Here is a 144179-nt window from a genome sequence, read left to right on the forward strand (position 1 = left end):
TAAAAAAGCTTACGGAACTTACCCAACTAATATCCTTTGATTCCCCTTGAAATCCTATGCCTTATCCTCTTTCCCATTTTCAAAAATGATGAACTTAGCAAAATTTCGCGAAGAAGACAATATATATACCTTCTGGCCAAGGATTTTTGCACCTGCGATTAGACTTCCGCTTCTGCGGCACCGCATTTGCGGTCAAATAGCCACTTCTGCGGCTTTAACTTAAATTCCCAAAATCGCATCTGCGACCCTATAGCCATCTCTGCGCCATCGTAGGTGCAGTCCACCAACCGCATTTGCAGCTCCTGCACCTCTCCTCCTTGACCGCTTCTGCGGTTTCCTTCGCCGCATTTGCGAGATCGCACCTGCGGTCCCCAATCCGCAGGTGAGGAAATACCAGAAGCAGGAGATTTCTACAGCTTAACAACATCTCAACTCCCCGTCAACCATCCGAAATCATCCCTAGGCCCCCGGGACCTCAACCAAAAGTACCAACATATCCCAAAACCTTATTCAAACTTGTTCCAATCATCAGAACACCTCAAATAACACCAAATCACCCAAAACACATCGGATTCAAGCCAAACCTTCTAAAATTTTCCAAATTCGCTTTTGATTAAAAAACCCAACAAAACCACGTACGAATGACCTGAAATTTCGCACACACATCCCAAATGACTCAACGAAACTACTGCAACTCTCGGAACTCCATTCCGACCCCTATATCAAAACCTCACCTATCAACCGGTAATCGCCAAAAAATCCGATTTCGCCAATTCAAGCCTAAATTTTCTCCGAACCTCCAAAACTCATTCCAATCACGCTCCTAAGTGACAAAGCACCTCCCGAAGCTAACCGAACCCTCGAAATTCACTCCCGAGCCTCTAACACATAAGTCAACATCCGGTTGGTTTTTACAACTTAAGCTTTCTTAAAATAGACTAAGTGTCTCAAACCTTACCAAAATCATTCTGAGTTCGATCCGACCAACCCGATATCACAAAACACGGATAACAAGGCATAAAGAAGTAGAAATGGGGAAAATGGAGTGGTAACACATGAGACGACTAGCCGGGTCGTCACATCCTCCCCAACTTAAACAAACGTTCGTCCTCAAATGAGTCAAGAAACATACCTGAAGCCTCAAACAGGTGAGGATATCTGCTTTGCATCTCCCGCTCAGTCTCCCAGGTAGTCTCCTCCATGGGTTGACCTCTCCACTGCACTTTCATTGATGCTATATCCTTTGACTTCAACTTTCGAACCTGACAACCCAAAATAGCTACTGGCTCCACATCATAAGTCAAATCATCATCCAACTGAACCGTGCTAAAATCCAAAACATGAGGCGGATCCCCAATGTATTTCCGGACCATAGAAACATGAAATACCGGATGTACACTCGACAAGCTGGGTGGCAAAGCAAGCTCATAGGCCACCTCCCCAATCCTTTGAAGCACCTCAAAAGGTCCAATGAACCACGGACTCAATTTTCCTTTCTTCTCGAATCTCGTAACACCCTTCATGGGCGAAACTTTCAACAGAACCTTTTCACCAACCATGTAGGACACATCCCAAACCTTCCTATCAGTATAACTCTTTTGCCTCGATTGTGTTGTACGAAGCCTCTCCTTAATCACCTTCACCTTTTCTAAGGCATCCTCTACCAAGTATGTCCCCAATAGCCTAGCCTCCTCGGGCTCGAACCAACCAACTGGAGATCTACACCGCCTCCCATACAAAGCCTCGTATGGCGCCATCTGAATACTCGACTAATAGTTGTTGTTATAAGCAAACTCTGCGAGCGGTAGAAACTAATCCCATGAATCTCCGAAATCAATGACACAAGCGCGCAACATGTCCTTCAATATCTGAATAGTGCGCTCGGACTGCCCGTCTGCCTGAGGGTGAAAAGTTGTGCTCAACTCAACCTGAGTACCCAACTCTCGCTGCACGGACCTCCAAAACTGCAAAGTAAACTGAGTGCCCCTATCTGAAATGATGGAAACTAGGACACCACGCAAACGAACAATACTTCGAATATAGATCTCTGCCAACCGCTCTGAAGAATAGGTAGTACACACAAGAATGAAGTGTGCGGACTTGGTCAGCCGATCCACAAACACCCAAATAGCATCGAACTTTCTCAAAGTCCGTGGAAGTCCAACAACAAAGTCCATAGTGATCCTCTCCCACTTCCACTTAGGAATATCCATCTACTAAAGCAAGACGCCCGGTCTCTGATGCTCATATTTCACCTGCTGACAATTGAGACACCGAGCTACAAATCTCACAATGTCATTCTTCATTCTTTTCCACCAATAATGTTGTCTCAGATCCTGATATATCTCCGCAGCACTCGGATGAATGGAGTACCGCGAGCTATGGGCCTCCTCCAGAATCAACTCCTGAAACCTATCTACATTGGGCACACATATCTGGCCCTGCATCCTCAACACGTCATCATCACCAATGGTCACATATCTGGCATCATTATGCTGAACTCTGTCCTTTAGGACAAGCAAATGCGGATCATCACACTGGCGCTCTCTGATGCGATCATATAAGGAAGACCGAGAAACCATAGAAGCCAATACCCGGCTGGGCTCCGAAACATTTAATCTCACAAACCGATTGGCCAAGGCCTGAACATCCACTGCAAGAGGTCTCTCCCCAACTGAAATATATGCCAGACTCCCCATACTCACTGCCTTTCGGCTCAAAGCATCAGCCACCACATTGGCCTTCCCCGGATGGTACAATATAGTGATATTATAATCCTTTAGCAACTCTAACCATCTCCGCTGACTCAAGTTAAGATCCTTCTGCTTAAACAAGTGCTAGAGCCTATGATGATCAGTAAACACCTCACAAGACAGACCATAAAAGTAATGCCTCCAAATTTTCAACGTGTGCACTATGGCAGCCAACTCCAAATCATGAACGGGGTAGTTCTTCTCATGAAGCTTCAACTGACGAGAAGCATAAGCAATAACTCTACCCTCCTACATCAACACACAACCAATCCCAATTCTCGAAGCATCACAATACATGGGATATGAACCTGAAGCTGATGGCAAAACCAACACTGGAGTTGTGGTCAAAGTTGTCTTGAGCTTCTAAAAGCTCTCCTCACACTCGTCCGACCATACAAATGAACCACCCTTCTGAGTCAACTTGGTCAGGGGCGATGTGATAGATGAGAATCCCTGAACAAACCAGCGATAATAGCCTTCCAAGCCAAGAAAGCTGCAAATCTTTGTGGCTAAGGATAGTCTGGGCCAACTCTAAACCGCCTCTATCTTCTTTGGATCAACCTGAATACCCTCGTTGGACACCACGTGCCCTAAGAAAGCCACTGAACTGAGATAAAACTCACACTTGGAGAATTTTGCATAAAGTTTCTCCTCCCTCAATCTCTACAACACAAATGTCAAATGCTCCGCGTGTTCCTCCTGAGTACGCAAATACACTAGAATATCACCAATGAAGACTATGACAAACGAGTCAAGATAAGGTCGGAACACACTGTTCATCAAGTGCATGAACGCTGCTGGGGCATTGGTCAGCCCAAAAGACATCACCACGAACTCATAATGACTATATTGTGTCCTAAAAGCTGTCTTAAGAATATTCGAGTCCCTGATCTTCAACTAGTGATAACTTGAACGGAGATCAATCTTGGAGAACACTCTCGCTCCCTGAAGCTGGTCGAATAAATCATCAATGCGAGGCAAAGGATACTTGTTCTTAATTGTTACTTTGTTCAATTACCTATAATAAATGCATATTCTCATAGTGCCATCCTTCTTCTTCACAAATAGAATTGGCGCACCCAAGGTGACACACTAGTCCGAATGAACCCTTTATCAAGGAGTTCCTGAAGCTGTTCTTTTAATTCCTTCAACTCCGCTTATGCCATACGATACAGCGGAATAGAAATGGACTGAATGCTTGGCACCAGGTCAATACCAAAATCAATGTCCCTGTCTGGTGGCATGCTCGGTAGGTCTTCAAGAAACACATCGGAAAACTCCCTCACAACTGGGACAGAATCAATACTGGGAGTCTCAACTCTGACATCCCTCACAAAGGCTAGATACGAAAGACATTCCTTCCCAACCATACGCTGGGCTTTCAAGAATGAGATCACTCTACTGGGAACATGATCAGTCACACCTCGCCACTCAATCCGTGGCACACCCGGTATAGCCAGCCATGACTGTCTTGGCATGACAGTCCAGAATAGCACGACACGAAGATAACCAGTCCATGCCCAAAATGATATCAAAATCCACCATACACAATAATAAAAGATCCACTCGAGTCTCCAAACCCCCAATAGTCAGCACATAAGACTGGTACACACGGTCTACAACAATAGTATCACCCACTGGAGTAGATACATGAACATGTGAAACAAGAGACTCACGGGGCGTATCCAGATAACAGGCAAAGTATGATGAAACATAAGAAAAGGTGGAACAAGGATCAAATAATACATAGGCATATTTGTGGTAGACTAAAACAATACATGAAATCACGACATCTGAGCAGTAACATCTTATCTACCTGGAAGAGCATAGAAACGGGCCTGACCACGACCTGATCGACCTCCCCTTCTAGGTGGCCCCTGGCTGACTAACCTTCACCCCTAGCTGGCTGGGCGGGTGGTGAAGTAACTGGAGCAGAAGTTAAGGGTTGACCCCTCTGCTGAGACTAACCATCATGAAGACGAGGATATTGCCTCCTCATATGCACGAACTCTCCACACTCATAACAACTCCCCAGTGTTCGAGATGGGGACTGAAAGGAACCCCTGGCACCAGAGTGACCTGTAGAAGGACCTGGCATGGAAGAACCCTGCAATGATATAGCACGGGACGAACTCTGGGCTGGGAGGGCACTAAGTGATGAGTGGTCCTGATGAGAATTGTGAGAACCATGGCCCGATGATGCCCCACGATACCCTGGGAAAGCTAAATGAGCCTGACTAAAGGGACGACGTCTGCCCTTTTGGAACTGACCCCTGGACGGAGTACCACTATAACTACCAGATCCTCGAGGCCTCTTGGACTCCCTGTCCTCTCGCTCCTGGCGGCGAACCGTCTCAATCTCATAGGCGATGTCAACAACCTCCTCGAAAGTAGCACCTGTCACCCTCTCCCTAGTCATGAGAATCCGAACATGATATGTGAGACCATCAACAAACCTCATTATCCTCTCTTAATCTGTGGGAACCAACCAAACTGCATGATGGGCTAACTCAGAGAACCGCATCTCATACTGCGTCACAGTCATCTCTCCCTGATGCAACTGCTCATACTGCCTACACAGCTCCTCTCGACGTGACTGTGGAACATACTTCTCCAGGATGAGAATAGAGAATTGTTGCCAAGTAAGGGTTGCTGCACCAACAGGCCTACGCCTCTCATACGCCTCCCACCTAGTGAAGACAGCCCTAGAAAACTGAAAGGTGGTAAAAGCTACATCACTGGTCTCTAGAATCCCCACTGTACGAAGCATCCTCTGCCACTTATAAAGAACCCCTAGGCATACTCGCCCTATGCACCGCTAGAAGTCGAAGGCTTGATCCTACCAAACCTCTCTAGTCGATGCTGCTCGTCGTGCGGCATAACTGGTACCACAAACTCCTAAGCTAGTGCAACCGGCTGGGCTGGAGGTGGCCCCGGTGTCTAGAGTCCCTGCACCACCTGCTCAGGTGTGTGAGCAACGGGAGTCTAGGTGCCTCCCCCGGCCTGAGAAGTAGCTGCAGCCGTAGTAACTGAAACCGCCTGAGCCAAACCGGTACACACTAATAAGATCTGAGCTAAAGCCTCCTAAAGGCCTAGAATCACAATGAGCACAGTTGGTGCCTAGTCTGGTGGTGTTGTTGCATCCACAATTGGGACCTGATCTAGAACTGGGGAAACTAGTGGATCTGTTAGGTGCTGCCCTAGCTGTTTTTCCCCTACCACGGCCTTGACCATGTCCTCGGCCTCTGGTGGCCCAAACTAGTGGAACTGGTGGTCGTCCACCCTACCCGGTAGCACGTGTCCTCACCATTTGTGAGAGAATGGAATAACAGAAGTTTAGTATTCGGATCAACAAGTTCGTACACCAAGAATTTCAAGAATATGAAGAATTTTCCTAAAGGTTATGCAGCCTCTCGAGGATAAATACAGACATCTCCATACCGATCCGCGAGACTCTACTAAACCGGCTCATGACTCGCGAGATCTATGTAACCAAGGCTCTAATACCAACTTGTCACGACCTCAAATACCCGGTCGTGATGGCACCTATCACATTACTAGGCAAGCCAACCCAAACCATCAATCACATCGAATTTCTTTTATACAACCATTTTTCCAACATAGGATTAAATACCGATTCTCATAAGAAGTGTTTAAAATAGCTAAAATAATGCGAAATCTAATAAAAACATAAGACAACATAGCCCCAAATATCTGGTGTCACGAGTCTAGAACCTCTACTACATAACTGACTGTCTGATACAACAAAAGTATTGCAAAATGCAGAAAAAGAATAAGATAAGAAGGAGATAACAGGGATGTGGACGCCATACAGCTACCTTGAAATCTCCGGCAACCTCTGAATCAGTTGAGGACCCTTACTTTGCCACTCGGGCACTTGAATCTGCACACAAGGTGCAAGAAGTAATGTGAGTATGCCAACTCAGTAAGTAACTAAAGTAAAGAAGGACTGAAAGCAGTGACGAGCAATTCGAATAAAACATATAACTGAATAATCAACAGAATATCGGATCAATGTTATAGTTTAAAAACCAATTTCATTCGGCCTCAAACCGGTGAAAATACTACTCTGTGACGCCTTTGCCCCTCGAATTAGCCTCCACTCGCATCGAATCTATCCAAAAGCAGAATCACGGCGTCAAAATATGCTAAGGGAATGAAGCCCAAGCGAAAACAATCAAATAATACCAAGAATCCCGAAATTACCAAAACCCGACCCCAGGTCCCACGTCTTAGAATTTGATAATTTTTACATCAACGGAAGATTTATCCTCCCATGAGTCTATACATATCAAGAACACTGAAATCGGAGTCCAAATGACCCCTTAAATCCCCATTTGAAGGCCTTTTAAACTCAAGCCCTAATCCCCAATTTTTCTTCCTTAATCTCCACTAAAACCATTATTAAACAATGTAAAATTTATCTTAAACCCAAATAAATAAGCTTAGGGAACTTACCCAACTGATATCCTTTGATTCCCCTTGAAATCCTATGCCTTAGCCTATTTCCCGTCTTAAAAAATAATGAACTTAGCAAAATTTCGCGAAGAATACAATATATATACCTTCTGGCCAGGGATTTTTGCACTTGCAACCAGACTTCCGCTTTTGCGGCACCGCATTTGTAGTCAAATAGCCGCTTTTGCGGCTTTCACTTAAATTCCCAAAATTGCATCTGTGGCCCCATAGCCGCACCTGCGCCATCGCAGGTGCGGTCCACCAACCGCATCTGCAGCTCCTACACCTCTCCTCCTTGACCGCTTCTGTGGTTTCCTTCGCCGCATCTGCAAGATCGCACCTGCGGTCCCTAATCCGCAGGTGCGAAAATACCAGAAGTAGAAGATTTCTGCAGCTTCAACAACATCTCAACTGCCCATCAACCATCCGAAATCACCCTGAGACCCCCCAGACCTGAACCAAAAGTACCAACATATCTTAAAACCTTATTCAAACTTGTTCCAATCATTAGAATACCTCAAACAACACCAAATCACCCAGAACACATCGGATTCAAGCCAAACTTTCTAAAATCTTCCGAATTCATTTTTTATCAAAAACCCAACCAAACAACGTTAGAATGACCTAAAATTTCGCACACACATCCCAAATGACACAATGGAACTATAGCAACTCTCGGAACTCCATTCCGACCCCTATATCAAAATCTCACCTATCAACCGATAATCGCCAAAAAATCCGATTTCGCCAATTCAAGCCTAAATATACTTCGAACCTCCAAAACTCATTTCGATCACGCTCCTAAGTCACAAATCACCTCTCGAAGCTAGCCGAACCCTCGGATTTACTTCTGAGCCCTCTAACTTAAGCTTTCTTAAAAGAGACTAAGTGTCTCAAACCTTACCAAAATCATTCAGAGTTCGATCTGACCAACCCGATATCACAAAACACGGATAACAAGGCATAAAGAAGAAGAAATAGAGAAAATAGAGCGGTAACACATGAGACGACTGGCCGTGTCGTCACAATAATACCCGATATTTATGGACTTATACAATGTACCACTTGACCATGATAGTAAGGTATATAAAGTGTGTTAAAAGTGAGTAGTATTTTGCGTATTTGAGATAATTCTTAAGTATGTGGATAATTGGGTAATTATTGATTTTTAGTGGGAGATTAACTAAGTAATTAAGCTTTTTGGATAAGCTTAATAAGCCCCCAACTTGGCAGCCAAGGAAGTCTTGATCAAAAGCGCAACAAATGACTCTAATTCATGTAGCAAGATGGCACCATAAGAGAATTTTGTGGCTTAGTTATCATATAAGTTGGGACCACACCCACTAAGATTAAAAACCCCTCTAAATCACTTAAGGGAGATACATATATCTCTATAATATAAGGAAGAAGCTTCAGCAATTCATATGAGACTACTTGATATTATAGTATCGTTAAATTGCTATTCTAAGGGAGTACGGTACAATCTGTCTCAATAATATCATACAGTTTTTTCCGTACTTCGATCTGCCGTTACATGTTTTGTAGCATTTGGTAGGTGTTGTAAGGATTTTTAAGAGAACCGACTCAGGTATGTTAAGGCTATCCCTTATTTCCTTTTCCATGATCCATACGATATAAACGAAATGAGCAAATGCGCTACTTTCATAAATGATTCTATTCACAGAAATACTAGGGGTTCCTATGTTCTTGATTCCCCATGTGTCCTATTATTCTATCATCTGTTCATGGGTCACAGAAAATACATGAATTGGTAAAGTTTATTTCATGATATTAATCAAAGCTGTAATGATCTTATGACATACCGAGAAATCTTATTAACTCACTTCTTCTTCATTGCATTCAGTTATACATGCATATTGACCCATGACCGGATTATGTTACATACGTGTATATATATATATGTATATGGGGTATGAGGAAAGGTTATGGAATTATATACACACCACCACCTGATCAACTGATATATGTTGATAGTTTTGCCTATAGTGGCCTAAATGATATGATGGGATGTACTCAGAGGCTTGATGATGTTATGTACGCATATACCTATGCATGGTATGACATTTATACGCATATGCATGACATTATAAATATTAAATGATTCACAGAGCTATTCAGACTTACATGTTGAGCCTTTTACTCCATGTTTCTCTCATGGCATTTATTCACTGATGTTCATTCCTTACATACTCGGTACTTTATTTGTACTGACATTCCTTTTGTCTGGGATGCTGCGTTTCATGCCCGCAGTTCCCGATAGACAAGTTGAGAGTCCTCCAAGTAGGCTATCAGCTCAACGGAAGATGTTGGTGCGCTCCATTTGCTCCGGAGTTGCCTATTTGGTCAGTATGATTTGGACATGTATTGATTGGTATAGCGGGGCCCTCTCTTGACCTTTATGGTATTTATATACTCTTAGAGGCTTGTAGACATATGTCATGTATATGAAAGATTGTATGGCCTTGTCGGTCTATGTTCAGTGTACGAGTGATTATTTTGGTTTTATAGGCTTGTATGTCATATGTATAAGTTTGTATTATACGTTGGGATGTCCTATGTCGAGTATTCCCTCATGTTTTATTCTGGTTATCTCACGGCAGCCTTTCCGTCTCATTTACCTATGATGATATGATATGAAAGATATGCTACACTGGTACTCGGTTGAGTAAGGCCCCGGGTACCCATCGCGGCCCATCGGTTTGGGTCGTGACACTTCTTCGCTTTTACTTATGCTCTACCATAGTTTTTCTCTTCCTTGCTTCAACTATTCCTGTCAACTCCTCTCTCTTTGATCCATATAAACACTTGATTCTCAAATTTTGTATGGTACATGAAATGCTCTAAACAAGATTTTGGCTGTGTTTTGGTGTGCATACCAATAGCCATATGTATCTATAGACTCCAAGAACATGAAGAGATTTAAAACTGTAGTCTTTTCATTTAAATTGAAGTTTAGCTAGATTCACTTAACATATTTTTTATCCACGGTAGCTTAAAGAATCTAATAATGATAGGTAGTAAAGAGGCTCAATTCCACTATCTTTATGATTCTTGATAGTATCATATTTATTATGAAGTAATTTTATGATTTTGTATATTAGTAATATAGAAATAGTTTTTAGATGAGGGATAAAACTGTCATTCAATATTTTTTGGATATTTTGGTAATTCCAATTTACACTCAATGTCTTTACACTTCTAGTATAATGATATGATATGATGATATATGATATGATATGATATGATATGATATGATGATATATGATTACTTAAATGACTATAATTTTAACTTTTAATTAAATAGGGGAAATTATTATTCCTAAATATTTCTTTCAATTTTCTTATCTAATAAATAAGTATATTTCCATTGTCAGTACCACATCTAGTAAGGAATAATTTTCTTATGTTAGGAAAATGATTGATCTTGGTACTCCTATTGTTCAATTTCACTTGCTTGACGTGATACTTTATTTCTAACTTTTATTTGCTTTTACAATCAGATATTATTCATTAGGTTAAATCTATCAATTTTATATCACAAAGTAATGTTTACCTAATTCAATAATCGAGCAAGGCAGAAGAAGTGATACATTTTATCGTGGTATTAATAGGTATTAGCGTTTATTCAGCCACTTATCTATTTTATGCTATAATGATATTACACTAATTTATAATCGAAAGAGGCAAATGACGTAGTAATCAGTTGTATCTGTTGCGACCAAACACACACGCAAGTATACGTAAACGTCAAGTAATAAAGTGACCCGAAAGTCGGATATCGAACCTACAGAGACTTAGTTTGATCGTTAACTAAGAAAACTAAAATCAATTAATTGTCCAAGATAATCAAGAGTGATATTTTTTTATTAATATACTATTGCAAAAATTAAACAAGTAACAACTAATTTAACAAGAATGCAAATGTGTATGATGAGATCTTAATTCATAGGAGATGAAGATTCCAGGGTTGTGGTTGGTTTATCAATCCTATTAAATTCAACAATCACACTCGTTAATCCAAATTATCTATGGTTATTAATTAACGAGATAATTTATATGAATAGCATATTCCCACAGTACTACTCGCCTGTCCACAATATATCAATCCTATATACCTATGGTATTTAATCTATCATGAACGAATATAATACGACATTCAACTAAGCAAGGTTGTTAGGTATATTCCTATCATAACTGCGAAATCTTTCCCCGAGTCACGAGTTCTGAAACAGGCTCTCTTTAATTCTACTCTAATCTAAGCACGACTTTTCCAAGCATAGCAGAGATAGTAGGGTGAATTGGTAGCTACAACAATTCACAAGTTAAAACTAGAATTAAAGAAACAATCTCAAGATGATCATCCGAATTAACAGAGATGTAATTAATAAATATTAATAATCATGTCAACCACAACCCTAGAAACTAGAGTGCTTAGTCACTCATGTTTGTAGCAACAATTTTCCAAGTATTTTGCATAAACAAATTACAAAAAAAAAAGATGAAGGATTGAAGAATTCGATGATTTTCTCCTCCAAAGAATACTCCAAACGTCTTCTCCCTTCCAAAATAGTCTCCCTAGGTCTAAAGTGTGTTAAACAAAATCAGAAAATAACGTTTTTTCATGTATTTATACCAAGTAGGGTTGGGCCTAGAGGAAATTTCCTTTTCCTAGCTGAAATAGGAAAACTTGCAAATTTATTGCTTTTCATGCGTCGCACTAGTGTGTTTTCCTGTCAGACAAAAAAAACAGTCTCTGAACTTTGAAATTTTTTGACATAAGATTACACTAATGCGTCGCATAGTGCATCGCATAGTGCATCGTACTAGTACATTTCTTCATCAGTTGCTTCTTCCTTGAATTTTGACGTCCAGAATTGATCCCCGGCCCCAGAACGCAATCTCGACTTAATCCTTTAGGCTTTTACTCAGACTTCAAAGCTCCAAATAGCATGAATTCATTCCATAGTATCTAAATAGCCCAGAATCACCTACAAGGCATACAACACGCAATTAGTGCAAAACACTAGTGAGTGAAGCTCAGACTCAATTAAAGTATAGTAAATTAGAGTGCGATAAACGATAAAATACGTAATTATAGCCTACCATAAACACCCCACACTTAAACCATTACTCGTCCTCGAGTAATCAAACTACACTTTAAAAGAACACGACCTTTTAAAACAATTCTCCTAACTCATCACACCAAGAATATTTAAAATAGACTAAGCACAAGAGTGCAACATCTTCACCTCAAGATTTGACTCATAAGTACCATACATTATTCACAAGTTGTGAATCACAACTCACTTACTTACTCTAACATAGAGGTTAATGAAATTATCTTTTCTTCATGAATTAAGTTCCCTCACACAACAAACAAGAGTAGTTCCACACACAATAAAATTAAAGAATAATTAGGAACTCAAGATAGAAAGAACTCACTCACTCTAAGAAATAACATTCATATGCCACAAAAGATGCACCATAGGCTTGCCCGTAGTGCATTACTCAACTAATAGAGCTCATTCTTATAGGATCAAGTATGACTTTAATTTATTGTAATGTAGGCTGCGAGACGGGTATGATACATTTAGGTATAAGAGTGACTACCCCTCCCTAAAGCACTTTAATATATACACTTGGGGATTTAAAATCCCATACTTATGTCAAACCAGAACTCCACCTTCACATTAATAGATATTAACTCCCTACTTCTTTAAGCATAGTTACATCAATAGCCACCACTTTTAAGGAATATTTGCACAACAATACAACTATTTTTTTCTTTATTTTTCATGTGATGACCCGATAAGTCATCTTATGTTTTAGAACCCAATTCTGCACTTTGAAACCTAAAATGCTTCATTTTATCCCTCCTTAATTTGCATGCATAGTCCGAGCGTGTTTCCGGAAAGCTTTTATGTTAAAAACCGAGAAAAATATGAAATTTTGCTTTAAAATCCATTTGAGTTGACTTCGGTCAACGTTTTGAGAAAACGGACCTGGATTCGTATTTTGATGGTCCCAGTGGGTCCGTACCGTGATTTGGGACTTGGGCGTGTGCCCCGAATCGAATTCGAAAGTCCCTAGCCCGAGTTATCAGACTTTGTTGAAATTTGAAAGTTAAAGGCTTAGTGAATTTGAAATGCTTGACCAATGGTTAGCTTTTGGATATCGGGTCCATATTTTAGTTTCGTAACCTGTTATATGTCCAATAGCATATTTATGACTTGCCTGTCAAATTCGATGAGAAACGAAGTTGGTTAGATGTGATTCGGACGCCCGGTTGTGACAACAGAAGTTTCAAAGTTTTCATGAAAACTTCATCTGATTAGGTGTTCAATTCGTAGTTCTAGGTATTATTTTGACGATTTGATCAAGCGAGCAAGTTTTTATGATGTTTTTAGACTTGTGTGCTTATTTGGTTTAGAGCTACGAGGGCTCGGATGAGTTTCGGATATGCTACAAAGTGAATATTGGACTTAGAAATGTTGCTGGGGTTTTAGTTCTGGTGCAGGCCTCTGATCTCATATTTGCGAGATCATTCATCCCATTTACGACCTATGAGGTGTTCATATTTGTGAGCTACTCACCGCATTTGCGAAGAGTAGCTGGTCCATATTGAGTTCGAATTTGCGAAGTGAGTTAGGAGGGGCAATGATCGCAAATGCGATCAAGAGGTCGCATTTGCGGAAGGGTCAACATTCACATCTGCGAACAATTCATCGCATATGCGATGAAAGCCAAAATGTGACACCTTAACATTTGCAATAGGTTCTTCATATTTGCGGGGCTCGCATTTTCGAACCCCAGGTCGCAAATGCGATATCTGCAACTGACCAAAATGGGACTTAGACATGATTTTTGGTTCATTCTTCAAATTTTCAAACTCAAGAACCCTAGAGACGATATTTCAAAGAACGTTTCTTCCCCAAATCATTGGTAAGTTATCCAAAACTAGTTCTTTCAATCTTTCATTACTTTTCCTAAGATTTCAACCTAAAATCATGTGTTTTCATGGTGGAAATTGGGGGTTTGGGTAAAATTAGGGATTTTTTTAAAATGGGGATTTAGACCTCAAATTAAGGTCGGATTCCAACACAACTTACATAACTGGGCTCGGCAGTGAATGGGTAATCGAGTTTTGGTTCAAATTTCGGGTTTGGACCAAGGGGGCCTGAGAGTTGACTTTTGTTGACTTTTTTAATAATGATCTAAATTGAATTCTTTGCAATCGTGGGTAGTTCCTAAGGCTTAATTTGAATCGTTTGGTTGGTAATTTACTAGATTCTATTGGTTTGGAGGCTTTTTTGAAAGTCAAAGTTGTAGTTGAGCTATGAGTTTGGTCTTTGGAGCGAGGTAAGTGTCGTGGTTAATCTTGGCTTGAGGGATTAGGACTTATTTGTCTATTTGCTACATGTTTAGATGTTGGGTATAATATATATGTGAGTTGTCGAGTACTTATGCGTTATTGTCGGGTTTAAGCATGCGGGTGGGACTTGATTTCTTGTAATTATTGCTTTCTTTGATCATGTTATCCTTATTTAGACTAGTTATTGTTAAATTGATCGTTCTTATCATGTTTACGCATTTTTGGTGATAATTGAGTATTGATTTCAAAGTTGAGGTTGGTATTGTGGAACCAAATGTTGAAGTAAGGCTTGTTCTTGTTATTTTATCTCCATGTTGTTATTTGCTCAGTGCTTTATGTTAAGGAAGAGTGTTAATGCACGAAGGGTGGTGTCGTGCCATATTGTGAGTGTTAATGCACGAATGGTGATGTTGTTCCATATTGTGAGTATTAATGCACGAAGGGTGATGTCGTGCCATATTGTGAGTTTTAATTCACAAAGGGTGATGTCATGCCATGTTATGAGAGTTAATACACGAAAGGTGATGTCATTCAATATCAATCGATTTATATTGTGAGGTTGAGAGTAAAAGCATGAAGGGTGATGTCGTGCGCTTTTCCTTACTGTGTTTAATTATTTTTACTAGTCAAAGGCATATTGATTGTCCTGGTTATCATTTTTGCTGAAATTCTCATATCTTGTGTCCCCTTTTAGCATGCCCCCCCTCCCGATATTATTTGTCTAGCTCTCATATGCTATTATTTTGTACATATAATAATAATTGCACAGGTTTATTATGTAGGTGTCTTATCATAGCCTCGTCACCACTTCGTCGAGGTTAGGCTCGACACTTACGAGTACATGAGGTTGGTTGTGCTCATACTATAATCTGCTCTTCTGCAAATTTTGGTACCGGCCGTAGATGATCGTGAGGTTAGTAGCTAGACTTTCTTGTCGAAGATCCAAGGTAGATCTGCTAGTGCCCGCAGACCCTGGAGTCCCTTCCTTGTTTATTTATTATATTGTTTCCTTTCTTTAAGAACAATTGTATTTTCTTTCAGACTTTGTTTGTAGTAAATCTTAGAAGCTTGTGAATCATGACATTACATCCGAATTGTATTAGCTATTATGGTTTTTATTTTATTCCGCAAATTCAGTTTTAGCTTCTGTTTAGCTTAATTGTTTCTATTGTTAAAATTGACTGAAGTTGTCTTAAGAATCCTCTAACGTTGGCTTGCCTAGCAAGTGAAATGTTAGGCGCCATCACGGTTCCGAAGGTGGGAATTTTGGGTCGTGACAATTCAAGTGGCTCTTACTTTTTCAAAACAGTGAACCTTTCTCCTTATTTCATTAGTTCCACTCAAAAGCCAAACCAACCACCCCCATACTTTAACTTTTACAAAGTTCATAGCAATTCAAGTTCTCATGAGAGGTGAAAAGGTTCAAATAGATGGTTAATTCAAACAAATTGGCAAGGCTTGTTATGTGGCTTCCAAAGAAATAGGATTACAAGCTCAAAAGGGGTTAACTACGATACATAACACTTAGGCGGGTAAAATATATATATCTGGCTCAATAATAAAATACCTATATCACTTCCAAGGCTGAACAAAACTACTATTTCGCTTTGAAAACACACAAGGCAAGTTCTGGACATCAAATGCAATGCATAGAAAAATACATAACCCTCACACACACATGGCATATAACTCACTCAGTATTTAACTCATCAAGACACTCTATCACGACCCTAAACACGAACCCGCTTGTGATGACGCCTCTCATGAAGACCAGACCACCCTACACCTTCCTATTTTAGTTTTAAGCAATTAAACATTAAGAATTAAGTCTAAAACGTAATAAATAATCCCAAAGTAAGTAGTGAATAGTGCAATACGGAAGTAAAACCAACACAGCCCGATACTGGGGTGTCACTAGACATGAGCATCTACAATCAGGATGATACAAGAAAGGTCTACATAGTCTAATACAAATCTAAAACAGAGGAAGATAAAATAAAGGAAGAAGTTCTGGGCTGCGAACGCCGGCAGCTACCTAGAGAATCTTCGAATCCGCCTGAGCCGGAAAGATCAACACTCGCTAGCGGGACCTGATGCGCATGAATTTGCACATGGGGTGCAGGGAGTAAAGTGAGTACTCCAACTCAGTGAGTAATAATCATAAATAAAGACTTAAAGCAAGAAATCATGTAAGGCACATTATAGGCTATAAGGAAGCAGTAAAAGCCAGTAAAATGGTGAGTAGTAAGGATATGTAAAATTATTGAGTTTAGTTTAAAACTTCATAAAATGCCCTTTTAACAATTAAGCAAGCAAATGACAGGCAATTGGGAAAGATAAACACATAAAGAATCGCCCCTCGGGCACAGTGTCAACAAATCCGCCCCTCGGGCAATATCTCAGAAACAATACCAGCCCCTCTAGCTATATCTCACATCACAATGGGTACTCGCGCTCACTAGGGGTGTGCATACTCTTGGAGGGGCGCCTTACGGTCCAAGCGCAATATCAAGCCATTTTGTGGCGTATAGATCTCAGGCCCTCGGCCTCATATCATAATCAGTGTTTCCTCACAATGTATGCCCTCGGCCTTACTTAGTCAGAATCTCAAAAAGCCACTCGGGCAACAGTAAAACATGATTCTCAGCCTATAATATCATTTGAAATATCATTTTAAGTGTTAAAGTAGAGTAAACATGGCTGAGTTATGAAAACAGTAGAATATAGCAAGACTGAGTTCAAGTATAAAGTCAAAACAGTGAGGAAATAGCAGTAAAATCCCCTAAGGGTTAAAATAGTTGTCACGAGGCCCAAATATGGCACTCAGCCCAAAACATGATGATAACAAATAGTTTTCAGTTAAGTACGAGGTAAAATAGTCATTCGGGATGAACTAAGTCAAAATCCCTAGCAGTGCACGACCCCACGCTCGTCATCCAGTGTGTGTGTCACCTCAATATAGCACAACTTTGTGCGATCCGGGGTTTCATACCCTCAGAACATCATTTACAATCATTACTCACCTCAATCCAGTCAAAACTCTAGCCCGCAACGCCTGTTCCCCTTGAATCGGACTCCACTCGCGTTGAATCTATCCAAAATCAGAATCATGATGTCAAAATATGCTAAAGGAACGAAGCCCAAGCGAAAATAGTTAATTTACAACTTAAATCCTGAAATTACCAAAACCTGACCCCTGGTCTCGGAATTCGATAAAATCCACATCAATAGATTCATCATCGCCCCACAAGTTTATACATATCAAAAATACCAAAATCCGACCACAAAGGGTCCCTCAAATCCTCAAGTCTAGGTCTCCAATACCAAGCCCTAGTTTCCTAATTTTAATCCTTAAATTCCATTAACTATAGCTCTAATCCGTGAAATAATACCATAGGAATGAGTTTTAGGTCCAAAATCCTTACCTCAATGAAGTCCCCTTGAAATCCTTCTTCAAAATCGTCCAAAAAGCTCCAAAGCCAACTTAGAAATGGTGGAATAGCTCAAAAATCGCGAAGGAAACAATTTATACCTTATGGCCCAAGGATTTTGCATCTGCGGCCAAAATCCCGCTTCTGCGATACTGCATTTGTGGTCCTTGAACCACTTCTACGGTTTTCACTTAAGTCCTAACTTTCCGCATCTGCGATGTTCACTCCGCACATGCGCGCAGGTGTGGTTCTCCAACTGCTTCTGCGGTCACAGCCTTCTCAGTCACTTTCTGCTTCTATGGCCTTCTTCCTCGCATCTGTGGCATCGCACCTGCGGTCCCCAATCCGCAGGTGCGGAAACAACAGAAGCAGAAAATCTGCAGCTTCACTAAAACTACAAACTCTCCGTCAATCATCCGAAATCACCCTGAGGCCCCCGGGACCTCGACCAAAAGCACAAACATACCCCATAAACTTATTCAAACTTATACCAATCTTCAAAACACCTCAAACAACATCGAATCAACCAAAACACATTGGATTCAAGCCTAAGTTTCCAAAATCTTCCGAATTACGCTTTGATCAAAAACCCAACCAAACCACGTCCGAATGACTTGAAATTTTGCACACACATCTCAATTGACACAACAGAACTACTGCAACTCTCGGAATTCTATTGCGACCCCTATATCAAAATCTCACTTATCAACCAGATTGCAAAAAATCCAATTTCGCCAATTCAAGCCTAAATCTACTTCAGACCTCCAATACTCATTCTGATCACGCTCCTATGTCCCAAATCACCTCCCGAAGCTATCTGAACCATCGAAACCCCCATCCGAGCCCTCTAACACATAAGTCAACATCCGATTGACTTTTTCAACTTAAGCTTCCTCAAAAGAGACCAAGTGTCTCAAACCTTACCCAATCCTTTCGAACCCTAGCCAACCAACCCGATCACATATAGAACCAATAGAGAAAGCAATAAGAAGCAGAAATGGTGGAAACGGAGTGGTAACTCATGAGACAACTGGCCGGGTCGTCACATACTCTAGTCAAAGCAGTTAAGCAAAGTTAAGATCATACAATTTAATGTACTTCTACAAGAGTCAAACACTAAGCCTAAGCGTCACAACCAAAGTATTTAGAATTCTCAAGGCATAACAAAGTAAAGAGATATTGCTTCAATTCATATCAAAACACAATGGCTCCTACTCCTAAACAAAATAAAACTAGCTACACCCGGTTCAAACAAAACCCTTGGAAAAGAACCGCGGTACAAAGAAAAACCATGGGGGAATTATTACACTACCTAACAAAAGAAATTCTTTTTGTCTTTTTTTCTTCTTTCAACTTAAATCCCTCAAGAAAACTGTTGAATGAGATCCATCGTCGGGATTAATCCAATTTGTTTTTCTACACAACTATGAAAACAAAAACAAGAAGTAAATATTTTTCTTACATACTACTCCTAATTATCCAGAGAATTTCTCCCACCCACACTTAAAAGAGTGCAGTATCCCCAATACACAAATAAAACAAAACAATAATGAGGGTCGATAAGAAACTCCCTAAAAGGTCAAAGGCCGAAGCAATAGCAGCTCACTGATACTCAGTCTTCCCCCAGGTATAGTCCTTTGTATGGGAACCCCACACTTAGTTCCCACCATCTAGCTCACTTTAGCACACTTCCTTTCGCTTTGCTTCCTATGCTCAAAATTCTAAAAAATAAAAACAGACACTACAAAAATAATAGAATAAAATAAAAATAAAAAAACAGTAAAGCTGGGTTGCCTCCGAACAAGCACCTGATTTAACATCACGGCACGACGCAGAATGTCGTCTACTCATTGGAAAGTAACACCTTCGACTTCTGACGATCAAAGTCACCTTTATAATAGTGCTTTACTCTTTGTTCGTTCACTAAGAACGTTCTCTCGCCATCTAAGGCGCGCAACTCAATTGCACCATATGGAGTGACTCTCCCTACCTCAAATGGGCCCGACCATCTCGATTTGAGCTTTCCCGGAAAGAGTCTCAACCTCAAATTGAAAAAAGAACCAATTGGCCCGGGTCGAACTCGCGATGGTGGCTATGCTTATCATGCCAGCACTTGGTCTTTTCTTTTTATAACTTGGCATTCTCATACACGTGCATGCTAAACTCATCAAGCTTGTTCAATTGCATCAACCGCTTTCTACCCACTAATTTTGCATCAAAGTTCAGCTTCTTTATCACCCAATAGGCCTTGTGCTCAAGTTCTACCGGTAACTGACATGCCTTACCATAAACAAACTTGTAAAGGGAGGTTCCAATTGGAGTTTTGTAGGAGGTCAGGTATGCCCATAGAGCATCATCAAGATTTGCAGCCCAATTTTTCCTACTTGTACTAATCATCTTCTCCAGAATCTACTTTATCTATCTATTTGACACTTCAACCTGTCCACTGGTCTGAGAATGGTAAGCGGTCGCAACCTTATGTTTGACCCCATATTTTTCTAAGACATTGTCCAATAGCTTGATACAGAAATGGGTGCCCCTATAACTTGTCATCACTCTCGGGGTGCCGAACCTTGTAAAGATATGCTTTTTCACAAAGTTGACCACAACTTTGGCATCATTGGTAGGAAGAACAATGGGCTCTACCCATTTTGACACATAGTTAACGACCATCAAAATGTACTGACACCCATTGGATGAGGGAAACGGACCCATAAAATCAATTCTGCACACATCCAAAATTTCAATCTCCATAATACCATGCATGGAATCTCATGCCTTTTCATAATTATATCTGTTCTCTGGCACTTATCACACCTCCTTACAAACTTATGGGCATCTTTAAACACCCTAGGCCAATAGAAACCCGATTGCAACACCTTTGTTGCCGTTCTATCACCCACATGATGACCACCATAAGGCCACGCATGACAGTCATGTAAGATAGAATTTATTTCATATTCAGGCACACATCTTCTCATTAACCGATCGATACAAGATTTGACCAAGAACGACTCATCGTCCAGGTATGACCTCACATCTCGCAAGAATTTCTTTTAGCATGAGGTTCAAGATCAGGCGACATTTCTCCACTTGGCAGATAGTTCACAAAATCTTCATGCCATGGAACCTCCCCACTCCCCAATAGTACCGGCCAACAATTACTCATTTCGGAAGGTTTCCTTGATGACATCTCCTTCAGCTACATGATTTTGAGTTTCTAACCTGGACAAGTGATCAACCACTTAATTCTATGTTCCTTTATGGTCTTGGATCTCCAAGTCAAATTCCTGCAAGCAGTAAAACCCAACGGATTAGCCTTGGTTTAGACTTTTTCATTTCAAACAAATACCTTATGGCTGCATGATCTGTGTAGACGATGGCTTTGGTTCCAACCAAATAGGCTCAAAATTTATCGAACGCCCACACTACAACAAGCAACTCCTTTTCTATCACAGTATAATCTATTTGAGTAGGAGTGAGAGTCTTGCTTGCATAGTGAATGGAGTGAAATATTTTGCTCCTCCTATGGCCCAATACGGCCCCAATGGCACCATCACTAGCGTCACACTTCAGCTCAAATAGGTCGTTCAAGTCAGGAGCCACTATGGTTGGTGCACTTACTAACTTCTTTTTCAGCTCCTCGAATGCTTTATGATGAGCACCGTCAAACTTGAATGACACATCCTACTCTAAAAACCTGCACAAAGGAGGAAATTTTTGATAAATACTTTATAAATTGGCGATAAAAACCTGCATGTTCCAAGTACAAGCTGGGCTAGGGAGGGATTTCTTCAATGCGAACGAGAGGCCATGGTCACGAACGCGGAGCACTGGGGGGATTGCTCTTCGTGAACACGACTATCCATACGCTAACACATAGTGTAATGGAGGTGGCTGGGGGAGTCCTTGAATTGTTCTTCGCAAACGCGGTCCTAGGTCTGCGAATGCGATGGTCAGGGGTGACAGACCATCACGAATGCGAGCAGCTCATCGCGAACGCGTAGGCTTTTCTGGCCACAAGATTTGCGAATGCGAAAGACCTTTTGCGAATGCGAAGAAGGTCTGTCCTGAGAATTAAAACAGAACCTAAGTCAGTATTTCTTCAAAAATTCATATCTCTCTCCCTAAAATACGACCTTGGGCGATTTTTGAAGAGAAGTTTCAACACCCAATCATAGGTATGTGTTCTTAAACCAATTTCTTTCATTTTCCATCAACACCCATTAGATTTCTATTCCTAAATATTGTTCTTTAAGGGTAGAAATTAGGGATTTTAAGAGAATTGGGATTTTACAAATATGGGGCATTTAGACACCGATTTGTTGTTGGATTCTGAAAATAATTGCATGCTTAGGCTCGTGGGTGAATGGGTGAACGGGTTTTGGTTCGAACCTTGAGTTTTGACCAAGCGAGCCCGAGGTCGGGTTTTGACCTTTTGGAAGAATGTTGGGAAATCCGTAAATCTTTATTTGAATTGGTTTATTTGTCTTCATTTAATGTTAATAAGTTAATATTGGCGAGATACAAGTGAATTGGAAGTGGAATCTAAAGGGAAAGCGGTATTTGAGGCTTGAGTTTGGCCGTGGAATCGGATGTAAGTGTTTGGCCTAACCTTAGCTTGAGGGAATAGATGTTATATCTTATTTCCTATGTGTTATTATCGAGTATAACGTACATGTGAGGTGACGAGTATCTATACGTTGGTGTCAAGTATGCTCGTGAGTCTTATAATAAGATTGATGTGATTTTATTATGTATTGTTCATGCTTAAATTGATGATTTGCACTATGGAACAAGACTTTTGATAAATTCGTGGTAATTGACCATTATTGAGTATTGGTTCAAGTTGAGCTTTATTTTTTGAAGTAGTAGTTCAAACTAATTTGGTTATAGCTGATTCCCTTACTGGTATGATATTATTTCTATTTTGACTCCCTTGCCAGGACGGTATTATTTCTATTGATGTTTCTATTGTTGATTCCCTTGTCGGGATGTTATCATTGCATTTGTTTGGGTGAGGAATAGTGTAAATCACGAAGGGTGATGTTGTGCCGATATTGTGAGTGTTAATGCACAAAGGGTGATGTTGTGCCATATTAATAAAATTAAAAGCACGAAGGGTGATGTCGTGCTATGATTATGAGAGAGTAAAAGCATGAAGGGTGATGCTCTTCCATTTTTGTTGATTTCTATGGTGAGGACGAGAGTAAAAGCACGAAGGGTGATGTCGTGCACTTGTTACTATATTATTATTTCTGTCTCTTCCAGTTTGTTATTTACCTTGTCGCCTTACTTTATTATTGTCAAAACCATAACCTGATATCCCCCCAGCATGTTTCCCCTTTTCGTTGTCTTATTCTATTTAATTCTTGTTATTATTATTGCTTCTCGTATATGATTAAATTGCACAGGTTTATATGGTTGTTGTGTCCTAGCTTCGTCACTACTTCGCCGAGGTTAGGCTTCACACTTACTAGTACATGGCGTCGGTTGTACTATTACTACACTCTGCACTCTTTTGTGCAGATCCTGGTACTAGACCCTACGGACCGTAGTTCGAGGTTGCTGCCTTCAGTCCAGTGGAGACCCGTGGTAGTCCTGTAGGCATCCGCAGGCCTTGGCGTCCTCTTCTATCATATTTCCTTATGTTTTATCTATTTCTGAGACAGATTTGTGTTTTTCTTGTTCAGACTACTATTTGTAGTATTCGTAGACAGTCCGTGTGACACCAGTTCTGGGTGGAGTTGTATTATGGATTTCGTATTAGTATTTAGTTAGATTGTTAAATTCTATTCTTCCGCATTTTATTTCGCTGTTTATGTCATGTTAACTTGTAAATTGCTAAAAATAAAGTAAAAAGGTAAACGAATCAGTAATGTTGGCTTGCCTAGCGGGTTCAATGTTAGGCGCGATCACGATCCTGACGGTGGGAAATTCGGGTCGTGATAAGTTAGTATCAGAGCTCTAAGTTTCTTAGGTCTCACAATTTACGGAAAAGCTTAGTAGAGTCTGAAGGATCGATACAGAGATGTCTGTGCTTATCTCCCAAAGGCTACACAGTTTAGGAATGACTTCACATATATTCTTTTCTGTTGCGCGATTTGATTTCTCAATGCTAATTGAACTTTTACTCTATTCTTTTGCAGATGGCAAGAACACATGCTTCTTCTTCCGTTGATCACCATCCCGAGCCCCCAATGGTAGCTCCTACGAGGGGTAGAGGACGAGGCAAGGGCAGGACTCAGCCAAGAGCAGAAGCACCACTGGCGGAGCCTCAAGTAGAGTTTGAGGAGGAGGCTCCAGCCCAGACCATTCTAGCAGGGCCAACTTAGGTCCAGAGGGGTTCATCACCACCCCAGTACTTCAGGATGCTTTGGTCTGTCTAGTGGGCCTTATGGAGATTGTCGCCCATGCAGGCTTACTTCCTGTAGCACCAGCCATCTCTCAGACTAGGGGAGAAGCATAGACTCCCGCTACTCGCACTCCGAAGCAGATGGCTCCTCAGTTTCAGACTCCAGCAGCTCAGCCAGTTGGAGTAATTTAGTCGGGTGTGGTAGCTTAGACTGGCAATGGAGTAGCTATGTCTGCTGATGCTTTGTGGAGGTTGGACAGGTTCACCAAGCTCTTCACTACTACCTATGGTGGTACATCTTCAAAGGATCCCCAGGACTATTTGGACAGTTGTCATGAGGTTCTATGGAACATGGGGATAATAGAGACCAATGGGGTCGACTTTGCTACTTTTTGTCTGTCAGGTTCCACCAAGACTTGGCGGAGAGAGTATTGTTTAGCTAGACCAGCTGGGTCATCGGCTTTAACTTGTGATCAGTTCTCTCAGCTATTTCTAGAGAAGTTTCTTCCTATCATTCAGAGAGAGATATCGGAGGCATTTTGAGCGTCTCTAGTAGGGTTCTATGATCGTCACTCAGTACGAATTCAAATTTATTGCTTTGGCCTGTCATGCTCTTATTATACTTCTTACCAAGAGAGAGAGAGAGGATGAGGAGGTTTATTGAGGGAGTAGCTCAACCTATTAGATTGTAGATGGCTAAGGAGATAGGGAGTGAGATTTCTTTCCAGGATGCAGCCAATGTGGCCAGACGAGTTGAGATGGTTCTATTAGAGGGGGGGTGGTCAGGGGTCTGACAAGAGGCCCCGTCATTCTGGTAGGTTCAGTGGTGCCTCATCTGGAGGCAGGGATTCATTTTGTAGGGGTCATCCTCCCAGGCCGTTTCATTCAGCACTCCAAGCTTCTTACGGTGCTCCAGGTGGTCGTGGTTCTCATATGCAGTATTCTGATCAGTTACCCTACAGTGCACCACCAGCTCCTATTAGTGCACCACCGCTCCAATGTTTTCAATGTGGTTACTCAGGCCGTCAGGGTCATCAGTCCCAACAGCCGAGGGCTTGATATACTTGTGGCGATATGAAGCACATTGCTAGGTTTTGCCCTCGAGCTTTGAGCAGTTCTCAGCATCAGGGTTCTCGTGCCATGGTTCCGGCATTGGGTGTTCCACCGCCCGCTCAGCCAGCTAGAGGTAGGGGTCGATGTGTTAGAGGTGGAGGTCAGGACAATAGAGGTTGAGGTCAGGAAGATAAAGTTGGAGGCCAGCCAGCAGGAGGCCATCCTCGGGATGTAGTTTATAGTGGTGGGGCCCAACCCCAAAGTTATGCTATTCCAGCCAGACCTGAGGCTGAGGCCTCCGATGCAATTATCACAGGTATGGTTTCAATTTGCAGTACGGATGCTTCAGTTCTATTTGATCTAGGGTCCACATATTTCTAAATGTCATCTTATTTTGCGCCTTATTTGGTTGTTCCCCGTGATTCTTTGAGTGCTCCTGTATATGTGTCTACATCGGTAGGTGATTCTATTATGGTAGATCGAGTCTATCATTCGTGTGTGGTTGTTAACTAGCATAGATCTCCTGCTTCTCGATATGGTAGATTTCGATGTCATCTTGGGGATGGATTGGTTATCCCCTTATCATGATATCTTGGACTATCATGCTAGGAACGTGACCTTAGAATTGTCGGGGTTGCCTTGGTTGGAGTGGTGAGGGATTCCTGGTCATTCTACCAGTAGGGTTATATCATATATGAAGGCTCGGTGTATGGTTGATAAGGGTTTTTGGCCTATTTGGGGTATGTTCGTGATTCTAGTGCTAAGTTCCTTCTACGGATTCTTTACCCGTTGTTCGTGAGTTTCCAGAGGTATTTCCTTCAGACCTGTCGGCGATGCCACCCGACAGGGATATTGACTTTTGCATTGATTTGGCTCCAGGCACTCAGCCCATTTCTATCCCGCCATATCGTATGGCCCTGCCACAGTTCAAAGAATTGAAAGAATAGTTGTAGGACTGCTTGATAAAAGCTTTATTAGATCTAGTGTCTCGACTTGGGGTGCTCCGGTGTTGTTTGTTAAGCAGAAGGATGGATCCATGAGGATATGCATAGATTATCGGTAGTTGTACAAAGTCACAATCAAGAACAGGTATCCATTTCCGAGGATTGATGATTTGTTTGATCAGCTTTAGGGTGCAAAGGTATTTTCGAAGATTGATTTGAGATTTGGCTACTATCAGTTGAGGATTAGGGCATCCGATGTCCCTAAGATAGCTTTTCGCACTTGGTACAGGCATTATGAGTTCTTAGTGATGTCATTTGGGCTAACAAATACCCCCAGTAGCTTTCATGGATTTGATGAACCGAGTGTTCAAGCATTATTTGGATTCATTTGTGATCGTCTTCATTGATAATATTTTGATCTATTCCCGCAGTCGAGAGGAGCATGAGCAACATCTTCGAGTCGTTCTCCAGACTCTAAGGGACAGTCAGTTATATGCTAAGTTTTCGAAATGTGAGTTTTGGTTGTGTTCAGTTGCATTCTTGGGTCAAGTTGTATCAGCAGAGGGTATTCAGGTGGATACTAAGAAGATTGCGACAGTCAAGGACTAGCTTAGACCCACATCAGCCATAGAGATCTAGAGTTTCTTGGGTTTGGCGAGCTATTACCATCAGTTTATGGAGGAGTTTTCATCTATTGTAGCCCCAATGACCAGGTTGACCCAGAAGAGTGACTAGTTCAGGTGGTCGAACGAGTGTGATGTGAGATTTAAGAAGCTCAAGACAGCTTTGACTACGGAGCCGGTGTTGGTATTGCCTACAAGTTCAGGGCCATATATAGTGTATTATGATGCATCTCATATTGGACTTGGTGCGGTTTGGATGCAGAATGGCAAGGTTATTGTATATGCTTCATGGCAGTTGAAGATTCATGAAAAGAACTATCCAGTTCATGATTTCGAGCTAGCAGCCATTGTTCACGCATTGAATATTTGGAGGCATTATTTATATGGCGTGTCATGTGAGGTGTTCACAGATCACCAGAGTTTGCAATACTTGTTCAAGTAGAAGGATCTAAATTTGATGTAGAGAAGGTGGTTGGAGCTATTGAAAGACTATGATATCACCATCTTGTATCATCCAAGGAAGGCCAATGTAGTGGTCGATGCTTCTAATAGGAAGTCAGCCAGTATGGGTAGTCTTGCATACATTCCGGTCGATGAGAGACCGCTTGCTTTGGATGTTCAGGCTTTAGCCAATAAATTCATGAGGTTGGATGTTTTTAAGCCTAGCCATGTGCTAACTTGAAGAGTCGCTCGTTCTTCATTATTTGAGCATATCAGAGATCGGCAGTATGATGATCCTCATTTGCTTGTCCTTAGGGACACTGTGCGGCACGGGGGTGCCAAGCAGGTCACAGTTGGAGATGATGGAGTGTTGAGGATGCAGGATCATATTTGTATGCCTAATGTGGATGGACTTCGTGAGTTGATTCTAAAGGAGGCCCATGGTTCCCGATACTCTATTCATCCGGGCGCTGCTAAGATGTATCAGGATTTGCAGCAGCATTATTGGTGGAGGAGGATGAAGAAAGATATTGTTGCATATATAACTCGGTGTTTGATTTGTCAGCAAGTAAAGTATGAGCATTAGAGACTTGGTGGTTTGCTTCAGAATATTGAGATTCCTGAGTGGAAGTGGGAGCATATCACTATAGATTTTGTTGTTGGACTCCCACGGACTCAGAGGAAGTTTGATGCAGTATGGGTTACTATAGATAGGCTGACCAAGTCAGTGCATTTCATTCCTGTGGCAATTTCATATTCTTCGGAGCGGTTGGCTGAGATCTGTATTCAGGAGATTGTTCATCTTTATAGTGGGCCCGTGTCTATCATTTCTAACCGAGGTATGCAGTTTACCTCACATTTGTGGAGGGCAGTACATTGTGAGTTGGGTACACAGGTCAAGTTGAAAACAGCCTTTCATCCTCAGACGGACAGACAGTTCGAGCGTACTATTCAGATTTTGGATGATATACGTCGAGCATGTGTTATTGACTTTGGAGGTTCTTGGGATCAGTTCTTGCCATTAGCAGAGTTTGCCTACAACAACATTTATCAGTCGAACATTCAGATGGATCCCTATGAGGCATTATATGGTAGGCGGTGTCAGTTGCCGATTGGATGGTTTGAGTCGAGAGAGGCTTGGTTGATGGGTACAGACATAGTACATGATGCCTTGGATAAGGTTAAGATTATTCAGGATAGACTTCGTACAGCTTAGTCCAGGCAGAAGAGTTATGCCGACCGTAAGGTTCGTGATGTGGCATTCATGGTCAAAGAGCGAGTGTTGCTTCGAGTGTCTCCCATGAAGGGCGTGATGAGATTTTGGAAGAAGGGCAAGCTAAGCCCTAGATTCATCAGTCCTCTTGCGATTCTTGATAGAGTGGGAGAGGTGGCTTACACACTTGTGTTGTCATTGAGTTTATCAGCTGTGCATCCAGTGTTTCATGTGTCCATGCTTTGGATGTATTGGCGTTCCATCCCACGTGTTAGACTTTAGCACTGTCCAGTTGGACAAGGACATGACCTATGAGGAGGAGTCAGTAGCTATTCTAGATAGGCAGGTCTGTCAGTTAAGATCGAAGAATTTCCTTTTAGTTCACCTGCAGTGGAGAGGTCAGCCTGCCGAGGCAGTTACCTGGGAGTCCGAGTCCAATATATGGAGCCGATATCCCTATCTTTCCCCGACTCAGGTACTTTTCTATGTTCGTTCGAGGATGAACGATTGTTTTAGAGGTAGAGAATGTGATGACCCAAAAGGTCATCTTGTTTTGAAAGTCAAATCTGTGTTTTGAGGCTTTAAAAACCTCCTTTTTGTCTCACGTCGATTTGCATGCGTAGTTCGGGCGTATATCTGAAAAGCCCTTATGTGAAAATTTGAGAATAAAATGCTAATTGTGCCTTTAAAATTGAATTAAAGTTGACTTCGGTCAACATTTTGAGTAAACGGACCTGGACCCGTGATTCGACGGTCCCGGAGGGTTCGTAGAAAAATATGGACTTAGGCGTATGCCCAGAATTGAATTTCGAGGTCCCTCGCCCGAGTAATGAAATTTTGAAAGAAATTGTTTAACTGAAAATATAAGAGTTTTTGGAAATTTAACGATGTTTGAATTTGATTGTATCAGGCTCGTATTTTGGTTCTGGAGCCTGGTACAGGTTTTATATAGTATGTAAGCTTTACCTATAAAATTTGGTAAGAAACGAGATTCTTATGACATGAACTGGACCCTCGATTCTGAAATGGAAACTTTAAGAGTATTTTTCTTTGATTTTAATGCTAAACTCGTAGTTCTAGGCATTATTTTGGCGGTTTAATCACACGAGTAAGTCTGTATGATATTTTTAGACTTGTGTGTATGTTTGGTTTGGATCCCCGAGGGCTCAGGTGAGTTTCTAATAGGTTCCGGGATGTTTTGGACTTAAGAACTTCTGTTGTGTTTGCTGCTTTTGGTGTTCTGAGATTTTGTTCTTTGCGTTCGCGATGCAGCGCACGCGAATGCGAAGTACAATCTGGGATAGAGAGGGATTTCTTCTACGTGAACGTGAGGCCATGGTCGCGAACGCAGAGCACTAGGGGGGTTGATCTTTGCGAACGCGACTGGCGACATTTGAATGCGTAGTGTAATGGATGTGGCTGGGGGGAGTCCTTGAATTGTTCTTCGTGAATGCGGTCCTAGCCCATGAATACGATGGTCAGGAGGAAAGACCACCGCGAACGCGAACAGCTCACCGTGAAACCATAGGCCCTTCTGGCCATAAGCTTCACGAACGCGAAGAAGGTCTGTCCAGCAAATTAAAATAGAACCTAGGTAGGGATTTCTTCAAAATTTCATATCTCTCTCCCTAAAATCCGACCTTGGGCGATTATTGAAGAGAAGTTTCAACACCCAATCATAGATATGTGTTCTTAAACCGATTTTTTTTATTTTCCATCAACACCCATTAGATTTCTAGGCCTAAATCTTATTCTTTAAGGTAGAAATTAGGGATTTTAAGAGAGTTGGGATTTTACAAATTTGGGGGATTTAGACCTCGATTTGGGGTTGGATTATGAAACTAATTGCATATTTGGGCTCGTGGGTGAATGGGTGAACGGGTTTTGGTTCAAACCTCGAGTTTTGACCAAGCGGGCCCGAGGTCGGGTTTTGACTTTTTGGAAGAATATTGGGAAATATCTAATTCTTCATTTGAATTGGTTTCTATGGCTTCATTTAATGTTAATAAGTTAATATTGGCTAGATGCAAGTGAATTGGAAGTGGTATCTAAAGGGAAAGCGGTATTTGAGGCTTGAGTTTGGCCGTGGAATCCGAGGTAAGTGTTTGACCTAACTAAGCTTTAGGGAATAGGTGTTGTATCTTATTTGCTATGTGTTAGTGTCGAGTACGACGTATAGGTGAGGTGACGAGTATCTATAAGTTGGTATCAAGCATGTCCGTGAGTCTTATATTAAGATTTTTGCGATTTATTATGTATTGTTCATACTTAAATTGATGATTTGCACTGTGGAACAAGACTTATGATAAATTTATGGTAATTGACCATTGTTGAGTATTGGTTCAAGTTAAGGTTTATTTTGTGAAGTAATTGTTGAAACTAATTTGGTTATAGTTGATTCCCTTGCCGGGATGATATTATTTCTATTGTTGACTCCCTTGACGGGATGGTATTATTTCTATTGATGTTTCTATTGTTGATTCCCTTGCCGAGATGTTATAATTGCATTTTTTTGGGTGAGGAACAATGTAAAGCATTAAGGGTGATGTTGTGCATGATATTGAGAGTGAGTGTTAATGCACGAAGGGTGATGTCGTGTCAATATTATGAGTGTTAATGCACGAAGGGTGATGATGTGCCATATTAATAAAACTAAAAGCATGAAGGGTGATGTTGTGCCATGATTATAAGAGAGTAAAAGCACAAAGGGTGATGTCGTGTCGTTTTTGTTGATTTCTATGGTGAGGACTAGAGTAAAATCACAAAAGGGTGATACCATGCACTTGTCACTGTGTTATTATTTCTGTGTTATTATTTTCGTTGCTTCAAGCTTGATATTTACTTTGTCGCTTTACTTTATCATTTTCATAACCTGATATCCCCTTTTTCTGTCTTATTCTGTTTAATTCTTGTTATTATTGCTTCTCGTATATGATTAAATTGCACAGGTTTATATGGTTGTTGTGTCCTAACCTCGTCACTACTTCACCAAGGTTAGGCTCGACACTTACCAGTACATGGGGTCAGTTGTACTGATACTACACTCTGTACTCTTTTGTGCAGATCCCAGTACTGGACCCTACGGACTGTAGTTCGAGGTTGCTGCCTTTAGTCTAGTGGAGACCCGAGGTAGTCCTATAGGCATCCGCAGGCCTTGGCATCCCCTTCTATCATATTTCCTTCTGTTTTATCTATTTCTGAGACAGATTTGTGTATTTCTTGTTCAGACCACTGTTTTTAGTATTCGTAGACAATCCATGACATTGTGACATCAGTTCTGGGTGGAGTTGTATTATGGATTTCGTATTAGTATTCAGTTAGATTGTTAAATCCGTTCTTCCACATATTCAGCTATTTATGTCATGTTAACTTGTAAATTTCTAAAAGATAAAGTAAACAGGTAAACAAATCAGTAACGTTGGCTTGCCTAGCGGGTTCAATGTTAGGCATCATCACGATCCCGACGGTGGGAAATTTGGGTCGTGACACCCCGTCATACCCATATATGTATACAAACATAACGTACCAAAGTCAAAAGTAGCTACGGATCAAATGGAGTACGCAAACTCTTGCTGATCAAGGATCCTAAGAAGGGGGACTGTCATCTTGTCAACGTTCACTTGCGGGCATGAAACGCAGGCCCCTGGAAATTAGGTATCACTACGAATAATGTACAGAGTATGTATGACATAAAAATAAGTACATAACAGATATAGATGAAACATGGAATAAGGAATTCCGTGTGTAAGCGTGTAAGTCTAAATCACTTTGTAAATCCTGAAATATTTATAATGTCATGCACGTATGTATAAATGTCGTGTCATACATGGGTATAGGTGTACATAACATTATCAAGCCTCTAAGGGAATCCCTTCATATTATCTCCACCATTGTGGGTAAAATCATCAACATGTTCCAGTTGATCAGGTGGTGGTGCATATATAATGTATATAACGCCATAATCTTTCCCCATATCCCATATACATATAATATATGTCTATATAACGCCATCTAGTCATGGGTCAATGTACAAGTATAAATGAATGAAATAAAAAAAAATATGTTAATAAGATCAATATATCTTTCGGATAAACTTTATCAACTACGTATTTTTCTGAGACCCATGAACAAAAGATGTGATAATAAGATTTATGGGAATTCAAGAACATAGGCACCTCTAATATTTCTATGAATAGAGTCATTTATGGAAGTTGTGCATTTTCTCGTTTCATTTGTATCTTATGGATAATGCCAAAAAGAAAGAAGGAATAGCCTTAATATACTTGAATCGATTCTCTTAGAATTTGTAATTCACGCTTTATAGAATCAACAACCAACGTTATCTGTATTTGGTATAGAATTGTTTTTCTCTTTGTAGAACTCACGACCAGCCCACCCTCTATAATAGATTCAATTGATGAATTCATAATTGAAGAAACATGAAGCAAACTAATTATAGTAAGATGGAAACTCACGATCAGCCCACTCTTCTAAGAGATTCAATTCAATTCTTGATCTTTAATCCTTTGTTACTAACGAATAAGCATCTCATTAGTTGTAGGAAACCTTTAGTGGGTGTGGCCCACTTAGTGAATGACTAAGACACTTTAAATCCTCCAAAATGTGAAATCTATGAAAGACTTAAGAGTCACTTTAAATGTGATAGGGTGCTGCCACGTTTTTTGTGGTGTTTAATCTTATTCCATAATTTCTTAGTTAATTAGATAATATCCCGTTACTCAATAATTGATCAATTACCCACATAATTAAGAATTAACTCAAATTACTTAAAATACTGCTCCCTTTTAACACGCTTTATGTACCTACATATCATAGTTATGGGTTACCTTGTATGACATTAGTACATAAATACTTGGTATTATAGCTCGGACCGTATTCTATCCCATTTTTTCAAACTTCGGCGAAACTCACTTTCTCTAATTTGCTTAGCCTTTAATCTTCACGGAACTTACTTATCACTTGTTAGGAATAGCATAAATGCTTATAACCTCGAAATAATCTCATCCCCAAATCTACATCGATTAACTAAAAACGAAACTTTAACGTACGAAATCGAGAGATGTAACATCCTTCCCCCCTTAGAAACATTCATCCTCGAATGTTTAACTTCTCAGGGTCCATATAAATTTTGGTAGATTTGCCTTTGTCATAGTACTACTATCAATCCTTCATGTAGAAAACTCAATAATTCAATGCCACATATTACCACAATTATCACTTATGACAATGGCCTCATATGACCAATAATAATAACTAATACAAGAATCCATACACGTACCATAAGGGTGTGATGTCTCAGTCGGACCCTTCTCTGGAAGAGGAAATATGTGAGGATATCCAGACTTCATGCCTTCTTCGGCATCCTAAGTCATTTCTTCTACATTGTTGTTTCTCCAAAGTACTTTCACCGAAGCTATGTCTTTAGTCTTCAATCTCCGAACATGTCTGTCTAATATAGCAATAGGAGTTTCCTCATGTGATAGCTGCTCTGTAACCTGAATATCATCAACTAACACAACTTTGGAAGGATCTCCAATACATTTGTGGAGCATGGACATATGAATGAATGGAAGTACAGATTCCAAGTCAGAAGGCAAGTCTAACTCATATGCTACCTGGCCTACCTTGCGTATGATCTTATATGGTCCAATTACCGAGGGCTAAGTATTCCTTTCTTTCCGAACCACATAACGCCTTTCATCAGTGATACCTTTAAGAATACCCAATCGTCAACCTAAAATTCCAAGTCTCACCATCAATTATCTGCATAAGACTTCTAACAGCTTTGAGCTGTTAATAGCCTTTCCTGTATAAGCTTAATTTTCTTGTTTGCCTGCTATACCAATTCTAGTCCTACTAACGTAGTTTCTCCAACATCGAACCACCCTATAGACGAGTTATACTTTCGTTCGTATAGAGCTTCGTATGGAGCCATCTAAATACTGCAATGATAGCTATTATTACACGCGAACTCAATAAGCGGCAGATGATCATCCCAGCTATCCTTGAAGTTTATCACACAAGCTTGTAACATATCTTCAAGTGTCTGAATAGAATGTTCATCCTGTCCGACTATCTGGGGATGAAATATTGCACTAAGACTTACTTGAGTCCCCAATCCTTTTTGGAAGGACGTCCAGAAATTAGCTGCAAACTGAGATCCTCTATCCGAGATAATAGATATAGGGACACTATGCAGTCGAACTATCTCCTTAATGTAAAGCCTTGCATAATCCTCTGCGGAATATGTAGTCCTAACGGGCAGAAAATAGGTTGATTTTGTAAGTCTATCAACAATTACCCATATATAATCGAACTTATGCTAGGTACGAGGTAAGCCTACGATGAAATCCATATTGATTACTTACCTTTTCCAAGTCGAAATCTCCATAGCCTACAATAATCCACCGGGTTTTTGATGCTCAATCTTGACCTGCTAACAGTTAGGGCACTGAGCAACAAACTCTGCTATATCCTTTTTTATTCCGTCCCACCAATATATTTCCCTAATATCATGATACATCTTTGTTGTTCCTGGATGGATAGAATAACAAGAATAATGAGTTTCTTCCATAACCTGCCGACGCAACCCTGCAATATTTGGGACACATAATCATCCTCGATATTTGAGGACCCCATCTTCTGTAATATTAAACGTTGTCTTCTCCTTATGAGGGGGTGTATCCTTATAATGAGCTAACACAGGATCCTCGTATTGGCATTCCATCACTTCAATTACTAAAGTGGATGTTGTCGTGTCCTGAATAGTAATTTTGGTATCACCTGAATCCAATAATTGAACTCCAAGACTAGCTACCTAATGAATCTCATGGGCTATTCCCCTCTTCTTTGGATGCATATACAATAGGCTACCCATAGATCTACGGCTGAGGGCGTCGGCTACTACGTTCTCCTTCCCCAGATGGTATAAAATATCAACGTCATAGTCTATAAGTAGCTCCAACCATCTCCTTTGACGTAAATTCAATTCCTTTTGCCTGAAGATATATTGGAGGCTCTTATGATCCATATAGATATCAATATGAATGCCATACAAGTGGTGCCTCCACATCTTTAGTGCTTGAATCACCGCGGCTAACTCCAAATCCTGGGTCAAGTAATTCTTCTCATGCTTTCTTAGTTGTCTAGAAGCATAAGGTACAACCTTACCATACTGCATCAGTACAAAATCCAATCCAATGCTCGAAGCGTCACAATAGATAACATGACCATCGATCCCTTCTAGGAGCGTTAGAACCGGTGCTGAAGTAAATCTGTCCTTCAATGCCTAGAAACTCTGTTCGCAAGAATCAATGCATTGAAACTTTGCTCCCATCTGAGTCAACTTTGTCAAAGGTGCTGAAATGGAAGAAATTTCTTCTAAAAATCTCCTGTAATAACCTGCCAAACCGAGAAATCTATGAACCTCTGTCGGTGTCGTGGATCTAGGCCAAGTCTTTACTGCCTCAATATTTTGTGTATCAACCCAGATACCTTCACCCGAAATGATATGCCCAAGGAAAACAACAGAGTTTAGCCAGAATTCACATTTAGAGAATTTTGCATACAACTTTACTTTTTGTAGAACTCTAAGAACAGTACGTAAATGATATGCATGCTCGGTCTCTGAATAAGAATACACCAATATATCATAAATAAATACAATTACGAACAGATCTAAAAAGGGTCTAAACACACGGTTCATCAAATCCATGAATACTGCTGGGGCATTTGTCAAACTGAATGACATAACACGAAACTCAAAGTGCTCGTATTTGGTCCTGAATGCTCTCTTCGGAATATGTTTCTCCTTAACCCTTACCTGATGGTACCCGGACCTCAAGTCTATCTTCGAGAAACACTTGACACCTTGCAACTGATCAAATAAATCATCAATCCTCGGTAGGGGGTACTTATTCTTGATCGTTACCTTATTCAACTGTCTATAATCTATACACATCCGCAAGGAACCATCTTTCTTCCTCACAAATAACACAGGTGCTCTCCACGATGATGTACTAGGTCTAATAAAGCCATTTTCGAGCATGTCCTTTAGTTGTTCCTTCAACTCTTTCAGCTCTACGGGATACATTCTAAAGGGAGGAATAGATATTGGTTGAGTATCTGGTAGTAGGTCAATATAAAACTCAATTTCTCGATCTGGCAAAACACCCGGAAGATCATCGAGAAAAACATCGGAAAACTCATTAACCACAGGGATGGACTGAATGGTTGGTGACTCTACTTTCACATCCTGAACCCGAACTAAGTGATAAATATAGCCCTTTCTAATCATCTTCCTTGCCTTGAGATAGGAAATAAATCTACCTCTCGGCGATGTCGTATTACCTTTCCACTCCAAAATAGGCTTCCCTAGAAATTAAAATAGGACTATCTTTGATCTACAGTCAATGTTGGCATGATAAGAAGCCAAAAAATCCATACCCATTATAACATCATACCACTTTTGTCACGACCCAAACCGATGGGCCATGACGAGTGCCTGAGTCCTACCTTGCGAACACCTATAAGCATGCATCTAAGATATAAACATAAATAATATCTGCTGAATTACAAGAATAACATGTGTGAGGGAAACCTGTCCAAAAGACATAAATACATACACGTGCAAAATACGTAGGGCGAGCCGACAAAGCTGTTATAGACCACTATATATCCAAAACTGGAAGCCGACAAGGCTACATACTACCCAACTATATATGACTGTCTGTAGACCTTTAATAGAATATACAACTGTACAAGGACAGGACTGGGACCCATCATACCCATATGTATATACAAACATATCGTACTAAAATCCAAAGCAGCTCTGGATCAAATGGAGCACACCAACTCTCCTTGATCAAGGATCCTAAGAAGAGGGACCTTTAGCTTGTCTACCTGCACCTTGCGGGCATGAAACACAAACCTAGAGAAATAGGGCATCAGTACAAATAATATATTGAGTATGGAAGGCATGAAAATCAGTACATAAAAAGACATAGATGAAACATGGATTAAAGAATTCCACCTGTAAGTCCAAATAATTTTGTAAGTCTTGAAACATTATAATGTCACACACATGCGAAGAAATGTTGTGTCATGCATAGGTATAGGTGTACATATCATCATCAATCCTCTGAGGGCATCCCATCATATCATCTCAGCCATTGTGGGAAAAATCATCAATATATACCAACTGATCAGGTGGTGGTGTGTATATAACACCTTCATCTTTTCCCATATCCCATATACATATAATATATGTGTATATAACGTCATCTGGTCATGGGTCAATGTACATGTATGAATGAATGAAATTTATAAAAAAATATATGAATAAGATCAATATACCTTTCAAATAAGCTTTATCAACTACATATTATTCCGAGACCCATGAACAAAAGATATAATAATATGTCACATGTAGAATCAAGAACACAGACACCCCTAGTACTTCTATGAATAAAGTCATTTATGAAAGTTGTGTGTTTGCTCGTTTCATTTGTATCTTTTGGATCATGCCAAAAAGAAAGAAGGGATAGCCTTAACATACCTGAACTGATCCTCTTGAAAATCCTTCTAACACACGCCAATCGCGACGAAACACGTAACAATGAGATCAAAATAGGGAACAATTCGTATGAAATGCTCAAAGCAATACCGTTGCTATTCCAAAATCATATTTGTTGAAACTTTCTTCTTAAGATGTGAGTAATAATGTTTCTATGCAAAATAATGTTTGCTGATACTCTTTCTTAAGAGAGGAGCAATAACGTTGCTATGCAAAGTAACCTTTGCTGAAACTCTTTCCTAAGAGATTAGCAATAGATTTTGAACTAGGAATGTTACCTTTAACTTTTAGGTGGTCCCTACTTAGGATGACTAATCCTTTGCGAAAGGTTTCTAATTTGGCCACCTAAATGTAATTTATCCTAAAATCAATAGGAATTCGCTCTCTCATCATTTCTTTGCATATACTCAAGATCAAAGTGTAGATGAGGTCTTGTTCTTTCATAATTAAGAAGTATGAATATGAAATTGAAAGTATAGACCAAGGACAATTTTATCATGACAACAATGGTCGATTGATACAAACCTCAAAATCATTAAACTTTGAACAAGTTCAGCAGACTCCCAAGGAGAATATTTCTTGAAGTTTTTAGAGTGATGGTGGGAATGGTCCACTTACATTTTCTTGCTTGTTGCCTTTTATTACCCAACTCAAGCAGTGTGGTGTTTTGTAAGGTATGTTATGTTACATTTTGCATTTTCGAATGTTAAAGTTTCGTCGTAAGTTGATCAACGTAGGCTTGGGGATGAGATTATCTTGAGGTTATAAGCGTTCATGCTATTTATAACAGGCGATAAGTAAGTTTCATAAAGGTTAAAGGGTAAACGAATATGTTATGATCCTAACCCCGAACCCGGTCGTGATGGCGCCTCTCGTGAAGACAAGGCCAGCCAGACCAAAACAGACCACCTCTTTTAAACAGTTAAATACCATAAGTAGTTCTAAAACATGATATAATAACCATAATTTGTAGAAATAATGATAACAACAGTAGAAACCATCCCGACACAGCCCAAACCGGAGTGTCACAAGTCATGAGCATCTATTAGAGTATAAATACGACTACAAGGTCTGAATGTACAAAACAGGACTGAAGAAAGAGAAGGGAGAAGAGCGGTGCTACGAACGCTGGCAGCCACCTTGCTAAACTCCGATGACTCAGCCTCTGATCAGCTCAACACCCATTACCAGGTGAATAAATACCTGCATCTACACACGAGGTGCAGGGAGTAAAGTGAGTACTGCAACTCAGTGACTAATAAAGGTAAATAACAACTGAGCAGTAAGATATTACGTATAGCAAACCAACATGCTGTATAGAAGCGGTGTAAAAACCCTTGAGAAAATCAGTGAAGCTATGAAATCTTTAGAAATATCTTAGCTCAGTTTAAACCTCTTTTTAAAATGGCTTTTTCAACAGTTATGCAAATGAATGAAAAACAATTAGGGCAGATAAGCACATAAATCCGCCCCTCGGGCTCAACACTCAATTTAACAGTTAATGCCAGGCAATCAGGAAGATAACACATAAAGTAACACAATCAACAGGTAATGGCAAACAAATGGAAACAAAGTAAACACATAGAACAGTACCAGCCCCTCGGGCTCACTCTCAGAACACTCTCAGCCCCTCGGACTCACTCTGTGATCACAATGGTTACCCACGCTCACTGGGGGTGTGCAGACTCCGGGAGGGGCCCCTTACGGCCCAAGCGCAATATCAAGCCATCTCGTTGCATCAAATCTAGGCCCTCGGCCTCATATCACTCAAGCCACCTCATGTCATATAAAAGTATATCAGGCCTTCGGCCTCATATCACTCAATATTATCCTCACATATGGACCTCGGCCTCACTCAGTCCGAAAATCATCACAAGCCCCTCGAGCATTAGTAAAACAGTAGTTCTCAGTGCAAAACTCATTTAGAAAACTCATTTATGTTTCAAATCTGAGTAAAAGTGGTTGAGTTTGCAAAACAGTAGATATCAACAGGATTGAGTTCAAGTAATAATTCAAAAACAGTGAGCAAATAGTGATAAAAATCCCGAAGGGTTCAGATAGTTGGCACGAAGCCCAAATATGGCGATCAACCCAAATCATGACAATAACAAATAAGTTTCAGTCAAATACGTGGTAAAATCATCAATCGTGACGGACCAAGTCATAATCCCCACTAGTAAACGACCCCCAAGCTCATCATCAAGTGCGAGTCTCACCTCAATACAGCACTACGATGTGCAATCTAGGGTTTCAAACCCTCAGGGTATCATTTACAATCATTACTCACCTCAAACCGGGGATATACCTAGCTCGCGACGCCTTGTCCCCTCAAATCGTCCTCCACGCGCGTCGAATCTATCCAAAATTAGAACGAATACATCACAATATTCTAGGAAAATAAAGCCCAATCGAAAACAATCAATATCGAGCACAAATCCCGAAATTATCAAAGCCCGAGCCCAGGTTCCACTTCTCGAAACTTGGAATATTAGATTCCTTATCTCCTCACGAGTTCATACATATCAAATGTTCTCAAATACGACCCCAAATGGTCCTTCAAATCCCAAATCAAAAGTCCAATTTCTCAAGCCCTAGTTCTTCAATTTTAGGCTTAGTTTTCCATGAATTTCTAGGTAGATTTCACAATACAATCGAGTTTTAAGACCAAGATTCTTACCTCAAGTCGATTACTCTTGAATCCCTCTTTAATTTCCTTCAAAAAACGAGCAGTCGTGGGTGAAAATAGACCAAAATCGTGGACAAGGCAACTTAAAAACATTCTGCCCAGGCCTGACTTACCTTCTTCGCGAACGCGGTCAACCACCCGCGAACGCGTAGCACAAAAATTGCGTTGACCAAATTTACCCTAAGCGAACGCAACATGACAGTCGCGAACACAGTGCTTCCATATCGTTGACCTTCGCAAACGCGTTTGCTCTATCGCGAACGCGATGAATAACTGACTATCAGATCCAATTTCTCCTACGCGATCGTTTATACACCCTTGTGAACGCGATGCAGTCCTCTCACAAACCTTCGCGAATGTGGCATGGACCCTTGCGAACGCGATGCTTATGAACCCCGTCCCTTCGCGAACGCAAGATCCCCTTCGTGAACGCAAAGGCCAACTTGCCTGCAACTGAAACCTGCAATTTCTGAAGTTCTCAAAACATGAAATTGATCCGTTTAACCTCCCAAAACACACCGAGGCCCTCGGGACCTCAACCAAACCTACCAACATAACCCATAACATCATTCGAACTTGTTCTAATCATCAAAACACCTCAAACAACATCAAATTACCCGAAACTCATCGAATTCAAGCCTAAGTTTTCTAAAAACTTCTGAAATACGTTTTTGATCAAAAACCTAACCAAACCACGTCCGAATGACCTGAAATTTTGCACACACATCCCAAATGACATAAAAAGCTATTACAACTCTCGGAATTCCATTCCGACTCCCGGATCAAAATCTCACCTACCAACCGGAAATCGCCAAAATCTCAACTTCGCCAGTTCATGCCTAGTTCTACTTCGGACCTCCAAAACCAATTCCGATCATGCTCCTAAGTCATAAATCACCCAACGAAGCTAACCAAATCATTAAAATTCTACTCCGAGCTCATACACAAATAAGTCAACTATTATTCAAACCTTCAAATTCAAAGCTTTCATCTGAGACTGTTCTTTCAAATTCATTCCGATTTTCCTAAAAACCAAAACCAACGATCTATATCAGTCATAATACATTACACGGGTCAAGTCATGCCCGAGAACTAGCGAACAAGTGCAAAATCTCAAAACGATCGGTCTAGTCATTACAGAATCAAAGAGAATGAGTTTCGTTGAAGGTTGTTGATTTGGAATAAAATACGGTCTGAACTATAACACCCGACATTTATGGACTAATGCCATACAAGGTACCCTATGACCACGATAGTAGGGTAAAAAAGTGTGTTAAAAGTGAGACCCAACTGATGGGCCGCGACGGGTGCCCGAGTCCTACCTGTCGAATACCCTTAATATACGACTAATATATGAACATGGATAACATTTGCTGAATTACATATAAATTAAGAAATTTTAATGTGACACACACACACACACACACATATATATATATATATATGCATGCAAAATATGTAGGGCTAGCGAACAAGGCTGCTATAGATAACTATATATCCAAAACTGGAAGCCGGCAAGGCCACATACTATCCAAATATACATACTGTCTACAGACCTCTAATAGAATATACATATGTACAAGGACGGGACTGGGCCCCGTCATACCCATATATGTACACCAACATATCGTACCAAATTCCAAAGCAACTTCGGATCAAATGTTGCACGCCAAATCTTACTGATCAAGGATTCTAAGAAGGAGGACCGTCAGCTTGTCTACCAGCACCTGCGGGCATGAAACACAGGCCTTGGGAAATAGGGCGTCACTAGAAATGATGTGCTGAGTATGTAAGGCATAAAAATCAGTACATAACAGATATAGATGAAACATGGAATAAGGAATTTTTCCTATAAGTCTGAATCACTTTGTAAATCCCAAAACATTTTTAATGTCATGCACGTGCATATAAATGTCATCTCATGCATGGGTATAGGTGTACATAACATACGTAGGGCGAGCCGACAAGGCCGCTATACACAACTACATATCCAAAACTGGAAGCCGACAAGGCCACATACTACCCAACTATACATGACTGTCTACAGACCTCTAATAGAATATACAACTGTATAAGGACAGGACTGGGACCCGTCATACCCATATGTATATACAAACATATCGTGCCAAAATCCAAAGCAGCTCTGGATCAAATAGAGAACACCAACTCTTGTTGATCAAGGATCCTAAGAAGGGGGACCGTTAGCTTGTCTTCTTGCACCTGCGGGCATGAAACGCAAACCCCGAGAAATAGGGCATCAGTACGAATAATATACTGAGTATGTAAGGCATGAAAATCGGTACATAAAAAGACATAGATGAAAAATGGATTAAAGAATTCCGCCTGTAAGTCCAAATAATTTTGTAAATCCTGAAACATTTATAATGTCATGCACATTCGAAGAAATGTTGTGTCATGCATAGGTATAGGTGTAAATATCATCATCAAGCCTCTGAGGGCATCCCATCATATCATCTCAGCCATTGTGGGCAAAATCATCAATATATACCAACTGATCAGGTGGCGGTGTGTATATAACACCTTAACCTTTTCCCATATCCCATATACATATAATATATGCGTATATAATGCCATTTGGTCATGGGTCAATGTACATGTATGAATGAATGAAATTCATAAAACAATATATGAATAAGATCAATATACCTTTCAAATAAGCTTTATCAACTACATATTATTCCGAGACCCATGAACAAAAGATATAATAATATGTCATATGTAGAATCAAGAACACAGACACCCCTAGTACTTCTATGAATAAAGTCATTTATGAAAGTTGTGTGTTTTCTCGTTTCGCTTGTATCTTTTGGATCATGCCAAAAAGAAAGAAGGGATAGCCTTAACATACCTGAACTGATCCTCTTTAAAATCCTTCTAACACACACCAATCGCGATGAAACACGTAACAATGAGATCAAAATAGGGAACAATTCGTATGAAATGCTTGAAGCAATACCGTTGCTATTCCAAAATAATATTTGTTGAAACTTTCTTCTTAAGATGTGAGTAATAATGTTGCTATGCAAAATAATGTTTGCTGAAACTCTTTCTTAAGAGATGAGCAATAACGTTGCTATGCAAAGTAACCTTTGCTGAAACTCTTTCCTAAGAGATTAGCAATAGATTTTGAACTAGGAATGTTACCTTTAACTTTTAGGTGGTCCCTACTTAGGATGACTAATCCTTAGAGAAAGGTTTCTAATTTGGCCACCTAAATGTAATTTATCCTAAAATCAATAGGAATTCGCTCTCTCAACATTTCTTTGCATATACTCAAGATCAAAGTGTAGCTGAGGTCTTGTTCTTTCATAATTAAGAAGTATGAATATGAAATTGAAAGTACAGACCAAGGACAATTTTATCATGACAACAATGGTCGATTGATACAAACCTCAAAATCATTAAACTTTGAACAAGTTCAGCAGACTCCCAAGGAGAATATTTCTTGAAGTTTTTAGAGTGTTGGTGGGAATGGTCCACTTACATTTTCTTGCTTGTTGCCTTTTATTACCCAACTCAAGCAGTGTGGTGTTTTGTAAGGTATGTTATGTTACATTTCGCGTTTTTGTACATTAAAGTTTCATCGTAAGTTAATCAACATAGGCTCGGGGATGAGATTATCTTGAAGTTATAAGCGTTCATGCTATTTATAACAAGCGATAAGTAAGTGCCGTAAAGGTTAAACAGTAAACGAATATGTCATGACCCTAACCCCAAACCCGATCGTGATGGCACCTCTCGTGAAGACAAGGCCAGCCAGACCAAAACAGACCACCTCTTTTAAACAGTTAAAATAAGTAGTTCTAAAACATGATATAATAACCATAATTTGTAGAAATAATGATAACAACAGTAGAAACCATCCCGACACAGCCCAAACCGGGGTGTCACAAGTCACGAGCATCTATTAGAGTATAAATACGACTACAAGGTCTGAATGTACAAAACAGGACTGAAGAATGAGAAGGGAGATGAGCGGTGCTGCGAACGCTGGCAGCCACCTTGCTAAACTCCGATGACTCAGCCTCCGATCAGCTCAACACCTGCTACCGAGTGAATAAATACCTGTATCTACACATGAGGTGCAGGGAATAAAGTGAGTGCTCCAACTTAGTGAGTAATAAAGGTAAATAACAACTGAGCAGTAAGAAATCACATATAACAAACCAACATGCTGTATAGAAGCGGTGTAAAAACCCTTGAGAAAATCAGTGAAGCTGTGAAATCTTTAGAAATATCTTAGCTAAGTTTAAACCTCTTTTGAAAATGGCTTTTTCAACAATTATGCAAATGAATGAAAAACAATTAGTGCAGATAAGTACATAAATCTGCCCCTTGGGCTCAACACTCAATTTAACAGTTAATGCCAGACAATCATGAAGATAACACATAAAGTAACACAATCAACAGGTAATGGCAGACAAATGGAAATAAAGTAAACACATAGAATAGTACCAGCCCCTCGGGCTCACTCTCAGCCCCTCGGGCTCACTCTGTGATCACAATGGTTACCCACACTCACTGGGGTTGTGCAGACTCCAGGAGGGGCCCCTTACGGCCTAAGCGCAATATCAAGTCATCTCGTTGCATCAAATCTAGGCCCTCAGCCTCATATCACTCAAGCCACCTCGTGGCATATAAAAGTATATCAGGCCTTCGGCCTCATCTCACTCAATATTATCCTCACATATAGCCCTCGGCCTCACTCAGTTCGAAAATCATCACCAGCCCCTCGAGCATTAGTAAAACAGTAGTTCTCAGTGCAAAACGCATTTAGAAAACTCATTTATGTTTCAAATCTGAGTAAAAGTGGTTGAATTTGCAAAACAGTAGATATCAACAGGACTGAGTTCAAGTAATAATTCAAAAACAGTGAGCAAATAGTGATAAAAATCCCCGAAGGGTTCAGATAGTTGGCACGAAGCCCAAATATGGCGATCAACCCAAATCATGACGATAACAAATAAGTTTCAGTCAAATACGTGGTAAAATCATCAATCGGGACGGACCAAGTCACAATCCCCACTAGTAAACGACCCCCACGCTCATCATCAAGTGCGTGTCTCACCTCAATACAGCACTACGATGTGCAATCCAGGGTTTCAAACCCTCAGGGTATCATTTACAATCATTACTCACCTCGAACCGGTGATATCCCTAGCCGCGACGCCTTTGTCCCTCAAATCGGCCTCCATGCGCATCGAATCTATCCTAAATTAGAACGAATACATCACAATATTCTAGGAAAATAAAGCCCAAGCGAAAACAATCAATATCGGGCACAAATCCCGAAATTACCAAAACCCGAGCCTCGGGCCCACTTCTAAAAACTCGGAAATTTTCACATCATTAGATTCCTTATCTCCTCACTAATTCATACATATCAAATGTTCTCAAATCCGACCCCAAATGGTCCTCCAAATCCCAAATCAAAAGTCCAATTTCTCAAGCCCTAGTTCTTCAATTTTAGGCTTAGTTTTCCATGAATTTCTCGGTGGATTTCACAATACAATCGAGTTTTAAGACCAAGATTCTTACCTCAAGTCGATTACTCTTGAATCCCTCTTTAATTTCCTTCAAAAAACGAGCAGTCGTGGGTGAAAATAGACCAAAATCGCAGACAAGGCGACTTAAAAACATTCTGCCCAGCCCTGACTTACCTTCTTCGCGAACGCAGTCAACAACCCGCGAACTCGTAGCACAAAAATTGCATTGACTAACTTTACCCTACGCGAATGCGACATGCTAGACGCGAACACAGTGCTTCCATAGCCTTGACCTTCGCGAACGTGTTTGCTCTTTCGCGAATGCGATGACTAACTGACCATCAGATCCAATTTCTCCTACGTGATCGTTTATACACCCTTGCTAATGCGATGCATTCCTCTCACAAACCTTCGCGAATGCGGCATGGACCCTCGCAAACACGATGCTTACGAACCCCGGCCCTTCGCTAACGCGAGATCCCCTTCATGAACGCGAAGGCCAACATGCCTGCAACTGAAACCTGCAATTTCTGAAGTTCTCAAAACATGAAATTGATCCGTTTAACCTCCCGAAACACACCTGAGGCCCTTGGGACCTCAACCAAACCTACAACATAACCCATAACATTATTCGAACTTGTTCCAATCATCAAAATACCTCAAACAACATCAAATTACCCGAAACTCATCGAATTCAAGCCTAAATTTTCTAAAAACTTCCGAAATATGTTTTTGATCAAAAACCCAACAAAACCACGTACGAATGACCTGAAATTTTGCACACACATCCCAAATGACATAACAAAGCTACTGCAACTCTCGGAATTTCATTCCAACTCCTAGATCAAAATCTCACCTACCAACCGGAAATCGCCAAAATCTCAACTTCGCCAATTCAAGCCTAGTTCTACTCCGGACCTCCAAAACCAATTCCGATCATTCTCCTAAGTCATAAATCACCCAACGAAGCTAACCAAATCATAAAAAATCCACTCCGAGCTCATATACAAATAAGTAAACTATTGGTCAAACCTTCAAATTCAAAGCTTTCATCTGAGACTGTTCTTTCAAATTCATTCTGATTTTCCTGAAAACTAAAACCAACAATCTATATTAGTCATAATATATTACATGGGGCAAGTCATGCCCGAGAACTGGCGAACAAGTGCAAAAGCTCAAAACGACCGGTCGGGTCATTATAGAATTGAAGAGAATGAGTTTCGTTGAAGGTTGTTGATTTGGGATAAAATACGGTTCGAAGTATAACACCTGGCATTTATGGACTAATGTCATACAAGGTACCCTATGACCACGATAGTAGGGTACAAAAGTGTGTTAAAAGTGAGACCCAACTGATGGGCCACGACAGGTGCCCGAGTCCTACTTGTCGAATACCCTTAATATACGACTAATATATGAACATGGATAACATCTGCTGAATTACGTGAATAACACGTGTAAGGAAAACCTATCCAAATGACACATATATATATATGCATGCAAAATATGTAGGGCGAGCCGACAAGGCTGCTATAGATAACTGTATATCCAAAACTGGAAGCCGGCAAGGCCACATACTATCCAACTATACATACTGTCTACAGACCTCTAATAGAATATACATATGTACAAGGATGGGACTGGGCCCTGTCATACCCATATATGTACTCCAACATATCGTACCAAATTCCAAAACAACTTCGGATCAAATGTTGCACGCTAACTCTTACTGATCAAGGATCCTAAGAAGGGGGACCGTCAGCTTGTCTACCAGCACCTGCGGGCATGAAACACAGGCCATGGGAAATAGGGTGTCACTACAAATGATGTACTGAGTATGTAAGGCATACAAATCAGTACATAACAGATATAGATGAAACATGGAATAAGGAATTTTTCCTATAAGTCTAAATCACTTTGTAAATCCCAAAACATTTTTAATGTCATGCACGTGCATATAAATGTCATGCCATGCATGGATATAAGTGTAAATAACATCATTAAGCCTCTGAGGGCTTCCCATCATATCATCTCAACCACTATGGACAAAATCATCAACATGTACCAATTGATCAGGTGGTGGTGCGTATATAACGTCGTAACCTTTTTCCATACACACACACACACACACACACACACACACACACACACACACATATATATATATATATATATATATATATATATATATATATATATATATATATATATATATATATATGCCATCTAGTCATGGGTCAATGTATATATATAAATGAATGAAATGCATAAAAATATGTTAATAAGATCAATATATCTTTCGGATAAACTTTATCAACTACGTATTATTCTGACACCCATGAACAGAAGATGTGATAATAAGATACATGGGAATTCAAGAACATAGACACCTCTATATTTCTATAAATAGAGTCATTTATAGAAGTTGCACATTTACTCGTTTCGTTTGTATCGTATGGATCATGCTAAAAAGAAAGAAAGAATAACCTTAACATACTTGAGCTGATTCTCTTAGAATTTGTAATTCAAACTTTACAGAATCAACAACCAACATTATCTATATTTGGTATGGAATTGTTTTGCTCTTTGAAGAACTCACGGCCAGCCCAATCTCTATAAGAGATTCAATTGGATTTTAAGGCACACATGAATTAATAATTGAAGAAACATGAAGCAAACTAATTTTAGTAAGATGGAAACTCATGATCAGCCCACTCTTCTAAGAGATTCAATTCAATTCTTGATATTTAATCCTTTGTTACTAAGGAATAAGCATCTCACTAGTTGCAGGGAAACCTTTAGTGGGTGTGACCCACTTAGTGGATGACTAAGCCACTTTAAATCCTCCAAAATGTGACATCTATACAAGACTTATGAGTCACTTTAAATGTGATGGGGTGCTACCACGTTTTTGGGGAGGGATTAATCTTAACCCATAATTTCTTTGTTAATTAGGTAATATCCTATTACCCAATAATTGATCAATTAGTCACAAAATTAAGAATTTTCACAAATTACTTAAAATACTACTCACTTTTAACATAATTTATCTACCCTACTTATTATGGTTATGGGGTACCTTGTATGATACTAATCTATGAATACCAGGTATTACAGCTCGGACCGTATTCTATCCATCTCGACAAACTTCGACAAAACTCACTTTCTTTTATTCATTTACCCTTTAACCTTCACGGTACTTACTTATCGCTTGTTAGGAATAACATAAATGCTTATAACCTCAAAATAATCTCATCCCCGAATCTACGTAGATCAACGGAAGACGGAACTTTAACGTACGAATCGCGACATGTAACAACAGGTTTTGGCACTATTTCTTCTTCGAGCATGGACACCTTTTTCTTCTTAGGCACTTCTACCAACTCTCTAAAATTTCTCAACGTCACTGAATTGACTTGAGGATTTTTTTTTGTATCACTTGGAAGAGCTCTAACAGGTCTAGTATTCTGAGTGTTAGCCATTTGCCCAAACTGCCTCTCTAGATTTCTGAACTCTGTGCTCAATTGTTGATTTTTAGCCATAACTTTTTGATTGTCTAGCAAAAGCTTTTTCATCATGTTAGTCAAACTCTCTTGTTATTGCTGTGGGGTTTAGGTGGCTGATTGTAATTAGTTTGAGGCCTGATATTTTGATTTCCACCCCAAGAGAAGTTTGGATAATTCCTCCAGTTTGGATTGTATGTGTTACCATATTGAGCATTTTGATTCATCTGGCCCTCTAGCTTGTTGTCCCACATAGTAGATGGATTCAGGATTCACAGGGCATATGTCACTTGTGTGACCTTCACCACATACTCGCAGCAAGTAGACATTTGTTTCACATGCTGCATCTGTTGTGCTTGGTGCATTGTCATTTGTTCATCTTATTTTCTAATCTTGCTATATCTTCCCTCATGGCTGAGAAATCATCAAGTTCAATCACACCTGCTACTTTTTGTTTAATTGCTCTTCGTGGTTCCCCATCTCCTTGCCAATTATTATCATTAGTAGTAAAATTGTTTAGCAGGATCTGGATCTCACTGTACGGTCTTGACATGCAACTACTCCCACATGCTGAGTCAAGATTCATTTTTGATGCCTCGTCCAACCCATCAACGAAAGTGTGACCCAATACCTTATCAGTATGACAATGATGTAGGTAGTCTCTGAGTAGCTTCTTGTATTTTTTCCAAGCTTGACGAAGAATCTCGCCATCTCGTTGTTGAAATCCATGAATCTGGCTCCTTAGGGACTTTGTCTTCTTAGTGGGAAAAAACTTGATTAAGAATTTCCTCGCTAGATCATCCCAAGTGGTGATTGAGTTCGTGGGCTCCTTTTGCAACCATTCCTTAGCTTCCCCCAGTAATGAAAAGGGAAATAACGTCAGCCTGACAAAGTCCTTGGAAACGTTCGGATAATTGTAAGTGTCCGTAATTTCCAGGAAGCTCTAAATGTGCCTCTGTGGATCTTCATGAGATAGAACTACATACTGCCCAGTGGACTGAATCAGCTGTACCATGTACTGTTTGAGTTCAAAGTGACCCGTGATATCAAGCTTCACAATTGCCCGAGTCATATTAGCAAGATTGGGTCGTGCAACTTCTATCACCACAAGCTCTTTATTACCTGCCATCTCTATTGCTTGTGGTTGAACTATGATGTCCAACTCTCTTTCTATTCAAGCTCTATCTTCGACTTCCCTCCTCATTATGTGAAGTGTTCGTTCGATTTAAGCATCAAGAGGAAGAAGATTGTTTGCACTTCTACTCCTCCACATTCAAGAGAAGATCATGCGTTATCACACACAAGGCAAACCAAAAATTAAAACTTGTACAAATAATGAATAAAAGCTTAACTTAAATAAACAATCAATAACTAAGTCCCCGGTAACAGCGCAAAAAACTTATTGTGACCAAACACATACGTGATCGCCAAGTAATAAAGTGACTCAAAAGTCGGATGTCGAACCTACAGAGACTTAGATTAATCGTTAACTAAGCAAACTAAAATCAATTAATTGTCCAAGATAATCAAGAATGATGTTTTTCTATTAATCTACTATTGCGGAAATTAAACAAGTAACAACTAATTTAACAAGAATGCAAATTTGTATGATGAGATCTTAATTCAGAAGAGATGTAGATTCCAGGATTATGGTTGGTTTATCAATCCTATTAATTTCAATAATCACACTCGTTAATCTAAATTATCTATGATTGTTAATTAATAAGATCGTTTATATGAATAGCATGTTCCCACAATACTACTCGCCTGTCCATAATATATTAATCATATATTCTTATGGTATTGAATCTATCATGAACGAATATAATACGATATTCAACTAAGTAAGGCTGTTAGGTAGATTCCTATTATAACCGCGAAATCTTTCCCCAAGCCACGGGTTAAGAAACAAGCTCTCTTTAATTCTACTCTAATCTAAACACGGCTTTCCCAAGCATAGCATAGATAGTAGGGTGAATTGGTGCTACAGTAATTCACAAGTTAAAACTAGAATTAAAGAAACAACCTCAAGATGGTAATTCGAATTAACAGAGATGTAATTAATAAACATTAATAATCATGTCAACCACAACCCTAGAAACTTGAATACCTAGCCACTCATGTTCGTAGCAATAATTTTTTAAGTATTTTGCATAAAGAAATTACAACGAAAAGATGAAGGACTAAAGAACTCGATGGTTTTCTCCTCCAAATAATGCTCCAAACGTCTTCTCCCTTCCAAAATAGTCTCTCTAGGTCTAAAGTGTGTTAAAAAATATATAAAAAAATAACGTTTTTTCCATGTATTTATACCAAGTAGGGTTGAGCTTAGACGAAATCTCCTTTTTTCTAGCCGAAATAGGAAAACTTGCAAACTTATTGCTTTTCATGCATCGCCCCGTGCGTCGCACTAGTGTTTTTTCCTGTCAGACAAAAAAAAACTCAGTCTCTGAACTTTGGAAATTTTTGGCATAAAATTACATTAATGCGTCGCACTAGTGCATTTCTTCGGCAGTTGCTTCTTCCTTGAATTTTGACGTCCATAATTGATCCTCGACCCCCGAACGATCCCGGCTTAATCTTTTGGGCTTTTACTCAGACTTCAAAGCTCCAAATAGCTCTACTTCATTCCATAATATCTACATAGTTCGGAATCACTCATACAAGGAATAAAACACGCAATTAGTACAAAACACTAGCGAGTGAAGCTCAGACTCAATTAAGTGTAGTAAATTAAAGTGCGATAAGCAATTAAAATATGTAATTATAGCCTACCATCAGTAACAAATAAGGTAAAAAAAGAGAGTTATTGAAAGAGGAGCATGCTTGAGTTTAAAATATATATTTTTGGTTCTTTAATATTATTATTTTGACAAGTAATTTTTGTAATCAAGAGGAGTGCAATTAATTGTTCAATTTACGTAATCATATAAGATTCAGTTCAATTTGAGTAATTGTCTTACTCCTTGAAAAGGGTTATGCATTAAATACATAAGAACATGTACAAAGGCGGAGCTAGATCATTATTTAACGAGTTCGGACGAATCAATACCTTTTTACTTAGATTATGTTTTCGTAAGTAAAAATATACTATATATATATATATATATATATATATATATATATATATATATATTTAATTACGGTCGAATCCTATGGAGACTAGATATGAGTTCAGTAATAAGTTGAGAACTCATAAACAACCAATTATATTTTCGCCTATGCATGTACAATTTAGTATGGCAAATCCGTATGGAGTAGTAGTATATATATACACACTCTGGCCGGTCCACCCTGACATGATAAAACTAAAATAATCTTCACTTTGATCATAATTTATACTCCCTCTGTTCCAATTTATGTGAACCTATTTGACTGGATACGGAGTTTATAAAAAATAAAGTCTTTTGAAATTTGTGGCCCTAAACAAGTCAAAAAGGGGTTCAGAGTATTTGTGTGGTTATAAAAACTTCTCATTAAGGGTATAATTGTAAATTTAAGTTAAATTGTTTCCAAATTTAGAAAGAAATCAATCTTTTTGAAACGGAGCAAAAAGGAAATAGGTTCACGTAAATAGGAACGGAGGGAGTAGTATATATATTGTTAGTTATAAGATAATTTAAGTTGTAAACTGAAGAATTTCTTGATAGTTTATTCTGACTAGACAGAGTAGTTGACTATAACCTGCAAGACTTGGCCACATGTTATCCACAAAACACTTCCACTTCCATACAATCTTTCTCTGCGATAACAGCACAGTTAACCAAACACCATCCACTTATTCCCCTCTTTTTCTTCGATAAAGAAAACACAGCACAAAAAAAGAAAAAGAAAAAATATAGTAACAATAACATTCAAGAAAATGTCAGTAGCATCATCATCTACTTTCCCCTGCATTAAACTTCAAAACCCATCTTCTTCTTCTTCTACTTCTACTTCTTATACTTTCAGATTCTCTACAAACAACCCCACCATACTTACTATAAGGAGTTCTCAAGCTGATGGCCCATTGAGAAGACCAGTAGCTCCTTCACCACCTACCCCTGTAAAGCCTATCCCACCATCTTCAAGTATTAGTGCTCCTCCTCCTAAGCCTGTGGCAGTGGCAACTGTTGAGGATAAGAATGTAATTACATTGGAGTTTCAGAGGCAAAAAGCTAAGGCACTTCAAGAATATTTCAAACAGAAGAAACTTGAAGAAGCTAATCAAGGCCCCTTCTTTGGTTTTATTGCCAAGAATGAAATTTCCAATGGCAGGTAATTAAAGAATTACTAAGTTTTATTGCAACTGTCTTTCTATTGCTGCAAAATTGGGGTCTGAATGTGTCAATCTTTTGCGTTCTTTTTCAGTTTTGGTTTGTTTTCTTGTAGGATTTAACCTTAAGTTAATGTGTCATTTGTGTTTTTAAAAGTGACAATAAAGCGACAAGTGAGAAGTTAAATGCATAATTCATGACATTAGAAAATACCAAAGATATGGTATGAATTTAGTACTATAATGATACCCCATTTTTACTTTCAAGTCTCCAACATTGCTGAGAAGAGGAAACAGAGGTGGAGCCAGGATTTCTAACCTTAGAGATTCTAGATTGTGGGACCACGACTTCAAGTGTTAATGACCACGGCCGAACCCATAGTGCGGCTTGTGCCTCTTCCTCTGAGAGGAAATGCTCAAGGTTTAAAGTTTAAACTGCAAGTGACTTTAAAAAGTTCAGCATCTAATATACAATAATACAGATTTAAATCCAACTTCGTCAAGTCGACTTTCAAAGAACCAGCCTATTTTCGACGTGAATCACTTTGCGCGTCATTGTTTGAAGTGCACACTTCTAGGAAGCGCATGGCTTCGCCTATGGAGTAACCCTTCACTTCGTATTGTTTCATCGCTTTAACTACACTGGTTTCAAAAGTCCAGCTTTGGCGTAAATATTGACTTACAAGAATAACATAGCTCTGTTAGAAACCTACTTTGGCATGTGAAAGCATAAAAATTAGACCTTGGAACTGGAATTTGAGCTAACTTTAAGCATTGTATGCTGGCACTTTTGTAGTTCTTGATCAAATAAAGGTGTTCTTATTTAACGAAAGCACACCACGCCTCCCTCCCGATAAATTGCTGCTGAAAGTTAAAATTTAAATGGAAATGTCTATTTTCCTGAATCCCTGCAGTATCTTACTATGTATCGTGGCCAAAAACTTAAAATGGTTACCTCTGATCTGTGAACTAAGCAGAATGATAAGTATATTCGATTTTGTAATAATGCTTTGGTATAGAGACTCTTCACTGGTTTTAGAATACTTATATGTCTTTATCCATTACAAGATAAATGGAAAAATTGCATCAATTAAGAAACTAACACTGTTCCATCTACAACCGTCACTGCTGCATGACGGAACTCTAACTCGATCATGATTCATATGCAATCATTTCAATAATTAGCTGTATTGTCTTTTTCTTCAAATGGATTAACATAGCAATGTTAGTTTAAACTGAAAGGTTGATGAACAGTAAGTAGACTCTTGGCTGTATATTGATTCTGCAGAATTTAGTATAAGTTCTGATCAGCAGTTAATCCGTCATAGATATATTTAGTCATAACTAGTCTTTCGACTCTTGGCATATACACATTCTTTGTACTTGATTTGCCTTAAGATAGTGTCGCATTGGCTTAAATTTATCTGCACATAACTCATTTTGATACAAGATATTGGGTCCACATTTAGATTTTATAGACCTAGTTGATGTGCCATGTTCGTGAATAATGATGGATGTTGATATTTTGTTTTTCTTATAGTGGATTCTATTTTTCTTAATTTGTTTTTCGGAAAATGGAGATGATAAAACAATATATAATAACTGGGAGAATTACTTCTGCATCATTTCGCAAACAGCTTGTGTCTGGAATTTTATTAGTTCTTGCTTTGAACCGAGTGTTAGATTCTTTATCGTTGACATAGTAAGTTCTAACTTATGGTCATAATGTTGAATATCGGTTGAGCAGATGGGCAATGTTTGGTTTTGCTGTTGGGATGTTAACAGAGTATGCAACCAGCTCTAACTTCGTCGAACAAGTTAAGATCCTTCTCTCAAATTTTGGGATAGTAGACCTGGAGTGAGACTCTGTTGTATGTATTATGAGATCTATAGATTCTCTCCTCTATAATTCAAATGTTAAAATTCAATTGTTTCTTGTAAGTTCTCTGCCTGATTTTTCAAGTTTATCTATTTGAGTCACTTGATTGGAGTACACTGTATCTTACAACTCCTTTTACTTTTCATGAATATTGAAAATATGTAATTTTTTGTCTAACACGTATCATTTTCTCTCATTGTCACCTTCTTTTTTCATCCTCTTCTTCATTTTGAAAAAAGGTACTTATTGATATGTCACGTCTTGCCACACACAATGGTTACATACAAGATTTTTATACTTGGATCACAACTTGCTTCTGCTTTTATCTCTATCTTTTTGACATTTGAAAGATTCATCGTTTGCTTTAGCAGGAACGACTTGTTATTGTTTGGTTTTGAAGTATATAATGTCTAAAGCTACCGTTGTATATATAGCTACAAACTTGTCGGTGCTCAAATTGTCAAATATCCTCATCAAACATGATCCATTCGGACAAATGCATCTTCTGAGAAGATAAAGTATGCTAATGATGCAAGGCAAAGTTATAGGGAAATTGAATATTGCAAAGGTAAACAATCAATTAAACACAAACCACACTAGCTAGAAATTTTACATGGGAAAACTCATCAAAGTGAAGAGTAAAACCACGGGACCTGTAGTCTATCAAAAGACTCCAAGTATATCATACGAGAGTGACAAAATTTCTCCAAAATGACTATAACAATACCAAGAAAAGAGAAACAATAGCAACAAATGTAATAGTAAAAGAAGTGAAAAACGAGAAAGCTTTACAAAAAATGAGCTAATATTTTAAATTTTATTTTCGTTTGGATAGTTCAATTGTGGAATTTCATTATTTATGTATATTTCTGAAGAATGAGTATAATCTTATTAATAGTAGGAAGAATTTGTCTTGTCATTTTCATAGAGGTTCTCTACTTCATCAGATTTATTCTAATATATTTGAAATACGTTGTAAGAGCTCAGGGAACTACCCTCATTACTTACTTAGAATTATAGTTTTTTCAAATATAAAGGCAACTCTAGAACATTTTTTTTCATTCTCAACTATAAAAATCCAACTTCGATATGATATTTCATGACTTGAGGGTGTTTACATTTTTATTCTCTAAAACTAATAGGTCTGAGAATCCTTTTTCACTTATAGTAAGTTCTACCACTACTTTGGTAATGACCCGACCGATCGTTTTGAGAATTTGCAGTTCATTCGGTTGTTTGAGGGTATGAGTAGCTCCGTATGATGTATTAATGAATTATGTGAATTGTCGGTTTTGGTTTTCAGGTTACACGGAATTTATTTAGAGAATGATTCTCAACTAGGATGTTTAAGTTGACCGGGTGTTGACTTATATGTAAACAATTTCGGATGTCAATTTGAATGGTTTCGTTAGCTCCGTTAGGTGATTTTAGACTTAGGAGCGCGTCCGGAATGTGATTTGGAGGCCCGTGGTAGAATTAGTCGTGAATTGGCGAAAGTTAAAATTTTGGCGATTTTGGTCGGCAATGAAAATTTTGATATCAAGGTCGAAATGAAATTCCAGAAGTTGGAGTAGGTTCGTGGTGTCACTTTTGACTTGTGTGCAAAATTTGAGGTCATTCGAGAATTGATTCTTTAGCCTATATTGATCGTATTGTATTGTTTGTGGCTAGATTCGGGACGTTTGGAGGCCGATTTGAGATGCAAAGGCGCCGCGGAGTAGGATTTTGGCTTGGTTTGAGGTAAGTAACGCTTCCAAACTTGGTTCTAAGGGTTCTAAACCCCGAACTGTATGTTATGTGATTAGTATTGAGGTGACGCACATGCCATGTCACGGGCGTGCGGGCGTGCACCGTGAGATTGGGACATGGTTCATTCCATGGCACTGTTCAATGACTCTTTCTTGTTGATATCCGTGTTTCCATCATGTGATTAAGTAAATGAGCTGTAAATCATACTATATATCATGTTAGGGATTTACGCTGATACTGTTGGGACCCCTAGTGGTCGTTCTTGCTTTCCTCTCACTAGTTTCATTGATATTTTGTACTCTGTCTTATTTCATATCATGTCTCAGTCTCAGTTGTTATTTATTGGCACATCATATCGTTGTTCTAGGCTAGTTTTCATGGCATTGTGATCCCGTGTGTGAGACTGGAGAGTGATGACTAAGTGAGGCCGAGAGTCTGATTATGAGTGACAGTTATGGGATCGGGTTGCACGCCACATTATGTTGATGATTACGAAAGCGCTTGGGCTGTAGGAGCCCCTCCGGAGTCTGTAACATATCCCAAGTGAGTGCGGATGATATTATTGAGAGATGTATTTCCCTGGACATGGATTTGTCTGAAGTATTGATATCTGGAGATGGATTTCTCCACACGGTTGGAATACCTTTTTCCCCGGTAGCGAGTGACATATAGTCAGCGTTGAGTATATTCCGGGATGGATTTCCCTGGGCCGGATAGCCATATACGGTACCGAGTGGTTGAGTATGTACATATATATATATACCTGGAGATGGATTTCTTCTTAGGGTTGGATTACTTCTTCCTATGTACTGGTTGACTTGCAGTCAATATTATATATGTTCCGAGATAGATTTCCCTGGGCCAAATGGGCATATGTAGTACCGAGTGGTTGAGCACTTGAGAGTGGGAGCACATGACATTTTATACAGCATGTGCATTGTCATGTAGATGTAGCAGAGTTTTATTCTCTACCTTGCTTGTATCTGCTCTATTCTACAGTTTCAGCTGCCTATTAAATTGAAAGCATACCTGCATTTTTGTATGTTATTGATGTATATTTGTTGAGGTTGAGTTCGTCACTACTTTTTCGTCCATAGTTTGGGTTTGTTACTTACTAAGTTTGTGTACTCACGCTACCCCCTGCAGCTTGTGTGCAGATCAAAGTATCTCTAGGTGGTAGCGGCTACTGATATTTTTCTGTTGTTGATCATTAGAGTTAGTAAGGTAGTTGCCTGTCAACCGCAACCCTGCTTTCTTCTTCTCTATCGTCCTGTAGCTGTGTTTTGGATTTTTCCCAGACTATGTTGGTCTTGTTATTATTTGAACAGTTGTAATAGTTGCTCATGACTTAGTGACACCCCGATGTTAGGCTATCTTATCCGCATTTTCTTATTTTGAGTTTAACTCTTTTATGAATTTCTATTATGAAAAGCTTTGACTTAATATTTATGAGATAACAAAGTATTTTTGAGAAGTGTCGGCTTGCCTAGTACCACAATAGGCGCTATCACGACATGTTAGAGTTTGAGTCGTAACAAGTTGATATCAGAGCCTAGGTTACATAGGTCTCACGAGTCATGAGCAGGTTTAGTAGAGTCTTTCTGATCGGTACGGAGACGTCTGTTTATTTTCAAGAGGCTATAGAACCCTTAGAAAACTTCACATTCTTGAATTCTTATCATGCGATATTGATTCAGCTTGAAGCGTAATCCTTTAAATTCCTTCCACGCATTCGTATGCGCATTTGAGCGATTCGTATCAGTTGTGCATCGACGACGTGAGATTCCATGGATGAGGTGCGAGGTGTGATTTCAGTATGCCGATGAAGGGCCAGTTTGGAGGGCTTGAGGCTGGGTTTTGACCGTAGCTTGAACACATCAATGTTGATTGTGTGAGCGTGCTTGTGGATTTATATATTCGCTAGTGTCCCTATGAGTATGATATGATTGTGAGATGAGTTCATATGATTTGAATATGATGAGAGGGATTGGCTTGAGGTGTAGAAAGAACTATTTGGTTCTTGATTTCTATCCTGACTTGACGTATAGTCTTGAGTTATAAGTGTGATTGAGGATCCTTTTCATGCTGTTTAGTTGAGGAGTGAAGTAGGTTTTCATGTCGTGATATGAGTTCAGACTCAGGAAGAATAAGTGATTGCATAATGTTTATTACTGTGGAAGGATATAAAGAGATGTTATTTTGAGGCAAAGCATGTGGGTTATCTCCTGCGGGGTGTCCTGAGGGTCCTGTAATCCCTATGTTGTTTTATAGCGAGTTCTCTTTTACCAGTGAAATATATGTGTTGCAATTTGAGTTTGGATCACTTATGAGAGTGGGCTTAACTGTTACAAGTGTAAATGCGAAATTTGCAAATGATTTGAGATGCTAGTGGTTTGTGTTACATGAGCTTATGAAGGATTTCGTTGAATCTCACCGCGGTATATGGCTGTAATAAAGTATGGGCATTGTGAGTTATGGTGTGTTTCGATCTATGGCTTGAGCCAAGTGGGGGAGTCCTCTATTGATAAGTTGATTATATGGTGATGTGTTGTATTGGTTTCGGTTTGACGTATATTTGTGATTGAGTTATGTTCAGCAGAGGGTGAAATCGAGGATGACTTGAGTAAAGAAATTTCTGTGTATGAGTTGTATTAGGCTTTATGAGTATATGAGAATTACTGAATGATTGAGTTGTTATTGGTAAAGGATGTAATGTATATTGAGTAGGAATTTATTTGGTTGCATTAAGGTGTGGTTACTTCCTTGGGTGTTGGAGTGCTAATGGGGCATAGGTCGTTCGGTCTATTTGATCAGTCTAATTGAGATTTGAGCAGATTGGATTACTCTCGAGAATGGTTCTAATAAATTCAAGATTTATAAATGGAAATTGAGAATGTTGCGGATTTGTATATGGCTAGAAGCTGAGAGTTACATTGGATGGTGTCGAGACTCACAGTATTTTTATATCATTATGGTTTCTACATTCAGTATCAAGAAGGTAAAAATGAACAGCTTTAAATTCATAGAAGGTCTCTTCAGAGTGGGTATCTCGGTTGTGGTACTTTTAGGGTGCTTAAGAGAGCATTCAACAGCTTATGAGCCTTAGGGTGGTGTAGTTTTATGCTAGGGTCTCCCGTGGTGAGTCTTGGTTAAGGATTGTGGTGTTATGGCGAGGAGAAGTATCAATTTGAAGGTAATTCAGAAAGAACTCAGATAAATAGGACAGCTTGGTAGTAGGTTGGATCGGCATGGTAATGGATATGATCTGTTATTTGGGTGCTTATGATGTGGTGGGTTTCTACAGGTGTTTCGTGGAAATGCTCTTGGTCTTTTGGTGACCTGCATATCTTGGTTGAGATAGGAAGAATCAGTCCTGACGGTTTGGTTTTGTGCAAATGGGATTTGGAGAGTTCTTGATGGTTTCTACCACAGTTTGAGATGTATATTTCCTACTAGTGTGTGGAGCATGTTGCGTATTGTGATTTTCTCCTAGATGTGATCAAATTGAAGATTCTTAACTAATTGAGTATGTAGTTTGTTTGCGACTCAGAGTTGATCTTGAGATTTTTGTATTTTTCTTATGATGGCATAATAGGTGTCGTGTGGTATGTAGGATTGAGATTTGCATGGGCAAGGTCACGATTCAATTTTGAAAGGAAGGTCCTGAATTCTTAGGTAGCATGGACAGTTTCAGATGACTAGGTAACTGACATTTCTACTTGGTATGGCTTGATGAGAGTGTACATTTTGTGAGCACGTGATTTTTGCCCTATATATGAATTATTCCCAAAATTCCAAAGAAAATGATTTCTTTATTATTTCACAACTTTTGTGAATTTTGGTGTTATTTTTTGGTAATTGTTGCGTTTTATCTGTGCATTTTTATTCATATGAAAAATACAAAAATATACATCTGCATTAAGGATCTAATTTCATATTTTTAGTATTAATTAGGGGTTAATTTGTTTTAGAACAAAATATGAAGAAAATAACAAAAATAGTTCATTTTTGCATTTTTAATTGTTTAATTGTGAATTCGCCACGAAATAGCTTTTAAACAATTTTAGGAGTTAATTAGTTTAACTTTGAAGTATATTAGGATTTTATTTTAATTGTTGCATTTTTATAAAATCAGAAAAATAATACAAGAAAAATACAAAATAGATAAAAGAAATGAAGAAATAATTGAAATTTGGCCTTGATAAGGTAACATGAATTGGGCCATTTATTTCACCCAGCCCAAAGAAAAATGACCCCGACCAGCCCAATCCCCAGAACCCGGCATGCCCCCACCCGATCCAAATAACCCATCTCTAGAGACGCCCAAACGACGTCGTTTCACAGCAAATCAATCCCGGCCCTTCATTCTCCATAATCCAACGGCTGTGGTGCTTTCTTGTTGATTTAATAAATATGTTCCAAATATTCCCAAACCCTAAAACATAACTCCCCTTCCTCGTACTAACCCTCCTCTGTAACTCCGTTGGAGCCGTCGCCGCCGGCGAACGTCACCGACGCCGATCACCACGAAATTCACACCCCAACTTCCCTTTCTCTTCCTCTATCCAAATCCACCGGCCCTTTCCTTCGAATCGTACTTGAACCATTCGGATCTTCGATTGAAGGTTTTCCGGCCCTGACACCACCAGTCCCAAACTCCACCAAATTTACACCCTAGAGCCACCTTAATCTCCTCTACACAACCCCCTTAACCCCGTCCCTCGAATCCCGCCGGAATTGTTCGAATATCGGTTTTAGTTTTTCCGGCGAAACCCTAATTCCTTCAGATTCTTCCAAATTAGTACCACATGGCTCCCGGGTTTCCCTCATAAAGAATTAATTGTCACTTACGTTCAAAATACACCGGGGGAAAGTCTACTTAAGGTTGAAGACAAATCAGTAAGTTTTCTTCTTCTTTTTCATTTTTTTAGTTTCGTTTCTTATTAGTTTGGTGCATGTTTTTAGTTGTTTAATTAAATGAAATTCAATTGCCGTGTTGTTCCGATTAACAGTTTAGCTTGGCTTCAATTTGTTTCTATTTTGTTATTATTAGTGATAGATGTATAGGTTAATCCTTAGGTTAGTTTCCAGAGTCCGAAACTTTTTTAATCATTTTTTGGACAAAAAACACTTTTGTACTACTTTTAAAAAAAGTTACATAAATAAGTAAAACGCAGTATTATACTGCGAATTACTTTAACGGAAATTTTGCCGTTAAAGTAATTTGCAGTATAGTACTGCGTTTTACTTAAAAAAAATTTTTGTTGTAATTCGCAGTACTATACTGCGTTTTACTAAGATACATTTGTAAAACGCAGTATAATAATGTGTTTTACATTAAATAATTGTGTTGTACTCTGGTTTTTGCCCCCAGAGTATAATGAACTGACATAACAATAATTCAATACATAAAACGTAGTATTGTACTGCGTTTTACATAGAAAAATTCTACACCCCAACGTCGGACTTGCCTTATTTAAAGGCGTTTCAATTTTATAAAAATTCATTCAATACTTTATTTCAAACTTACGTTCACACTTCTCTCTTCTTCTTATCAATTATTTTTTTACAATGTCTGAAGTGGCAAAAATAAGGGTTTCACTATATTGGGGGGGGGGGTGAGGTTGTGTTGGAGAATAACTCTGTGAGGTATAGCTCACCTCCACAATTTCATGTTAAATTGCCATACTATGGAGTACGATAAATTGGTATCATTGTTACGTAAAAAAATTAATGAGAGGAGGCATTCGGTTAACCTTAAAATAACCGGTAGATTTCCGTATTCAGTGACTTCGCAGGGGTTTGCTTATTATTCTGAGTTTAACATCGAGGATTATGAAACTCTTAGAGATTTTTTGCTGATTCCGGATGAATATAGGGAATTTATTGTAATAAAATTATTGGAAATGTACGTCAAGGTGGAAGACGTTCCCAATAATGAGGGCGTGCATAGTAGGGATAACCCCCAGTCATCGGGTGGTTATTTTGGAGCAGTATTTGCCGGACAGATTGGTGATGAAAGAGTTTGCCTTGATTTAAACTTATCACCACCGGTGAATGAGCAGCCACAAAATAATTTTTCGACTTTAGATAATCAACAAGACGACTGGTAAACTTCAATTTTACTACGCTTTAGCGATGTTTAATTTATGTTTTAATTGGATTTGTATTAACACTCATATTTTTCATAGGGGGTATCGTCTGGATATGAATTTTACAAGTTATGACCCTGCCCCTAGTTGGAATATGCGTAGTTCTGGAGTATTGGACCATGGTGGTCCATCTGGGAGTCATCACCAACAAGAAAATATCCATCATGAAACGTCAAGACAATACGACTTGTAAGTAAAGTGATATAGCTATATCTAAAGTATTTATCTAGTTGGGTAACTTATCATTTTGTTCTTTATGTGCAGTGAAAACGAGCTTCTTGAAGCTCCTGACCTCACACAGTTGCCCATAGACGACATATTTACTCGTGATTTGGTAGATGCGCAGAGTCAGGAAGATGATAGTGATTATGACAACAATGCGGATGAGTCTGGGGATGACACACCCTTCCATGATGAGGGTGATGAGGAGGAAGAATTGAATGTTGAACCTGAGTTGACGAGGGAGCATGTTCCTCCACCTCCAGCTAGACCAAGAGTGTACGAGTCCCACGTGCCATTTCATGAGCGGAATATTCCCTACCTTGATAACTTGCCAAGCATGCCGAACGTGGATGCTCCCACAAGGGATGATGATGAATTTCGGTCAGCGATGTGGGATGAGTCTAGACCAGCTGTTCTGACAAAGGGCATGTATTTCCCCGATAAAGCTCGCCTAATTAGGGCTGTAAAAATCTACAGTATAATAGAGTGTCGTGAGATGACGGTAAGTGAATCAACTAGGGAGAAATACAAGGATGTATGCCGTAGAGACTTTATGGGTTGTCACTGGATGTTGCGTGCCACCAAGAAGAAATCAGGTTTGTGGAAAGTGGGTAAATTTATTAGCGAGCACAGATGTGAAATGGACACATACAATGAGAATCACTTCAACTTGGATGTGGACTTGATTTCTCTTTTCTTGATTCCATATTTGGAAGTGTCCATTAGGTTCAAGATTAAAGAGTGTATTACAGTCGTCCACCAGGAGTATGGTTGTACTATAACCAAAAGAAAGGCATATCTCGGTCGCAAACGTGCCTTTGAACTTATTTATGGTGAGTGGGATAAGTCTTTTTCAAATTTGCCCAGGTACATGGCTGCACTGCAATACTTTAACCCCAGAACCGTTGTTGAATGGAGGCGTGAGCGGAGTCCGGACAGACCCGAATATATTTTCAACTATGTGTTCTGGTCATTTAAACCAGCAATTGATGGTTTTGTGCATTGTCGTCCTGTAATTTCCATATACGGTGCTCATGTCTATGGAAAGTATGATATTAAGCTTTTGATTGCAGTTGTAGTAGATGCCAACGGGCAAATATTTCCACTAGCTTTTGCCATATGTGCCAATGAAAGTGAAGAGACATGGACGCATTTTTTGAACCACTTGAAGCAGCACGTTGTCAAATAGCGTTCAGGTATTTGTCTAATATTTGATCGGCATGGTGGTATTTTAAGTTCTGTACGTCACTTGCCTGAATGGAAGGAACCATATGCATACCACCGTTACTGTGTGCGTCACCTGAAGGACAATTTCCCGAAGAAATATCCTGACAAGGCATTGCATGACTTAATGTGGCTGGCTGCAACTGAGCACCAGCAGTGCAAATTCACGAGGCGCATGGAAGCATTCCGGCAGTTAGAACCACGATCCTATACTTGGTTGATGGGGCATGAGCTTCACATGTGGACATTGCATGCTAATGGCGGTAGACGATGGGGAGCCCTCACTACAAACGTGTCGTAGTCATTCAACAGCTTGTTGAAGTCTTCCCGTGGACTGCCTGTCACTGCCATGGTCCGCATGACATTCAAACAGAGTGCGGAGAGGTTTGTTAAAAGGCATGCAGCTTAATCAGCATTGATGGAAAGGGGTGTTCAATTTATGCCAATACCCATGAGAAGATTTGAAAGGTCCAGAAGGCGAGCACAGTGGCATTCATTTCTTCAGTACGATCATGAACGGGGTATTTTTGAAGTTAAGACCGCTATCCGCGGATACCGTGGGAATAATCTACAGACGGTGAATGAAAATAGAAGGTTATGTTCATGTGGGAAATAGACCATCTACCACATGCCGTGCGCATATGCGTTGAAGTGCTTTCAACAAGTTGGATATGGGGCAACAAACTATATTGATAGCCAATATAGTGTTGCTGCATACATAGACACGTATAGTGGGAAGTTACAGCCATTAGGTGCTGAGCATTATTGGCCACCGGAACCTTTTAAGATGGTATGTAACAAGGACTATTTGCACAAGCTGCAAGTGCAAAAGAGAACGCGTATACGGAACCAAATGGATGTTGGTGACACCGTTTATGCGCGTAAATGTGGCATATGCTCGCAAACAGGACACGGCTGTCGTAAATGTCCTTCAGGTGGTGTGCGTGGCGGTGGCAATCCGGATCCTGGTGCAAGTTCATCGAATGTACCCAACTATCAAGGATACCCCTAGTCTTTTATTTTGGTATTGTTTTTTGTAATACATGTTTTTACTTGTGTATGTTGCAATATATATCAAATAAAATTATGTTCCATAATTTGAAATGAGTGAAGAAAAAGCTGTTTAATTGTAGGAAATATAATATGTAAAGCGTGGTTTGATAGTTTCATATAACAACACAAACACTTAAACTTAACTTGCACTTCAATTAAAATAAAGCATTACTACAGCACAAACACAAACATAACAGGCCAACATAATAAAAATACATAAAATATGAAAAATACACTAAATACATACAAGCAAATGTTTAGTCCCGGTTGCCATTTATTCTCCGCTCCAACCACTTAAATCGTTCTTCCATTCGTTCTTTTTCTTCTTCTACCTCTTTCAGTTTCGCCTTCACCTCCGCAAGTTCCCGTTTATATTTTTCTTTTCGTTCCTTTTGTGCTTCACAATTCCATTGTGCTTTCCATTTTTCTTCTCCCACCTCCTTCAGTTTCGCCCTCATTTCTACAATAATTCTATCGCTTTCTCTTTGTGTTTCCCGTTGGCATAAACACATATTATGAAGAAACTGCAGTTGTTCTCTGTAGCATTCCTGATAACATGGTTCATCAACCCATTCCTGAAAATCACAAATAGGTTCGTCGGAAACCTTGTATAACTGGTTCATACAGCACCAGTAGCGGCGTCCAACTTCACCATCGTCCCAACAATTTTGCATCGAGCATTCTTTTCCACAGTTGCACTTTGGTGCATGAAGAGGTTGAGCCATTTGATGAAATATTTGCTTTTAGTAAAAAAAACCTTACTTTTAATGAAATATTTGCTTTTACTAATTTTTGAGCACACAAAATAACTATAATGATGCCGTTATTTATAGGCGAGACAAAATACATAAAGCGTAGTATAGTACTACATTTTATGGAGTTGTCTTGTCGTTCTGAAAAAGATGAAAACCATGTGAAAAAGCTGGTTTATCGCAGAAAAATTTAACACATAAAGCGTAGTATAGTACTACGTTTTATGGAGTTGTCTTGTCGTTCTGAAAAAGATGAAAACCATGTGAAAAAAGCTGGTTTATTGTTATCCTTTGTGCAGTGATGATTTTAGTTCTATTGTTTGTTTTTCTGTGTACTGTTATCCTTTGTGCAGTGATGGTTTTAGTTCTAGTATAGTACTACGTTTTGCAATGTTTGTGTTTCTTGTGTATTGTTTAAGTAAAACTGCTGTTCAAGTGAAATAAAATATAAATGTTGTTAAAAGATAATTGTTATCATTATATACATAATGCACTATTTACACAAACTAAAAACCTAAGTAAATCAGTGAGTCCCGCAGCCTGTGTGCTTCAGTGCTGCTGCTGGCCTGAGTCGCATCCCCTGTCGCCTGGGTACACTATCTGGATCATCATCATCAAGCCGCCTCTTTAAGTGAGGATGTGCAGCAGCATCGACACCACAACTGGCAGGGTCGGAAGAATAGGCCGTCGGGCCGTCAACAACCTACAAAACAAGTACTAAACTTAGCATGTTACAAAGTATATTTGTATTGTACGTGTTAAGTCAAAAAATATTTTCCCACCGTGGTCTCGTCGGCCTCCTTAATATACGCATCAGTGGTGTCCTCATCAAAGCATGTAGTGGCCTCAAAGATGGGTTGGGACAATGCCTTCATAAGAAAGTTAAAAATTAATTAATGGCAGCTCATTAAGGAAAAAAAACAAATTGAAATTTTTAAGTAATACAAACATACCTGCGCCTGTGGTAGATCCGCATCAACCGCCGGGGATGCGGCATAACTCAACCTGCGCCCGCCATCCACATCCCGGGTAGGCCGATCCTCAGCTGCGGTAGATGGGCATGCAAAGTACTGGTCTACATCCCCGTCGAATATACCCGTGATCGACAATGCTCCTGACGGGGTGACTTGCGATGCTAGCAGAGATAGCTGAAGGCTGTACAAAGGCATGCTGCTGGAAGGCTCATCTTCCCGAGGTATATAACCCGGCTGATCATCTCCAAGCACCACAACTCCAAAGTCCTCATCATGTACCTCAACAGGTGGGTCGACAGGTGCCTCAATGCCCCCTTGCTGGGGACCACCTCCTCGCCGTCCCTCGCGACACCGTGGAGCACCCCTACCTTGTGGGGCACCCCTCCCTCGTGCCCTACCCCTGCCTCGTGGGACACCCCTACCCCGATGGTAGTCCTCTGCGCCGCATACTGAGCCTCGTGGTCCAACCTCACAACATCTCTCGCCTGAAACAGGGTCCGACGAGCCAACTGTGCCACCCGCCGGCCATAGTCAACGACTGCAGGGATGTCGGTATGCTGTTGCATCTCTTGTCCCAACTGGTAGAGGTGATGATGCCCAATAGCCTGTGAAATATTTAAAATATTAATGAAATAACGCAATATCACAATTATACGATATTAATAAGCCAAAAAACATACTAGTGCATCGTGTCTCCCGGCGTATGGTCTGTAGCGCTCGCCAAGTACATGAATGGGGTTCCCAATAATCAGTCGGGTGTGGCGGCGGTACCATGATGCATACATATGATTAGTGGCCTCCTAGGTAAATGTAGGTGCTGGCGGAATACGGTCAGCTTGGTGCTCCTCCCAAATAAGGACCTGCTGCTCTAGCCATCCCATATATATATCGTCCAGCCTGGCACGGTCATCCCGCTAATAGTGTATAGCCACTCATCCAGGATCCCTCGGTATAGGCTGGGGACGGTGAAACTGGCGAAGCACACGCTCTGTGGCATGATACTCAACCATATCGAAGAATATCATCGGGACGGAGGTGCTCCAAAGCATTTAATCGACTGAACAATAAAAGGGCAGCTGAGCTACCAACTCGTCGCAGTATGGCGTCCAGATGAACTGCCAAATAATAACATAAAAGTGAGTATGCGCAACACAACTCAATTTAAACAACTAAGTGTAGGTACATATCTACCTGTCCGTCCACCAGCATATCTAGCACATCCCTGATAAGGAGGAGATTATGATGAGCATCGGTCCCTCGGTAGTTCCCACGCCGGAGAATCCACCTAGAAGCTAGAGGGAGAAACGGATAAGCCTCACCAGGCGCAAGTGCTGGTAGATGTGGATGCAACGGCATGATCCGCTGCCAGGCCCAAACCTAAGATAAAAGGTTGATGTAAAATTTATGAGTCATTTCGACCATATAGAATTAGGAGAAATGAACAGAGTATTCGAAAATGTTGTCACTTGTAGGAGGGGCAGAAAACCACATATGTCCACCGCTGGGCCCATGCTCGCCCAGCACATGCTCCTATACAGGTATGCTAGAACAGCAACACCCCAACTGTACTGGGGTAAACCATCCAACTCCTGAAGATGATGGAGAAAACGCATACTCACTTTACTCCCCGAAGTGTTCGGGAACAAGACACACCCGAAAAGCAGAAGCAACGCCAACCGCGTGTACCTCTCAATATGGAGATCCTCCGTCTCGCCGGTAATGTCTGGGTGCAAAAACGCCATATGATCTCTGATGGCTGACAAAGCAACGCGACTGCCCACAGCGTCACCCTGAGGACTATAACTAGTAAAATGCATCATCATATCCAAAAATTGTGTACGCGTCATGGATCTAATGTACTGGGGCAGTGCTACGGCCCATCCATCTACACGCAACCCGTACAAAACCTGAACATCCTCTAGCGTGATGGTGGCCTCTCCAGTGGGCAAGAGAAAAGTGTGTGTCTTCGGTCGCCACCGCTCTACCAAGGCCGTGATGAGAGACAAATCAAGCTGCATCCGTCCAAGCTCAAAAATCGTATAGAAGCTCGTAGCCTGTAGGCGCGCGACTACGCGGGCATGGAAAGGATGCTCCTCGATGAACTCCCATAAATCGTCAGGTCTCCTGGGGCGGAGAGGCTGCATCGATAGCTGTCCCTCTCATACAAATGAAGACCTATGGTCGCCCTGCAACACTAGTAGCTGATCCTCAGCAGGTCCGGGATGCGCAGGCGGAGGAAAGTCCATGTCGTCTACTATAATTTAAACAAAATTAATTGTTTGTGTTAGCTTAATAAATTAAATAATTAATTATGTTTAAAATTGGACTGAATAATTATGTATGGGTTCTAGGCTCGATATTTGAGGCCCGGTAGCACCGAGTTATCCTTAATTATTATGCGTGTTAATTTCAACATTATTAGAATTGTGCATGTTAGCTTAATAAATTAAATAATTAATTATGTTTAAAATTGGACTGATTAATTATGTATGGGTTCCAGGCTCGATATTTGAGGCCCGGTAGCACCGAGTTATCCTTAATTATTATTCGTGTCAATTTTAATATTTTTAGAATTTTGTGTGCTAGCTTAATAAATTAAATAATTAATTATGTTTACAATTGGACTGAATAATTATGTATTTGTTCCAGGCTCATTTTTTGAGGCCCGATAGCACCGAGTTATCCTTAATTATTATTCGTGTCAATTTTAATATTTTTAGAATTTTGTGTGCTAGCTTAATAAATTAAATAATTAATTATGTTTACAATTGGACTGAATAATTATGTATGAGTTCCAGACTCATTTTTTGAGGCCCGGTAGCACCGAGTCATCCTTAATTATTATTCGTGTTAATTTTAACATTTTTACAATTGTGTGTGCTAGCTTAATAAATTAAATAATTAATTATGTTTACAATTGGACTGAATAATTGTGTATGGGTTCCAGGCTCGATTTTTTAGGCCCGGTAGCACCGAGTTATCCTTAATTATTATGCGTGTCAATTTTAACATTTTTAGAATTGTGTGTGCTAGCTTAATAAATTAAATAATTAATTATGTTTAAAATTGGACTGAATAATTATGTATGGGTTCCAGGCTCGATATTTGAGTTAATTTTACAACATATAGGAATTTGTTACTTTTGTAAGTTTATTTTTATAATTAAATAATTAATTTTGTAAAGTGTAATTGGATAGAGTTTGCAGTTACTACATACTTAAACTACATAGACTCTACGCTAAAAGGCTCTACATTTTACTACGCTAAAAGGCTCTATATTTTACAACACTAACAGGCTCTATATTTTACTACACTAAAAGGCTCTATATTTTACTACGCTAAAAGGCTATTTATTTTACTACGCTAGAAGGTCACTATTACATATAAAAACAACTAACATAAAATACAAATATGAACAACAAACAAAATAAATAGTATTAATTTTTTAACAATACAAATAAGTTATCAAATTTTAACAATTTTTTGTACCAAAGCTAATAAATCAATCCGGATATAAATAAGATACAAATTTAAACACAAACATAACACAAATTAACATGGAAACACATTAAACAATACAAATATACATGTACTATACGATTTTCGACATAACAAAATTGAAATACCTCGATTTAAGTTTTTTAAATTTGATTGAAATCGAATTTTTGCACCCGAAAGAAGGAATCTAAAGCTTGTCTTGTATGTGGGACCTACACTCCTTGCTCTTTAGGTGACGGGTGGGGCCCAATTTTATTTTTTGAAGTTTGACGCGGGGGGGGGGGGGGGGGGGGACCAGCAGAATCGAATATATTGCGTTTTACTAAGATGCTGGGCACAACTATATTTTATTAAAGCTGTTCGCAGTATTATACTGCGTTTTAAGTAAAACGCAGTATAATACTGCGAACAGCTTCAATAAAATATAGCCCTTCTTCTTCCTTGGACCACTGAAAGTACTGCGATTTACAAAAAAAGAATTTTTTAAGTAAAACGCAGTACTATACTGCGAATTAATTTAACGGCAAAATTTCCGTTAAAGTAATTTGCAGTATAATACTGTATTTTACTCATTTATGTATCTTTTTATTAAAGTAGTACAAAAGTGTTTTTTGTCCAAGAAATGATTAAAAATGTTTCAGACTCTTAGTTTCCATCTTTACTAACACTGAGTCGATTTCATTTTACTTAGTTTAAATGTTCAGCTAATTGGTTTAATTGTTAAGTAATAGTTTTAATTAGTTCAAACTAATTGGTTTAGTCTAAATTCCTTTTGTAATCTGATTTTTGTCCCTTTAGATTTTTAGTTTAATTCTGTTCCAAACCTATGTTAAAATTGTTTAGATTAATGTCTTGTTAGTTTAATCAAGTTTCAAGTGTTCTTCAATTCAGTGTTCATTAGTGTGAGGTTCAATCCCTTTTAATTAGTCTCAGTTTAGGTGATTGGTTATAGTTGTTAGAAGTTTAATTAGGGTCAATAATTTCAGAGGGTTTTCAGGGGTAGTTTAGGCATGGAAAAGGGATGTTTTGTTAAGAATAGTAATTTCAAAACCAAAATAAGGGTAGTATAGGTATTCTAGAGGTAGAAGAACACCCTAGGGCTTTCTAGAAGGGGGCCTTGGTGTAAGTTTCAGTTTTTTAGAAGCAGTAACTTAAGTAACAAGTTAGGAAATGAGGGTGTTAACTTGTGTAATAAGTTAAAAAACAAGGGACTAATAGGCAACTGAAAATCTGAAGCTTCCCCTTAGTTTTGCCTATAAAAGACAGTCTTTATTGCCTTGTTGGACAAGTTTGGAACCCCAAAAAATTCCCACCAAAAGCTCTCTCCCTTTCTCTAAATTTCAGATTAGCATTTGAATTCAAATATACAAAAATACAAAAACATCAAAAATAGAAAACCAAAAAATATTTTCACTGTTTCATAGCCTATTTCAGACAATTTTCAGATTATGCTTTTATGTTTTTCATTTCTGTTCTGTACCTGAGTGTTTGTAGCATCAAAGGTGTTTGAGGTTATTCGGGGTGATTGCTGGTCATTTATTTTCGATTGCTGAAAGGTTTTGTAGCTTCTGGTATAATTGCAATTACATTCGAGTGTGTTCAAGTAATTTGTGATGGTTTGCTTGGTGTGGCTTGATTTCAAAATTCTTCGTGGTTATTGAGCTAAGTTCTGGCTGAATGATTTCTGCTCGTGGTGTTTGCTGCTAACTGATTCTGCTTCTTCTTAATCCCGAAATTCCAGGTACACGCGTGAATCCTAATTGATGTAGCTTTGAGATTGGCATGACGTGAAAATGCTTCTGCCTGTGAAGTGCTTGACAGTCAAATGGATTTGAATAATATATGATTAGTTTATGTAATTTGAGTTCCGTTAGTTATGTGTATTGGACTGCATGATTGGGACTGCTTAGGATCAATCTGGACTGTTAATCTGTGAGGGACTGAACTGTGCTTATTGTAGTTTATTGTTTAAAGTTTCGGCACTTAGGAACTAATTCAAAATCTGCAATACGCACTCTTTATGGGCTAGTTGAGTTTCGAACTATTAATCTCAACTGGTGGGCTGTGTGAATATACATCATTTCAGTTTTAGTTAAATTCAGGTTCAAAAGTGAGCATGAAATTTCAATTGCACAAGGTGTTAGCTAAAATTCCTATGTAAGTATAGTTTTCATTGCCATATTTCCCCTGTTAATTGTCACTGTTAAGAACGTATGAGTAGATTTGATTGGTTAAGTGGAATAATTATAAAATAAACAAACAAAGCAATTGCTTGATTCATGGAGACATTTACAGGACTCACAAGTACATGCATACCGTGTTAGGAGATTAGTAGTAATTTGGATTCATTGATAAGCTGAACGGGACAACCTGTTGGTTCATTAAATGTGGACTTGTTTCTCATTGAATGCGGCACATATATGGATAGTCCCTCTTTTATGCAATTACAAGTAAATGGCATGGGGTCATTAATAAATCCCAAATGCTGAAGTCTCTTTGAAGTCAGGGATTTTTAAGTTCGGTCTTTATCTTGAAATGTAGTAACTCCTAAGCCTCTGTTAATTAATTAGGATATTTTTTGTAGAGACAAATAAAATAGAAAATCGCAGTCGCTTCAGGTTTGCCTTTTTAAAAAAAAATGAGATGAGCCTCGCCCAAACAAAATACATAAATTACGGGGCCCTCGGTAAATGGTTGTATTAAAATACTTAGATTTCGGGACGGGCCGTTTAGCGAATTTCACGGTATTTTCCAAAAAATAATAACGCGTTAGTCTCTTTAGGCACATTAATTAACATTACCTTCCTAAATTCGGGTGCGCATTTATTTGACCCAAATCCAAATCTCAACGGAGTCGAAATGTGTCAACAACCACGGGTGCATTGATATGACGTGGTTCGTGACACGTTTTCACGACGTTGCAATTCTCATAAAGAATAATAATAATAATAAAAGCTGTTCAAAATTAAAAAGCCCATAAGCAAGAATATGTTTTGAATCAGATAAAATCAAATACAATAGTTGAGCCACCGTGCTAGAACCACGGAACCCGGGAATGCCTAATACCTTCTCCCAGGTTAACAGAATTCCTTACTCGGATTTCGGATTCACAGACTGTTAACAGAGTCATAATTTCCTCGGTTCGGGATTCAACCGGTGACGTGGGACACCATTAATCTCCCAAGTGGCGACTCTGCATATAATAAATAAATACCGTTCCGATTGTCCTTTAATTAGAAAAACTCCTTTATGCCCTTGCGGGCGTAGGTGAAAAAGGAGGTGTGACAGCTCTGGCGACTCTGCTGGGGAACGAACCCAGAATCTCTGGTTCAGGGTTTAAGAATTCGGGCTTAGAATAATTATTGTGTTGGCTTTATCTGATCTCCTTACATGTTTCATGCTAAATGTGCTAAATGCTTTACCGCTTTGCTATTATCTAAATTGTATATAAGCTATGCCGAAACCCTTCTCTTCTTACCTCCGGGGATGTGCTTACTGGTTGAGACTCCCTATTCTGTTAGTGTCATACCCTGAAATAAAAAAGAGGCTCAGATAAGTTGCAAAGCCGGACGATCTCGCGGGTCCCCGGTACGCTACCCCCTCCTCGACTCTAGTTGTCCGCTCGAGTGCACTGTTTAGAACACATACCCAGGTTTTGAACCTAGAATAACTTGACTTCATGCCGGATCCCTAGTAGGAGCGCTTAATTGCATCATGTTGCATCTGACTTAGGGGACTCAACACAGGGGTTGGGTCCGTCTAGGGCTAGCAACCTGAAATGAAAAGACCATCCTGATGCATCCTACTTGTTCTGTACATATATTTGTTTCGAACCGGCATGTTGACCGGCTTTTGAATCTCGGGAATGTTTAAAAATTGAGAAAAAGTGGAAAAGAGAAAAAGTGAGAAATAGTAGTTAGCGAGTTAATTGATTATTTTAGAAAAACCAATGACCAAATACTATCGAAACTCTGCCGAAATTTTGAGAAAATGGAAAAACGAAAATGTTTTATTTTTAATAGATTGTTTTACTAAAAAGCAAAGGAAAAATAGAAAAAGAGACTTTTATTTTTGGAAAGTTGTTTGTTGAAAAAGAAAAGAAAAAGAGTCTTTGTTTTAGTTTGGAAAAAATAGGTTGTTTATTGTTTGTTGAAAATGAAAAAGAAAGGGAGAGTCGTTATTTTGTCTTGTTTTCAAAAATAGAAAAGGAAAAATAGTTTGTCTTGCCATGGAAAATGAAAGGAAAGAGCCTTGTTTTCAAAAATATAGTTAGTTTCTTTGGCCGAACTACGCCGGTTGGATTCTCACAGGTGTGGGATACGTAAGCAACCCTCATCAGGTCCAACATCCCCTTTGCAAAAATAGCCAAAAATATTTAAGTTTAAATTTTGGCATGAATAAGTCGGGTGATGCCGTTTTCGTCAAAAACAGTCGAACGTTCCCGAAATGGACGTCGGAAGACTGACTTTGCATAACGGCCACCTTTGGTCATTTTTAGATTTTTGGCCAGTTGACCCGCACAGCCTTATATTTTTCGTCCCCGAGGAATTAGAAGGCCGTGTTCTGCAATATCGGGTCACTTATTTTGACAAACAAAGAAATAGTCATAAATGAGTCGGGTATTATCGTCTTGTCAAAATAACCGAATATTCCTGAAAGGGACGCCAGAAGATTGACTTTGCAAAGACGACCATTTTTGGTCAATTTTGATTTTTGACCGGTTGACTCTCACAGCCTTAAAATCTTCGTCCTTGGGAGTGCTGAAAGGCTGTGTTCGAAAACCGAGTCTTTCATTTTAAATTTGGAAAAGGAAATAGTTAATTTTGTTTTGAGTCAAATAAAAGTTTTGTTTTTGCTTAAATCACTTTAATAAATGTGCAGGATGAGCACGATGCAAAACAAACCTTTCTCCATAATGACTAAAATACTTTTCGAATTACGGCTATGGTGGAACGATTTAGGCAAAGAAGGACAAGACGAAGTCAAGAAATATCTGAAAGGTCTTACGGGTTTATTATAAATAAAGCCTCGGGGTGATATTTTAAGAGCGTTGGTCACCTGCTGGGACCCAACGCACAATGTCTTCCACTTCTCAGATTTTGAGCTCACCCCATCTCTAGAGGAAATAGCCGGGTACATCGGAAATGCTAAGGTTCTGTTAAGAGAAAAATATCTGGTTGCTCCAAGAGCCATCACAGTGCATCAGTTTTTAGATTCATTGAAGATACCCAGGATAGTCCATAATCCAGATTTGGCAAAAGGCTTCTGCACTGTGTGCTTCATATACGATAGGTACGGCCACGTGGGAGGGTTTAACAAGACGGACATCAAGCTATGCAGTAAAAATAACCGTCAAAAATGGGATAAGCACAGATGGGTGGCTTTAATGATAACCTTTTTGGGCCTCCTGGTGTTCCCAAGGAAAGACGAGAGTATTGATATAAAAGTAGCCGGGGTCGTCAGTACATTGCTTACTCAAGATGAAAGCACTCTTGCGCCTATGATCATGTCTGACATTTTCCGAGCTCTCACTGCATGCAAAGTCGGAGGCAACTTTTTTGAGGGGTGTAACTTGTTGTTACAAATGTGGATGACTGAGCATCTATGCCACTGTTCCCGGCTCTTGAGTTATGGTTCGTCTGACAAAACCTGTATAGGAGAGTTTTACACAAGGATTGACGGGGATAGTCTGCCTGAAGGAGTAACAGCGTGGATATCATCCTTTCGTACTCTCACGGACAGTCAGATACAGTGGACATTGGGATGGTTGCCTGTTGAATAAATCATATACATGCCAGCAGCTAGGTCGCATTTTCTTTTGATGGGACTTAAGAGCATCCACGGGAGGAAGATCTTAGTGCTCAAGTAATTGAGATTAGCCCTGATGGACAGTTTCCCGAAACAAAAGTCCGCGAGATTTGGAATGAATGTCAATATCTACAAGCACATACTTGTGTGCAGGATCGGGCCAAAGGAGAAATGTCGCCAGAATGCCTCGCATGGTACAGAAGAGAACTTGAGCATCAAAGTCCAGCTAAAAGACCCCACATCCAGGATTTCACTGAATCATCATAAGAACAATGGGGTTGGCTAGCAAAAGAAGAAGGCTATCAGGCTGAAATCGGCAAGCTGAAACAACAAATTGGAGCTCTAAAATTTGAGAACAGTGTGCAAGTTGCTGCTGATCCGGGAGAAAAGAACAGGTTGGCCCAAGAAAACGAGGCGCTTAGGGCCCAAATCCAACAAATGAGGATAGGTTCCAATAACCAACAAAGGAGTCGGTCGGACGAGCGGTTGATAAAGGGGCTGAAAAAGGAAATTAGTGAGTGCCGGGATGAGCTGAAAAATCCGAAGGCACCATAGCGGGACTCAGGACACAGTGGGTAAAAAGGACAGAAGAACGCACCCATTACATGCAACAATTAGAGAAGGATTATGAAATGACCATTGCTAGTCTGAAAAGAAAAATGGTCACCCTTGAGGATAAAGCAGCTAAGCAAGCTAAAGCTTTTGAGACAGAAAGTGGACACTGCTATGATTTACTAGCTCGAATGGAAGTAGAAATACAGCAGCTGCAGGATCAGCATCTTCAGGATTCTCATGTGTTGGAGGCTCGCAATAATCAAGTAAGGCGATTGCTTATAGAAAAGTGTCGAACAAGAGACAGGATTGAGACCATTGCCCACGCCATCCTTAGGACATGTCGGGCATGTGAAGACATGACCCGCACTACCTTCTTCTCGGCAGTGATGATTTATGTCAAGCGAACCATGTACGAGCTGGAGCAACTTGAAAGGGATTTGTCCCCTAAGCCCACGGCGAGGCCGAACGATGCCCCACGGGCACCCACATTTGAAGCACTGATGTATTCATAGATCGAGTCTGTATTTTCCATTTTAGAGTTTGTTGTTTGTCAGTCTGTTTTCTTTTTGCGTCCAAGTATGCTAGTATGTTCGGAGTCTGTATTTTAGCTTAGGTGGATTATGTTATTTTCCATTTCAAAATGTTTAGTTTGTAATAGAATGTTGTGGTAATGAAAAACTTGAAAATTCCCAAAAATTGTTCCTTTGTTTTGGCACTTATTTTCACGAACTACGCCTGGTCTGATTTGTTCGAGGTCACGATACGTAGGCAATCTCCATAGGATTCGACCGTAACCGAGTAAAGAAAAGAAAACAAAGAAAGGGAAAGAAGAAAGGGAAAAGCGGAAAGACAAGAAAAAAAATGAATGAAAATAAGAGAAGAGAGAAAAGAAAAGAGAAGAGCAGAAAAACAAGAAAGGAATAGAATAAAGGAGGAAAGAAAGGAAAAAGAAAAAAGAGGAGAAAAGAAAGAGAGAAAAGAAAACAAAAAGAAAAGAGAAAGCTTACAGTTGGAACTAAGGAAATGCCGGGATGACGCATGCGGTCGAGCAAATGCATAATAGAAATGGTTAACTGTATAGGAGCATTCATGCCCAATGTGCGGTTATCCAATCTGTTAAAGCCTAATCGCTAACGGAATTGTTGTCTAAATGTGTGAGTCCAGGCAGGTGGTTAGTTGTTTGGCATTCTGGCAACCCATCCATACAACACCCGGTCTAAAGATAAAGTGAACATGACTGGCCCGGAATCTGATACGAGTATCGCTGACCCATCAAAAGAAGTAGAAGAAATGGAAGTTCATGCAATGATGGAGGAAATGTATAAGCTGAAGCAACAGATGGTTGAAATGTACCAAGCCTGGGCGAAGGGGTATCCACCGCCAGTTTATCCCGCTAACCCCGCTTATATCCCACCATTGGCTCAGCCTTAGGAGCCACCCACTGTGAATTCATCTCCAGCATTTCCCCCCTACCAACAATGGGAAGGCACCACTTCTCATACATCAAAGGCTCCTCCATCCAAACAAGTCTCATACCCTCCTCCACCAATCGCTCCCGTTTTTGTGGCACCTCCGCCTACTACCCTACACCGATCCCCTAGTGAACCTCTGTTCCAGATGCACGACAACCATTATTATCCCCCTGAGCCTACCTTCAAAGTTCCAGAACCCTACTCTTATACCCCTCATCTTGATCTCACGGCAGGCACCGAGAAGCCGCCCAAAAACCCTGAGCAGGAGGAGATGATCAGAAAGGTCAAAAGCCTGGAGCAATCATTCCGAGACATGAGGGGGTTAGGGGGCCAAGTAAGTGTGGCCTATAAAGATTTATGTCTATTCCCAGATGTTCAGTTACCGACCGGGTTCAAGATGCCTAAGTTTGATTTGTACGACGGGCATGGTGACCCAGTAGCACATTTAAGGGGATTCTGTAGCAAGATGAGAGGAGCAGGAGGGAGAGATGAATTACTGATGGCATATTTCAGCCAAAGTTTGAGCGGATCGGCGTTGGAATGGTACACTAGACAAGACCATAGCAGGTGGTACACTTGGGACGACTTGGCCCAAGCCTTCGCCTGTCAGTTTCAATACAGTCTTGAAATCATCCCAGATCGACTGTCAGTGACAAAGATCGAGAAGAAGCCCGGTGAGAGCTTTCGAGAATATGGGTTCCGTTGGAGAGAGCAAGCGGCGAGGGTTGACCCCCTAATGAAAGAGAGTGAAATGGTTGATTATTTCTTGTAGGCTTTGGAGCCCACCTATTTTGGTCATTTGGTGTCAGCAGTGGGCAAGTCCTTTAATGAAGTCGTGAAAATGGGAGGCTTGAGTTATTCAGCAATCAAAGCAACCACCCAAGCCATTCAAAACGGCACTGGGGGTGTGCTTGGGAAGAAGAAGAAAGAAGAGGTTGCAACTATCGAATCCGGAGCATGGTCCAGGTCTAGAAGCCCTTCACCCTATTACAACCAACCTAGAGCCCACCACCCAAATTATCCGTATACCCCATATGGCCCTCCTCAACACTATTATCCACCACCAGAGCCACACTTTTCCGTCCATCATACCCAAATTTATACCCAGCCTCCGGCTCACGCGCAATGGCGTGCGCCGGCTACCAAAACGCATACCTAGCTCCACAAAACACATATCCACACCCAAGGGCTTATAGGACAGGATCCGGCTTCCGCCCAAACCAAGCTTTCAAAAACGAGAGAATGCAGAAACAGAAAACATTCACTCCGTTGGGAGAATCCTATACCACTCATTTCCACAAACTGAGACAGTTAGGCCTGTTAAACCCGATTGAGGCCAAAATGCCAAATCCCCTTCCTAGAAATCTAGACCATTCAACGAGCTGTGAGTATTGTTCAGGGGCTCCCGGACATGATACTGAGAAATGTTGGAGATTGAAAATTGCGGTGCAAGAGCTTATTGACACAAACAGGATCGAGGTTTAGGCCCCAGAGGCACCCAATATCAACCAGAACCCGTTGCCAGCGCATCATGAGGCCAACATGATTGAACTGATACATAAGGGAGCAGAGCTTAAGAAGCCCTCACAGACAGTCATGATGATCCGTTCTAGTGAAGCCAAAGTGAATGAAAAGTCAGCTAGTGTGAAACCAGCAGTTTAGTTGAAAAGAATAGACAACAAGCCAGTTGTGGTGATGGGGAAAGGATCATCCATTATTGCGAAGAAACCAGAGCCGATCAAGGTAGTGGTTCGGGGAGTATCAAGCACACCTGCGGCAGTCGTGAAGGGGGCTCACATAGAACCAGTTGTTATAAAGCCAGTAACCCAGTTACCAATAATTGATTGTAAAGCCTTTCCGTGGAAGTATGAATAGGTAGTTGTGACCTACAAGGGGAAGGAAATCAAAGAGGAAGTCAGTGAAACACAAGGTTTAACTCGCTCGAGACGTTGTTTTGCCCCCGAAGAGTTGGAAAAGGCCAGGGATCCCAAGGAAAATCTGGTGCCAGTTAAGAAAGCTATTACGGAGGAAGAGACAGAAGAGTTTTTGAATAAGATGAAAGTGCAAGATTATTCTATTGTTGAGCAGCTAAGGAAAATGCCAGCCCAAATCTCGTTGCTTTCATTGCTTATCCACTCGGATGAACATCGCCGGGCTCTGATGAAGATATTAAATGAAGCTTATGTCCCCGATAAAATTTCAGTGAATCATTTGGAGAAAATCGCGAACAAAATCTTTGAGGTAAATAGAGTGACATTTTCTGATGATGAATTGCCCGTGGAGGGTACAGAACATAATAGAGCTCTTTATTTGACCGTGAAATGTGAAGATTCGGTAGTCACTCAAGTATTGATTGACAATGGGTCCTGTGCCAATATCTGTCCTTTGTCTACATTGAACAAGTTGAAGGTTGATGATGATAGAATTCATAAGAATAGCATCTGCGTTCGGGGGTTTGATGGTGGTGGCACAGACACAGTGGGTGACATCATACTTGAATTGACAATTGGTCCGGTCGAGTTCACCATGGAGTTTCAGGTGTTAGACGTGGCGGTGTCTTATAATCTTCTGTTGGGGCGATCATGGATCCACTCTGCCAAAGCGGTGCCTTCTACACTACATCAGATGGTCAATTCGAGTGGGATAGACAAGAGATCGTAGTACATGGGGAAAACAACATGAGCATTGTAAGTGATGCCATCGTACCCTTCATAGAGACTGATTATGATAAGGGGCCGTGGGTTTACCAGGTTTTTGATACAGTCTCGGTAGAAAAGATTCCTGAAGGAAAAAGCGTCCCGGTCCCCAAAATAACAACTACAACTGTCATGGTAGCCTCTGAAATGTTGAAAAATAGGTTTGTACCAGGCAAAGGGTTGGGTGCTGATTTGCAAGGTATTGTTCAGGCAGTTTATCTGCCCAAGAATCTGGATACCTTTGGGCTGGGGTTCAAGCCTACGACGGTGGATATGAGACGAGCTTGCAATATGAAGAAAAGAGTCTGGGTTCTTCCCAAACCAATTCCACGTCTGTCCAGGTCCTTCGTCAGGCTAAGTATCGGGAAGCAATTATTGGCAAAGGTGTCTGGTCCACTGATTGGTGCGGATGGGAACTTGGAGAAAGGGCTTGAGAGGGTATTTGCTGAGGTGAACATGGTTGAGGCCGGGGAAAGGGTCAAGCAAAGCAGATATGCAGTACATCGGGCCACGTGCTAATGTCAACAACTGGGAAGCCACTCCTCTTCCATCTCGGAGTGAGTTGCGGTAGTGGGTTTTGTTTTCCTTTTGTTCACCTGGATTTTCCAGGGTTTGTAATTCAGTTACTATGTTCTGTCCGTTTGGATGAGTTAAAACCCTGTTATCTTTACATTAAATGAAATGCAATTCCTTTTATTTCTTAATTCCTAATTTTGTTTCCATTTTTTTCTCTTTTCTTTTCTGTACAGTTCTTTTTATGCTGATATCAATGACATGGCATGCATGAGGAATCATCGACGTAGTTTTAAAAGCCAATCTAACTCAGAAATAATAGTGCAAAAAATCGAGTGTGATGATGAGGTGGAATATGATTATGACGAGGCCTATGAGGAAGTTAGTAAAGAATTAAGTCACTTTGAAGAAAAACCCAAACCTAACCTAAATGACACAGAAGCAGTTAATCTAGGGGACTAAGACAATGTTTGTGAAACTAAAATAAATGTTCATCTGGAGCCACAACTCAAGGAGGGGATAATCAAAGCATTGTTTGAGTACAAGGATATTTTTGCATGGTCGTATGATGATATGCTGGGGATAAGTACTGATTTAGTGGTTCATAGATTTCCCACTTACCCGGCATTCCCTCCTGTCAAGCAGAAGCTGAGAAAGTTCAAAACGGACATAAGTGTAAAGATCAAAGAAGAGATCACCAAGCAGTTCGATGCGAAGGTCATTCAGGTTACACGGTATCCCACCTAGTTAGCTAATGTTGTGCCTATGCCGAAGAAAGATGGAAAGACCAGGGTGTGTGTCGATTATCGGAATCTTAACAAGGCAAGTCCAAAAGACAATTTTCCGCTGCCGAACATCCACATATTGATTGATAATTGTGCCAAACATGAGATTGGTTATTTTGTGGATTGTTACGCGGGTTATCATCAGATTTTAATGGATGAGGAAGATGTAGAAAAGACTACATTCATCACGCCGTGGAGAACATACTATTATCGGGTCATGCCGTTTGGTTTGAAAAATGTTGGGGCAACTTATATGAGGGCAATGAAAACAATATTCCATGATATGAGACACAAGGAAATCGAGGTGTATGTGGACGATGTGATTGTGAAGTCCAGACAGCAATCTGACCATGTCAGGGATCTGAGAAAGTTCTTCCAAAGGTTTCGCAGGTACAATCTCAAGCTTAATCCTGCAAAATGCGCATTCGGGGTGCCGTCTGGAAAGTTGTTGGGGTTCGTAGTCAGCTGCCGGGGTATTGAACTGGATCCATCAAAAGTTAAAGCCATCCATGAATTGCCACCTCCGAGGAACAAGACCGAGGTGATGAGTTTGCTGGGTAGATTGAATTATATCAACAGGTTCATCGCCCAGCTCACGACAACTTGTGAGCCTATCTTTAAGCTGTTAAGAAAGACGCTGCGGTCAAGTGGACAAATGAATGTCAGGTGGCGTTTGATAAGATAAAGGGGTATTTGTCAAATCCACCTGTGTTGGTTTCGCCAGAACCAGGGAGACCTTTGATTCTATATTTAACGGTATTGGACAATTCGTTTGGCTGTGTATTGGGTCAACATGATATCACTGGATGGAAGGAGCAGGCCATCTATTACCTCAGCAAGAAGTTCACACCCTACGAGGTTAAGTATACTCATTTTGAAAGGACGTGTTGCGCCCTAACTTGGGTGGCACAGAAGCTGAAACACTATTTATCATCTTATACTACTTACCTCATATCTCATTTGGATCTGTTAAAGTATATCTTTCAGAAGCCTATGCCCATGGGGAGGCTTGCAAAGTGGCAGATCCTGCTCACAGAGTTTGACATTGTCTATGTGACTCGGACTGCGATGAAAGCACAGGCCTTGGCGGACCATCTGGCCGAGAATCCGGTTGATGAAGATTATGAACCTTTGAAGACTTATTTCCTTGATGAAGAGGTGATGCATGTTGAAGAGTTGGAACAAGTTGAGAAACCAGGATGGAAACTTTTCTTTGATGGGGCTGCAAACATGAAAGGCGTGGGAATAGGAGCGGTACTTATTTCTGAAACAGGGCAACATTACCCCATTACAGCTCAGCTTCGTTTCTATTGTACGAACAATATGGAAGAATATGAGGCATGTATCTTGGGGTTGAGATTAGCTGCAGATATGGGTGTCCAGGAAGTCTTGGTCATGGGTGACTCGGACCTACTGGTATACCAAATTCAAGGAAAATGGGAAATACGGGACTTAAAGATTATACCGTACCGACAATGTTTGCATGAGCTTTGTCAGCGGTTTTAGTCAATAGAGTTCAAGCACATTCCAAGTATTCATAATGAAGTGGCCGATGCGTTGGCTACTCTGGTGTCGATGTTACACCATCCGGATAAGGCTTACGTGGACCCTTTGCAGATTCAGGTCCGCGATCAGCACGCTTATTGTAATGTGGTGGAAGAGGAACTTGACGGTAAGCCGTGGTTTCATGACATCAAGGAATATATCAGGATGGGTGTGTATCCGGTACAGGCCACAGGTGATCAGAAACGAACAATTCGACGGCTGACAAGCGGGTTTTTCCTTAGTGGAGAAATGTTGTACAAAAGAACTCCAGACCTCGGGTTGTTGAGATGCATTGATGCGAGACAGGCCACATCTATCATGATTGAGGTACATTCCGGAGTTTGTGGACCGCATATGAGTGGGTATGTTCTAGCAAAGAAGAATATCAGAGCAGGTTATTACTGGCTCACTATGGAGCGGGCTTGCATCGGCTTTGTGTGTAAATGTCATCAGTGCCAAGTGCATGGAGATTTGATCCATTCTCCACCCTCGGAATTACACATGATGTCTGCACCATGGCCTTTTGTTGCATGGGGCATGGATGTTATCGGGCCAATTGAGCCAGCAGCATCAAATGCGCACAGGTTCATTTTGGTGGCTATAGATTATTTTACCAAGTGGGTGGAGGCTAAAACATTCAAGTCCGTGACCAAGAAAGCTGTAGTGGACTTTGTGCATTCGAACATTATCTGTCGGTTTGGGATACCCAAAGTGATCATTACAGACAATGGAGCTAATCTCAATAGTCATTTGATGAAGGAGACATGCGAGCAGTTCAAGATTACTCATCGTCATTCTACTCCATACCGCCCTAAGGCAAATGGTGCGGTTGAGGCAGCCAATAAGAATATTTAGAAAATACTCCGGAAAATGGTGGAAGGATCTAGACAGTGGCATGAAAAGTTGCCTTTTGCATTGTTGGGATACCGCACCACTGTTCGTACTTCGGTGGGGGCGACTCCTTACTCTTTGTTGTATGGAACGGAAGTAGTGATACCCGCAGAAGTAGAAATCCCATCTCTTCGAATCATTGCGGAGGCTGAGATCGATGATGATGAATGGGTGAAAAGCCGCCTTGAGCAGTTGAGTTTGATTGGGAAGAGATTGGCACCCGTGTGTTATGGTTAGCTGTACCAGCAAAAAATGGCAAGAGCGTACAACAAGAAAGTGCGTCCGAGGAAGTTTGAGGTGGGACAGTTAGTGTTGAGATGTATTTTGCCTCATTGGGTCGAAGCAAAAGGAAAGTTTGCTCCAAATTGGCAGGGACCATTTGTCTAACCAGAGTGTTGTCTAATGGTGCATTATATCTGACAGATGTGGAAGGAAAATGTGTAGAAATGGCCATCAATTCCGATGCGGTCAAGAGATACTATGTATGATTTCTTGATTTTGATTGTACTTGTTTGTGTTTGGCATATTTTAAAGATTGAAATGACAAAGGCGTTTTGTTTTGCTATCTAAACACTTTTACCCCTTGTCATCCCCTTCGAGCCTTACTTATTCTCTTTCATATCCCTCTTTCGGAATCAATGGCACCATTAAGAAACGAGAGTGCGGAAGAAAGAAAATGAAAAGAAAAAAATGAAAGAAAAGTGGAAAAAAAAAGAAGAAAAGAAGGAAAAGAAAAGAAGAGGAAAATTGAAAATGAAAAGAAGAAAGAAAAGAAAGGGAAAAGAAAAGAAAATGAAGAAAAGAAAGGAAAAGAAGAGCAGAAAAGAAAAAAAAACACAACAACGTAGTCTCTATGACGTGAACTACGTTTTACTTGATCCCGCAAGGGTACGTAGGCAGCCTCGCTGAGGTTCAGTCATACCAAGATAAAAATCCAAAAGTCCCCAAGCAAGAAAGTGGGGCAGGAGTTGTGGTTGTTGTGAAAGAAATTGGATTCCGAAAGTTGTAGTTCTAACCCATTTTGAAATTGTTTTGAGCCTTTCATACCCTTTCTTTCTAACCCCATCCAAAGCCTGCATTACGGTCCAAAGAAAGAACTTCTGATCAGTCTTTGGGGAATGCCAAGTCAAGTAGGTAAAAGTAATTCCCGTCAGGGGCAATACTCTGGTACAAACAAGGAGAGAAATTAAAATGAGAGAGTCTTATTGGTGAAAACCCTTACGGGCACAACAAGGCGATGGGAGTTGAGAGAAATTAAAATGAGAGAGTCTTATTGGTGAAAACCCTCACGTGCAATGTCAGGCGATGGGAGTTGAGAGAAATTAAAATGAGAGAGTCTTACTGGTGAAAACCCTCACAGGCACCGTAAGGTTAAAGTGAGTTTGAGAGATGAACGAATGAAAGAGGTATGCTGGTGAAAATCTTTCAAGGCGCCGCAGGATGAACAAGGTTAAAGGTTTGGGTAAAGTAATCAAGTGATGGAAATTCTGAGGCAACAAAGTGTGGCGACCAAGAGCTGGGTATTTGGACAAATTGGGCCGATTAGTCCTAAATTCATATCATGACCATTGGTACTAGCTCTTCCGGTCAGATAGGTTTCTTTCCCTTTTCCTTTCGTAGCAGTCATCTGGTTTTGGATTCTTCTTATCCTTAACCCGCAAAGTCATTGCATTTCATTTTCTTTTGGGTTCATTTGTCTAAGATGTTTTAATGTCAGTCTTGTTCAAAGCAAGTCAAAGCTTACTACCAGCTTCCACATTTGCAAAGCACAGCGTGGTCAGAGCGTACTAAGGATAACGTGATGTGAGAGGGGGGTTACAAGGAATCACCGGAAGTTTCATCGGTGGAGTGGTTTTGTAATGTCATGGGAGACGCAAAGGTTTAGATAAAGGGGTCAGAGGCAAAACAACAGCATGAGTATGGAACACTTGGTCAGAGGATTCGAAGGTCAGTCGGAAAGTCGAAGCGGATCAGGGCCAGTTCGGGAAGCCAGTCGGAACAAAACAATGTAGCAAAAAGATCTCCAGCAAGAATGCCACCAACTAACCACCATTTTTGAACTGACAAATTTTCTTTGATTAAAACAGGGGCAGAAAAGTTCGTTTGTTTCAGAGGAATTCTCTGTGGAGAAAGGCAATCACCAAAAAGGTTTGCTTTTTAATTTTCAGGACCCTCCTGGAAAATGGGACCTAGGTTAAAGTTCAAAAATAGCATAATCTAGCATAAATGTATCCCAAAGGAATATAAGTTGGCTTAGAAGTGTGCATGTTCGAGACAGGATTTAGTTAGGACTTTCCAGGACCCTCCTGAATAATGGGACTTAGCTTTAAGATTTCAATTAGATAACAACATTTAGCGTAAACTCTGTTGGAGGGTATTATAATTCAGACATGAAAGTTGTCACCCTTAAGTTAAAATTTGACCTTTTATTTTTAGGACCCTCCTGGATAATGGGGAGTAGTTTAAAGATTCTCATAGATAGCAAGATTTAGCAGAAGTCACACCTGTAGAAGATATAACTTTGATTTAAAATTGTCGTTTAGTTAAGAGTTGTCAGGACCCCCTGCATAATGGGACCTAGCTTTCAAATTCTTAGTAATATTTGGTAATGTGATTCAGTTTAACATTCACATATGTGCCCAGTTATTAAACTGGGGCAGAAAAATTGTCTTTGTTTTGTCTATTTTTGTTGAAATCAGATACCCGCTTGGATAACAGGGAGAAGTAGTTCAAGGGCAGCAGTCAGGAGCCCGCCTGAAGAACAAGGGAGTACAATTTAAGTTTTTAGCTTTCAAATTCTTTTTTTTTGTCTATTTTGAAGTCAGGAGCCCGCCTGGAAAGCAGGGAATACTTTCAAATGCAGCAGTCAGGAGCCCTCCTGGAAAGCAGGGAATACTTTCAAATGCAGCAGTCAGGAGCCCGCCTGGAAAGCAGGGAATACATTTCAAGTTCAGAAGTCAGGAGCCTGCCTGGATAGCATGGGAATACAGTTCAAGTTCAGAAGTCAGGAGCCCGCTTAGAGAACAGAGTCAGGAGTCCGCCCGAAGAATAGGAGAATCCATTTCGAGCTTTGAAATAGGGAGCCCACCCGTACAACAGGGGAATACATTCAAGTTCAGCAATTTGAAGAAAGGAACAACACCTCAGTTTGTAGTTTGCAATGGTAACAAGGGATTTTACCAAGAGAACACAAGACAACAAGGCAACAAGGAAGTACAAGAACAAGTTTGAAAAACTTAGATAGGATTTCTTGAAGAACTTAAGTTTAGCTTATTTTATTTTGACATGGTGTAATAAGGGAGGTCAGCAAGTAGTAGCAGCAGCAATCGCAGTGAAATCACAGCTCCTGGTAGTCTCAGCTACCAGACACTCCTGAACTACACTGACCTGATTCCTATTTAGCCCAGGATATGTAGGCAACCTCTGAAGCAGGGTGCGGTCAACTCTTTCAAAAATTCTTCACACGGAATATTCAAACGGGCAAAAATCGTTCATATTTGCTCACTTATCTTTGCCCGAAAACTTTTCATGTTTTCGAGCAAAGAGGGGCAGCTGTGAGGACGTGATTTTTGCCCTATATATGAATTATTCCCAAAATTCCAAACAAAATGATTTCTTTGTTATTTCATAACTTTTGTGAATTTTGGTGTTATTTTTTGGTAATTTTTGCGTTTTATCTGTGCATTTTTATTCATATGAAAAATACAAAAATATACATCTGCATTTAGGATCTAATTTGATATTTTTAGTATTAATTAGGGGTTAATTTGTTTTAGAACAAAATATGAAGAAAATAACAAAAATAGTTTATTTTTGCATTTTTAATTGTTTAATTGTGAATTCACCACGAAATAGCTTTTAAACAATTTTAGGAGTTAATTAGTTTAACTTTGAAGTATACTAGGATTTTATTTTAATTGTTGCATTTTTATAAAATCAGAAAAATAATACAAGAAAAATACAAAATAGATAAAAGAAATGAAGAAATAATTGAAATTTGGCCTTGATAACGTAACATGAATTGGGCCATTTATTTCACCCAGCCCAAAGAAAAATGTCCCCGACCAGCCCAATCCCCAGAACCCGGCATCCCCCACCCGGTCCAAACGACCCATCTACAGAGACGCCCAAACGACGTCGTTTCACAGCAAATCAATCCCGGCCCTTCATTCTCCATAATCCAACGGCTGTTATGCTTTCTTGTTGATTTAATAAATATGTCCGAAATATTTCCAAACCCTAAAACATAACTCCCCTTCCTCGTACTAACCCTCTTCTGTAACTCCGTTGGAGCCGTCGCCGCCGGCGAACGTCACCGACGCCGATCACCACTAAATTCACACCCCAACTTCCATTTCTCTTCCTCTATGCAAATCTACCACCCCTTTCCTTCGAATCGTAATTGAACCCTTCGGATCTTCGATTGAAGGTTTTCCGGCCATGACACCACCAGTCCCAAACTCCACCAAATTTACACCCTAGAGCCACCTTAATCTCCTCTACACAAGCCCCTTAACCCCATCCCTCGAATCCCGCCGGAATTGTTCGAATATCGGTTTTAGTTTTTCCGGCGAAACCCCAATTCCTTCAGATTCTTCCAAATTAGTACCATATGGCCCCCAGGTTTCCCTCATAAAGAATTAATTGTCACTTACGTTCAAAAGACACCGGGGGAAAGTCTACTTAAGGTTGAAGACAAATCAGTAAGTTTTCTTCTTCTTTTTCATTTTTTTAGTTTCGTTTCTTATTAGTTTGTTGCATGTTTTTAGTTGTTTAATTAAATGAAGTTCAATTTCCGTGTAGTTCCGATTAACAGTTTAGCTTGGATTCAATTTGTTTCTATTTTGTTATTATTAGTGATAGATGTGTAGGTTAATCCTTAGGTTAGTTTCCATCTTTGCTAACACTGAGTCGATTTCATTTTACTTAGTTTAAATGTTCAGCTAATTGGGTTAATTGTTAAGTAATAGTTTTAATTAGTTCAACCTAATTGGTTTAGTCTAAAATCCTTTTGTAATCTGATTTTTGTCCCTTTAGATTTTTAGTTTAATTCTATTCCAAACCTGTGTTAAAATTGTTTAGATTAATGTCTTGTTAGTTTAATCAAGTTTCAAGTGCTCTTCAATTCAGTGTTCATTAGTTTGAGGTTCAATCCCTTTTAATTAGTCTCAGTTTAGGTGATTGGTTATAGTTGTTAGAAGTTTAATTAGGGTTAGAAATTTTAAAGGGTTTTCAGGGGTAGTTTAGGCATGGAAAATGTCTGTTTTGTTAAGAATAGTAATTTCAAAACCAAAATAAGGGTAGTATAGGTATTCTAGAGGTGGAAGAACACCCTAGGGCCTTCTAGAAGGGGGCCTTGGTTTAAGTTTCAGTTTTTTAGAAGCAGTAACTTGAGTAACAAGTTAGGAAATGAGGGTTTTAACTTGTGTAATAAGTTAGAAAACAAGGGACTAATAGGCAACTGAAAATCTGAAGCTTCCCCTTAATTTTGCCTATAAAAGGCAGTCATTATTGCCTTGTTGGACAAGTTTGGAACCCCAAAAAATTCCCACCAAAAGCTCTCTCCCTTTTTCTAAATTTCAGATTAGCATTTGAATTCAAATATACAAAAATACAAAAACATCAAAAATAGAAAACCAAAAAACATTTTCACTGTTTCATAGCCTATTTCAGACAATTTTCAGATTATGCTTTTGTGTTCTTCATTTCTGTTCTGTACCTGAGTGTTTGTAGCATCAAAGGTGTTTGAGGTTATTCGGGGTGATTGCTGGTCATTTATTTTCGATTGCTGAAAGGTTTTGTAGCTTCTGGTATAGTTGCAATTACATTCAAGTGTGTTCAAGTAATTTGTGGTGGTTTGCTTGGTGTGGCTTGATTTCAAAATTCTTTTTGGTTATTGAGCTAAGTTCTGGATGATTGATTTCTGCTCGTTGTGTTTGTTTCTAACTGATTCTGCTTCTTCTTAATCCCGAAATTCCAGGTACACGCTTGAATCCTAATTGATGTTGCTTTGAGATTGGCACGACGTGAAAATGCTTCTGCCTGTGAAGTGCTGGACAGACAAATGGATTTAAATAATACATGATAAGTTTATGTAATTTGAGTTCCGTTACTTATGTGTATTGGACTGCATGATTGGAATTGCTTAGGATCAATCTGGACTGTTAATCTGTGAGGGACTGAACTGTGCTTATTTTAGTTTATTGTTTAAAGTTTCGGCACTTAGGAACTAATTCAAAATTTGCAATACGCACTCTTTGTGGGCTAGTTGAGTTTCAAACTGTTAATCTCAACTGGTGGGCTATGTGAATATACGTCATTTCAGTTTTAGTTAAATTCAGGTTCAAAAGTGAGCATGAAATTTCAATTGCACAAGGTGTTAGCTAAAATTCCTATACAAGTATAGTTTTCGTTGCCAGATTTCCGCTGTTAATTGTCACTGTTAAGAACGTATGAGTAGATCTGATTGGTTAAGTGGAATAATTATAAAATAAACAAACAAAGCAATTGCTTGATTCATGGACACATTTACAGGATTCACAAGTACATGCAAATCGTGTTAGGAGACTAGTAGTAATTTGGATTCATTGATAAGCTAAACGGGACAACCTGTTGGTTCATTAAATGTGGACATGTTTCTCATTGAATGCGGCCCATATCTGGATATTCCCTCTTTTATGCAATTACAAGTAAATGGCGTGGGGTCATTAATAAAGCCCAAATGCTGAAGCCTCTTTGAAGTCAGGGATTTTTAAGTTCGGTCTTTATCTGGAAATGTAGTAACTCCTAAGCCTCTATTAATTAATTAGGATATTTTTTGTAGAGACAAATAAAATAGAAAATCGCAGTCGCTTCAGGTTTGCCTTTTTATAAAAAGAATGAGATGAGCCTCGCCCAAACAAAATACATAAATTGCAGGGCCCTCGGTAAATGGTTGTATTAAAATACATAGATTTCGAGACGGGCCGTTTAGCGAATTTCACAGTATTTCCCAAAAGATAATAACGCGTTAGTCTCTTTAGGCACGTATATTAATTAACATTACCTTCCTAAATTCGAGTGCGCATTTTTGTGACTCAAATTCAAATCTCAACGGAGTCGAAATGTGTCAACAACCACGGGTGCATTGATGTGACGTGGTTCGAGATACGTTTTCACGACGTTGCAATTCTCATAAAGAATTATAATAATAATAAAAGCGGTTCAAAATTAAAAATCCCATAAACAAGAACATGTTTTGAATCAGATAAAATCAAATACAATAGTTGAGCGACCGTGCTAGAACCACGAAACCCGGGAATGCCTAATACCTTCTCCCAGGTTAACAGAATTCCATACTAAGATTTCTAGTTCGCGGACTGTTAACAGAGTCATAATTTCCTCGGTTCGGGATGCAACCGGTGACTTGGGACACCATTAATCTCCCAAGTGGCGACTCTGCATATTAATAAATAAATCCCGTTCCGATTGTTCTTTAATTGGAAAAACTCTTTTATGCCCTTGCGGTCGTAGGTGAAAAAGGTGGTGTGACACATTTCAGAAGGGACAATATGTTTTGATTTATGGATACTTCATTGGTATTGCAACACTCTCTTGTTTGATCTACTCCTGGTGTTCAAATTTTGCCTCGTGGAACAGAAGAATTATAGAAGTATTCCAGTACTACAAAAAAGACCTTTGGCATCAATACAAAATGGCTTTAGCGGCAATAAAAATAGCAGCTATATCTTTTACCAGCCAATAGTGTTTTGCCGCTGATGCTGGGGCCTGCAAAGCCTTTAGCAGCTTTTCTCGCGAAAGCTGGTAAAAGGTATGTTTTATTGCCTCTAAAACATATTATCTTTAATGGCAATTGTTTGCGGCAATTGTAATGGCTACTAAATCCAATCGAAAACGGTCTACTATACTTCTTTAGCATCCATTTTAATAGCCGCTAAATTCGAACTAATTGCCGATGAAAGTTTGCTTCTCTAACGGCAATTGTTTGTGGCAATTATAATGGCTACTAAATCAAATCCAAACGGCTAATTATACTTCTTTACCATCCATTTTTATAGCCGCTAAATTTAAAATAATTGCCGCTAAAAGTTCGTATCTCTAACGGAAATTGTTTGTGGCAATTATAATGGCTACTAAATCCAATCCAAACGGCTAATTCTACTTCTTTACCGTCTATTTTTAAAGCCGCTAAATGCAAAATAATTATCGCTAAAAGTTCGCATCTTTAACGACAATTATTTTGTTGCAATTAAAATGGCAATAGTTTCCCATCCTAAAACATCTTAGTTGCCCTTTTAGTGTTCATTTTAATGGCTAATATGTTTAACTAAATTGCCATTAAAAATCAAATTTTTTAAAAGTCACAGGCGATAATAGCAATAATTTGGCCACAATTAAAATATAGTTACTACATTTGTATAGAATATGACCCAAATAATAAAATATAATAATATTAATTCAAAGAAACGTAATATTTCTCATTAATTCTTAACAAACAAAAGGAAGTACTAATCAAAAATATTAATATCACAGTAACTTAAAACATAAAAATATATTGTTTGGACTAAATAGCTAATGTCATCATAGTAATATATTAGAATGATGGTCTTCAAATAATTTCAGTAGTTTTTCATCATTTTGAAATCTTCCAACTGCTAAATTATCGAATATCAGACTGTATGACCTGAAATTATAAATTAACTATGTTAAAGGATAAAGTATAATATGAAAATATATCTTGAAGATTCCATCATAGCTAGATACTTTATCCACCAACCCTCACCTAACATCTATAAGTAGAAACAACTACATTCTTTTGATCAGGCATAACAAAGAATTAAAATCATAACATAACGAAGAACCATGGTCAGGCTTCAACCATTATTTGAACATCAATGGCTTCATAGATCAGATTGATAGATTTGGAATTTACAGTCCTATTCCCTTCATAAACTAGCTAAGGGAAAAGGTAAATTGAATAACTCTAAACTTAGCCATAAACATGAAGTGCTTAAACATGAGACTAGTGTTATCAAGCTCAACACTTTTCATTCAGAAAAACAAACGAACAACTTGTTTGGAAGATAGGGAATGAGCATACTGCTAAGCTAGGCGCGAAACCTCTCATATTTTAGATACACGTGATGATGAGGTTAATTTAGGTGAGGTCATTGCTACAACAGCTGCGCAAAATTCTAAGGATCATGGCAAGTATACTAAGGAGGTAAGAATAACTATTGTAACAGGTACACCTAATGCAGTTGCTACTGTTGAAGCTAGTGCACAAACAACTTGTTTGGAAGATGCATTTTTAGTGCTGAGGACCATCCTCCAAAAGTACACTACTTTTGTAGGATCCAATACGCACCCAGATATATTTTCGGACAGCCTAAGCAGCTTACAGGGCGTACTTGTGGATGTAGCTTTGATCAAGGCCAACCCTGCACCACTACAAAGTAGCGAGAGTGGTTGAAGCAGCTTTTACCCGAGAAGGTTGAGATCGATTTCCACAGGGAGCTAGAAATGGAGAGTTTCTATCTAAATTGGAGTTGCATAGTTGTTCCTAATTGCACTTCTAAAAATAGTTGGTTTTCATATTACTTCTAAATTTATACTAAGAGGATGCTAAATTAAGCTAAGTTAAGCTAAGAGTAAACTATCGAAGGTTGTCTCAATAGATAAAAGGCACTAGGGAAGTGACTTTCTCCTAGGTGGATAGTTGACGGGTTCTCGATTACAAGGCTAGGTTGTCATATTTGGGGATTACGATATAACAATTGCACGATATTTCTCACTCTATACCTCTCGACAGTTTTAGTGATTTTTCCCTAATTGACTTTCTCAAGACCAATTGAGTATGATAATTTGTGCAAGCAATTTAGGTTCAAGTGAGAGTATTACTATCTCTAGGTTTAACCCTTTAATTGGGGTTATCAATATCTTGAATATGCCCCAATTCCTTGTTGGACTAATTTTTCTAGACTTAGGATCTATTTCTTAAGAACAACCCAAGTCAAATAGGCATAAACTATTGTTTGCAACCACTAATTCAACATTAAAACCTTAAATTAGTCCAAATATCAAACACCCATAGACATTCAAGCCTTAAAACACAAGACTCATCAATTACCCACACTAGGGTTGAGCCACAACCCTAGCTAATGGGTCTAGCTACTCATGATAATAGAAGAAAACAAAGAAATAGATGAAGAAAAACCCATAATATTTAATTACTAACTAAAACTTGAAGATTCAATGATAAAACTATTGTAAAATTACTTAAAATAGTAAAGGGACACTATTCACGAGCGTAGCTCTGCTTGAAATTACAACTGATGACCTAAAAATGTGAAAAAAACTATTTATACTAGGCCAAATTTTCTGGACAAAAATACCCCTGCGGGGTTTATGCGGACCACACAAAATTGAGTGCGGCCGCACTGAGGCTCTTGGCTAAACACTTCTGCTCTCTGAACTTGGCCACCGCGGGGTTAGAGTGTGATTGGACTTGTTCTTTGTACTTGTGCATGTTTCACTCCTTTTTGAGTTTGGTTTGACAAATTGTCACCTTGTTGACCAAACCCTGCAATCAAGTACAACATGTAAGCCTTTAGGACTATTTTGTATACATTTCTAATCAAAACTCAAGTAAGAAAGAGTGCAAAATACATCATAATCCCTAGTTATCAACTCCCCCAAACTTAAGATTTTGCTTGTCCTCAAGCAAACAAAATAAGACCCACCCCTTAAGAGTAAACCCAAGAAAATTCAGCTGACCTAAAGTGACCACATCTAGCATCAATTGAGAATAACAATTTCCCTCAATTTAAATGAATCATTAACAACATTCACTCTTTTAAACACCATCGATTTAGTGCGACACAAGAGCATCAAGAGTTGACTCGACACATCAAAGAAACTCTTTCTATTATTTTGGTCATTGTGGAACCCAAACTCACACATTCTCAGCTCTCCCTAAGCAAACGTTACCTTTAGGATTGTAGCATTCAGAATGAGGTTAATGGAAAAACACTCATCTCTCTCAAAGAAAATTTTACAAGTCCGACTCTAAGTGCCATATGCTTGCCCCTTATGTGAGTCACCACTAATGTAAGCTTCATTCAACTCAAGATCATATAGGGCTTTTGTGGAGATATAGTGAAGGCTTTTCGTTCAGGGTAGGAAATGTTTGGTCTAAGTAGGGTCCATCTTCCCTTTAGCACTTTTTTTGCTTCATTTTGGCACACATTTACTTTACTTTTTAAGTCATTTCTCTTCTTTATGAGGGGTTAGAGAGAGACACTGCCACTCTTTCTTGCTCATTTCAAATCTTTTTCTTCTTTTTCAACTTTCCACACCTTCCATGCTTTACTTTTATTGAATCCCTTCATTCTTTTCTACATTGATAATTCTTTTTGTCTTTTTTATTTTTCTTCCTTTTCATTGCCTTTCCTTTTCTTTATTTTGTAACTTTTTACCACTTTGTTTCAATCCCCGTCTCTCCCCCCAAACTTATGTTTTTGCCATGTGCTAAGGAAAGATCGTGTGCCAAGAGAGGGTATTTTTAGAATGGGTAAAGGCTTGTATCATGGTTCTTGAAAGAAAAAGGTATATGACTCAAAAGGGTTGACTTGGGATTTTATCATTGGTAGGCTATAGAAGTGTTCAAGATATCATTCGGATCAAGGAGAGCCTATAATCACGTCTCAAGTCAAATTACACTTAGGATTTTGCCTAGACAAACATTTAGGGCAAGTTCTAGACCAATGGCTCGGGACTTGGACTTGCAATTCAAATTCTCACCACACAAGCTATGGGATTGCTAAAGACACAGAGTCGAGGGCCCACAAAAACTTTAGCTAAGATTTGAGCAACACAATGGTCCCGAAAAACTACTTGATGATTATCGGCCAACACAAGAGTCTCAAGGTCACAACTTTCACCATCCTATACACAACGATTTGTTTTTGACCATAGGATCAAAGGTAAATGTGTTAGGCCCAAGTAAGCTATGCGTGAGGCACCCTTACCAACTAACTACTAAAAAGCAAAAAGAAAAATAGTCTCAAACCCTTAAGAAGGTTGTCATGCCATCCATCATCGGGACGAGCCACCCGGTTCACACAAATTCCACCTTTGGAAAGAACCGTGACATTAAGAAAACCAATGGCTTATTGCAAAAACTCAAAACAAGAAGCTACGAATATAAAATAAGAAGCTAAATGCGGAAAGTAAAATGAATATGTACAAGAGGGGATTTAATCAAATATACAATAGGAAGAATGAATATATACATAAGAACGTAACTTTTATATACAGACCCAAAGTAAAAAGTACGAAAAGTGCAATGAAATGATAAAATTATATACATACCAAAGAAAAAAAGAAAGAAATCATAAAATACTGTCATATATAAAGTCATCCAAATATCCAAATAGGGCTACCCCCTCAAATGAAGATGGCATTGTGCTCAATACCAATTAACCAAAATAAGCACAAAAATAGAGAAAAGAGGAAAAAGACACTCCCTATGGGTCCTCAGTCTGCATAGGATCCTAGGTTTGGGTCCCTGGGTCCTCTGTCTACTCGAGAAACTGTGACGGGCTCCCTGTGATCTATGGCTCTGCTGGGACCTGGGTTTGGACCTGGACTGAGTCATAGGGCTGGCTGGAGAAACCGTCCTGTGGGTCCTCCAACTATATGACTGCATCATCAGAACGGGGAATCACCCTCTTTCTCTTGGGTGGCCTCTCGGACTCCTGCTCTGGCTGGGGCTGGGCTGCTGGTGCTGGGTCATGCAATAGCAAATCTAAAGGCAGGTGATCTGCCTTCAACCTCTCTACCTTGACCCTTAGCTCCTTTACTGACTCTTTTGAAGCCCGAGTCTTCCTCATTTTCTTCGCCTCCCTAGTAAGCTCCTTCAATGCCTTTCTATGAGAGTCAACGACATCTATGAGCTTTTTCTGGTCATCCAGAATTTCCTTCAGAGTGTCCTCAATGGACTGTGGGACCTATGGCAGAGGGGGTGCTGACTGGGCTACCACCATAGTAGATAGTACAGAAAGCTTAGAAGTAGCTGTCTGCATCCAGTTGTTGATGCTGGTGACGGTCTGGCTCAGGCAGTGGGTAGTTAGGGGGTATGCAGTGGAGGAGGGGATCTCTGGAGCTGTAGAAGTGGATGGTCCTGGGGCCATGTCTGCTAAGGTGGAAAGAGGCTGAGTAGGAGCCACTACCACTACTGGCTCTTCAGACTGGCCAGTTGAAGTAGTGGCTTTTCCCTTGTAGTGCTTGCCTTTAGGGTTGTCATCACCCTGCAGGCTGTACCATGAGAACGGTGCCTTCGCCTTCAATTTTATATAAAATTTCCACTTCTCCACATCTAAGTCCTTGAGGTACATAGTCAGGAAGTTAGGGAAGGGATAAGATCTGTCACCTTCATTCACCACCCGGGTAATTACCCGAGACATCACATTCCCAATGTTAATTGGGTACCCCGCCATGATTAATGCTACCAATATAGCCCGATTAATAGGTAGTGAGTTGTCATGGGTGGTGGGGTCTAGCCTGCTACACACAAATGTTTTCCACCCTTTAGCTTCAACGTTTAAAGTTCTCCTCAAGATCTTCACTTCCGCAGTCAACCACTATTGGGTGGTACCTAAGATTGCCAAGTACTCTGCTAGCCAAGGACGAGCAGCCTCACCCAATGCCATCTTCTCCAAATACAATGCCTCATCCTCCTCCGGGACACCCAGGTAATCATTTATGGTCTTGCCATAAAATTTCACCTTCTAGTTCCTCACTTTGGTCACTGTGGTGCCCTTTTTGATGTGGGCCACATTTGTGTAGAACTCCTTCACCAAGTGCTCATTGGCGTCTTCCATATGGCCTATGAAATAATCTTATCCAGCTCTCTCTGAACTGCCTCAACACATTGGGGCTGTGAGGCAAAAGGTCCCGGGTGATAAATTTACGCTTAAGTATCAATATACTCTCGGGCCACCACTCTCTGAACTTGTAATAGGCAACCTCACTCACAAACTGGTCCGTCCATGCCTCCGGATTTCTGGTACTTTCTACTCTACCTACTGGGGTTCACCCCCTTCTACTTCTTCCCCTTCTTCCTCTATGGGCCCCTCTCCGAATAATGATGTTGTAGGAAAGGTGGAACATTCACTGCAACTGCCTGCAGCTGAGCCCTCAGACGACTTAAAAGATATGCGCACTGATGCTTGGGCACTGGGAGAGACTAGAGGTGTATCCCTCAACTTGTTTCTCTCGGGACAGTCAGGAACATACTCTGGCATGGAGCCTAACGATGCCTCCCGGAAAGGCTCATACTCACTCCTTGATTGGTCAATAGCTCTGTCTGCAGCTTTTATGAGCCTTCGGGTGTTTTTGATGTTTTGATGTTAATCTTATCATTACTTGTCCCTTACCCGGGATGACTCTCCTCTTCCTGATTGTTTACCACCTTTGCCTCGTGATTTCACCATTGTCTGCAAGCAACATTTAGTTTTGCCTTGTTAGTATCAGCAGAGTCAATTAAATTCAGAATTGCAGAAAAATTGTTGCAGTCAATCAAAAGTTGCAGATGCGGACCACACAAAAGGAGGTGCAGCCGCAAAGAGGCTACCGCAGACGACACAAAATCCATTGCGGTCCGTAGAGAGGTGGGGTTCAGACTACCCACTCTCTGAATCTATGCACCGCAGATCGCACAAAATGCATTGCGGTCCGCATTGAGGCATTGCGGACTGCACAAAATCCATTGCGGTCGCGGTCCTCAAATATCAACTTTTAGAACTTAATCCACTGCTCCGCACAAAATAGTAATGCGGACCCCACATAGGCACTGCAGATCGCACAAAATCCACCGCGGTCTGCAGTGAGTGCCCAACAGCAACACCAACCTAGGGTTTAAGTTTTGTCCATTTTAGTCCAAATTGTTACGTATTAATGATTCCCTTGGTTTTGCATCAGGGTTGTAACTAATTATTCCTAATTAAACAGGATTAACTAACCTATGCTACTAAATTAGAAGAAAAACGGGAAGAAAAGAAGAAAAACTAAGAGAAAATGAAAGCAAAAAGAAAATAGAAAAATTTAAACAACTAAAAAGGAATTAAAGTTACCAGAAATGAGATGCACTGATGATTAATCGAGACTAAGCAGTTGAATTCGTGCAATTTATAAAGTGAACATTAATTTTTAGGCTTCTGAGAGTAAAAAGATTGAAAATTTCAAATGGAGGGCCTTAGATCCTATTTATAGAAAAAGGTCCTAGGCCCCAGCTCACCTACCCACCGTGGATCGCAAAAAATGGCACCGCAGTCCGCGGTGCTCAGAAACATGAAGCACTGGAAGATTGGCCACTGCGGACTGCAAGAAATCCAGTGCGGCCGCAGTGATCCACCGTGGACCGCACAAAATGCAATATGGCCGCGGTGGAAAACTTCAGAGACTCCCCACTTTTGAAAAATCACTCTACGGTCCGCATTGATTTCTTGCCCACGCACAAAGGCCTTTGCGGCCGCACAAAATGTAGTGCGGTCCGCATTGCAAACTTCAGAGGGTGATCATTTTTCAACTTGCTCTGCACTGCATCAACACAATCCTACAACATCTCACAACCAGTCAGTCCAAAAATAAATCCTACACTACAAAGAGAATCAAAGAAAAATAAAAAGAAAGAAACATGGGTTGCCTCCCAAGAAGCGCCTGATTTAATGTCGCGGCACGACGCAAGTTACCATCAAATCACTTTAGATGATGAACTGCCACCATGTGGCTGTCATCAATCTTGCCTAGGTAGTGTTTGACCCTGTGCCCATTCACTCTGAAAACCTCACCATTTTTGTTCTTTAAGTCAAGTGCACCAAATGGAGTCACAAACATTACTTCAAAAGGTCCACTCCATTTCGACTTAAGTTTTCTCGGAAACAGACGTAACCGAGAATTGAACAAGAGAACCAAATCACCCACTTTGAACTCATTGCCACGAGCATATTTATCATGAAGGTAATTCATCATGTCCTTGTACAAAGTTGAACTGGAGTAGGCATGGAATCGTAATTCATCAAGTTCATTAAGCTGCTCCACACAAAGATTTGCTGCCACATCCCATTCAAGATTCAGCTTCCTCAAAGCACACATGGCCTTGTGCTCTAACACAACCGGAAGATGGCAAGCTTTCCCAAACACCAATCGATATGGAGACATACCAATCGGAGTCTTGTAAGCAGTCCTATAAGCCCATAGAACATCATCCAACTTCTTTGACCAATCGGCCCTATTTGCATTGACCGTCTTTGACAATATACTCTAGATTTCTCTATTTGAGACTTCAACTTGGCCACTCACTTGAGGATGATAAGGAGTAGACACTTTGTTGTTGACACCATACTTTTCAAGCAAAGTTCTATTACAAAAGTGGGACCCCTCATCACTTATTATTGCACGAAGAGTGCCAAACCTTGTAAAAATGTTCTTCTTGAGAAACGCAACAACACTCCTTTAGTAGTCCGTCGGGAAACGAATCATTGATCTCTAGGCCATCACGAGGCCTCCCCTCCTCCTCCAAGAGGGACATGTAGTCCGTCACTTGGTTTTCACTAACCTTCTGGTCCACAATCTCCAAATCAAACTCTTGAAGTAACCTGACCAATCACATCAGTCTATCTTTGGAATCCTTCTTCGTCATCAAGTACCAAAGTGCGGCATGATCGGTATGGACTATGACCTTGGAACCCATAAGATATGGTCGAAATTTCTCCATTGCGAACACAATAGCCAAAAGTTTTTTCTCAGTCACCGTGTAGTTCACCGGATGAAACACTTTGTTCACTCTCTGACCAAAAACCACCTCAACCGCAACATCGCTCGCATTACACATGAGCTCAAATGGCAAGATCCAATTAGGTGTGGTAATGATAGGAGTGGTAGTCAACTTGTGCTTGAGAAGTTCAAAGGCTTGAAAACACCTTTCATCGAACACAAACTTGGCATTTTTTTCCAATAACTTGCATAAGGGGTTCACTACCTTTGAAAAGTCTTTGATAAATCTCCGGTAGAACCCCGCATGCCCAATAAAACTTCTAACTCCCTTGACAGAGGTAGGGGTAGGGAGACTTGAAATCATATCAATCTTTGCTTTGTCTACCTCGATACCATGCTTTAAAATTTTATGCCCAAGAACTATGCCTTCTTCCACCATGAAGTGGCATTTCTCACAATTAAGAACAAGATTGGTTTCTTCACAACGAGCCAGCACTCTATCAAAATTTTTCAAACATTCCTCAAATGAATCACCCATACCACTAAAGTCGTCCATGAACACCTCCAAAATATCTTCCACCATATCGGTGAAAATGACTATCATACACCGCTGAAATTTAGCCAGTGCATTACACAACCCAAAAGGCATCCTAGAAAAAGCAAAGATTCTATATGGACAAGTGAATATGGCCTTCTCCTGATCTTCCGGAGCAATCAAGATTTGGTTGTACCCAGAATACCCATCCAAAAAATAGTAGAAGGCACGTCCAGTAAGTTGATCTAACATCTGATCAAGAAAAGGCAATGGAAAGTGATCCTTGCGGGTCATTTTATTCAACTTGCGGTAGTCCATATAAACCCTCCAACCAGTGACGGTCCTGGTAAGAATTAACTCATTTTGCAATTTTGTAACCACAGTCATGCCACCCTTCTTCGGTACACATTGCACCAGTGAAGTCCAAGAGCTATCAGAGATGGGGTACACAACCCCAGCATCCCACCACTTGATCACCTCCTTTTTCACAACTTCTTGCATTGCCTCGTTCAACCTCCTTTGATGTTCCAAGGAGGTCTTTGCATCATCTTCTAGAATAATCTTGTCCATACAGAATGCGGGGCTTATTCCCCAAATATCGGCTAAAGTCCATCCAATTGCCTTTTTTTTGCTTTTGGAGCACTGCCAAAGTGGAATCAACCTGTATGTTGGTAAGACAAGAGGAAAGAATAATTGGCAAAGTAGAACTAGGGCCTAAGAACTCATATCTGAGGTGTAGAGGTAACGACTTCAACTCCAACACCGGAGGTTCCTTAATTGAAGGTTTTGTTGGTGGAGTCTTCCTATTCTCAAGGTCCAAAGATAGTTTCCTAGGCTCATAAGAGTAAGAGAATATTCCATGTAGAGCATTTACACACTCCACTCGGCCTTCGTCATCATTTATATCAAGATTCAACAATACGACCTCTAAAGGGTCCTCCACATTGATCATTGCACTTGTATCATCAACTATCACTGCCGTGACAAGGTCCACAAAAGGGCACACCTCAGAACTGTTGGGCTGCTTCATTGACTTGCACATATGAAAGACCACTTTCTCATCACCCACCCAGAAGGTGAGTTCCCCTGCTTTCACATCAACTAAGGCCTTCCCAGTAGAAAAGAAGGGTCTTCCCAATATGATTGGAACTTCATAATCTACCTCACAGTCCAAGATCACAAAATCAGCTGGCATGATAAATTTGTCCACCCGGACAAGAACATTATCAATAATATCCAATGGTCACTTCATAGTTCTATCCGCCATTTGCAATCTCATGGAAGTCGGCCTCGGCTGCCCAATACCCAAAGTCTTGAAAACTGAGTAGGGCATCAAGTTGATACTTGCCCCCAAATAACATAGAGCCATAGAAAAATTCGCATTCCCAATGGTGCAAGTAATGGTAAAAGCATCGGGATCTTCAAGCTTTGGGGCCATTGAATGCACTATTGCACTAACTTGATGTGTCATCCTGATAGTTCCACAATCCATGGATCTTTTCTTTGTCACCAAGTTCTTCTTAAATTTAGCATAGCCCGACACTGTTCAAGAGACTCCACCAAAGGCACATTAATGGATATGCTCTTCATCATGTCAATGAACTTTTTAAACTGATTCTCATTTTTCTGCTTTGCGAGCCTTTAAGGATAAGGTGGAGGTGGCCTTGGCTTTAGGCACAACCGGCTCCGGCATGGCTATTACGTGTTCCCTAGACGGGTTCACGTCATTATGAGTCTCCACCTTGGCATCTTAAATATCAATCCTCACTTCTTCATTTACATTCTTATCAATCACATTTTCAACCACCAAAGGAATTTCATCTTCTTGCAACTCAACTTCATCACTCAAAACTACTTTTGCTTGTAGGCATTCACATCACCACCTCTTCCACTTCTCATAGTCACTGCCATCACATGATTGTTCCCACCTTTTGGGTTAACTACCGTATCACTTGGTAGTGCCCCCTTAGGGCGAGTATTCAAGGATTGTGAGATTTGGCCTAATTGAACCTCCAAGTTTCTGATTGAAGTATTGTGGGAAGATAACTCAGCATCAGAGTCCGCATTCTTTTTCATTATCTGTTCAAATATTATTTCAATTCTCCCCATTTCGTTGTTGGAGAAACTAGGACCTTGGGATGGAAATGGGGGTGGAATGTTCGGTTGTTGGTACATTGGGGGCCTTTGAAAGCCTTGCCCCCAATTTCCTTGATTGCCATTGTTCCAACCTCCCTGATTGTTATTACCACCCCAGTTGTTGTTGTTGCCATTCCAATTACCCTGATTGTTCTGATTACCCCAATTGGAATTTTGGTTATTGTTCCCCCAATTATTGTTCCCTTGTTGTTGTTGATTGCCCCAATTGCCTTGGGGTCTCCATTATTGTTGGTTGGAAGAATTGCCCCTTTGGCCTTGATAGTTGTTCACGTATTGTACCTATTCATTATGCCCATTATAACCATCATCTTGGAATCCACCACAATCATTGTCAAATTGATCTGAACTCCCTTGGTTCTGTTGACCTCTTTGTCTTCTTTTGTTCACTAGCATGTTGACACCCTCCATAGCATTCACTTGGCATGGATTTTGAACTTGTTGCAACCGTGCCTTTGCTAGCTGATTCATTGTAGTTGTTAGCTCTTATATAGCCTGCCCATGGTCATGTAGCTCTTTGTGCAAGTGAGTGACCGTGGGGTCACCCTGTGGCACATTGGCTCTACTTTTCCAAGCGGAGGACGTGTCAGTCATCTCGTCAAGAATGTCACAAGCCTCATCATACGATACCTTAATGAAGTTACCCCCAGCAAGTTGGTTCACTATGCAATGGTTTGTTGTGTTAATGCCCCGGTAAAAAGTCTATTGGATCATCGCCTCAGTCATATCATTGTTGGGGCATTCCTTTACCATTGTTCTATAGCGCTCCCAAATCTCATGTAATGGTTCGGTGGGCTCCAACTTGAAGGCTAGGATCTCATCTCTCAATGCTGCAATGTGCCCCGGTGAGGAGAACTTTGCAATGAACTTATCCGCCAACTCATCCCAAGTAGTGATGGAATGGTTGGGAAGTTGCTCAAGCCAATCCAATACCTTCCCCCTAAGTGAGAAAGGGAAGAGTCTAAACCATAGTGCATCCTTGGACACATTAGTTTGCTTGCTCCCCCAACAGGTATCCACAAAACCCTTGAGTTGTTTGTAAGCATTCTGATTGGTAGCACCCATGAAATACCCACGCTGCTCCAGCGATGTCAGCATCACGTTGGTAATTTGAAAATTTCTCGCTCGGATCCAGGGTAGGACAATTGCACTTACATAGCCTTGGTCGGGAAGCACTCGAAGAGCCACTCTTGGATGTGGCGGGGGAGGGTCTAGAATATTATCATTGGCCTGGAAACCCTTCCTTTGTCATTGAGGCACAATAGGGACCTCATTATTAACATTTTTATCCACCTCCTCCCCCGGTGGAAGATCTCCAAGTGCGTTGTTTAAGTTTACTGCCATTTTGTACCTGAAGTTGTAACACACACAAATTAGTAACACAGAAGGAAAGAAGAATAATACACAAAACTATTTAGATAGATAGCCAAAACTATTAGCTCCCCGGCAACGACGCCAACAAGTGATTGAGGCCAACCCTGCACCACTACAAAGTAGCGAGAGAGGTCGAAGCAGCTTTTACCCGAGAAGGTCGGGATCGATTTTCGCAGGGATCTAGAAATGAGAATTGAGTTTCTATCTAAATTGGATTTGCGTAATTGTTCCTAATTGCACTTCTAAAAATAGTTGGTTTTGATATTACTTCTAAATTTATACTAATAGGATGCTAAATTAACCTAAGTTGAGCTAAGAGTAAACTATCGAAGGTTGTCTAAATAGTTAAAAGGCACTAGGGAAATGACTTTCTCTTAGGTGGATACTTGACGGGTTCTCGAGTCTAAGGCTAGGTTGTCATATTTGGGGATTACAATATAACCATTGCACGATATTTCTCACTCTATACCTCTCGGTAGTTTGAGTGATTTTCCCTTAATTGACTTTTTCAAGACCAATTGGGTATGATAATTTGTGCAAGCAATTTAGGTTCGAGTCGGGTATTACTATCTCTAGGTTTAACCATTTAATTGGGCTATCAATCTCTTGAATATGCCCCAATTCCTTGTAAGACTAATGTTCCTAGGCTTAGGCTCTCTTTCTCAAGAAGAGCCCAAATCAAAAAGGGATAAACTAGTGTTTGCAACCACTAATTCGACATTAAAACCATAAATTAGTCCAAATATCAAACACCCATAGACATTCAAGCCTCAAAACACAAGATCCATCAATTGTCCACACTAGGGTTGAGCCACAACCCTAGCTAATGGGTCTAGCTACTCATGATAATAGAAGAAAACAAAGAAATAGATGAAGAAAAATCCATAATATTTAATTACTAACTAAAACTTGAAGATTCAATGATAAAACTATTGTAAAATTTCTCAAAATAGTAAAGGACACTATTCACGAGCACAGCTCTTCTTGAAATTACAACTGATGACCTAAAAATAGAAAAAAAAAACTATTTATACTAGGCCGATTTTTCTGAACAAAAATACCCATGCGGGGTTAGTGCGGACCGCATAAAATCGAGTGATGTCGCACTGAGGCTCTTGGCTAAAAACTTCTTCTCTCTGAACTTGGCCACCGCGGGCCGCACAAAATGCACCGCGGTCACGGTGGCTTCTATTGCGGTCTGCACAAAAAGTACCGCGAACCGCATTGGCAATATTCCCAAAATTAGCAACTCTTTAAACTCCAGCCTTCCGGAGCGCACAAAATTAAGTGCGCCGCAATGAAGCCAATGCGGTCCGCATGAAATGCTTTGCGGCCGCATTGCATGAATTTTTGAAATGAGCACTCTCTAATTTTCCTCTTTGCAGACTGCACAGAATGGAGTGCGGCCGCATTGGTCCTGTTACACTATGCGTGGACTTGCTCTTGGTACTTGTGCATGTTTCACTCCTTTTTGTGCTGGTTTTGACGAATTGTCACCATGTTGACCAAACCCTGCAATCAAGTACAAAATGTAAGCCTTTGGGACTATGTTGTACACATTTCTAATCAAAACTCAGGTAAGAAGGAGTGTCAAATGCATTGTAATCCCTAGTTATCAGGCATCCACAACGAATTTCAGTACACACCACATAACCAGACAACTAAACCTTGGCAATGATCATACATTTCAAACTCTCTATACTTACTTGTAGAATAACCTAAAAGATCTTTCTTTACACAATTCCATAATCTTGAGAAAGTTTCCCCACCCACCAGGCAAGTAAAAATTCTAGAACCAACCCAGACAATCTAATTTGCGCAGGGATATCTTTTACTATAATTGCTTATCCAAAAGAATAAGACTGAGAAGATAGTGAAAGCATTCAGGGAGATCGCACTATTTTTGGGACATGTTACACCTAACATGGACAAAGAGTAGTACATATTAGCTATTAATTTGGAAAACATATAGAAAAATAAAACAAAAAAACTTTCTAGCCAGATCAACATTGATTATAGTATTGTTCTTTCAAAGCCCTGGAAGAAGTTTAATAGTATACTTCCCACAAACATGACGGAACCCACAAGAAATCGACAAACAAGTGGGAATGACCTAGCATAAAGAAATAAAGTACAATGAGTTGCAACAAAGAGATCACATCATTTTCCCAAAGCAATTTAGCAAAAGTCATGATTTTCCGGAGCTTTTGCAATAGAAAACATCAATTGCAGATGGTTATTTTGCTAATACTGCCATGACTTATTTAGATTGTAGTAGATATGACCAGTACTGACATAGAAGAGGATAGACTATAAATCAATCAACTAAATGTTACTCCCAACTAGTTGGAATCAACCATATGAATACTTTGCATCCATTCCACTCTATTAGAGACTAATGTGGCACGTGCATAGGACATGTTACGAAAATTCAATGCTCATCGGAAAATGTAGATGATAAAACAATATATAATAATTGGGAGAATTATTCTGCGTCATTTCGCAAACAACTTGTGTCTGGAATTTGATTAGTTCTTGCTTTGTAGCGTGTGTTAGATTCTTTATTGTTGACATAGTAAGTTCTAACTTATGGTCATAATGTTTAATATCAGTTGATCAGATGGGCAATGTTTGGTTTTGCTATTGGGATGTTAACAGAGTATGCAACCGGCTCTGACTTCTTCGAACAAGTTAAGATCCTTCTCTCAAATTTGGGGATAGTAGACCTGGAGTGAGACTCCGCTGTAAGTATTATGAGAGCTAAAGATTCTCTCCTCTGTAATTCAAATGTTAAAATCCAGTTGTTTCTTGTAAGTTCTCTGTCTGATTTTTGAAGTTTATCTTTTTGAGTCACTTGATTGGAGTACAATGTATCTTACAACTCCTTTTACTTTTCATGAATATAGAAAATATGTAATTTTTTGTCTAACACATATCATTTTCTCTCATTGTCACCTTCTTTTTTCATCTCCTTCTTCAGTTTGAAAAAGGTACTTATTGATATGTCACGTCTTGCCACACACAATGGATACATACAAGATTCTTATACTTGGATCATGACTTGCTTCTACTTTTAACTCTATCTTTTTGACATTTGAAAGGTTCATTGTTTGCTTTAGCAAGAACGACTTGTTATTGTTTGGTTTTGAAGTATATAATGTCTAACGCTATTGTTCTATATATAGCTACAAACTTGTCGGTGCTCAAATTGTCAAATATCCTCTTCAAACATTATCCATTCGGACAACTCTAGAACATTGTTTTCATTCTCAACTATAAAAATCCAACTTTGATATGATATTTCAAGACTTGAGGGTGTTTACCTTTTTATTCTCTAAAATTTATAGGTCTGAGCATCCTTTTTCACTTATAGTAAGTGCTACCACTACTTTGGTAACGACCCGACCGGTAGTTTTGAGCATTTGCACTTCGTTCGATTGTTTGAGGGTATGATTAGCTCTGTATGATATATTAATGACTTATGTAACTCGTCGGTTTTGGTTTTCAAGTTACTCGGAATTTATTTAGAGAATGATTCTCAACTAGGATGTTTAACTTGACCGGATGTTGACTTATATGTAAACGATCTCGGATGTGAATTTGGATGGTTCCATTAGCTCCGTAAGGTAATTTTTGACTTAGGAGCACATCCGGAATGTGATTTGGAGGCCCGTGGTAGAATAGGAGTGAATTGGCGAAAGTTAAAATTTTGGCAATTTTTGTCAGCAATGAAAATTTTGATATCGGGGTCGGAATGAAATTCCAGAAGTTGGAATAGGTTCTTGGTGCCACTTTTGACTTGCGTGAAAAACTTGAGGTCATTCGGGAATTGATTCCTTTAGCCTATATTGATCGTATTGTATTGCTAGTGGCTAGATTCGGGACGTTTGGAGGCCGATTTGAGAGGCAAAGGCGCTGTAGAGTAGGATTTTTGCTTGTTTTGAGGTAAGTAACGCTTTCAAACTTGGTTCTCATGGTTCGAAACCCCAAACTATATGTTATGTGATTAGTATTGAGGTGACGCACATGCCAAGTCACGTGCGTGCGGGCATGCACTGTGAGATTGGGACATCGTTCATTCCATGGCGCCGTTTAGTGACTTTTTCTTGTTGAATCCGTGTTTCCATCATGTGATAAAGTAAACAGGCTGTAAATCATGCTAGATATCATGTTAGGGATTTTTGCCGATACTGTTGGGACCCTTAGTGGTCGTTCTTGCTTTCCTCTCACTAGTTTCATTGATATTCTGTACTCGGTCTTATTTCATATCATGTCTCAGTCTTAGCTGTTATTTATTGGCACATCATATCATTATTCTAGGCTAGTTTTCATGGCATTGTGAGCCCATGTGTGAGACTGAAGAGTGATGACTGAGTGAGGCCGAAAGCCTGCTTATGAGTGACAGTTATGGGGTCGGGTTGCACGCCGCATTATGTTGATGATTATGATAGCGCTTAGGCTGTAGGAGCCCCTCCAAAGTCTGTAACACACCCCCAGTGAGCGCGAAAGATATTATTGAGGGATGTATTTCCCTAGACATGGATTTGTCCGAAGTATTTATATCTGGAGATGATTATCTCCACAGGGTTAGATTACCTTTTTCCCCGGTACCGAGTAACTTATAGTCAGTGTTGAGTTTGTTCCGGGATAGATTTCCCTGAGCCGGATGGCCATATGTGGTACCAAGTGGTTGAGTGTATATATATATATATATATATATATATATATATATATATACCTGGAGATAGATTTTATCTTAGCATTGGATTACCCTTCTTCCTCTGTACTGGTTGACTTGCAGTCAATATTGTATATGTTCCAGGATAGATTTCCCTGGGCCGGATGGCCATATAAAATACCGAGTGGTTGAGCACTTGAGAGTGGGAGCACATAGCATTTCATACAGCATGTGCATTGGCATGTAGATGTAGCAGTGTTTTATTCTCTACCTTGCACATAGCATTCTATGTATGTTATTTATGTATATATGTTGAGGTTGAGTTCATCACTATTTTTCCGTCCATAGTTTGGGCTTGTTACTTACTGAGTTGGTGTACTCACGCTCCCCCTATAGCTTGTGTGCAGATCCAAGTATCTCTGGGCAGTAGCGGCTATTGATATTTTTCTATTGCTGATCATTGGAGTTAGTAAGGAAGCTACCTGGCAACCGCATCCCTGCTTTCTTCTTCTCTGTAATCCCGTAGCTGTATTTTGGAATTTTCCCAGACTATGTTGGCCTTGTTATTATCAGAACAGTTGTAATAGTTGCTCATGACTTAGTGAAACCCCGATGTTGGCTATCTTTTCCGCATTTTCTTATTTTGAGTTTAACTGTTTTATAAAATTTCTATTATAAAAAGCTTTGACTTAATATTTATGAGATAACAAAGTGTTTTTGAGAAGTATCGGCTTGCCTAGTACCACGATAGGTGCCATCACAACATGTTAGAGTTTGGGTCGTAGCAAGTTGATATCAGATCCTAGGTTACATAGATCTCACAAGTCATGAGCAGGTTTAGTAGAGTCTTATTGATCGGTAAAAAGACGTCTGTACTTATCTTCAAGAGGCTGCAAAACCCTTAGGAAACTTTACATTCCTGAATTATTATCGTGCAATATTGATTCAGCTTGAGCATAATCCTTTGAATTCATTCCACGCATTCATATGCACACTTGAGTGCTTCGTATCAACTGTGCATCGACAACTTGAGATTCCATGGATGAGGTGCGAGGTGTGATTTCAGTATGCTGATAAAGGGCCATTTTGGAGGACTTGAGGCCGGGTTTTGACTGTAGCTTGAGCATATCAATGTTGATTTTGTGAGTGTGCTTGTGGATTTATATATCCTCTAGTGTCCCTATGAGTATGATGTGACTACGAGATGAGTTCATATGATTTAAATGTGACGAGAGGGATTAGCTTGAGGTGTAAAAAGAACTATTTGGTGCTTGATTTCAATCTTGATTTGACGTATAGTCTTGAGTTGTGAGTGTGATGGACGATCCTTTTCATGTTGTTCAGTTGAGGAGTGAAGTAGGTTTTCATGTCGTGATATGAGTTCAGACTCAATAATTTTAAGTGATTGCGTAATGTTTATGACTGTGGAAGGGTATAAAGAGATGTTAGTTTGAGGCAAAGCAGGTGGGTTATCTCCTACGGGGTGTCCTGAGGGTCCTGTAATCCCTATGTTGTTTTTTAGCGAGTTCTCTTTTACTAGTAAAATATATGTGTTGCAATTTGAGTTTGGATCGCTTGTGAGAGTGGGCTTGACTGTTACAAATGTAAATATGAGATTTGCAAATGATTCGAGATGCTAGTGGTTTGTGTTACATGAGCTTATGAAGGATTTCGTTGAATCTTATCGCGGTATATGGCTGTAATAAAGTATGGGCATTGTGAGTTATTGTGTGTTTCGATCTATGGCTTTGAGACAGGTGGGTGAGTCCGCTATTGATAAGTTGATTATACGGTGATGTGTTGTATTAGTTTCAATTTGAGATATACTTGTGAATGACTTATGTTCAGCAAAGGGTGAAATCGAGGATGACTTGAGTAAAGAAATTTCTGGGTACGAGTTGTATTAGGCTTTATGTGTATATGATAATCACTGATTGATTGAGTTGTTATTTGTAAATGATGTAATGTGTATGGAGCAGGAATTTATTTGGTTGCATTAAGGTGGGGTTACTTCCTTGGGTGTTGGAGTGCTAATGGAGCATATGTCGTTCGGTCCTTTTGATCAGTCCAATTGAGATTTCAGCAGAGTGGATGACTCTCGAGAATGGTTCTAATGAATTCAAGATTTATATGTGGCAATTGAGAATGTTGCGGATTTGTATATGGCTAGAAGCTGAGAGTTATATTGGATGGTGTCGAGACTCGCAGTATTCTTATATCATTATGGATTCTACATTCACTATCAATAAGGTAAATATGAACAACTTTAAATTCACAGAAGGTCTCTTCAGAGTGGGTATCTCAGTTGTGGTACCTTTGGGGTGCTTAAGAGAGCATTCAACAATTTATGAGCCTTAGGGCGGTGTGGTTTTATGCTAGGGTCTCCCGCGGTGAGTCTTGGTTAAGTATTGTGGTATTATGGCGAGGAGAAATATCAATTTGAAGGCAATTCAGAAGGAACTAGGATAAATAGGACAGCTCGGTAGTAGGTTGGATCAGCATGGTAATGGATATGATCTATTATTTGGGTTCTTATGATATGGTGGATTTCTACAGGTCTTTCATGGAAATGCTCTTGGTCTTTTGGTGACCTTCGTAGCTTGGTTGAGTTAGGAGGAATCAGTCCTGGTGGTTTGGTTTTATGCAAATGGGATTTGGAGAGTTCTTGATGGTTTCTACCACAATTTGAGATATATATTTCCTACTGGTGTGTGGAGCATGTTGCGTATTGTGATTTTCTCCTAGATGAGATAAAATTAAAGATTCTTAGCTAATTGAGTATGTAGTTGTTTGGGACTCAGAGTTGATCTTGAGATTTTTGTCTTTTTCATATGATGGCATAATAGGTGTCGTGTGGTATGTAGGATTGAGATTTGCATGGGCAAGGTCATGATTCGGTTTTGAAAGGAAGGTCCTGAATTCTTAGGCAGCATGGAGAGTTTCAGATGATTAGGTAACTGACATTTCTACTTGGTATGGCTTGATGAGAGTATACATTTTAGAAGGGGCATTATGTTTTGATTTATGGATACTTCATTAATATTGCGTCACTCTCCTCTTTGATCTACTGCTGGTGGTCAAATTTTGCCTTGTGGCACAGAAGAATTATAAAAGTATTCTAGTATTATAAAAAAGACCTTTGGCGCTAATACAAAACGGCTTTAGTGGCAATAACAATAGCAGCTATATCTTTTACTAGCCAATAGTGTTTTGCCGCTGATGCTGGGGCCGGCAAAGCCTTTAGCTCCAAATGGCTAATTATTCTTCTTTACCATCCATATTCATAACCGCTAAATTTAAAATAGTTTCCGTTAAAAGTTTGTATCTCTAGCGGTAATTGTTTGTTGCAATTATAATGGCTGTTAAATCCAATCCAAACGACTAATTATACTTCTTTATCTTCTATTTTTAAAGTTGCTAAATTCAAAATAATTATCGGTAAAAGTTTGCATCTGTCACGACCCAAAAACCGACCCAGTCATGATGGCACCTATCGTGAAACTAGGCCAGCCGACACAACTCCCGAATTAACTATTAATCAATAAAAGTCATTTTTCAAATCATTAATTAATCAAACATTTCATAATGAAGGTCTAAATGAACAGTGCGAAATAAATACACAAGCCCGACATCGGGGTGTCACAAGTCACGAGCGTTTACTAGGGTCTGAATATAACAAGTGTCTAACAATGTACTAAATACGGTCTAAGGAAGGCAAGAGGGAGAAAAGCAGTGCTGTGATCGTCAGGAAGCTACCTTGCTAACTCCAATGACTCTACCACTGAGCAATCAACACCCGCTACCAAGTTCAGAACTACCTGAATCGGCACACCAGGTGCAGGGAGTAATGTGAGTACGCCAACCCAGTAAGTAATAAAGGTAAATAAAAGTTGAACAGTAAGAAAACACGTAAAGCACAACATAACGCTACAACAAATGTAGTACCTTTCCAAAACAGTACAGAAATCGTTTTCTTCATAAATCAAGCTCAGTTTCAGTAAAACCCTTTTTAAACAACTTTCAATAGTTTCAAACGAGTGATAAAAACATTGAGTTAAAAATAATAGAAACGTAAACAGCCTATCGGGCAAAATATGTACCATAAACTGCCCCTCAGGCATAATATTAACAGAACCAGCCCCTCGGACTACCTTTCAATCAAAATTAGCACCTCGAGCAAACACGAATCAAGAACAGCCCCTCGGGCATCAATATGAAACAACAACAGCCCCTCGGGCTACAACATATCACTCACACTAGGTACCCGCGCTCACTGGGGGTTTACAGACTCTGGGAGGGGCCCCTTACGGCCCAAGCACAATAAAAAGCTATCTCGTGGCATAATCAAACAGGCTCTCGGCCTCATATCAACAAGCCACCTCCTAGCATAAATCAATCATGCCCCGGGCCTCACAATATCATGAATCAATAACAACCTGCTGCGGTGTGCAACCCTATCCCATAATATCCTCACAACAAAGGCCCTCAGCCTCGCTCAATCAGAAACCTCTCAAGCCACTAGGGCCATGGTAAAACATGATGCTCAGTCCAAAATATCATTTTAATATAAAAAACGAGTAAATATGGCTGAGTTATGAAAATTGTAGAATATAGCATGACCCTTACAAATTTATGCTTATTGTAACGTGAAGCTAGATGGTTGAAGAACAACTTGGACGATTTATTTTTATCGTGATTCACAGGTTTGAAGCTAAAATCAACAACAAATTTTAAAACACTTTTCTAAACTACTGTAGCATCGAATTAGCAAAAGCTACTGCATTTATTGTCATAGTTATTCTGGTGATAAAGCTACTAAAGGATTGTTTGAAGAACTGAACAAGCTGTAGCTCCGCCAATCTGGAAAGTTCTGGTTCGTGCTCCATTGAGGTCGTTAATGGCCTCCACCTCCGGAGGCCAGCCTCCTTCTATGGCTTGTCAGCCTCCCCAAGCTTCCCCTTCTACTCAAAACAATAACATACAAATATCCAAGCAATTATACTACTCGAACATATTGAAACCAGCTATGATTAATGCAGTAGTAAATGCTAAACAATCTATTGTTGATCCTATCACTGTGCGACAAACAACAAAACAGAATGGTCAACCTGTTGTTAAATTTACGGAGGAAGAAGTTGAGAGAATGAGTGTGCTTGAGGATCTCCAATATGTTGTGGTGGGAAAGTTTTCATATGGTTGGCCAGATTTAAATGAGATTCGTCGCATTGTTCCATCTCAATGTGGTTTAAAGGGTGAATGCAATATTTGACTTCTGCGAGACAGACATATTCTTATACGTATGACCTTGTGGCAGGACTACGTTGATTTTACGTCGAAAGGAACTCAATATGTCAAGGATAAGAATGGCCATGAATATCAAATTCAACCTCTCATTTATGATGTGAAGTTTAAGGCAGGAGAGGAAACTCCAATGGCTATGGCTTGGATCTCTTTTCCAGGTTTATTACCTACGTACTTTGTGATGGAGTGTATTTTTTCTCTTGCTTCAGCTGTTGGGAAACCTTTACACTTGGATATGGCTACTATAAAAAAGACTAGACCTAGTTGTGCTAGGGCCAAAGTCTTGGTCAACTTGTTAGCTGCCCACCCTAAAAATGTTAGAATGGACATTGTTAGTGAAGCTTCGAGGGAAATAAGGACTGAATGGGTAAATATTAAGTATGATATGATGCCTAAGTACTATAATGAATGTATATTAAAAGGGCATGATAGTCTTAAATGCTGGAGAATTTATCCGGAATGGTCACCCTATCATCAAAGCAAGCAGCCTGTAGAAAATAACAAGAAACAGAACCATGTCATCATAACCAACTTCTGATGATTTTAACAAGTGGGAAAGTTGTAGGTAACTTGAATCCAGTAGATAATGTGAATCCACTTACGGTAGAATGGAAGGAGGTAAGAGACAATCGTCATAGAAAATCTACAAATCAAACAGCTGCAGGGATGGAATTAGTCCCAGTCAATCAACATTTTGTGCAGCAGGTACAAGAATCTGGGAATAGTCCACAAAAAAATGTTGTTACAGTACAGGAGATAGTGTCAGCTAATGGCAATATTCAGCACAACAATGATAATGGGAAAAGGCACATTGATCCAGTAGATGCATGTCAACAATTTCACACATCAAACAAATTCGCAGCTCTACAATTAGAAGAAGAAAACAATCAAGGAAATCAATTAGCTATCATTAACAATAATACTGGGCAGAACTCTAATATCCACAAGGAATTAAATCCAACAGCTGCTATCTTTACTCCAAAGTCAATTGGAGTAGCATCATCAAACAAAGGTAGTGGAGCCTATCGTAAATGGGAAGGAAGTTCAGTTAATGCAGCTGCAGTCATAGTTAATTCTACAACTCAAGTTGTAAAAAGAACCTCCCAATCCCAAGTGTTACTACAAACCAGTCATGCAGAGAAATCCCATCTCAATCCCTAGACACAAGTATGATTCCTGAGCAAGAAAGTTTGAAGGAGCGAGTGAACTATACTGGAGGTAGATTATGGGATCAACAACAAGAGGAAGAATCAGATGAAGGAGAATTTCTTGAAGGATATGAAAATATGGAAGAGGTACAAGACAAAGATCCAGTTGTGGAGGAACAAGGTGTAAATGGTTAAAGTGATAGAATTGAAGGAAAAAGTTCAGATGAGGGTAACACTAATCGACCTCCTCCAACTGAACAACTAAATAACCTCAAACCACTCTCCATTCCTGACCATAACAGTGCTAAAGTGATGCAACAGACTATCTCTGACCCCTGCAGAGATAACTAAGACTCCAGCACAGACTAAAGATACAGGGGACCTGGGGGATGTAGGAGCAAACAGTGCTAAAGTGATGCAACATCAACCTGAGAAAAATCAGAAAGAATCAAAAATGTCGCAGCTTGTAACCCATGTGAACCCAGGTGATGGAACATCTTCTATGATACAAAAAGCTAATCCAAGGGTAATAACTGATTCGATACAAAAGAAAAACATTTCTAAGAACTTGATTCCTAAACCAATCCATAACCAGTTAATTGTACAAGATAATGCAGAAGAAGAGCAACTGAAGAGGAATAAAGGGAAAAACATGGATGCAGAATCTACTACCCAGAATTTCATCAATGTATCTAGGAAAGGTGACATCTCTCCGAGACAAATTGAGACTGGGAAATCAGCAGTAAGAGGGAAGAAAAAACAACCAAGAGTCACTTTTGTCGTGCAAGTAACAGGAGTTCAAACAAGGAGAACCATATTCAAATCAATTAACTGATAATGAATGCTCTCATTTGGAATATTAGGTCAGTTAATACAATGCAAGCCTTTGAAAGGGTAATCACAATGGATAGACAGAACCACTTTGATTTCATTGCCTTGATGGAGCCAATGCAACAGACTAGAACTGTAGACCAGTATAGGAGAAGGATTGGCTTCGAACAAGTAGTGGTTAATGTTTCTAACAAAATTTGGATTTTCATTGATCAAAAATATGACTTTGATATCCTATTCAACATGGAAAAATAGATCACTCTGAGGACAACTGATACTGATGATCATAAAGAATTTGTAATTACCATGATCTATGCTAAATGTAATGCAATTAAAAGAATTGAGATGTGGGACACATTATACTCTTTGGCTACTGATATGTCTTTACCTTGGCTTGTTGGTGGAGACTTTAATGTGATATGGGATGAAGAAGAAAAATTTGGTGGCCTTCCGGTACATATCAGCGAGATAGATGATTTCAGGCACTGTATTAATATGTGCAATCTTTTTGATATTGGTTTTAAAGGAAACATTTTCACATGGTGGAATGGTAGAGCTGAAGATGACTGTATTTTTAAAAGGCTTGACAGATGCTTGGGTAACATGTAATTGCAGCAGTTTTTGCCAGGATTGGAGATCACTCACCTATCTAAGATGCTCAGACTACAGTCCCATACATCTCAAATATAATTCAAGCACGGAACCAATCAAGAGAGCTTTCACATATCTGAACTTATGGATTAAGCATGACTCATTCATGGATGTTGTTAAGGAAAACTGGCATGCAGATTTTCACGCGAGTCCATTTATTTTGTTTAATCACAAGATGAAAAAAGTAAAGAGTGCTCTTTCTGTATGGAGCAAGGCTACTTTTAGGGATATATTCCAAAGATTAGCTAGTTTGGAAGAAGTAGTGAAGGTACATGAGACTCAATTTGAACTAAATCCAACAGTTCAAAATCGTGAAAGGCTCCAAAGAGTGCAGGCTGAATTAATTCGAGTGTGGGCATTAGAAGAAGATTTTTGGAAACAAAAAGCGGGTATGGCTTGGTTTAAAGATGGAGATCGAAATACTAAACTATTCCATGCTCATGTGAATGGCAAAAGGAAGTTACAACTGAAGAGAATTCAAGATAGAAATGATAATTTGTTAGAGGATCAAACAGCTATGGCAGAGGAAGTTGTACACTTTTTCCAGCAACAATTTCATGAATCCAATGTTCCTACTGATTTTAGGATCCTTGATCATGTACCTCTGATGATGAATGAGATGCAGAACTGTGAACTAACAAGGCAACTTACAATGGAGGAAGTAAAAAAGGCAGTGTTTGGGTTGAGTGGGGACAATGCAGGTGGACTTGATGGATTCAATGGTAACTTCTTCCACGTTTGTTGGGAAATAATTGGAGAAGATGTGCTACAAATGGTCAAAGCTTTCTTCTGTGGCCAGGAACTACCTAAATTTGTGACTCACACAAATTTAGTCCTATTGACTAAGAAAAATGATGTACAGACTTTTTCTGATTTAAGACCAATTAGCTTGAGTAATTTTAAAAAAAAAATTATCTCGAGGGTTATTCATGGCAGATTGGTTGATATTCTTCCTAATGTAATTTCTGATGAACAAGCTGGATTTGTGAAGGGACGGAGTACAGTAGAAAATGTGATGCTCACTCAGTAAATTATCACTGACATAAGATTGAGAACTAAAGCAGGCCCTAATGTAGTAATAAAGCTGGACATGATGAAGGCTTATAATAGACTTTCTTGGCTTTTTCTCACAAAGGTTCTAAGGAAGATGGTGTTTTCTAAAAGATTTATTGGTTTGATATTTGGTATAGTGTCAAACAATTGGTACTCAGTTCTTGTTAATGGTCAACTACATGGGTTTTTCATGTCTTCTAGAGAAGTGAAGCAAGGGGATCGTTTATCACCTACTTTATTTATTTTGGCTGTAGAGAAAATGTCAAGGGGCCTCAATGCATTACATCAAAACTTGTATTTTTGTGGATTTGGTTTTCCTAAGTGGAGTCCCAAGATTAACCTTCTTGCATATGCCGATGATACAATTATATTCTCATCCTCAGATGCAACCTCTTTGAGACTAATAATGGAGGTGTTGAATGCTTATGAAGCAGCTCCAGGCCAACTGATCAATAAGTCAAAATCTGCTATATATGTCCACCATTCAACAAGTGATGAGGTTTTGAGGAAGATTGAAGGTATTACTGGAATAGGGAGAAATGATTTCCCATTCATTTACCTTGGCTGACCTATATTTTATTCAAGGAGGAGAATGGATTACTATGAGGGTTTAATCACTAAGGTGTTGGATAAACTCCAAACATGGAAAGGGAAACTCTTATCGATTGGTGGTAGGGCAGTTCTGATTAGTAGTGTGCTTCAAAGCATGCCTACTCATTTGCTCTCTGTTGTGAATCCACCAGCTAATGTGATCAACAAGTTACACAAATTGTTTGCCAGATTCTTTTGGAGCAGTTCTGTTGAAGGAAAGGCAAGACACTGGGCTTCATGGGACACCTTATGCTTGCCTAAAGAAGAATGGGGAGTTGGATTTAGATCACTACATGACATGTCCAAGGCTCTTTTCTGTAAATTGTGGTGGAACTTTAGGACAAAACCATCACTGTGGAGTTCTTTTATTAGCCAAAAGTATTGCAAGAAGCTGAATGACACAGTGGTACCTTGGAAATATGGCTCACATGTGTGGAGGAAGATGTTAGAATGTAGAGATCTTGTGGAACCCCAAATTTTCTGGAAACTAAAAATGGGGTCATCACTTTTTTGGTTTGACAACTAAACAGGTTTGGGTGCTCTCTATTTTGTAACACCCCCAGATTTCATTGTTGATGAATCTATTCAAAATGTGAATGAAGTTACAGTAGAAGGACAATGGGATGAGGGGAAGCTAAGACAATTATTACCTGAAGATTTAACCTTGCACATGCTGGAGAGCATAGCATGTCCTGCACAACATGAAGAACTAGATAAGCCCATTTGAAGTCTTGAAAATAGAGGGCAATTTACTGTTACATCAGCCTGGCATTATCTAAGAAGGAGGAAAGATCATTTACTTTCATACTCTAACATGTGGATTAAGGGATTGCCATTTAAAATTTCTTTTTTCATGTGGAAGCTATGGAAAGGAAAAGTGCCACTAGATGATGCACTTAGAAAAATGGGATATTTTATGCCTTCTAAATGTTGGTGTTGTATACAACCTAATGAAGAGACAGTTAACCATGTTTTTTATTATTTGCACAGCTTCAAGAGTATGGTCATACTTGTTTTCCTATGCTGGTCTATCTTTGGAGGGATTGAGTTTGCATCAAGCTATAGTGAAATGCTGGACATGGCAGGTGATCCCTAGACTTAAGCCAATTTTTCTAGCAATGCCTAGCATCATTCTGTGGGAATTTTGGAAAAGGAGGAATAACAATAAACATGGGGAGGAGTGTCAACTAACAGGGTTGTATTCCAAATATGCACGACTCTATAGTCACTTATTAAGGCGAGGAAACCTGGAATTACTTCTGTACCTTTTCGATGGCCTGATATGCTGAAAATGATGGAGGATTACACTCCTAACCTGAAGTTCAACAAGGTACTGTGGGAATTTCAAATACCAGGTTGGACAAAAATAAATACAGACGGGGCATCGAGGGGCAACCCTGGAAGGAGTTCCATTGGCTACTGTTTGAGGAATGAGCATGCTGATATGATATTTGGGTGTGGCAAGGAAATACAAGAGACAACAAATACACAAGCAGAAATTAAGGCTATATTAGAAGCGTTACAATATAGCAGGACTGTGGGCATATTCAATGTCTGGGTGCAAATAGACTCAATGTTACTCAAAAGAGTGATTGAAGGGATTTGGAAGCCACCTTGGGTTATTGATAAAGAGGCGAAGGAGATAAGGCAGCTGTTGACAACTATGAATGGCATGATATCACATATATATCTAGAAGTAAATAAGGTAGCTGATCACTTGACAAACTATGCTCTCGACCAGGGGAACACTCAATGCCACTCTTTCTATCAGCTAGACACTCAAGGAATGAGGCTAATTAATGGAGATAAAATGCAATGCCCGTACTTGAGAGTAAAAGTGTCGAGACAATAGAAGAAGGTATAATAAAAATGGCAATGGAATTGGTGATCGAACTGTTATATCAGGATCAACATCATCAAATCCTTGTGGAGGAGATGATGTTGATATTTTTTCTCACTAACATTGCTTCTATTTTTGCAGGAACCTACTGGAAATACATAAGACTTGGACTTATGGACTTTTTGATGTGAAACTCAACCAAGGGACTCCATATGATGATATTAATGTATTGCACCCAATCTAGAAGAAGAAATATAATATTGGGCAAAGTAAACAAGATAGAGGACGAGACTTCATGCACACAGGAAACATCATATAAAGGGTTAAACATAGCTGTGCAACAAACCTCTATTGCAGTAAAACATGAGTGGATCTACTGGCACAAATCTGAAGAGCAGATAAAGATCTCAATAAGGAAAATTTCAAAAAGAAAACATGATACTTGGGATATGAAAGGCATTGAACTTCGTAATCATGCTGCATTTGCAATACCAAAAGAAGCAAAAACCAGTTAGGCATGGTTTCAACTACCAAGGTATGATGAAGACAGTGCAGTCATGCGCATTGGGACATTAATTCTATGAACTTGGAGTCTCGTAAACTGTACACTTTATCGTCCATGGATCATCAGGCATGCATGGTCTACACAAGGCACGAGCAACAACAACGGGTGGGCATCAAGGCTTGAAACAAATAGCCAATTCAAATTTTATCATGGCGCAAATATTAAGTATTCCACCTCATACTCTAACAACAGGCTACAAAATGCAAAACAATTGGAATACTTGACTGCAGTAAAGTTTGGTATACACTACCCAAGGATAGACACAAGCACGGAAAACAGGAGAGAGATGGGCAGTGGACTGGATTTACTATCAGGTTATTGGGTGGGTGAAACGAGACCAACTGACCATACACGGAGCATGGCAAAGTGCAAAGAATATCTAATTGATTCTCTTGCAGTACGCATGCACTACCATTTAAGTCCACTATCATGGCTGGATCATTACCTTGAGGGAGATGACATGACAATTACAAACTTGTGAAAGGGCCAAAACTGGAAGAACATATCTTAGAGTATCACATTTAAAAGGAAGATGCTATTCAATTGTATCGACCTTAACGGGCTAGTTTACACATTACATGCTTATAGTACATCATCTATGATATCAATTGTGAGATCATTACTCAATATTGATAATAGGAATTATGTAATCATCACAGTCTATTACTTTCACTTTGTAAGACCACCTGACACTAGCTTTGTTTTTGTTGTTTTTGTTTTTGTTTTAATTATAAAAAAATAGCCCTAGGCGCTTGCCTAGCGGATTGCCAAAAAAAAGTACAAATATTAAGTCAAAACAATGAGGAATAGTAGTAAAAATCCCCTAATGGTCTAAAAACAGTTGGCACGAAGCCCAAATGTAGCATTCAGCCAAAAATATGGTAATAATTCCCAAAACACAATGACATCAAACAGTTTTCAATCAAATACGCAACTTAACAGTCATACGGGACAGACTAAGACACAATCCCCAACGGTGCATGACTCACGCTCGTCATCTAGCATATGCGTCACCTCAAAGTAGCACAACGATGTGAAATATGGGGTTTCATAGCCTCAGGACAAACATTTACAATCATTACTTACCTCTATCGTGTCCAAACTCTAGCCCGCGATACCGTTGCCTCTCGACTCGGCCTCTGTATGGTCCAAATCTATCCAAAAACAGAATTCTACCATCAAAATATGCTAAGCGAACAAAGCTCACTCGGAAATGACCAATTTACATCACAAATCCCGAAATTGGCCAAACCCGACCCCTAGGCCCACGTCTCGCATTCCAATAAAAATTACAAAACTAGAATCCTTACACCCTTATGAGCTTATACATATCAAATACATCAAAATCTGACCATAATTGACCACTCAAATTCCTAGATTTAGGTCTCCAATTTCCAAGCCGTAACTTCCAATTTTAAGGCTTAAATTCTACAATATCCATGATTAATTAGGTAGAAATCACATTAGGATTGAGTATAGAGTTCAAAAAGCTTACCTCCAAGTGTTTCTCTTCGATTCCCTCTTCAATCTTTCTCAAAAGCTCCAAAAATCATTCAACAATCGAGAAAATAGACCAAAAGTCACATAAAACACTTTAAAACAATCGGCCCCAGGTAAAATTTTCTTCTTTGCGAACGCGACCACCCTCTCAAGTTTGCGTAGACCAAATTAACTGCCTCTCCACTTTTCACTTCGCGAATGAGTACGCTGCCACGCGAATGCAATGCTTCGCCATTCCAGCCTTTCGCGAACGCGATAAAAATCTTGCGAACGCATAGCTCAAGGGCCTGGGGTGCCCAACGACCTCACACCTCTTCGCGAACGCAATCCCAATCATGCATCCTCGATGCACATGTTGCCTTCGCCTTCGCGTTCTCTTCCTATCCTTTGCGAATGCGTAGAGCAAATTCATCAACACAGAAAACACCCTTCCTGAACGTGATGCACCCTCCGCGAACGCGATAAACAAAAATCTCTGCAACAAAAACCAGCAAAACTGCCAACTCCAAAGTCCAAGAATTGATCCGTTAACCACCCGAAACTCACCCGAGGCCCCCAGAACCTCAACCAAACATGCCAACATATATCATAACCTCATTCAAATTTGTTCCAATATCCGGATTTCTCAAAACAACATCAAAACACCAAAATCACATCGGATTTAAGCCTAAGAATTCTAAAAACTTCCAAATTCCACTTTCGATCAAAAAGTCTATAAACTTGGTCCGATTGACCTGAAATTTTTCAAACAGATCACAAATGACACAACGGACCTACTCCAACTTCCGGAATTTCATTCCGACCCCTATATCAAAATCTCACCTATCAACCGGAAAACACCAAAATCCCAATTTCGTCAATTCAAGCTTAAACCTTCCACGGACCTCCAAAATGCATTCTGATCACGCTCCTAAGCCCCAAATCACCTAATAGAGCTAACCAAATCATAAAAATTCCAATCCGAGATCATATACTAACAAGTCAAAAATTGGTCAAACCTTTCAAATTGAGAACTATTCTTCCAAATTCAATTCCGATTACCCTGAAAACCAAAACCGACGATTTACATAAGTCATAATACATCACACGGGGCTAGTCATGTCCGAGAACTGGCGATCAATGTACAAAAGCTCAAAACAACCAGTCGGGTCGTTACATCCTCCCCTACTTAAACATACGTTCGTCCTCGAGCGTGCCTAGAGTTGTTATGAAACCCATCAAATTGTTGTGTAACCTTACCATGCACATACCCAAGAATGATCCCATGTCACCCTATCTTATATAGGTCCGATAACACAATGTAACTGATGTTTCGCAATCTAACCTAGCCCATAAACCTTAGAACCACATTTCCACTTTCGAAATCATCCATAAGACCAGAATCTCACTTCTATACTCTGAATAAGCTCGAACAAGCTGTAAAAATAATACTTGCAACCTCGATGCAATTACATGATATACCACATAACTTAAACACTCGTAGCGATAACTTCTAATCACAGCAGCTGCTCAAAACAACCGAATATCGGTAATAAGCCTCTTATCCAATAACGCCCCATTCCAATACTTTGGTATACTGCCAATGATAAATGAAACACGTAGGAAGTCATAACCATTCCTCAGATCAACCATTCGTGAAGCCACTTCTCCTTTGGCAAGGACCATAGCCAATTTCTAAGCTGAACCTCGATATTCTCCTTCCAACATGCCGAAATCGAATCCGTTTGTATTCATTATAGATCCCAACGATCTCATCTAACCCAACACAACTACTCTGGTGACATGACACATCAATACAAACCAAAGCGACAACTCGTGCAATCCGTACACTAATAAGCAACAATCCGAACATACTCGAATCATGAAAATGACCCAGATGAAAGAGCTGTACCGCAAGCTCACCAGTACTACCACACACAATGGTGAGAACCCGTCACATATCGTAGAACTAGAACACACAAATCTAACCCGAAGGAGCATATCTCCACATAACTTTCTGCAATGCGAGACCCCATCCAAACAATGGTCCACATGAAACACCTCAAGTTACTATGCTCAAAATCAACAACCATGCGCAATTTGATGTCTAGAACTAAAAGCAATTCATCATAACCATGGCGAATCAATTGACATAATATTACACAAACCCGAAAGAACACAACTGATACGCCCTCTGCCGAGCAATACCTAATACTCTTTCCGCTCGAATTCGACTGAGAGACCCCAATAACAACCGCTCCACATGGGCCTATAACCAACAAATCCTAACACCTTGAAACACATAAAGGTAACTCATAGATCTCCTCAGATCACTAATAATCTCAATAACAATCGAATCCACACATCCCCCAACAATACAACTCGGAGTCAACCAAGCCGATTCAATGCAAAACACACCTCCATGTTGGCCTACTAATGAACCCCTTATCAAGGAGTTCTTAAAGCTGCTCCTTCAACTCCTTTAACTTCGCCAGTGCAATACGATACAGTGCCAAACACCAAATCAATACCGAAATCAACAACCCTATCCGGCGATATGCCCTGCAGCAAGAAACACATCCGAAAACATCCCTCACCACCGGAACTGAATCAATGTCTCTGCACTGACATCCATCATGAAGGCCAAATAACAAAAACAACCCTTCCCAGCCATCCGCTGGGTATTCAAAAACGAAACCTCCCTATTGAAAGAATAATCCGTCTAACCTCGCCACTCAATCCGTGGCATCCTTGGCATAGCCAACACCGCCATATTAGCGTAACAGTCCAGAATAGAATGACACGGAAAATAACCAGTCCATACCCAATACTACACCAAAATCCAACATACTAAGCAACAAGGATCCACCCGGGTCTTCAAACCCCCAATAGTTACCACACAAGACCGATATACGCGGTTCACAACCACAACCTAACCTATTTACGAGAACGCGTAGTCTCCAAATCCATACAACATGCGAATCACCATATCCGATCCCAACTCCACCATCTAATATACAATACACCTCGAATACCTAATCATCCCACAAGAGGTACTCCTATAATTCTTTTATGCCACCAAGCAAACTCAAATATCAGCAGTTGATCCAGCAAGAGAGTGCCGTAATACTAATGAAGTATCATTAAATCAATCGCATTGCCCTTTTTCTGAAACGTATACCCTTATCAAGCCACACCAATTAGTAATATCATTTCCTTAATCATTTGAAGCTTCCTGTGCTACCTATGAATTTTATAACATTCCTTTCAGAACTGAACCGTAACCTTACACATGCAAATCTCAATCCTACACAACATACCGCATATACCATACCATCCTAGGATAACCATGAGAACTTCATATCCCTTCCGAGCCATAAGCAACTATGCACTCAACTAGCCAAGAACTTTCCATTGATCCCATCTAGAAGAAAATAACTACACATCCCATGCTCTTCATGCTCGTAGAAAATACACATCTCTAACGGTGGTAGAAACCATCAAGAACTCTCCGAATTCCATTTGCACAAATCTAAACCATCAGGACTGAATCCTTCTAACCCAACCAAGCTACGCAGGTCACTAAAACCCAAGAGCATTGCCGCTGGATACTCTCTTAAATATTTCCAAACGTACCACACTCACAACACCTACCCTGAAGTGACTCCCTGCGAACCCAAAGCCATTACCTTCACCTTCTTGATATTGATATATGGAATCCTCTAATGATATAGAAATACCACGAGTCTTGACAACCCTCCTATTCAAACCTCAGTTTCTATCCAATTATACAACTTGAAAATCTCCAATTATTACATGTAAAATCTTGAACCCATTAGAACCATTCTCGAGAGTCATCCACTCCACTCAAACCGCAATTAGACCGACCAAATGGGCCGGATGACCTGTGCTCCATTAGCACTCCGACATCGCAGAATGTAACCTCACATTAATGCAACCAAGCAACTTCTTGTTCAATGCACCGCACATCCTTTACCAATAACCACATAAGACATTTCGTGATTCTCATACACCTATGAAGCATAACATAACCTTTGTCAAAATTTTCCTTTACTCGAGCCATCCTCGGTCTTAATCTCCGTAAGCCATAACTGATTCACCTGTACACCTCAAATTGGAACCAACATTGCACATAACCGTGCAATCAACTAATCAATAGTAGGCTCCCCCACTTGGCTTAAAGCCATAGATCAAAACACACATTAACTCATAATGCATATACTCTATTACTGCCATAATACCATAGTGAGATTAAACTTGATCCTTCATAAGCTCGTGCAACACGGACCATCTAGTACTTCAAATCTTTTGCAAATCTCGTGCTTACCCTTGTAACAGTCAAGCCCACTCTCTTAAGCGACCCAAATTTAAATTGCAACACATATATTTCACTTGTAAAAGAGATCTTCCAACATACAACATAAGGATCGCACAAACTTGAAAACACCCGCAGGAGATAATCCACCTGCTTCGCCTCAAACTAACATCTCTTTAAACCCTTCCACTGTTATAAACATTATGCAGTCACTTAATCTTCTTGAGTATGAACTCATATCGTAACATGAAATTTACTTCACTCCCCAACTAGAAAATATGAAAAGATTATTCACACTCCCATAACTCAGGGATATACATTGAAGCAAGATTAAAATCAAGCACCAAATAGTTCTTTCTGTCCTCAGGCAGACCCTTCTCGTCTCATTCAATTCATATGAACATATCTCGCAGTCACATCACACTCGTCATGTAGCTATCCAGTCATCACTCCCACTAATATGGACACTATCTGACATATAAATCCAAAAGAACATGCTCACACGATCAAAGCCTCAGAGCTCAAGCAATAGGCAAAATCCAGCCTCAAGTCCTCCAGACTGGCCCAAAATCAACACACATAGATCACACCTCGCCCCTCGATCAGGGAATCACAAGACGTCAATGCACAACTGATACCAAGCACTTATGCGCGCATACGAACGCGTGGAACGAATTCAAAGAGTTACATTTCAAGCTAAATTAAGGACGTACGATAAGAATTCAAGAATGTGAAGTTTTTCCTAATGGTTCTGCAGCCTCCCGAGGATAAGTACAGACATCTCCATACCGATCCGCGAGACTCTACTAACCTTCTCATGACCCGTGAGACCTATGTAACTTAGGCTCTGATACCAACTCGTCACGACCCAAAAACCGACCTAGTTGTGATAGCGCCTATCATTAAACTAGGCCAACCGACACAACACCCGAATTAACCATTAATCAATAAAAGTCATTTTTCAAGTCTTTAATTAATCAAATATTTCATAATAAAGGTATAAATGAATAGTGCGGAATAAATACATAAGCCCGACATCGGGGTGTCACAAGTCACGAGCGTCTACTAGGGTCTGAATAATTCAAGAGTCTAAAAATGTATCTAAATATAGTCTAAGGAAGATAAGAGGAGAAAATTAGTGTTGCGAACATCGAGCATCTACCTTGCTAACTCTAATGACTCTGCCACTAAGCAATCAACACCCACTACCGGGTTCATAACTACCTGATTCTGCACACCAGGTGCACGGAGTAATGTGAGTATGCCAACTCATTAAGTAATAAAGGTAAATTAAAGCTGAGCAGTAAGAAAACACAGCATAACACTACAGCAAATGCAGTACCTTTCCAAAATAATACAGAAATCGTTTTTTTTTTGTAAATCAAGCTCAGTTTCAGTAAAACCCTTTTTAAACAACTTTCAATAGTTTCAAACGAGTGATAAAAATAGTGAGTAAAAAATGATAGAAATGTAAACAACCCCTCGGGCAAAATATGTACCATAAACTACCCATCAGGCATAATATCAAAAGAGCCAGCCCTCGGACTACCTCACAATCACTCGTAATCAGCCCCTCGGGCAAGCATGAATCAAGCACAGCCCCTCGATCATCAATATGAAACAACAACATCCCCTCGGGCTACAACATATCACTCACACTAGGTACCCGCGCTCACTGGGGGTGTACAGACTCAAGGAGTGGCCCCTTACGGCCCAAGCGCGATAACAAGCCATCTTGTGGCATAATCAAACAGGCTATTGGCCTTATATTAACAAGCCACCTCGTGGAAAAAATCAATCAGCCCTTCGTCCTCACAATATCATGAATCAATAACAACCTGTTGCGTGTGCAGCTCGATCCCATAATATCCTCACAACACAGGACTTCAGCCTCGCTCAGTCAAAAACCTCTCAAGCCACTCGGGCAACAATAAAATATGATGCTCATCCCAAAATATTATTTAAATATAAAAAACGAGTAAATATGCTTAAGTTATGAAAATAGTAGAATATAGCATGATTGAATACAAATATGAAGTCAAAACAGTGAGGAATAGTAGTAAAAATCCCCTAAGGGTCCAAAACAATTGGTGTCGCGCCCCCTTTTTTTTTCCCTCCGCGAAGAGAGAAGTCCAGATTCCGACATTCGTGGGGGGTAATAATTCATTTCCTTTAGGAATTTGGATTTTTGAAGAGTCGCCACCTAACGGATTATAGTGCGTTAGGGCACCTAGAGTGATTAACTCTTAGACTAGTCTGCATTATCAGAGATTTAGGATAAGGGCTCGAAATAACCTTGAGGGTAAGGTGTTAGGCACCCCTCACGGTCCACAACCGTGGGTCATGACTGAACTTATACTTATGAATTAGTCCTTTTAATGAATAAATAATTTAAACGCATACTTGCAAATAAAGGCATGTTATGGACATTGTTTGACTCAAGTAATGAGATAAAAAGAAAAAGACTTAAACAAGTTGTATACATATAGAGAAGGTAAAGTTTAAGCACCGAGAATTGGAAAGAGGTGTCCTAGGTTGGTTAGCCTTTAAGATCACCCAACGCAATGCCCGGTAATCACTCTTCAATGATGGGCTACACGTGACATTAGCGCGTAGTCATCATATCCTTACTACCTAATTCCCTCCCATTGGTGATAGCCTAAAGTGTTCTAATAACCTTGACAGATGTCCTATGCGTGCACTACCTGTCCCTTCCTTGTGACCCTAGATGTATTTAGGACCTCTAACTAAGGTAGTTCTAGAACATCCTAAGATTTTAAAGGATAAAAGTCTATGCGTCAATCAAGAATAATTAGGACTGCATTTAAAGAGAAACAATTATAGGCACACAGTGACCTCCACAGATATAACAAGTAAGTGCACGTCTTCAAATAACAGTCAAGTATTTAAGAAAATCCTAGAACATGATATCTAAGTGAGCAGAACGTATACAACATTGAATTAAGACTGAAGTGTCAACGACCTACTAATTTTAGACCTGTATATATGAGCAGTTTTATATAACAAAGCGCAGTTTTATAGTTGCAGAGTTTTAATCGCCCTACAGACTTGCCTAAACGCATAATAATGGTGTCCTAAGAGAATGATATCTATTAGGAATGAAGTAAAATAGTGAACAGTTTTTAAACGGACGACTTGAGATCCTATAGGCATGTTTTCTAGCGTCATTGATTTAAGGTAGTGTTTGGAAACTTATTTAAAGAAACGGGTAGTTAATTAAACCAATTCAAACATGAATTAAATTGATTTGTTTAACTAGACTGATTTTATCTTCTATAGGATGATTTTTATTAGAGCCGAGTTTAATCCCTATAGGCATGGTTTCTAATACTGTGAACGTATAGCAAACATGGCAAATGCATTTGAATCAACACAACCCTATAGGCATGGTATCTTCCCGATTTACCCAACATATATATAACTACCCACTCCTTTTCACTAGTTATCCCCAATATTTGCTTACAAATAATTATTACAGATCAATGGCTAAAATGAATTACAGAAATAAAAGAAAAGAAGTTAAACTATAGGGAGCCTGAAGCAGGTCCAAATACAACCTGAGGGTACCAGGCCTTCAGCAATATCGAATGCCAAGGGTTTCAAAGCCAATTTCATATCTAGTTATGTCATAGTTGCCTAAGGACCTCAAGGATCCCAGGAAGTGCTCACACCCAGATGTTCATAATAGGGATTGAGTCAGTGCAGTGCGGAATAGTCAGCCCTAGTGTGCTATTGTTCCAAGGTATCTCAAGAGGATCCCAATGCAGTACACATACTGGAGGGGCAGACGCTAGTGACATAGGAGTAAAGTGAGAGTGCTTGACATAATTTTGAAAAGGATTTGATATGAAAAACAACATTGAAAAGGACTCAATTAAGTAAGGAAGTTTTATGACTGTTGATACCCAATTTTTTCCTATATATTTCATTATGCAGAATAACTTCAAAATAGCATATATATATGCATATATAAGCGTGTCCAAGTGTTTTATTATTTTTCCCATAATTTTAACGGTTTAAATTGATTTATTTTCTCCCTTTTTATCCGTAAAATCCTCAATAATTATTTCCAAAATTATTGATTTGATAATTAGTCTATGGTATTTCTATATTTATACCAAAATATGGATAAAGTAATTTTACATATTTTTACAATTAAATGTAGTATTTTTAAAGCTAAATTGCACATAATTGCAATATTAGCCATTTTAAGGTTCAATTATGATTTATATGCATACAATTGGATACTTTATTTTTAAATTGTTATTATGTATTATAAATCATTTTTATCCCTTTAAATTAGTTTTCAGAAACTATTTACTATTTTTTATAAATTAAATAGGGAAAATGGCTCTTTAAAATGTAGCCAAATTGGCTTTCAATTATAGCCCAAATCAAATCCCAATTCCCAGCCCAATTTTGATTAAAACCGGACCCCAAACCAATTGAAAACCCACCGGACCCAAGCCCAAACCCGGAACCCCACCTGCCCCATTCGATCTTGACCGTTAATCATTCAGATAAACGGTCCCCCACTCCCCTTTCCTAAATTAAACCCAAACGACCCCTTAACCTAATTCATTTCCAACCAATCCGCGGCCCTTGAATCCCCTTTCCTCTCCAATTCTCTCTGAAACCTAACTCAAACCCTAGTTGTCGCCACCTAAATTAACCCTAATCCCCTTCGATCCTCATTTAATCCATGGATTCCCATGGTTGTTTGAGACGAGTACTTGTCTCCTACGTCTCCTGGTGACCCGTTTTTGCAAATTTCGTGGAAAGATCTCGAAGAGATCTAGTCCAGACCTTGCTCAACTTCTATGTATGGTCTTTTTCTGGCTATCCATGGCCGTTCGAGTCAGATCCATGGCTTTTCCGACTAAAACCGGTAATGATCTAATGTTTTCTCACCTTCTTTGGGTTCTCTAAAACCTTAGCTCTTGAGACATGTTACTTCTCTTTAGATCTGTCTTCGATCTAGGTGTATCCATGGGTTTTAACCGATCTTTTCTTCATCTCTTTTATTTTTCTGAAAAAAAAAATCCCAGCTAAAAATCCTCCGAACTTTTTGGATCTCTAATGGAGCTATGGGTTTCTTAAGATTTTAACTTGTTTTCCTAAAACATATTTCTCTGATTTCAAACAGTTTCTTCATTTTCCAAACTAGGGTTTCAAAACTCTTTTGCAAATTACTATTTTTTCTAATTACTGTGATTTTTAGCATGTTTAAAGAATACCTGAGTCTTTCCTTTTGGCTCGATTCAATTTTTGTCAAGAAGCCCTAATACTTCTGGGTTCGATTAGAAGTTTGAATTTGTTTGCGGTGTGTTTGCATGACTATCATGAACATTCTAGAATTTATGTGTGTTCTATATGCTCTTGTGCTTCCTATTTTGATTTGTTCTTAAGGTTTCTTTGATTTTGTCCAAACCCGTGTCATTTATGGGTCCGACCATTTGTTTTACTGATTGTTCACATAATTTATGGTGATTCTCTGTAATCTCCTTAAACCTACACCTTTGATTTTGTGTATTTTCCTTATAATTCTGTACTGATTTTTGAAATTGCTTCCTTACGTTTGTGATACTTTCCTTAGTTAGTACTGATTCCCTGTGATTTTCATTCTCATTCGTGATTCTTTGAACTAATTTTCAGAATCAATTTGTACTCTACCATGTTTATGTGCACAAATATGCTGTTAAATAACGTGTACCTTCCTTATGTTGAAATTATTTACTTAGTCCCTATTACATGCTGCATGCTTTTACTATTCTTATTATGGTAAGATCAGTCTTACAAGCAATTTTTTTCCTTATTTTGATACAACTTGTACCCGTTTGAACTATGACTCCCTAATTGAAGGAAGTCCGGGTCTTTAATTATTTTGATTTGTATTATTTCTATAATTGTGCTAAGTCAGTACTTATTACCTTATTTTCCTGCCTGTTTTCAACAACTATAAATACTCTACCCTCTCTTTATCCTAACACACGAACATATAGTTCAGAACACACACATACACACTCAAACTCTATCTTCTTTCTCTACTACTTGTGCTACTGCTTTGCCTAGCCAGCTGAAAGCCAAGGTTAGACTATGGAATTCTACTTGCTTTACTTTTCTGCACTTTTCTTCTTCAACTGGTATGTCCTAGTTTAATTTCAAAGCTTCAACAACAACATGCTTCTCTGATTGTTTCAGTTTCTATCAATTTCGGTTTACTTCTACTTGTGGTTGTGTTATGGAACCTGTAGTTGAGTTACATTACAAGCATGCTATAATGTCTCCCCTTCCCCTTTAGATTAATGCACTCCTATATTTGTGTTTTAAAGCCTGCCTTATCAAGCACTTACTATGTACTTACCATATTATGAATCCCAAATCCCTATTCCCTCCATGTGCTTATGTTCTTTCTGACTGGTTTGTGATCATGCCAGTATCAACCATTGCTGAGCATGTCCAAACAAGTCCTAAGACCCCTGATAGGATTATGTGTTTACAGTCAAATGCCTGTGTATCCCAAATCCCTTGACCCCCTTGCGTGACTACTGATTCAATCATCTCTGTTACTAATTGCTTTCAAAATGGACTTGTCAGTCCAGTTTTTAAAAAAACGTCTTTTCAAACTATGTCAAGCTCTTTCACATATATTTTTAGGCTACTAGGTTCTGTCTCTTTTGTGTGAGCCTTGCTTTGGGACCCTTGAGCTACCTCTGAACCTGGACACATAAGAGCTTTCCCTTCCACAATGCACTTACTCTTGGTCATGCAATCTAGGTGTGAAAAATGCCCGGGATCCTTTGAGGTCCTTAGGGAACTCTGACACATCCAAATATAAGAAAGGTTATGGAACAATATTGGCCTTTGAGGTGGTTTATTAAATAACTCAGAGAGGAAGTCCTAATCAAGCTTCCTATAGTGTAGCTTCTTATTTGTTTTCATGTCTATTTATGTAATTCATTCACATGTCCTGTAATAAATTGTAAACAAGTATTGGGGTAGCTAGTGAAAAGGGATGGGGTAAATATGCATGCTATAATTTGTTAAGGGTAGAAAACCTGTCATTAGGTTTATATTCCTCATTGTGCAATTGAAACCATGTTTAGGATTCATACATGCATTAGAAATCATGTTCTTAGGCCCTATGTCTCTTGCTTCAGCACTTCATTCATTAATCCATGCTTTATGTCTACCATTTAGAAATCCTACTCCTAGGACAAATAACAACATTGGCATAAAAACTGTTACTCATGAAGTTGTATTTTCAACAATTCTGCAACTCTTGTGTACATTTAGAAATCATGCCTTAGGGACTCTGTTTTTCAACAACCCTGTCATTCACATATCCGTATTAGATATCATGTTCTAGGACCTGTTTGCATTTTTTTTAAAACGCCAAGTTAATTACTGCTTCATGAAAAGGTAGTAAAGTAATAATTTTCACCTTGTGAAGTTTCTGAATAAATTTGGTAACAATCTCTGCAACTAGAATAGCATGTTTTAGGTAAAATTAATCTCCAAAGTGTCGTAATAACTCGGAATAACTACTGCATATTGCTTTAGTCCTAGGCTAGCCTTAGGTAATAACTTAAATTAAACTGGAATTGCCTTTGTTTAATTATCAACTGTTAAAATCCGTAAGCAAACCCGATTCGGACTTCTTTTCTGAGTCATGTTATAAATCTGGTTCTGATGTTATCACTTAAACACCTTGCTTTAGGATTTTTAAATTTACACCTTAACTGTGTATAAGTCATGATGTCTATGTGCATTATTTGTGGAGGTATATCTGAGCCTTCTGCTTGTTTCTATGTGTTCTCCACTTTTAAATACAATCCTACCTGTTTTGTATGTCGCCTTAGTATTTTGCCTATAAACCTAAGGGTCTGCCTAGAACCTCCTTCTTACAGGATAGGAGTCCTAAATTCCTCCGGGACTGATAGGAATGGACGGATAACAGCATGCAATAGGGGTCGAGACCAACCTCCGCTCTAATTACCGTTACAGGGTGGGAAAGGGTAGATATGGATATGATGACCGGTGTGCTAATACCACGTTTAGCCCCTCTTTTGAGGAGTGTCATACCGGGTATTGCATTGATGTGATCCATATTACCAACAAACCTAGGACACCCCCTTTACATTCATAGGCATGCTTAGATTGAAACTCTTTTCAAAGCCTTGCTTGATCGCTTGCAAACACTTGTGTGTTTAAATCCCCTATTATTTGATCCCTACTTGTTCATTTGCTAATTGCACAAATTCACAAAAAACTGGCTGGCCGGGAACCACACTAGTGGATCCTGAGGGGTGCCTAACACCTCCCCCTTAGGATAATTTCAAGCCCTTACCCTATCTCTGGTTATCAAACGTAGTTGTAGATGAACCTTATAGGTGCCCTAACATACCTTAAAATCATTAGGTGGCGACTCTTCAAAAACCCAAACCCCCTTTCCTAAAAAGTAATGAGTTGTCCCATACCCAAAATGTCATGAACCCAGTTCCGCAAAGGAAAAAAAGAGGGCACGACAGCATGGCGACTCTACTGGGGACATTTAGGCTTTTACCATTTCTTATTGTTCTTGTGAGTTTTTACCCCCCCCCCCCCATGTGCAATTACTTGTTTAATTTATTTAAGCATTTAATTTCTTCTTCAAAAGCAAAACTAACATATCTTTCTTGTTTCCTGCCTTTACTGCTGCTTTAAATTAGAAAACTGCTATATTTATCGCTTTCTTAACATGCAAATACATGTCAACATGCTTTTAATTATTGCATAATTATGCTCAACATCATACACCACTCGTGCCAAACAAATACTGTAGCAACGCTTGATGAGTGGTTGAGCCCTTCCTATATTATTACCCCCTAAATTTGGAAAAACTTATTTGTAGTAAAACTAGTCGATCAGCGGTGCAATCGATAGTTCTATGCCTTCCCCCTTTAGTTGTCCGCTCAATGGTACCAGACTAAAACCCTATAGAAACCTTACTCTGTTTGAATTGTGCATGCATCATGGTCATACCTAGCCGGGTCAGTTATGTTGTCCACATGATCCTTTAAGATAGCCTTGTCCAAAAGTTCGTTGGGTTTCCCTAGACCCAAACGGACATCATCACGTTTTGTGCATTTATTTGGAGAACTAAATGCTTCATGCGAATTATTGATATTAAATAGTCGAGTCTGGTGGGGGTAGGGTCTAACCTTTTTTGTTTTCCAGAAAATGAGGCATGAGGTCCCCAGTTTCGGTATGGTTAGCACACCCCCACTCTTGCTAGACTGGTGGAGGAGTCTTCCATCAAATGACCTAATCAATGAGTGGAAAGATAGGGCCACCAAAGGTAGAGAAAAGTTGGAATATCTGGAATACAGTCTGCTGGAATTGGAAGGAAAAGTGAGGAAGAGAGTCACCGACTGCCAGAACGCTAAGGGAAATGAAGGAGCACACCTGGCAAAGTCATTTTTACTGGTGAACCTACACGAACAGGAGGATTTGATCAATGAGAACATTCAACTTGAGGAAGGTCCTTCTGGGACCAAATAGATAGGAATTTGCTTTTTTGCTCTATGAATGTAATAAGGTCAATGACCATTAGTGACTTTTATTCCTTGCTTATTTAGTGTCGTTTGGGATTCGTTTATTTTTATCAATAAAATGAGGCATTTAGCATTATATGTTCTGCAGGTCTATTTGTCGCTAGGCCTACCTCAGGCATAAAGAAGTCCCCAAATTAGGACACACTTTACATTCCCGCACTATATGTCTAAATTTTGCAATACTTTTCATAATCCTCACTAAATTGATTACCTTTTGTATTATTTTTTGTTTTATTATTCCCCTCCCCAAAGGTTAGTTCGTGCACTCTGGCATCATCATCTTATTTCACAAGATCCAAGGGTCCTCCACCCACTCCTCCTCTTAGTCACATTAAAGGCAAGAACAAAGGCAAGATGGAAGATTTAAATAACATCAAGAAGGAGAACACGATCAGGTTCGATTAGGTTGAAATTCCAAGAAGAGCTCCAATAAGAGCTCGATCAGGTTCGGAATCAGGCAAACCTGTCATTTTCCCTCAATACCCTAGATATCAACTTTCCCAACGCTCAAAATCGTACACCTCAAAATATCCCAAAACAGCAGAATCATCCCACGCCTCATTATCCCGTTGCTCCACCAAACAGCCAATGTAACATCTGCCATACCTAAACAACACTCCACTACTCATCCCAGAACCTCAGAACTCCGCAAACGACCATTTCCACACCCATACACCAGGCCACCATAACACTCCTATCTACATGGAGACCATACCACACTCTACCCAACCTATCGTATGCACACCTGAGTTTGATGAAAAGGATATGCTTATCAGGAACTTGGTCGAGGAACTTAAGAAACTGACTAGCCGGAATCAGGGCATTGAGGGAAGTAAAGGAATTGAGAGGCTGAACTATGAGGACCTTTGCATACAGCCTGATGCCGAGCTGCCTAAGTGGTAGAAACCTCCTAAGTTCGAAATTTTTGATGGTATGGGTGATCCAAGTGTCCATCTAAGGACATATTGTGACAAGCTGGTTGTAGTAGGGAAGGATGAAAGGATTCGCATGAAGCTATTCATGAGGAGTTTGAAAGGAGATGTATTATCTTGGTACATCAGCCAAGATCCCAAGAAGTATTCAAGCTGGGTAGGCATGGCACCTGACTTTATGGATAGATTCAGGTTTAATACAAAGAATGCACCAGACGTGTTCTATATCCATAATTTGAAGAACAAGCACTTGCAGTAGTGAAGAACTTATTTTTAGAGGACAGTGATATGGACTGTTATGTTAACCTCAAGGAGGAGGGGGAGGAAGACCCTTCCATACAAGCTGCGAATAGAGGGGCACATCTCATGAATTGGACCATCAGGACAACCAAAGCCCGACGAGCCTCAGGGTAGCAAGGCTAAAACAAGCAGTATTCACTGTTTTATTTACTAAATGATTTTCTTTTCGCATTTTTCAATTCCTACAATAAGATCTTTGATGTTCAAAATAGTTACTCAATTTATCAAAAGCATTTTTGATTTTTCTTATGAATTAATGTTTATTGCTATCGTTTTCTTTCCTTGCTTTACCAATACAACATTACTATTACTTGTCTTGATGAACCAATGACTGTGACATGTAATGAGACAACGTAACAAACGGATATTGATTCATAGGAATATGACATACCTAACGAGATTGTCAAAGAAGTTGAGAACTTTCAGAGCAGACCTAAGTCCAACCTGGACGAGACCAAGATTGTCAACCTGGGAAATGCAAAAAACGTCAAGGAAACACGAATCAACATTCACCTATCGCCATCAGAGAAGAAAGAATACACAAACTTTCTAAAGGAGTATGAGGACATATTCACCTGGTCATATGATGACATGACTGGTCTGAGTACGTCTATTATGGCTCACAAACTGCCAACCGATCCGATGTGTCCATCGGTAAAGCAAAAGCTCATAAATTTCAATTCTGATATGAGTTTAAAAATCAATGAAGAAGTCACCACGTAGATCAAAGATAAGGTTCTCAAGGTAGTAGAATACCCAACGTGGTTAGCCAACATTGTGTCAGTGCCAAAGAAGGATGGGAAGGTTAGTGTCTGTGTCAACTACCAGGATCTCAACCAGGCCAGTCCGAAAGACAACTTTCCTTTGCCAAATATACACATCCTGATTGACAATTGCTACAAGCATATGCTACAGTCATTTGTATATTGCTTCACTGGTTATAATCGGATCTAGATGGGTAAGGAAGATGCTGAGAAAATGGCTTTCATTACACCGTGGATAATGTACTGTTACAAGATGATTCCATTCAGCCTAAAAAATGTAGGGGCCATCTACAGGAGGTCCATGACTGCCATTTTCCTTGATATGATACACAAGGAGATAGACGTATATGTTGATGATGTTATTATCAAGTCCAAGAAGGCCACCGACCACATGAAAGACCTAAGGAAGTTCTTCAATAGACTACGGAGGTACAACCTGAAACCGAACCCCGCAAAGTGCGCATTCGGGGTCCCCTCCGGGAAATTGCTTGGGCTTATTGTGAGTCGCCGAGGAATAGAACTGGATCCATCAAAAGTCAAAGCCATTCAAGAACTACCAGCGCCAAAGAACAAGAAGGATGTGATGAGTTTCTTAGGGAGGCTTAACTACATCAGCCGATTCATAACACAGTCTACAGTTATCTGTGAGCCAATCTTTGAGATACTGAAGAAGGACGCTGCTACCAAATGGACCGATGACTGCCAAAAAGCCTTCAACAGAATCAAGGAATACCTGTCAACACCACCAGTATTTGTCCCGCCCGATCCAGGTAGACCCTTATTACTCTACCTTGCAGTGTTGGATGGAGCTTTTGCTTGCGTTTTGGGACAGCACCACGAAATGGGGATGAATGAGCCAGCCATTTATTATCTCAGTAAGAAGTTCACCACGTGCGAGGCCCGGTATTCTCTATTGGAATGCACCTGTTTTGCTTTGACTTGGGTAGCTCAGAAGCTAAGGCATTACTTCTGTGCCTATCCTACATATCTCATATCGAGAATGAATCCTTTGAAGTACATCTTTCAGAAGCCCATGCCTACCGACAAGCTAGACAAGTGGCAAATCTTGTTGAGTAACTTTGACATTACTTACGTAACTTAGAAAACGGTAAAGGGACAGGCACTGGCAGACCACCTTGCCGAAAACCCCGTGGATGGAGGATACGAACCCTTGAAAACGTATTTTCCTGATGAAGAGGTATCATTCATAGGAGAATATATTGCAGAATCCTATGACGGTTGGAGAATGTTCTTCGATGGAGCAGCAAACTTCAAAGGAGTTGGCATAGGAGCAGTCCTAGTATCAAAAATCGGCCAGCATTATCCGGTGTCTGCCAAACTCAGGTTCCCTTGCACCAACAATATGGCCGAGTATGAAGCCTGCATCTTAGGGTTTAAGATGGCCATTGACATGAGCATTCAAGAGCTGCTAGTGATTCGAGACTTAGACTTACTTATACATCAGGTACGAGAAGAATGGGCAACCAAGAACTCCAAGATACTCCCATATCTGCATCATGTACAGGAATTGAGAAAGAGGTTCACGAAGACGGAATTACAACAAGTTCCCAAAGTCCAGAATGAGTTCGCCGATGCATTGGCTACCCTATCATCTATGATACAACATCCAGACAAGAATTTCATTGATCCCATTCTAGTGAAGATCCATGATCATCCAGCTTACTACGCCCATGTTGAAGAGGAAACAGATGGAAAGACTTGGTTTTATGGTATCAAGAAATATTTGGCAAAAGGAGAGTAACCAGAGCTTGCTAATCCTATTCAGAAATGCACACTTCGGAGATTATCCAACAACTTCTTTCACAGGGTAGGAACCCTTTATAGGAGGACTCCTGATTTTGGGACTATTAAGGTATGTTGATGCAAAGGAAGCATCCAAGCTACTAGAGGAAATTCATGCTGGGACTTGCGGTCCACATATGAACGGTTTTGCCTTAGCAAAGAAGATACTCCGGGCTGGATACTTTTGGATGACTATGGAAACAGACTGCATCTAGTATATTCGAAAATGTTACCGCTGTCAGATACATGCAGACATGATAAAGGTACCTCCTAGCAAGCTTAACACAACAAGCTCACTGTGGCTGTTCGCCGCCTGGGGGGATGGATGTTATTGGACCAGTCGAGCCTTCTGCTTCCAACGGACACATGTTTATCCTGGTAGCCAAAGACTATTTCACCAAATGGCTGAAAGCAGCATCTTACAAAGCAGTGACTAAGAAAGTTGTGGCAGACTTTGTCCGCGATCGCATTTTTTGTCGATTCGGAATTCCAGAGTCAATCATTATTGATAATAGCTCCAATCTCAATAGGTACTTGATGAAATCTAGCTGTGAAACTTTCAATATTAGACACAAGAATTCCACAGCCTACAGGCCTCAGATGAATGGAGCTGTAGAAGTCGCCAACAAGATATCAAGAAGATATTGAGAAAAATGATAGAGAGGCATAAACAATGGAAGGAGAAGTTATCATTTTCCCTTATGGGATATCACACCATAGTCCGCACATCAATAGGGGCAACCCCTTATATGCTGGTTTACGGTACAAAAGCTGTCATTCCCGCTGAGGTAGAAATTCCTTCCCTAAGGATCATACAAGAAGCTGAGCTCGACGATGAAAAGTGGGTGAAAAATCGTTATGAGAAACTAGCCCTTATAGAAGGAAAGAGAATGAACGCAGGGTGCCATAGTCAACTCTGCCAGAACAGAATGTCCAGAGCCTTCAACAAAAGAGTCAAGCCAAGAAAGTTCACACCGGGGCAGCTGGTGTTAAAGAAAAATTTTCCGCATCAAGATGAAGCCAAAGGGAAGTTCTCTCCTAACTGGCAGGGTCCATACATGGTTCACCGGGTTTTGACAGGAGGAGACCTCATACTTGCAGAAATAGACGGAGATGTTTGGTCAAAGGCGATCAATTCAGATGCAGTCAAGTGCTACTATGTGTAATCTTTATGCTTTACTTATATGATGTAAATTGAATTACGCCTAACCTAATTCCCGTTTAAGAGGGGATACGTAGGCATCCCTATGGGTTCGGTCATAAATTCAATAAAATTTCATTTCCCTCCGAAATTGGAATTGGGGCAGAATTTTGAAGGACCCTCAAAATTCTGAAGTAATTTCAGCCGATCGTCGCACGAGCTGCAGTCAGAAACATAAACCTATCAAACTGGGGTAGAATTTTGAGGAGGACCCCCAAAATTCCTTAGTTGGAGAGGTTGCAATATCTTGA

At 39.7% G+C, this 144179-nt stretch overlaps 1 protein-coding gene across 1 annotated transcript; it reads left to right on the forward strand.

Moving 5' to 3' along the window:
- Nucleotides 1-53682: 53682 nt before the first annotated feature.
- LOC107787669 (light-harvesting complex-like protein OHP2, chloroplastic) lies at nucleotides 53683-56287 on the forward strand. The gene is made up of 2 exons (XM_016609273.2): nucleotides 53683-54233; nucleotides 55979-56287. Exons 1-2 carry the CDS (start codon nucleotides 53839-53841, stop codon nucleotides 56091-56093), a joined length of 510 nt encoding a protein of 169 aa, XP_016464759.1. The 5' UTR covers nucleotides 53683-53838; the 3' UTR covers nucleotides 56094-56287.
- The last annotated feature ends 87892 nt before the right edge of the window (nucleotides 56288-144179 follow it).

Source organism: Nicotiana tabacum, chromosome 20, assembly GCF_000715075.1.
Source record: "Nicotiana tabacum cultivar K326 chromosome 20, ASM71507v2, whole genome shotgun sequence".
In the NCBI taxonomy this organism is placed as follows: Eukaryota; Viridiplantae; Streptophyta; class Magnoliopsida; order Solanales; family Solanaceae; genus Nicotiana; species Nicotiana tabacum.

What these genes read in the sequence shown, in the direction of transcription:
- LOC107787669 (XM_016609273.2), top strand. Translation starts at nt 53,839, where the DNA reads ATGTCAGTAGCATCATCATCTACTTTCCCCTGCATTAAACTTCAAAAC. An exon ending in AATGAAATTTCCAATGGCAG is followed by an intron (nt 54,234 to 55,978) that starts GTAATTAAAGAA and finishes TCGGTTGAGCAG; the next exon opens with ATGGGCAATGTTTGGTTTTG.